Source organism: Zootoca vivipara, chromosome 12 (genome assembly GCF_963506605.1).
Source record: "Zootoca vivipara chromosome 12, rZooViv1.1, whole genome shotgun sequence".
Classification (NCBI taxonomy): domain Eukaryota; kingdom Metazoa; phylum Chordata; class Lepidosauria; order Squamata; family Lacertidae; genus Zootoca; species Zootoca vivipara.
This window is the reverse complement of record NC_083287.1, coordinates 52,839,273-52,961,168: the sequence shown is the minus strand read 5'-3', so window position 1 is coordinate 52,961,168 and position 121,896 is coordinate 52,839,273. Positions and strand designations below refer to the sequence as shown.

The 121,896-nt window shown below is 45.1% G+C and overlaps 3 protein-coding genes across 12 annotated transcripts; 1 reads left to right on the top strand and 2 right to left on the bottom strand.

Annotated features, from left to right (window-relative positions):
- Positions 1–226: 226 nt before the first annotated feature.
- ZBTB47 (zinc finger and BTB domain containing 47) lies at positions 227–36,777 on the bottom strand. Of its 3 annotated transcripts, XM_060280947.1 has the most exons (7): positions 36,491–36,777; positions 10,441–11,871; positions 9,150–9,297; positions 7,386–7,501; positions 5,693–5,837; positions 2,371–2,540; positions 227–432 (listed from the first exon to the last, which is right to left on the bottom strand). In XM_060280947.1, exons 1-7 carry the CDS (start codon positions 36,491–36,493, stop codon positions 430–432), a joined length of 2,016 nt encoding a protein of 671 aa, XP_060136930.1. In that variant the 5' UTR covers positions 36,494–36,777; the 3' UTR covers positions 227–429. The 3 variants fall into 3 exon arrangements, with proteins under 3 accessions (XP_060136930.1, XP_034985857.2, XP_060136931.1); XM_035129966.2 differs by having other exon boundaries at positions 227–2,540; XM_060280948.1 differs by lacking the exon at positions 36,491–36,777 and adding an exon at positions 12,499–12,530 and having other exon boundaries at positions 227–2,540.
- Positions 36,778–42,736: 5,959 nt separating this feature from the next.
- Positions 42,737–85,241, bottom strand: NKTR (natural killer cell triggering receptor). Of its 5 annotated transcripts, none has more exons than XM_035129005.2 (17): positions 85,064–85,241; positions 83,443–83,537; positions 79,416–79,490; positions 78,724–78,831; positions 76,480–76,524; positions 74,394–74,481; positions 65,726–65,755; positions 64,643–64,788; positions 62,699–62,924; positions 60,547–60,699; positions 59,481–59,568; positions 58,237–58,382; positions 54,046–56,907; positions 52,571–52,666; positions 51,893–51,952; positions 51,448–51,552; positions 42,743–49,231 (listed from the first exon to the last, which is right to left on the bottom strand). In XM_035129005.2, exons 2-17 carry the CDS (start codon positions 83,498–83,500, stop codon positions 49,153–49,155), a joined length of 4,365 nt encoding a protein of 1,454 aa, XP_034984896.2. In that variant the 5' UTR covers positions 83,501–83,537; positions 85,064–85,241; the 3' UTR covers positions 42,743–49,152. The 5 variants fall into 5 exon arrangements, with proteins under 5 accessions (XP_034984899.2, XP_034984896.2, XP_034984898.2 ...); XM_035129007.2 differs by having other exon boundaries at positions 51,448–51,549; XM_060280945.1 differs by having other exon boundaries at positions 79,416–83,537.
- A 5,288-nt stretch (positions 85,242–90,529) lies between these two features.
- Positions 90,530–109,073, top strand: SEC22C (SEC22 homolog C, vesicle trafficking protein). 4 transcript variants are annotated; one of them, XM_035129785.2, is made up of 7 exons: positions 90,537–90,660; positions 95,103–95,312; positions 96,807–96,970; positions 98,880–99,059; positions 99,548–99,666; positions 101,552–101,617; positions 103,652–103,890. In XM_035129785.2, the coding sequence occupies exons 2-7, from the start codon at positions 95,131–95,133 to the stop codon at positions 103,850–103,852; spliced, it is 912 nt and encodes a 303-aa protein (XP_034985676.2). In that variant the 5' UTR covers positions 90,537–90,660; positions 95,103–95,130; the 3' UTR covers positions 103,853–103,890. The 4 variants fall into 4 exon arrangements, with proteins under 4 accessions (XP_060136927.1, XP_060136925.1, XP_034985676.2 ...); XM_060280944.1 differs by lacking the exons at positions 101,552–101,617; positions 103,652–103,890 and adding an exon at positions 100,548–101,541 and having other exon boundaries at positions 90,530–90,660; XM_060280942.1 differs by lacking the exon at positions 99,548–99,666 and having other exon boundaries at positions 90,534–90,660; positions 103,652–109,073.
- Positions 109,074–121,896: the final 12,823 nt, after the last annotated feature.

Genomic DNA, 121,896 nt, shown 5'->3' with positions numbered 1-121,896 from the left:
CATCTTTTACTGTCCGTTTGTTATGGCTGTTGTTCCAGGGACCAGCCCTGATTCAGTTCACACAAAAGACACACACATACACAAACAAAAAACAAAACCCAAATACGGAGAGAGGCAAAGTGGTCTGGGCGTCTTAGCTGAAGAGGAGCTGTGAAGTTTCAGGCAAAGGAGGAGAAATTGCCGAATTGAATACCCAACGAGACTCGTAAGTTGCGCGTTGCACACGGACCTGTCCATGCGCATGTGTGTGTCTTTTTTTTTTTGCGGCTGCTCAGGTTCTGCCTGTTTTCCGTAGGGCTTGAATGAGGCGTCTTGTCTTTGAAATGAACAGAACCGGCTTAGCGGTGGGAGGTGGGCAAACTGGCCTGCTAATTTCATTAGCCCGCAACAGAGTCCGGAATACCTTACCAGCATCCAAACGAGGAAGAGTTACTACGATGGATTAATAAAGTGCAAAAAGGTTAAAATAATAAATTCTTTATGTTACAAAAAAAAAAAGGCCAGTGATCCTTCCCCAGGCCAGCTCAGAAGCATTTGGCAGAGGAGAAAGTAGGCAGGTACGACCTTAACGGAGTTTGCTTAGTGCATTAGCCCACTGACAAATTACTTGAATTAACAGAAGGCTGTAGATCAAGTGCCGGTTTGCCCCTGTGCCCGTATTTCCGTTTCTCGGGTACACAAAGACTCTTCCATAGAGCCTGCTTGTCTTAAATCCATGTAAGGGTGAGAGGGGGGTCTGTGCACCAAGAGGGAAATCAAGAGAAGGCCTCTTCTCCTCTGGTGCAATTTCACAGACCATCAACGAGGTTGAGCCTCGTCTCTCCCATTGTACGGGGAGGAACGGGTCCCTCGAGCAGCAGAGAATGGGAAGTCACAAGTCGTGCTGATACCGAAAAGATGGAGAAAGGGGAGGAAGGGCCGGAGGCTCAGTGGTTAGAGCAGGCACCCCCAAACTTCGGCCCTCCAGAAGTTTTGGACTACAATTCCCATCATCCCTGACCACTGGTCCTGTAGCTAGGGATCATGGGAGTTGTAGGCCAAAACATCTGGAGGGCCACAGGTTGGGGGTGCCTGGGTTAGAGCATCTGCTTTACAAGCAGAAGGTCCCGGGCTCAATCCCCCAAGGCATCTCCTGGTGGGGCTGGGAGAGACTCCCCGTCTGAAATTCTAGGGATCTGCTGCCAGTTAGTGTAGACAATATTGAACTAGATGGACACAGGTCTTGTTTTGGTATGAAGGCAGCTTCCTGGGCTCTTAAGGAATGGAAAGCTGGCCTCTGGGGGGGACACAACATCCAGCCACTTCCACAAATCGTGGCATCGACCACACCCCGGACTTGCTACTTCCCCGCAGCTCAACTGCGAGAGGAGGTTTCACTTTCCCCCATTCCTTTAGAGAGAAAAACGAGAAGGCGCAATGGGTTCTCTTCCAAGCTCGTTGGCTTGCATGAAAGTTTCTCAGCCCCAACCAAGCTCCAAGGTGGAAGACAAGGGACCTTCTGGCCCTCCAAGTACTGATGACCCATAGTGGGTCGGGAGTGAAGGGAGGTGGTTTCCAGCCACACCCAGAAGGCCACAGGTTCAAGGGAAACACTTCCAGGGAGGGACGCCATATGCAAAGTGGTTGTTGAGAATGGCAAATGGGGAGAGAGTACTGCTCAGGGGCTTCGCCTTAGGGCAACTGGTTGGCCACTGCGAGAACAGGATGCTAGGCTAGATAGACTGAGTCAGCTGGACTCTTGTTATGTGCTCACCTCTCCTCTCCACCAGACGTGGAAAATGCTCTCATTCGAGCCATCAAAACCCAACAACAGCCTTTAGCACATCCCAAGATCTTCAGAGCAAAAAAAGAGAATAAAGGACGGCGGCGGCATTTGGTCTACAGCCTTACACACGCAAAGAAAGCATAATATAACCTTCAAATTCTATGCAACTCAAGCAGCAAAGTTGGCTTGGTCCTCCTGCTCAGAGTTGAGAACCTCAACCTCTTCAAGCTGGAGGCAAATAGACCAGGCCCTGTTAAAGAAGAAAAACCTGAACCAACGGCTGCCAATGACGTTCGTGACTGACACCTGCTGGGCACTTACTGGATTACAGGCCGGTTCTGTACCCGCACGCTCAACAGCTCGGGCAGGGCCTAGTTGTTCAAGTTCACCCTGCTGCCTGGGAAGAGAGGCGGCGGTGGTGGCAAGAGCGGCGGAGGAGGGATGCTCTGTGCGTGCACATGCATGAGGGGCAAAGGGAGCGCATGGGAATGTGGCGGGCCGTGCAGCGGGACGCCCGTGGTCTGGTGAGGCGAGCCGGCGGCCTGAGGAGCAGCGAGGCCGATGGCGTTGTTGCCGTTGGGGTCCGAGGCCACAGGGTTGCTCACCCGGAAACACTTCTCCTTGTGCGCCTTGAGCATGTTGGAGAAGCGGAAGCGCTGCCCGCAGACGTCGCAAGGGTAGGGCTTCTCCCCCGTGTGCGTCCGGCGATGGCGCTTCATGTTGGGCCGGCTAGTGAAGCTCTTCCCACAGATCTCGCAGATATATGGCTTTTCGCCTGGGAGAAAAGGGAGAAGAAAGATGGCGGGAGAGGCTGTGTCACTGAAATTCTACTCAATATTGATCCGGAGCAGAACTCCCAACGTATAGTTAGCAGAGTAACAACTTACAACACGTTGCAGGATTCCCAAAAAATGGACCAGAGGCAATTAATTTCATCCAGCAGAGCTTTACTGCTACTGAAGGTAGACGAGCAAATACATTCAGGATTGGCCCTGTCCATGAGAAATCTAGTTGCAGCAGACTTTAAACTTAATAATAATAATAATAATAATAATAATAATAATAATAATAATTTATTTATACCCCACCCATCTGGCTGGGTTTCCCAGCCACTCTGGGCAGCTTCCAACAGAAAAATGAAATAAAATAATTGATTAAATATTAAAAGGCTCCCTAAAAAAGGGCTGCCTTCAGATGTCCTCTAAAAGTCTGGTAGTTATTTTTCTTTTTGACATCTGGTGGGAGGGCGTTCCACAGGGCGGGTGCCACTACCGAGAAGGCCCTCTGCCTGGTTCCCTGCAACTTGGCTTCTCGTAGCGAGGGAACCGCCAGAAGGCCCTCGGCACTGGACCTCAGTGTCCGGGCAGAGCGATGGAGGTGGAGATGCTCCTTCAGGTATAACTTATAATAAGTCTAAACCATAACAGTAAGCATACGATGTACAGCAGTAGTGTCCAAACTTTTTTCAAAGAGGGCCAGATTTGATGAAGTGAAGGGCCGTGAGGGCCGACCAAAAGAGCCAACCGAACTTGTTAACCTTTTTTTAGGATTGAAGTTGCTGAGCTTTTTTTATGATTTTACCCCAAAGTTGTTGAGCTTTTTTTTAGAGGCTGGATTAAAACGACCAGCGGGCCGGATTAGGCCCCCAAAACGGACTTTGGACATGGCTGATGTACAAAACACCACACCAGAAGGGAAAGAGAAAGAAAGACAAAAGAGAAAACAAGACTCCTTCTGGCCCTACTTTTATAGCCAGCATGACCTTGACTGAAAGAGATAAGAGAAGCAATTTAAACCAGCTGCACTCAGCTTCTCTGAAGGAATAGCCCAAACATCAGGAACCTTCTGCTTGTTTCTTTCACACAGAGAAGCTTCCCGAACTTTCTTGAATTAATTAGAATAGGAAAGATCTCTCTACACATCAGATCAATACTTTCTGCACTAAGAAATGCAAACTGACACTCTGGGATTAAAAGGAATCGGCGGGGTGGTCATGCCAATGGGGGCAGTGGCTCTTTGGGAAAGCTGAGGCCTAGAAACCTGTTCAAAGTTGGCTAATTTAATATAATTATATATCATCAATGAATTGTAGAGCCAGTTTAGCAAAGCAGGACTATTGTCGTTATTCTGATTATTGATTAAATTTGTATACTACTGCCCTTCCTCCAAAGATCACAGGGTAGTTCGCAACATAAAAATGCAAAATGACCCAGGAGACTAGGGTTCGAATCCCACTTGCCCAGGAAGCTTACTGGGTGATTTTGGGCCAGTCACCGCTTCTCAGAATAATCTGCCTCACAGGTTTGTTGTGGGGATGATTCTGGGAGACAGGACCCACCTACCCACAAGGCTTCCAGCTTTCCAGAATTCAGTCACGGTTTATTGTTGACGTTTTGTTATGGTTGCTGTTTTGAAATTCTAGCGGTTGTGTAAGGGGGAGGGATTACAGAGAAACCCCCCCCCCTTCATCAGAAGCAGCCCGTCTCCAAGCAGTCATGAGAGCGAGGGGTCTGAAGGGGTGAGTCAGGAAGCGGGGAAGGAGTGCCAGGGCTCTGGCAGGACTAGAGAGCCCCTGCTCCATAGGCAGGAAGAGAGAGAGGCGGAAAGAGTGGACAGGAATAGGTCAGATAGAAGACCCGTCCCTCCGACGCCGGAATTGAGAAAGAAGAGGAAAGGGAGGCGCTTCTCAGTTCCGAGGCTTTTATGCTGGTCAAAAACGCGGAAGAGTTTAGTGCAGGAATCTGACTCGAGTGGGTAGACATGAAATGAGCAATCCGTTACACTGTAAATAATGTGCACCAATAAAAACGTCTGAAAGACAAGCATGTGGACGGTCGTTACTCAAGAGTAGTTGCAACAAACCCTGACAGGTTGCTTGTGTATTGTTCTCACTGTTGCAAGCTTCTTTGAGCCTATTTCTTTCTTTGAGGCAGCGTACAAATAAAGTGATAATGACGATATATCTATTTACCTGCCACATTTCCCCCTGACAGGAGACTTAAGGCAGCTTAGAAATAAAAGTAAGAACTGCTAAACAGGGGGGGGGGGAGATCATTAATAACGATCAAACATAGATAGAATTAAAACGGCATGCATATATAAAATCTGTTGAAAATAACTGTAATAAAAACAGCACAGCACTAGCTCTTTAATTAAAAGCATTCAATTGCCCCCCCCCCAAAAAAAAACCTGTTGGAATAAGAAAGTATTCACAATTTTAAAGAAAAGTTTTGCAAAACCACTTGGGGCATGGGGCAGGACAGAAGAGGTAGGTTTGTGACGTTACAGGCACTGGTCAGTCAGTACTGTGCACAGCTGTGGAAATGAGGCTGGACCATACCCGTCAACCACCTCATGAGAAGAGAAGAATCCTTGGAAAAGACCCTGATGTTGGGAAAGATGGAGGGCACTAGGAGAAGGGGACGACAGAGGACGAGATGGTTGGACAGTGTTCTCGAAGCTACGAACATGAGTTTGACCAAACTGCGGGAGGCAGTGCAAGACAGGAGTGCCTGGCGTGCGGTCACGAAGAGTCGGACACGACTAAACGACTAAACAACAACATACCCGTCAACTCCCGGATTGAAAAATCCAGGATCAGCAGCGGCGCAGCACCAGACATGCGTAGAAGCAACTTCCGGTGCCGGCGCTGCCCGATTTCCGGTGCCTAGACATGGGCAGAGTGGCACCCGAAATCGGTTCTGCGCATGTCCAGAAGGAGCCTCCCCGGCCGGCAGGAGCTGCTTTGAAAATCCGGGGGAATTACGAGATATTTCGCCATTCGGGATAACAGTGGGAAACGGCTTTAAAAACGGGGGTTACCCACGAAAAACAGGAGACTTGGCAGCTATGGGCTGGACTTAAGACTGGGAAAGCAAGAAACAGAAACTTGGCTGGTTTGTGCACCCCGAGCCATGGATCCCTTACCTGTGTGTGTTTTCATGTGCTCGTCAAAGTACTGCTTCATGTTGAAGTCCTTCCCGCACCACTGGCACATGAACTGCTTGTGACCGATGTGGATGCTCATGTGAGAGCGGAGTTGGTACTTGTACTGGAACCTCTCGTTGCAGTTCTGGAAAGGGAGAGAATGGAGATATGGAATAAGAAAAAGCAGAAAGTTTGCATGACAGAAAGATCTCTGTTGTATTAAACGAAAAGGTCCATTTCATTCAGCAGTTTTATTTATATCCTGCCTTTCTTCCCAGGAGCTCAAAAAAGACGTATTACGCTACTATCCTTCCCACAGTATCTTTAATAATAATAACAATAATAATAATAATAAATTTTTATTTATACCCGGCTAAGACCGGGCTCAGGGCGGCTAACACCAAATATAAATACAGTAAAAACATTCAAAACAAAACAAAACAAAACACCCAAACAAACAGTTGATTAAAATATAAGTTAGAATACAGTTTAAAATGCAGCCTCGTTTTAGTGGTAGGCTATAGATCAAAGCCATAAGGGGAGAAAACGTCAAATATTCACCGGGGCCAGCTATCCATGTTGGTTCTACATGGGCCAACAAAACAGCTGAGGGAAAATTTATATACAAAATCCCATATAAGGGGTTCCATCAAATAAATAAATAGGGGGTTAGACTGAGTCCAGCCCAAAGGCCAGGAGGAACAGCTCCGTCTTGCAGGCCCTGTGGAAAGATGTCAAATTCGGCAGGGTCCTGGTCTCTTGTGTCAGAGTGTTCCACCAGGCTGGGGCCATAACTGAAAAGGCCCTGGTTGAGGCCAATCCAATCTCCTTGGGGCTCGGGACTTCCGAAGTGTTGTTATTTATGGACCTTAAGGTCCTCCGCGGGGCATACCAGGAGAGGCGGTCCCATAGGTACGAGGGTCCTAGGCCACACAGGGCTTTAAAGGTCAAAACCAGCACCTTAAACCTGACCCGGTACTCAACTGGGAGCCAGTGCAGCTGGTAAAGCACTGGATGAATGTGATCCCGCGGCAAGGACCCACAAAACAACCCTGCAAGATAGCTTGGACTAAGACAGGCTTCCTCAACCTCGGCCCTCCAGATGTTTTGAGACTACAATTCCCATCATCCCTGACCACTGGTCCTGCTAGCTAGGGATCCTGGGAGTTGTAGGCCAAAAACATCTGGAGGGCCGAGGTTGAGGAAGCCTGGACTAAGAAAATGCAGCCGGCCCAGATTCACACAGGGAGTTTCAAACACTCCACCTTGCTGCGTGGAAGCAGGATGGCTACGGGCTGCAGAAGAAGAGGCCTTGAATCATAGCTGCCAAGTCTTCCGTATTCCCCGGGAAACCCCCGTTTTTCCAGCCGTTTCCCGCTGGCAGCCCAGATTTTAAAAAACCCCGTAAATCCCCCGGATTCTTACCGGCCCGGGGAGGCTCCTTCTGCGCATGTCTGGAGTCTCTGGACATGCGCAGAAGCGATTTCTGGCATGGTGGCCATTTTGGAAATGGGCAGAGCATGCGTAGAAGCAACTTCCGGTGCTGCTCTGCCCAGTTCCAAAATGGCCGCAGCGCGACTTCCAGTGCCGCGCTGCTGCCGATCCCGGATTTTTTTAATCTGGGAGTTGGCACCTATGCCTTGAATACAGAACAGTCCAAGTTCACACTGCAAATTAGAAAGCAGGAGCTCACCTCACATTTGAAAGGCTTCTCCCCTGAATGCTGCAGAGAGTGCACCTTCAAAGACATACTTCGCTTGAACGACTTCCCACATGTTTCACAGGTGAACGGCATGTCCTTGGTGTGAGCTGCAAAACAAGGGAGAATCGCGGTTACCAGCTAAAGCTGTACTGTTAGGAATGAGCCAAAAGACACGGCCAGCAAAATCGTACGGGTTCAGCTCCTGCCGGAACTAAGAGCCGGCAGTGTCCGGTCGTGCAAGCGGTTGAGCGGCCGCAAAATCTGAACAGCCTCCAAAACCTGCACTTAGAAAACTAGCAGGTCAGGAAGGAGAATGTACAGTGTTTCCCAGACTTGGGTCTCTAGCTGTTTTTGGACTACAATTCCCACCATCCTTGGCCACCGGCCCTGCTAGATAGGGATGATGGAAGTTGTAGTCCAAAAACAGCTGGAGACCCAAGTTTGCAAAACTCTGTGCTAGAAATGATCTTCCTGACTCTTAAAGAAAATGTTTGTTTTTTTAATTGGTTTTAGCAAGGTCACAAGCAATACAGGATCCGCGACTGAAAATACAGCAAGGACTGCAAAGAAAAACAATACTGGCCATAGTACAGTAAAAATTAAGGCTTGGAGTTGCTTTCTATCTGTGGGGAACACTGTATTTACTAGAGTCTAATGCACCATCGAATATAATGCGCACCTGTAATGGTGTTGTTGCTGCTACTCTCGAGTAAGGACGCCCAAGTCCATACTTGTCTTTAAAGATTTTATTGTGCAAAGTATTTACAATGCAGAGATAGCAGAAAAACATGACCTCCTAGTCACTTGCAGAATCCGGGAGTGGACGTTTCCTGTTCCGTGACAGGCACCCCGAAACGCCTCCTTCCGACCTTACGTTTAGTGGCGCGCCTTGATTCGGGCGCCGGAAGAGGCTGCCTGTTCCCCTCCACCTCTTGGACAAGGCGGTGCAAAGGCTCTCCAACATCACTGAGCCTTGCCACCTCCATAGCGCTAACTTCCTCATTCCCCCCCCACCTGACCCACTGCTGCTGCTACTCTCACTGGGCGAAGAGCTGGCCAACAGGATGGGGGGAGGTTCCCTGTAGGAAGGTCCCCTGACAGCACCTTAATTTTCACAACGTAATTTGGCCAAAAAAGGTGAGTATTAGATTGGAGTAAATATGGTAGATAGACAAGTGAGCAGTAAAGCATGGCATCTCTCTCCTTTCTGCAATCTGTTCAAAAGTACAGTTCAGCAAGAGTGGCATTGCTCAAACCAAACATAGAATAGAATCATAGAGTTGGAAGAGATCCCAAGGGCCATCCAGTCCAACCCCCTGCCAAGCAGGAAACACCAACAAAAGACTCCTAAAGTGTTTCACCAAACCAAACCAGCGTTTCCTAACCTGGTGGCCTGCAGGTGCTTTTGGACTACAATTCCCATCATCCCTGATCAGTGGTCTTGCTAGCTAGGGATGATGGGAGTTGTAGTCCAAAATCATCTGCAGTCCACCAGGTTGGGTGTGTGTGTGTGTACTGAACCGTTCTTTTAAAGGCACCGATAAAAGCAAAGACTGAAAAGGGGTTATGTGAAATCATTAGAACGTAAGATGAAGCCAGGCTTGGAAAGGTTTCATGGGGCAAAGCCTATGCCCTGATTTGCACCTGAGAAGGTGGGTCATCTGCACAGCGCTGAAACACTGCCTGTTGCTGGGTGCTCCTCAGGGGGTGCATACCTGCTGCTGCACATGGACCCCCCTCCCCGGCCCCACTCACCAACCATGTGCTTCCGGACATGCGCCATCGTGTAGAACTTCTTCTCGCAAATCTCGCAGGAGAACTTCTTCTCTGCATAGCCGTGGACTATCTTGTTGTGCTCGTGGAGAGACCACAGCTTCTTGAAGGCTTTCCCGCATGTGATGCACTGCAAGGCAGGAGGGGAGAGTCAGGAAGTCCTGGGCCTGGCAAAAACGTATGTGCAATTCATAGAGTTGGAAGGGACCCTGAGGATCATCGAGTCCAACCCCCTGCCATCCAGGAATTCTTCACCCAACATGGGGCTCGAACCCACAACTCTGAGATTAAGAGTCTCATGCTCTACCAACTGAGCTATTCCCCAGTTGCTTTTATTGCACTGTGGGTTATCACGCCAAGGTGCTTCGAAGGGAGTGGCTCATGAACAGTGCTTTGCACAGAGAAGGGGTCCCAGATTCAATCCTGGTTTGTTTTGTTTTGTGGTATGTTATGCATTGCGATTTGCTGTTATTCTTATTGGTTAAAAGGTAAAGGGACCCCTGACCGTTAAGTGCAGTCATGGACAACTCTGGGGTTGCGGCGCTTGTCAGTTTTTCTGGGTCATGTGGCCAGCATGACAAAGCCGCTTCTGGCGAAACCTGAGCAGCGCATGGAAACGCCGTTTACACCTTCCTGCTGGAGTGGTACCTATTTATCTACTTGCACTTTGACGTGCTTTCGAACTGCTAGGTTGGCAGAAGCTGGGACCGAACAATGGGAGCTCACCCCGTTGCGGGGATTCAAACCGCCGTCCTTCCAATTGGCAAGCCCTAGGCTCAGTGGTTTAACCCACTGATATGTAAACCGTTTAATTATCATTTGCTGATGTTTAATTTTACTGTTTACTGTTATATTTTAACAGATTATTGAATATTACTTCATTTGATATAACTTGTTTGTTTTCAAGTTATTGTGATTTTTTTTTGTAATATTGTGGATCAGATTGTTACTATTGATGCTTGATGTTTTAGTATGTTTTTATAGGCATTGGAAGCTGCCCAGAGTGGCTAGGGCAACTCAGTCAGATGGGCAGGGAATGAATGAATGAATGAATGAATGAATTAATATTATTATTTGTCTTTCCAGGGATAGGAGATTCCCCTGCCTGGAACCCAGGATGGCTGAGGCCAGTCAGTGGGTCTGTCGCAACAGACATCCTATGTAATGACTCCCACCTGTTCTCATTGTACAGAGCATGCCCCATGCGCCAAAGCATGCGAAGGGCGGCCTGGCTGAAATGTGGTGCCTCGAGGGGTGGCTGGCTCCCTCTCACCTGGATGTTCTTCTCGCAGTCCGTCTGGTGGTGCAGAAGCAGTTCACTCTCCAGCAAAAACCGCTTTCCGCACTTGTCGCAGATCTGCATGCGGCTGTGGGTGACGTTCATGTGCTTCTCCAGGTACCAGCGGTTGTTGAAAACCCGGGGGCACTTCTTGCAGGGGTAATGCTGCTTCTCCTCAAGCTTCACCTTCTGGCCCACCCCGTCCGGCTCCTTCTTCCTCTTCCGGCCTCTCTGGTCTTCCCCTTCCTCCTCCGCTTCCTCCGCTTCCTCGTCTTCCATCGCCACGGAAACCGTCTCCTGGGACCTGTTGGACGCGGCCGACTGGGCCGCTTTGGAGGGCCTGCTGGCCTTATGGGGCGGCCCAGACCTCTCCCTCTTGATCTCCGCCACTTCCTCGCCGTCTTCTTCCTCCTCCTCGTCCTCCTCCTCGGTGGTATCTTCCAGCTCTTCCTCTTCGCTGTGCTCCTCTTCCTCCTCCTCCTCCCCCACCTCGCCGTCATCCTCTTCCTCCTCTCCTTCCCCATTCTCTTCCTCCTCGCCATCCTCGTCCGCGCCATGCCCTTCCCCTTCGGGCCGCCCCATCACCGCGGTGATGCCGGCCGTCTGGTCGGTGGCCGGGGACTTCCCCTCCGTCCCTTTTGAGACGTTGAGGGTTTGATTGTTGAGGTTGACCTCCACGATGATCTGCTCTCCCCGGTTGTAAGAGCTTTGGCTGCCCAGGGCCACGCCGGGCTCTTCGCCCTCCACCTTGCAGATGGGCGGGCCGCCATCTTTCTCCTCCTTGTAATACTTCTTGCCAGCCACGGCGGGGAGGTTCTGGTTGCCCCCGCACGCTGCGCCATCCTCAACCCGCACCGAGTAGGGGTCGTTCCCTTCCCGGGCGTAGATCTTGGGATGCGGCGCCGGATCCATCTCCTGCTTGATGTTGCAGTAGTACTGCGACGGGACGCCCTTGCCGCAGCTGTCCGGAGGCAGCGCCATGTTGCTGGCCATGGCTAAACCGAGGGACCTGGTGCTGATCAGCTCCTGGCAGGAGGACGCGATGTCGCTCATCTGCAGGACGGCGGCCGCGTTCAGGACGTCCTGCACGTTGCAGGCATTGACCAGGAGCTTGGAGGTGTAGATGAAGTTGAGGATCTGCTGGAGGCCCTGGGAGGTCAAGGCCTCCAGGGAGAGCTCCACCCGCTGCAGCTGCTTGTTCTGGGTGAAGAGGGAGTGGAAGAAGTGGCTGTAGGCGGCCAGGACCCCCTTGTGAGCCGGGAAGACGTTCCTGTGCTGCAGCAGGACGATGTCCACGTCGCACAGGTCCGGTTGAAACAGGCGCTGCTCGTTCAGTCTGTCCATCAAACACGTGAAGTGGAGGGCTACATCCTCCACCAGAGAGTACTCGGCGGCCGGGTAGTCAGTTGTCTTTTCGACTATCAGCTGTGGGAAGAAAGGAGAGGAAGGTTAAGAAGCACCAGGTTATTGTTCTCCGAGGGCCTTCTGGAGGTTCCCTCACTGCGAGAAATGAGGTTACAGGGAACCAGGCAGAGGGCCTTCTCGGTAGTGGCACCCACCCTGTGGAACGCCCTCCCACCAGATGTCAAGAAAATAAACAACTACAGTGGTACCTCTACTTACAAATAACTCTACTTACGAATTTTTCTACTTACAAATGGAGTTCCGTCCAACATCTTGGATGTGGTTTAGATAGGATTTTTTGCGAATTTTTAGATAGGGTTGCTTCGACTTACAAATTTTTCTCCCAATGCATTCCTATGGGATTCGACTTACAATTTTTTTCGACTTACAAATGTGTGTTCGGAACGCATTAAATTCGCAAGTAGAGGTACCACTGTATCTGACTTTTAGAAGACATCTGAAGGCAGCCTTTTTTAGGGAAGCTTTTAATATTTGATGAATTACTGTATTTTATTATTTTGCTGGAAGCCACCCAGAGTGGCTGAGGAAAAGCCAGATAAGTGGGGTATAAATAATAAATTTATTATTATTATTATTATTATTATTATTATTATTATTATTATTTAAAGTGTGCTTAAACCACATTACCTTCTGCAGAGAGTCTTGGAAACTGTAGAGAAATGCAGTAAATAAATTGAGGGGCCAGCCAAATTAGGTCTGCTGGCTGTAGGCTCCCTACCCCTATCTTATCTTGAACGGACCCAGATTTCCCAGGGGGGAGGCAAGGGGAGGGAGAATCACACTTGAGGTTGGGGGGGGAACCCACAAAAAACCACACAGCCGCACCACTGACCGTCACACAGGGATCCTGTCAGCTATCACTCAGAAGATCCTTGCAAATGCACACCTTCTCCAAGGTAATTACAGCCCATTAAAAACGGCGACTCGTTTGCTTCATTAAGAGACCTCATTAGGATGAGTTAAGGCACACACTCTAGTGGGCTTTAACAATAATAATAAATTATTGCTAGGGGCAAAGTATCACCTCCAAAACTTTAAAGTCACATTGAAGAAGCACTTGGTTGCAACTTGCAACTGGTAAAGAGATGAAAAAAGTTCTTTGATGCAGAGCCGTAAATCTGCTCAAAAGAAAGAAGCTCTCTAGGGTTTCGATTGCAGACAGGTAGGGGGAGGCAGCTGGAGAAAGAGGTCGCCTGCAGACTGACAGTATTTTGCACGGGGGATTCAGTCCTGTCCCCCGTCTCCCCCCCCCCCAAATCTGGGATTGCACAGTTAGGGTAGATTAAAGTGTTCCCTTGCAAAACAACAACTCATTGAACAATAGAAAAGGGGGGTTGCAGTTAGGCAAGTAAAGGGGAAATGCAATAAACGTGAACAAATGATCAATGGGAGGGTGTAGCACTGCAACAAAAGGATATCAGGACGAATGTTCTTCATTGCATAACAAGGGAATGGAAGCTTGGGAGCCTAAGGGCCGCATTCCTTTTGAGGCGGTCTTCTGGGGGCCACGTGCTACAGGCAAAAGCAGACGGAGCGACGAATGCAAACATTGCCTTTGTATAGTATTCTAGTTTCTAAACACACTCAAACACACACACACAGAGAGATACACACAAACACCCCAGGAAGGCAAGAGGCGAGATCAGGATTCAAGGACACATTTCAGTCCGCCAAACAGAATCAAGGAAGGTGCAAAGCAAGGCTGGTGTGTTCTGCGGCCTGGGAGGAGAAGCCTCCCCCCTGGGCCCTGGGCGGTTGCCTCCGGAGAACAAGAAAGATAAATAAACGGCTGAAACTTCGTTACAGAAATAAGCCTCAAGCTGCCTCCTGAGCTTCTTCGGAACGACAGCAAAATAATCGACCAGAGCTGAGCGAGTGGGTTTTTGGCATCTCTTCCTTGGCAGCTGCCTTCCTCAAAAAAATCATTGCATAATCCGACCCTGATCTGAGCACACTCTCTCTCTCTCTCTCTCTCCTGCCTCTTTGGAGTTTATTCTTCCCTTCCTTAGTCTGACTTGATTCTGCAGTTGACAGTTTTTTGCAGCTGAGCTGCGTTGGCACGCAACTAGGGGACGCTTTATTATCTTTTTTTTGTTGTCGTTTTTAATTGCACAATCTAGCGCCGGGCAGCTCCGCTAGCTTTTTAAATGCTTCGGGGAGAAAGATCCTAAGCTGATCAACCAGATAGCGTAGAGAGGAAGAAAGAGTTATTAAAGCCATCTGGGGGGGAACGCGGGTGCCCCTTGCCAGCACACTATTGCGGAAAACGAGCCAGATTAAATAGCAGAGGGGGTCGCGGTGACCCACCAGTCTGCAATAGGAGCCTGCTGCCGGGCTGAAACTAAAGACCTTGCAAATTCTGGGTGGGCAAGTGAATCTGCTGGTCTGAAGAGAGTGGGCAAATCTATTGGCTGTAATAGTTCATAAACTTATAGAATTGCAGAGTAGGAAGGGAGCCTAAGGTGCCATCTAGACCAACCCCTTGCAATGCAGGAATATGCCATTGTTCCTTACAGGGATTGAACCTGCAACTTTGGCATTATCAGCACCACGCTCTAACCAACCGAGCTATTCTGGCACCCGTTTGGTGTAGCTTTCACAGACAAAGGCACTTTGTGGGATTAAGCAACAGGAGGAAGGTAATTCTTACGGCTTCGTTTGCTTTTCTTCCGTGTCTGCAGTACCCCTCAGAAAACCAGCAAGAGGGAAATATATCAGGAATAATCTCGGGAACCAGGTTCGCGTCTCCGCTCCTCCACATGCAGCTGCTGGGTGACCTTGGGCTAGTCACACTTCTCTGAAGTCTCTCAGCCCCACTCACCTCACAGAGTGTTTGTTGTGGGGGAGGAAGGGAAAGGAGACTGTTAGCCGCTTTGAGACTCCTTCGGGTAGTGATAAAGCGGGATATCAAATCCAAACTCTTCTTCTTCTTCAAGAGACAATGGAGTGTGCCTCCAGGGGTGAGGTCAAACCTCTGTGTTAGGAGCACTGAAGTGACCTCCCCGGGGCGCAAACCTGGGAAGTGTGTGTGGATGTCCTGGACTGCCCAGGCAACAAGACCCGCTTCTCGGCCTCGCCGATGCGGCCCAAAGGAAAGGAGAGCAAGACATTGGGCACTAGGCTTGGCTACAGGAGGCATACAAGGTGTCATCCAGCTTCTCTTAGGGGATCCACTCCGGATTTGTGTCTCTTCTCTCTCTCTCTTTTTGGCGATTCCTCATAGCCGAGAAACATTGCCTTCCATAAACACGAGTCCCATTTTAACAATGAGTCCGTAAGTGACTGTGGAGGCCAATTCTGGATCCACACGTCCTTCCACAGTGGGGACATTGGTTTCCGGGTGGGAGTTCATCATGGTGTGGATTTGCCAAGCGTGCCTTCCTCTTAGCACGTTTCTCCCTTGCGTCCTGAGTTCGAGTGTCTTCAAAGCCCATGACGCCTTTGGTAAAGGCTGTTCTCCAACTGGAGCACTCGCAGGCCAGTGTTTTCCAGATGTCAGTGTTTATACTACATTTTTTTTAGATTTGCCTTGAGACAGTCTTTAAACCTCTTTTGTTGACCACCAGCATTACGCTTTCCATTTTTAAGTTGGGAATAGAGTAGTTGCTTTGGAAGACGATAATCAGGCATCCGCACAACATGACCAGTCCAACGAAGTTGATGTTGAAGAATCATTGCTTCGACACTGTTGATCTTTGCTTCTTCCAGTACACTGACTTTAGTTTGCCTGTCTTCCCAAGTGATGTGTAAAATTCTTCAGAGACACCGTTGATGGAATCTTTCAATGAGTTGTGTGTCCCTCCTTGGGCTTTTGTTCTTTCAAGATATCCCACAAGGCAGCAGAGGTTTAGAATGAGAGTTTTCCTTCTCCTAGATGGGCTCCCTTCCCAGGAGGATGATCCCCGCCTGGCCCTCACTTCCCTCTATAGCACGTGCAAAAACCGCCTTCTTGACCAACCCTTGGTCTCGCCCCTCAATCTACCAATCACCTTAAAAAGGTTTCTTTCCCAAGACTCTTCCCAGCCTTTATTATTTTTAATCGCTGCTTGCATCATTTTCTGCATTTATTTTTTAGTCATTTCTGCTCTTGTTAAGCTGCTTTGGGTACTTCCTTAGTTAGAGGAGGGGAAATGGGCTACTAAAGGGTCCAAATAAATGAGAATAAGAACCCATGTTGCTAGGGTGGGCAGTAGGAACATAGCCTTAACACTAGGAACGTAGCCTTAACACTACAAAGAGAAGGTTAAGGGGGGATATGATAGCCATGTTCAAATATATGAAAGGATGTCATATGGAGGAGGGAGAAAGATTGTTTTCTGCTGCTCCAGAGAAGCGGACATGGAGCAATGGATTCAAGCTTCAAGAAAGAAGATTCCACCTAAACATTAGGAAGAACTTCCTGACAGTAAGAGCTGTTCGACAGTGGAATTTGCTGCCAAGGAGTGTGGTGGAGTCTCCTTCTTTGGAGGTCTTTAAGCAGAGGCTTGACAGGCATATGTCAAGAATGCTTTGATGGTGTTTCCTGCTTGGCAGGGGGTTGGACTGGATGGCCCTTGGGGTCTCTTCCAACTCTATGATTCTATGAACACTAGCTCCATGTTGTCTGTACTGGCTGGCAGCAGCTCTCCAGCATTTCAGGACCTGGGACCTTCTGGCAGTGAAGCAGAGCTTCCACCACTAAGCTATGTCCCCCGTAAGATCCCCACTGTGCCGTGCAAACGAGTCCTTGCAATATCGCGCAACCCTCGTTTTTGCACCACCCCTGAAACACACGCACCCTAATGGCATTTTGCTCGTGCAAAAGATTCTGCTGCTTTGAAGCACCCTTTATATGGCTCCGAGCCTGACGAGGCGAGACCAAAGACCCCATCCCAGGTCTTTGCCTCCGCTGTCTCAGCAAACGCTTCCCCCAAGGGAGTCGAATTAATAGTAGCTGATCCAAGTGCTTCCCTGCATCCCTCTGGGGCACGAGAGCAGCCCATGGAGATGTAGGAGGAAGCCCCGCTCGTGTGCAAAATCCTGTTGGTGCCGCCTTGCACCACTCCCAAGAGGCATTCAAGGTCACTCTGATCCCCGAGACTTCCCTCCCTCTCTCCCTCCCTCCCACATTCCCAGAGAAGGCCATTGTCACAGCTGAACAGCTGCCCAGAGTGACAGAAGCACAAACTTGTAAGCTAAAGTCCCCCCCACCCCACTCCCTGCCTGCCTGCATATTCACAGCCGGCCATTGCATGGAGGAAGAGGAGAAGTAGGTCCTTTACTCAAAGGGGTTTGCATTACAGAAAGTTCAAAGCATCTCCTGGCATCTCCTTTGCAAAGAGGTGTGAAAGCAAGCAGAAGTCAAGCAGACGGTTATTTCAGGGGGAAATCTAGCAACAGGTTCCCGGTACGTTTCCAAGCACAGTTCAAAGTGTTGGTGCTGACCTTTAAAGTAGGGTTACCAGACGTCCCCGTTTCCCGGGGACAGTACCCGGATTGGCGAATAAGCCCCCGGACAAATTCCAACCCCAGAATGTCCCCGGATTTCATATAATGTCCCCGGGAAACGCAGCACCGGCAGTCTCAGCAGCCCGGAGCAGTTGGCTCTGGCTGGCTTCAGGAGCTGCTCAGAAGCCCCCATAGGATGGTGGTGCAGCGGCTCTAAGATGCACCTTCCGGGCTGCCTCCACCTTCCCTGACCCCAGCAACTTGAGGGCATCCTGAGCAAGTTTGCAGATGACACCAAATTGGGAGGGGTGGCTAATACCCCAGAGGACAGGATCACACTTCAAAATGACCTTAACAGATTTGACAACTGGGCCAAAGCAAACAAGATGAATTTTAACAAGGAGAAATGTAAAGTACTACACTTGGGCAAAAAAATAAAATAAATGAAAGGCACAAATACAAGATGGGAGACACCTGGCTTGAGAGCAGTACATGTGAAAAGGATCTAGGAGTCTTGGTGGACCACAAACTTGACATGAGTCAACAGTGTGATGCAGCAGCTTAAAAAGCCAGTGCAATTCTGGGCTGCATCAATAGGAGTATAGCATCGAGATGAAGGGTAGTAATAGTACCACTGTATTCCGCTCTGGTCAGACCTCACCTGGAGTACTGTGTCCAGTTCTGGGCACCACAGTTCAAGAAGGATACTGACAAGCTGGAACGTGTCCAGAAGAGGGCAACCAAAATGGTCAAAGCCCTGGAAACAATGCCTTATGAGGAACGGTTTGGGAGCTGGGCATGTTTACTCAGGAGAAGAGAAGGTTAAGGGGTGATATGATAGCCATGTTCAAATATATAAAAGGATGTCATATAGAGGAGGGAGAAAGATTGTTTTCTGTTGCTCCAGAGAAGCGGACACAGAGCAATGGATTCAAACTACAAGAAAGAAGATTCCACCTAAACATTAGGAAGAACTTCCTGACAGTAAGAGCTGTTCGGCAGTGGAATTTGCTACCAAGGAGTGTGGTGGAATCTCCTTCTTTTGAGGTCTTTAAGCAGAGGCTTGACAGCCATCTGTCAGGAATGCTTTGATGGTGTTTCCTGCTTGGCAGGGGGTTGGACTGGATGGCCCTTGTGGTCTCTTCCAACTCTATGTTTCTATGATTCTAACTAAGCTGTGAAGGGAGGCTTCACGCTGCCTATCAGAGCTTCTGTGCAAGCAGGAGGGGCAGGGATCTCTCAGTTAGGCAACGGGAAGCCTCCCTTCACAGCTGAGGGATCCCCGCCCCCTCCTGCTTGCACGCAAGTAGGAATGGGATTGGGGCTGCCCCGATGGGAAGGGAGGCATTGCGCTGGCCGAGCCTCGCAGCCGCAGCTCTCATCCCTCCTTCTCCGCCTTCCATGCCGGACCCACCACGCACCGCTTCCCCACCATCACCAAAGAACCAACAACTCAGGGGCTGCCCAGGCTCATGAAGAAAGGAGATAGAAGCCTCGGAGGAAGGGGAAACATGGCGGTTGAGGTCGAGGCAGCGGCCGCCCCTCTGCCACCGCCATCGCTGCAGCATCAACATCCCAAACGCGTAGTATTTAATTAATTGATTGATTGATCAAAGTGTCCCCGGATTCATTGGAAAAAAAATCTGGTAACCTAAACAGCTTCAGCCCAGTATACCTGAAGGAGCGTCTCCACCCTCATCGTTCTGCCTGGACACTGAGGTGCAGCTCCGAGGGCCTTCTGGCGGTTCCCTCCCTGGGAGAAGTGAGGTGACAGCGAACCAGGCAGAGGGTCTTCCTGGCAGTGGCACCCTCCCTGTGGATCACCCTCCCATGAGATGTCAAGGAGATAAACAACTATACAACTTTTAGAAGACATCTGAAGGCAGCCCTGTTTAGGGAAGATTTTTGATGTTTGATTATGTTTTTATATCTGTTGGGAGCCGCCCAGATTGACTGGGGCAACCCAGTCAAATGGGTGAGGTACGAATAATAAAATTAGTATTAACAGCTGGAACCAGTGAAACTGACTGTTCTAATGAAAAATCCACAAAAATATAAATTAGGGGGGGTCATAGCTCAGTGGCAGAGCATCTGATTTGCATGGGGAAGGTCCCGGGTTCAAGTCCAGGCGTCTCTATGTAGCTCGGACAATGCCCCACTCTCTGAAACCCAAGAGAGCCACTGCCAGTTAAGTGTAGACCAGGTGTGGGCAACCTCTAGCCCCCCAGATGTTGCTGAACTACAACTCCCATCATCCCTGGCCGCTGACTATGCTCGCTGGGGTGGATGGGAGCTGTAGTTGGACTGCTGCAAAGCGGACCCTTGCCATTCGTACACTGTCTGCCTTGCATGATCAGGTATCCAAATAATGAAGGCCTTTTTACCATCTGCCCAGGCTTTTCATTATCATCAATCATCATGAGGTCGACTTGGGTTCCTGTCTCAATCCTGCTGAATTGCAGGGCTGTTGTTTTATCTCAGGCTTCCTCACCCTCGGCACCTCCAGATGTTTTGAGACTACAGTTCCCATCATCCCTGACCACTAGTCCTGCTGGCTAGGGATCATGGGATTTGGAGGCCAAAAACACCGGGAGGGCCGAGGTTGAGGAAGCCTGCTTTATCTTTGGTTTGTTTTTTAGCTGATGCTGCACTCCCCTTTTTATTAGCATTGCGTATCTCATTTCTGTCAACTTACTCATTTATTAACTATATCAGAGTGGTGTACAACGATTCGAAAACCAAACAGAAAAATCGCATTAAAATCAGCACAGAACAGTCCTTAAAATGACTGGCTACTCAAGGGACATTAAACAAAAAACAGTTAGGGTCTGTCAGCACAAAAACATTTTTTTTCAAGAGATGCTGGAAAGTCAAAAGCGAGGGTGCCCGCTGCAACTCTGCTGCTGGAAGAGAGTTCCACAGCATGGAACCGGCGACACCAAATGCCTTACTTTTAGCGGAAGACAATAGGGCTTCTGTAACATGGGGAACAACTAACAGTGCTTCTTCGGATGATATCAATGATTGAGCTTGGAACATAAGGACTTAAGGTACCCGGGACTCCAGTTGTTCATGGAGTATTCAATACATACAGTATTCAAGGCTTACAGCAGCTTATTCGTGTCACGGCAAACGGGTCCGTTTCTTGCAAACTAAAAGATGCGATGCAAAAGCAAAAATAAAAACGGAGAGGTAATGTTATGGGGTGTCTAGGGGAGAGCAGTGAAAAGTGTTGGTGCTGACCTTTAAAGCCCTAAATGGCCTCGGTCCAGTATACCTGAAGGAGCGTCTTCCACCTCCATCTCTCTGCCCAGACACTGAGGTCCAGTACCGAGGGCCTTCTGGCGGTTCCCTCGCTGCGAGAAGCCAAGTTACAGGGATCCAGGCAGAGGGCCCTCTCGGTAGTGGCACCTGCCCTGTGGAACGCCCTCCCACCAGATGTCAAAGAGAAAAACATCTACCAGACTTTTAGAGGACATCTGAAGGCAGCCCTGTTTAGGGAAGCTTTTAATCTTTAAGAAATTAGTGTATTCTAATATTTCTGTTGGAAGCTGCCCAGGGTGGCTGGGTAAACCCAGCCAGATGGGCAGGGTATAAATAATAAATTATTATTATATTATTATTATTATTATCCCCATAATGAACAGCACAGACCTAGCTATTACATATCACCTCTTATTCATAAAGGCAGTCTGGGCTATTTCATACCATCTGCCGTTATACAGTTAACAAGAAAGAAGTCATAGCATAGCAACCTGTGGTTGTTGCTGCTGGTGGTTTTGGGGGGGGGAGATTATCTGTGGTAACTGTTCAGGAATTTGTTGCTTTATTTTGCTCGAATAAATTAAGAGCGTGGGTATTTGAACCACCGCCAGCAATCAGGCTTTGATCCTTGCTCACGCTGAGCAAACCAGTTATTTGGGGAGATTACTTCTGTAGGAGAAGGTAGCTTAAATTTAACAGCAGGGAAAAAAATAAAAATAAAGCTGATGTGTCTGTATACATGATGCAAATTAAGCAAGTCGGCTAAAAATGTGCCGATTACACATTGTTTTTCAAGGTTCAGAGAACGAGAGAGAACTTTGGAGGGCAGTGAAATCTCTCTCAACCCGATCCCTGGAAATCTAGTAGTCACACATACACGCAAACTTCTAAGATTCCTCCAGGCAGTACTGCTGGCGGGCACTCTGGCCATGAGAACCAGACTCATTTTTAAAAGGCACAAGCTGAGATTCTCATGAAGCAGAGTTCCGCGCTGGATGCCAGTGAGATCTCAGAATTTGTTTGTTTAGTCGTTTAGTCATGTCCGACTCTTCGTGACCCCATGGACCATAGCACGCCAGGCCCTCCTGTCTTCCACTGCCTCCCACAGTTTGGTCAAACTCATGTCCGTAGCTTCGAGAACACTGTCCAACCATCTTGTCCTCTGTCGTCCCCTTCTCCTAGTGCCCTCCATCTTTCCCAACATCAGGGTCTTTTCCAGGGAGGCTTCTCTTCTCATGAGGTGGCCAAAGTATTGGAGCCTCAGCTTCACGATCTGTCCTTCCAGTGAGCACTCAGGGCTGATTTCCTTCAGAATGAATAGGTTTGATCTTCTTGCAGTCCATGGGACTCTCAAGAGTCTCCTCCAGCACCATAATTCAAAAGCATCAATTCTTCGGCGATCAGCCTTCTTTATGGTCCAGCTCTCACTTCCATACATCACTACTGGGAAAACCATAGCTTTAACTATACGGACCTTTGTCGGCAAGGTGATGTCTCTGCTTTTTAAGATGCTGTCTAGGTTTGTCATTGCTTTTCTCCCAAGAAGCAGGCGTCTTTTAATTTTGTGACTGCTGTCACCATCTGCAGTGATCAAGGAGCCCAAGAAAGTAAAATCTCTCACTCAGAATACATAGCTCCAAATAATGCAACTTCCTAATCATTATGGGGACGAACGCACAGGGCGCTGCTGAAATCTGAAAGCCTCAGAATGCACCATTGCTGGCTGCTCTGTCCGCAGCGACACCCAAATCTAAAAGCACAGTTCCGACTTCGCAGCCCTTTCTCATAACCCACCGATGGAGATGGGTGGAAATTCAGTTTGAAAGCTGAAGCTCCTGAAACTGCCCTTTCTGAAACAATAAGCGAGGGAAGACACAGCCATCCTTCAAAACTCGTACTTCTCTGAATGTCACAAGACGTGAACAAAAACACACACGCACACACAAAAAATTTGTACCCCGCTCATCTGATCGGTTTGAAAAGAGCCTACCAAAAATGATCATATTAAGGGAAACTGCTTTGAGGAGAAAATAAATTGTTCGTTATGCCAAATGGCAGACCGGCGTGTATATGCTAGGAGAATTCCGCACTAAGATGCTGACCGCTTTTGGTGAGGCGTATATATGAGGGACGCGGGTGGCGCTGCGGTCTAAACCACAGAGCCTAGGGCAGGCATCCCCAAACTTCGGCCCTCCAGATGTTTTGGCCTACAACTCCCATGATCCCTAGCTAACAGGACCAGTGGTCAGGGAAGATGGGAATTGTAGTCCAAAACATCTGGAGGGCCGAAGTTTGGGGGTGCCTGGCCTAGGGCTTGCCGATCAGAAGGTCGGCGGTTCGAATCCCCGCGACGGGGTGAGCTCCCGTTGCTCGGCCCCAGCTCCTGCCAACCTAGCAATTCAAAAGCACGTCAAAGTGCAAGTAGATAAATAGGTACCACTACAGCGGGAAGGTAAATGGTGTTTCCGTGTGCTGCTCTGGTTCTCCAGAAGCGGCTTAGTCATGCTGGCCACATGACCCGGAAGCCATCTGTGGACAAACACTGGCTCCCTCGGCCAATAACGCAGGATGAGCACCGCAACCCCAGAGTTGGTCACAACTGGACCTAATGGTCAGGGGTCCCTTTACCTTCATTCATACACACACACACACACACACACACACGAAGCTACAAACATGAATTTGACCAAACTGCGGGAGGCAGTGGAAGACAGGAGTGCCTGGCGTGCTATGGTCCATGGGGTCATGAAGAGTCGGACACGACTAAATAACAACAATATATATACACAGTGGTACCTCGCAAGACGAATGCCGAATTTTTCAGTGACTGGCAAGACAAATTCGTTTTGTGAAAAATTCATCTGGCGAATCACGGTTTCCCATAGGAATGCATTGAAATTTAATTAATGGGTTCCTATGGGCAAAAAAAGAAATGTCAATGCATTCCTATGCGAATCCGCGATTCGCAAGATGAATTTTTCGCAAAACGAATTGACTCACGGAACAAATTAAATTCGTCTTGTGAGGCACCACTGTACACACACACACACACACACACACACACACAGTGTGTGTGTGTGTGTGTGTGTGTGTGTGTATATGTATATGTATGTATATATATATATATATATATATATATATATATATATATATATAGCTAGATGTGGAAATGTGGAGAACTGAACATTGGATTGCAAAAATGAGCAGCAGAAACGGACATGTTGGGCTGCCACGAACCAACCCACCCACCCAACAGCGCTACGCAGGCTGCCCGTCTTCCTCCCAACGTATTGCAGGAACTGACCCAGCAAAGGCAGAAGGCTCTCCTTTAAAAGGGGACCTAAGGTGCCACAACCCTTCCGAGGGCACCTAGCTTTTATGCACTCTGCAAAACTCTCCCTTTCTGCGGCCCACCAGCTCTGAAAGGAAGACACTGGAGGCCTGCAGCTCTCCTCTTGGCGTTCCCCCAAAGCCCAGAGGCCTTGGAGGGGCCTGCGAGGGAGAGCAGCCAGCCTTGCTTATCCAGGGTCGGCTGCGGTCCAGGCTCTTCAGCGAGGCCGAGTGAAGGTCAACAAGAAGAGATTTTGAGGCGGGCAGGCTGGCTGGCCTCATCCCGTCTCCGTCAACAGGGTTTTACGAGGGGGAGATGCATGAGGGGTTATAGCAAGTTCACTATGTGCAAAGTGCTTGGGGGACGGACGGACTTCTTTTCTTTCTAAAAGGGGGGCATGGCAGGAGTGAAAAAGGACGGAGGATAGAACCAGACAGGAGGGAGAAAAGGAGGTAGCCGCCAAAAAAACGGCCTCAGATTGCAACCGCCTTCTCTACGTAATAGGTAGCTGTGAACCAGAGATGGGGAAACTCAGGGCCAGGGGCCAAATGTGGCCCTCAGGACCCTCTGCCTGGCCCTCATAACCCTCCTCAGGCTACACCCCTCACTGACAAGAGGCGTCGCCAGAATTCAAGGACACATTCCCGGGAGGCGGAAACGAAGCCAAGCGAGACACAATTGCAAACCATGGTTTAGTGTTACATGAACCAGCCCCAAGGAGGCTGTCCGCCCCACCCCCCTCCTCTAGGTGCTTCCGCTATTTTGAAGTAGGATGCAACCGCACACTGCAAAATGGTAGGCAAGGGCAAAGCGTGGTTTGCCCATTCGGACATGCCTGGAAACCAGGTTGCCCAGAACTGTGGCTCCTAAGCTGAAGGAGGAGGCAGTATATACAAGGATGAAGCTCCTCAGGGACCCCCTTTATTAGGTGACTTGTACTTGTAAATGTGGTCTAGATTTATTAGGTGTACCTCGCAAGACGAATGCCCTGCAAGACGAATTTTTCGCAAGACGAATGCGTCTTACGATCTGATGGTGACTCACAAGACGAATTCGTTTTGCGAAAAATCCGTCTTGCGAATCGCGGTTTCCCATAGGAATGCATTGAAATTTAATTAATGTGTTCCTATGGGCAAAAAAAGAAATTTCAATGCCTTCCTATGGGAAACCGCAATTCGCAGGGCGATTTTTTCGCACCACTGTACTTGTAAATGTGGTCTAGATTAGAAGAGAGCGATGACAACTAACAGGGGAAAGAACTGCAAAAACAAAACAAACAAAAAACCCCACTGCATTTTCTTTTTCCACGCAGACAAGCAAACGGAGAAGTGACAAGAGCCTTCATCTTTCAGAACTGTGGGGGAAATCGCAGCGAAGCATTCAGTGAAAAACATTTGAAGAACGCCTAATGTTTTGACACATTGAGTTCACAGGGAAAGAGGGTTTGCCTTGTATCCTGTTGCCGCAGATGTATGGTATGACAAGCCGGGATCTTTCAAACAAAACCTTATCAGCTCACTCACAGCACAGCCCAAACTCCTGTTTTTTCTCATCGGAGAAGTCAGCTGGGGAACCAAGAACCTACAAATAAGAGTTGCCACCTTTGGGTTTCAAAAGTTCCACCACCATGGGGGCAGAATTCCTTAGTGGCTTAGCTCATTTTTTAATTGAAGCCATGCCTCTGAGCTTGCACAGAGTACATTTCCCTTGAGAGTCAGTGTGATTTAGCGACTGAAGGAAAGAACTAGACATGGGACATTGGGTTTCAAATCCCCACTCTGTCTTGAAAGATCACAATATGACTCCAGTATTATTATTATTATTATTATTATTATTATTATTATTATTATTATTACCCCCTCCTTCCACAATACAGTGGACCCTCGGGTTATGTTACTTTTGGGTAACGTAACTTTCAGGTTGCGAGCGTGACAAACCCGGAAGTGTATACTTCCGGGTTTTGCCGCGCGCGCATGCGCAGAAAGGCTCTATGAGCTTTGCGCATTCACAGAAGTGCTCTGCGTGCTGTGCGTGTGCACAGAAGCGGCACTTCATGTTGCAGACTTTTCGGGGTATATAAGGACCCCGGAACGAATTAAGTTCGTATCTGAAGGGTCCACTGAACCCAATAAACCCCTCCTTCCACAATACATTTAAAAGGGCATCGGATGTCAATCAGCCCAAGGCCCGGTTGGAAAGGAACATTTTTGCCTGGCACCTAAAGGTGTATAATGAGGACGCCAGGTGAACTTTTCCGGGGAGAGCATTCCACAAATGGGGAGCCACTGCAAAAAAAGGCCCGTTCTTGCGGTGCTGCCCTCAGGACCTCTCATGGAGGAGGCAAATGAAGAAGGACCTCAGAGGATGAACCAGGTAGGTTCATATGGAAAGAGGCGGTTCTTGAGGTATTGCGATTCTGGGTCGTTTAAGGCTTTAAAAGTCAAAACCAGGACTTTGAATTGAGCCCGGAAACTAATTGGTAGCCAATGCAGTCGGACCAGGATCAGTGCAATATGAACTTCCTGACAGTAAGAGCTGTTCGGCAGTGGAATTTGCTGCCAAGGAGTGTGGTGGAGTCTCCTTCTTTGGAGGTCTTTAAGCAGAGGCTGGACAGGCATATGTCAAGAATGCTTTGATGGTGTTTCCTGCTTAGCAGGGGGTTGGACTGGATGGCCCTTGTGGTCTCTTCCAACTCTATGATTCTATGATCCTTGGACCCGACTAGTGACTTCTTCAATGGGTCTTTGTTCCTGGCTCACCTCAGACTGCTGCTCATGGCCCAGATCTGAAAAATAGGCGATGCGGATAAGTAATTTACACTCAGGACTTAGTGGTCTTTCCAAGGTGGGGGTTCTTTTTAGAGTCCAAATATATTAAAGGATGTCATATAGAGGAGGAAGAAAACGTTGTTTTCTACTGCTCCAGAGAAGCGGACACGGAGCAATGGATTCAAGCTACAAGAAAGAAGATTCCACCTAAACATTAGGAAGAACTTCCTGACAGTAAGAGCTGTTCGGCAGTGGAATTTGCTACGAAGGATTGTGGTGGAGTCTCCTTCTTTGGGGGTCTTTAAGCAGAGGCTTGACAGGCATATGTCAAGAATGCTTTGATGGTGTTTCCTGCTTGGCAGGGGGTTGGACTGGATGGCCCTTGTGGTCTCTTCCAACTCTACGATTCTATGCTCAAACCATCTTGCCCTGGTAAGCGTAGCTGCTGATTTCTGCACTAGGTGAAGTTTCCGAGCCATCTTCGGAGGCAGCCCTACGTATAACGCATTGCAATTATCTAACCTGGAGTTTACCAGAGCATAGACAACGGTAGTTAGGCTGTCCCTGTCCAGATAAGGATGCACCTGGGCCACCAGCCAAAGCTGATGGAAGGCACTCCGGGCCACCTGAGCCTTCCAGGATTCAGGGGGAGGCGGGGAACGGGTTTTTAAAGTGTGTATGCAGCCAAAGTTAAGAGTCCAAAACTTATAAGGATCCAGTCAAAAGGAACCAGAGTAGTTTAGGTCTCCCTTCCTGCTTGCCTTTTGCTCTCTTCAGGAAGAAGCCACTGCTCCAGCAAATCAATTTGGGGCAGCCCGCTTTCTGCACCAAGGACTCCCTCCCCATGTTCCTTTGCAGGGCGACTCTGCTTCGGGCTCTCCTCGGCCCACCCCTGGCAGCGGCAATCTCTCGCGCTCCCGAGCTCAGCGGCGTGCTAATTCGAGCTAAACGATTATTGCCCTCCCTTCCTTCAAAAGCCTGGCACTTGACTGCCATTTCCAGAAAAGTGCTCAAATTACTAGCTGCGTTATTAAGGGCACAAAGCCACGTCTCTGGCAATCGCATAATGGCACACTTTTATTAAAAGAGCAGGAGAGAAGGGGAGAGAGAGAAGCAGAGAGCGAGGAGGGCTTTGCGCCATCGTCGTGAGATCGGTGGATCAGGGTTCCGCCACCCGGAACAGCTTTCCTAGAGAGCCCAGATTATTTAAAAAATTAAAAAATCCCTTTTTACATAACAGGGTTTTTGCTCGTCGCCACGCACACACAGGCAGAACCGCAGGAGAAAGGCCCGCTCGCATTCTCCAAGTGCCGTTAATCCCACGGTTTGCCCTGAAAAGCACGTTAGCCTCGCGGGGCCCAGCCTTGCAGGCTTGGCAAACGCCAAAGACTCCCACCGGCTTGATGCGAGTGCCAGGGTTATGCTTGGAATGCGAGGCCTGCGCTGGAGGCTGGAAGGAACAGTTGCAAAAGACGCCAGTCCAGAGGCACTGCAAAGCTTCTCTTCTTTTTCTTGAGCCTGAAAAGAGGTCTCCACTGCGACTGCTTCTCTGGAAGAAGGGGGCCATTTCTACTACTACTCCACCAGCAGCTGGGACCTCAGTAGGGATGTGTGTGTGTCTGTGTGCGCACGCAGCTTCCAAGATACGACCACGAAGGCCAGCGGATGAAGTAACAGACCTGTTTCTAAGCCACCAGGTTAGATAGTTAAAACCACTTCCGCATCACACGGAGGTGGTGTTGTGGGCATGGCCTGACCAAATTCTCGCGATGGGGGCTGAGAGCTCAGCCCCCTCGTGAAATGGGAGTTCCCGCCTCCGTCATACCTGACCAACCAATAGGGTCGGCTGGGAGGCGGGGCTTCCCCTTTTAAATTAAGCTGGAGGTGGGAACACAGCCTCTTTCGCCCCAACACCCAGCCAGAACGGATCACCCACCCACCCACCCACCCTTTAGGCTAGGCAGGTTAGGCCGACGCTGCTATGGACTTCGGTTGGTCGCCTTGGTTGGCCAGGGGGCCGGGTAGGACTTTTTCCACTTGGACTAGCCAAACTGGTTTTTTCGCCTACCTCATAGCAATTCGTCACAACTTGGTTTGGCGGTTAGGCATTGGAAATTTGCATAAATAAAGATGGGGGGCAGATTGCGTCATCCTCTGCCTGAAATTGGAGATTTAATCCCGTTAAAGGGGTTCCGGGGGCGGTAGCTTTGTCCTGAGCCTACGGAGGTCAGGGCCTTATGGCACCCCCCCAACGGTGGCCACAGGAGGTGTCCCAGTAGATGTACATCGCTGGGCTCCTTTCTGGTGGTTAATTTCTCCCAGACTGTAACACACGGGTTACAGTCGGATATAGTCGGTTAGGGTCCAATGCCTAAGCCAATACCGCTCAACATTCGCAACCAATAAAGTTGTGGCCTTTTCGCCCACTTAAAATTCAATTCACTGTGTCTTGCGTCTTATTTCCTGGGGAGGGAGGGACATTGCCACACAATAGATGGTTCACACGGCCAAATGCAAAAAAAAGTATTTCCTGAGCAAATAATAATAATAATAATAATATATTTATACCCCGCCCATCTGGCCGGGTTCCCCCAGCCACTCTGGGCGGCTTCCAACAAAATACAGAAATCCATCACACATTAAAAGCTTCCCTAAACAGGGCTGCCTTGAGATGCCTTCTAAAGGTCTGGTAATTGTTGTTCTCTTTGACCTCTGGTGGGAGGGCGTTCCACAGGGTGGGTGCCACTACCGAGAAGGCCCTCTGCCTGGTTCCCTGTAACTTGGCTTCTCGCAGCGAGGGAACCGCCAGAAGGCCCTCGGCGCTGGACCTCAGTGTCCGGGCAGAACGATGGGGTTGGAGCAAAATAAAAAAATTCCTTCAGTAGCACCTTAAAGACCAACTAGGTTTATATTTTGGTATGAGCTTTCGTGTGCATGCACACTTCTTCAGATACACTAGAAACAGAAGTGTCAGACCCTATATATATACAGAGGGTGATGGGGTTGGAGACGCTCCTTCAGGTATACTGGACCGAGGCCGTTTAGGGCTAGAAAGGTCAGCACCAACACTTTGAATTGTGCTCGGAAACGTACACACGTATAAAAGAAGCATATCTGGAAGAAGGGGCCTAGCCCAGTCTTTTCCCTGACATGTTGGTTTTCTGCACCTGGGGACCTCCTTCCCACATGGAATTGCTCAACAGCACTTGTGTTACGCTCCAGAAACACACCTACGATATTATCCGCTGTTTGAAAAAGTTAGGTCTGAGTGGCAGCTGGAAAGAAGCCTACCAGCATGGCGGATGGGGGACGCTCAGAGGCAAACGCCGAGGTTGATCGCAGTGTGTTATCAAAGGTTATGGCATCCCAGGGTTGAGTGCTTCAGAGCATGCACAGAGTTACTCTTCAGCTTTTTTTCCTGAGAGACCTCTGGTCCGAGTGCCTAACTTAGCACCTTCCCCTTTTGTGAAGGAAGGGATAGAGACTGCCTGGGTGAGCCTTGGGTTCCCCAGATGTTGTTGAACTACAGTTCCCATCATCCCCCTGACCACTGGGTAAGCTGGCCGGGGATGATGGGAGTTGTAGTCCAACAACAACAACAACAACAACAACAACAACAACTTATTATTTATACCCTGCCCATCTGGCTGAGTTTCCCCAGCCACTCTGGGCGGCTTCCCTAAACAGGGCTGCCTTCAGATGTCTTCCAAAAATCTGGTAGCTTCACATCTGATGGGAGGGCGTTCCACAGGGCGGGCACCACCACCGAGAAGGCCCTCTGCCTGGTTCCCTGCAACTTGGCTTCTCGCAACGAGGGAACCGCCAGAAGGCCCTCGGTGCTGGACCTCAGTGTCCGGGCAGAACGATGGAGGTGGAGACGCTCCTTTAGGTATACTGGACCGAGGCCATTTAGGGCTTTAAAGGTCAGCACCAACACTTTGAAGTGTGCTCTGAAACGTACTGGGAGCCAATGTAGATCTTTCAAGACCGGTGTTATGTGGTCTCGGCGGCCGCTCCCAGTGACCAGTCTAGCTGCTGCATTCTGGATTAATTGCAGTTTCCGGGTCACCTTCAAAGGTAGCCCCACGTAGAGCACATTGCAGTAGTCCAAGCAAGAGATAACTAGAGCATGCACCACTCTGGCAAGACAGTCCGCGGGCAGGTAGGGTCTCAGCCTGCGTACCAGATGGAGCTGATAAACAGCTGCCCTGGACACAGAATTGACCAGCACCTCCATGGACAGCTGTGAGTCCAAAATGACTCCCAGGCTGCACATCTGGTCCTTCAGGGGCACAGTTACTTCATTCAGGACCAGGGAGTCCTCCACATCTGCCCGCCTCCTGTCCCCCACAAACAATACTTCTGTCTTGTCAGGATTCAACCTCAATCTGTTAGCCGCCATCCATCTTCCAACTGCCTCCAGGCACTCACACACCCGGGGACCTTGAAGAACACAGAATCCTGCACTTTAGCTTGCTTGCCTTGGGAAGAGAACATCCCAGTGCAAAGACAAAGCTGTCACTTGATTGGGAATGGGGTGGAATATGCAGAAGCGCAACAACTCTTTTTGGCTCGCCATCAAAGCAGCGGCTGTACAGCACCACACACACACACACACACACACACACACACACACACACACAGTCTTCCTAAATGCACCTCTGCACCACAGAACCAGACGCCTCTATAACTTGTTGCATAGCTGGTCTCCATGTGGTGGCACAATTGCAAACACACAGGCTGTTTATTTACGGCAGCTTAGGCTGAGAGGCAGCAAGCATCGTGGCCCAGTAGAGGTTCAAACCCTGGTCTCTCAGATCTTAGTGCAATGCTCTCGCCACTAGGCCACACTGTCTCCACCATGCAGGCAGCCGCCATCTTCCCTTGATGTGCTCGTGCACTCACAATGGCTCTACTGGAACTCCCCTTGCCACTTCTGCCCACGGCCTTGTGTCCTCCTAGCAAGAGCCGCAAAGGGGTAGTATGCGCACTCTGGTCAAGCCTGTAAAAAAGTAGATCTGGGGGTGGGGGGTGGCATGGGAAAGAAGGGGTTGTGAATCGAGGAAGTCCCCTCCCCTGCAATATAGGGACAATACTAACCTAACAGGGCAGGTGCAAAGATTACTAGATCATGTCTGGCCACTGCTTTGAGCACTACGTGAATTCTAAGCAGGATAATCACATTTTCTCTATCTCCCAAGTAAAAGGAAGAGGGCGGCCATAGCTGAATGCCTTGTTCCACAGAGTACAGAACTCCTTTACTGCTAAAATTAAATGTGAGATTCAGCATAAATGCTCTGCTGGTTATAGCTGGCGCCCACAATGAAGCAAGTAATTGTTTGATGTTCACCAAATGCTTTTTGTTGGCATTTTTAGTAGGAATAATTAATAATAATAATAATAATAATAATAATAATAATAATAATTTTATTTTATACCCCGCCCATTTGGCTGGGTTTCCCCAGCCACTCTGGGCGGCTTGCAGCAAAATATTAAAATGCAATGGTCTGTTAAACATTAAAAGCTTCCCTAAACAGGGCTGCCTTCAGATGTCTTCTAAAAATCTGGGAGCTGTTTTTCTCTTTGGCATTTGGTGGGAGGGCGTTCCACAGGGCCACTACCAAGAAGGCCCTCTGCCTGGTTCCCTGTAACTTGGCTTCTCGCAGCGAGGGAACTGCCAGTAGGCCCTAGGTGCTGGACCTCAGTGTCAGGCTGAACGATGGGGGTGGAGATGCTCCTTCTATACTAGACCGTGTTCACTCATTTGGAGCCCTTTGAGATTTTTTTTTTGGGGGGGGGGGAGACATTTAAGAAATGCTTCTCCAAATCCCTCATTTGCTGCCTGCTCTTTCTTTGACCTGCCAGGGGTTCAGAAGCTTTTAAAATGTGGGATGGCCTTCTTCCTCGAGACAGTGCTCCTAGCCAATCAGGGATCACTTAGTGGACAGGATGACATCATGATAAAAGGCAACCAATCAGATCTGACCTGGAAAGGATGCCAAAGAAGTGGGGTGGGGGATACGAAACAGAGCCAGCCCAATGGACAGACATGTTTCCTGCACATACCCTCCAACTCCCGGATTGAAAAATCTGGGATCAGCGGCGGCGCGGCACCAGAAGTCACTTCTACGCGGCGGCGCAGCACTGGAAGTCGCTTCTACGCGTGTCCAGACATGCGTAGAAGCGACTTCTGGTGCCGGCACCGCCCGTTTTCCAGTGCCCAGACATGGGCAGAACGGCACCGGAAGTTGCACAGACAGCTGGGAGCCAGGACATGGCCGCCGGCAGGAGCTTTACGGGATATTTATGGGATATAATCAATTCGGGATAACAGCGGAAAACGGTAACAAAATACGGGGGTTTCCCACGAAAAACGGGAGACTTGGCAGCTATGTTCCTGCAATGCTTGACTCTCGCTCTGAATGGACAAACACATTTGGCACCTTTTGACATCGACATACCGAAAGAAAAAGGAAAAACCCAAAGAGGGAAGCCTTTTTGCCAGGGCCAAAAATACCCCTCTATTTGGCTAGCCAAGAAGCAACCGCACCCCACAAAAAAAAACCAACAGCAACAAATAAATAAAATACCAACAAGGTAGAACCATGATCACATCCTAGCCAGGCCAAATCACTCAAGGAGGGCAAACAACATGGTGTGTGGACATGCCCAGAGGCCAGAGAAACCCAGAGGACCAGATACAGCCCTGAGGCTCTTCCCCCATATGCTATACTTTTACATGCACATATATATATATACACACACACACACACACACATACATACACACACACACACACTTGCCATGAGCTACTAGGATTTGTGGACAGCTACCCCACATGACAAACCCCTGAATGACAAGAGGTAGCTTCTCAGGACCTTCAGGTCCTGGGCTGATTCCACCCACCCAGGTTAGCCATCGGATCTTCCAAGACAGGAAGTAGGATAAGAGGGCTTCTTGTATGAACTGAGCCTTGCTTGAGCCAAAAAGGTCTTCCTTTAGTATAGCATCTCGATCAAGGGAAGTAAGAGTACCACTGTATTCTGCTCTGGTCAGCCCTCACCTGGAGTACTGTGTCCAGTTCTGGGCACCACAGTTCAAGAAGGATACTGACAAGCTGGAACGTGTCCAGAAGAGGGCAACCAAAATGGTTAAAGGCCTGGAAACGATGCCTTATGAGGAATGGCTTAGGGAGCTGGGTATGTTTAGCCTGGAGAAGAGAAGGTTAAGGGGTGATATGATAGCCATGTTCAAATATATAAAAGGATGTCATATAGAGCAAGGAGAAAGGTTGTTTTCTGCTGCTCCAGAGAAGTGGACACTGAGCAATGGATTCAAGCTACAAGAAAGAAGATTCGACCTAAACATTAGGAAGAACGTCCTGACAGTAAGAGCTGTTCAACATTGGAATTGCTGCCAAGGAGTGTGGTGGAGTCTCCTTCTTTGGAGGTCTTTAAGTGGAGGCTTGACAGGTATATGGCAAGAATGCTTTGATGGTGTTTCCTGCTTGGCAGGGGGTTGGACTGGATGGCCCTTGTGGTCTCTTCCAACTCTATGATTCTATGATCCTTGGACCCGACTAGTGACTTCTTCAATGGGTCTTTGTTCCTGGCTTACTTCAGACTGCTGCTCATGGCCCAGATCTGAAAATCAGCGATGCAGATAAGTAATTTACACTCAGGACTTAGTGGTCTTTCCAAGGTGGGGGTTCTTTTTACAGTCCAAGATGACGTTAGACTATAACTCTCATTGTACCTGGCCATCCTGGCTGGAGTCCAACTACATCTGGACTCCCCCGAGGCCATTGAGGGTCTTAAATGTTATTTCTTTAGGCTGGTTTTCCCTCAAAACTGTTGCACCTCCAATACAGAGGATCCATCTTACAATCGAAAGTAAACTTGATGAGAATCATAGAATCATAGAGTTGGAAGAGACCACAAGGGCCATCCAGTCCAACCCCCTGCCAAGCAGGAAACACCATCAAAGCATTCTTGACATATGCCTGTCAAGCCTGTGCTTAAAGACCTGCAAAGAAGGAGACTTTACCTTTACCCCCAAGTCAATTACAGGGGTGCATAGGGGGAGTGGAAGCCCTACTCACACAGAAGCCTTTCTGTGAGTTTCTGCTGACAGGACTAGCTAGCCAAATCCCACCCATTACTCCTATTCGCATTATTCCTTCACCAGCAGATCCCAGGGCGGGTTGGAACAGTTAGAAACCCTGCATTAAGAACAGCTAAAACAAATCACAGTCACGGGAACAGGTCCTGAAAACACACACCTCAAGAGTCACAAGGCCAGGGTAGAAAAAGGTGTGTCTTTAGCACCTTAGATGGCTGAATTCAGGAGGTTAAACCACTGGCCAAAGGAGGTTATTCCGAGTGACACCAGATGACCTAAGAATTTAGCCTGCCCTGCGATGATGGTCCGTTCACACATGCCAGCCAGCTTGACAGTGCTGCAATTGTGGAGCGTTTGCGTGACAAACAAGCTCTACGATGCAGGCCAAAGTATGCAAAGACTGAAAGATCTGAGTTTTGGATTACAGCTTTTCCACACCAAAAAAACCCCCATCACCACCACCCCTATTTGCAAACCAGATGTAGAACTTACACACACACACACACACACACACACACACACACACACAACCGAAACCCAGAAATCCATATACAACTTTTCGGTTCCGGATCCTACCCATGGTTAAGATTTCTACCTTGGGAAGATCTGCACTGCTGAAGAACTGTAGGCCTTTCTTGCAATCCAGGGCTTCTCATGGCTAAATAACCCTTTCAGCGCCTCTCATCCCAAGCATCCAGATAGTGTCACTTCCAATAAAATGTATATTCCTGATCTTGTCCCTGCCCGTGAGCCGTGTGTGTGTGTGTGTGTGTGTGTGTTATAAGGCTCCAGCCGTCCTTCTTTTAAGCTGGCACCTTCTCGCAATTGCAAGTGCAAAGCCTCCGACCTTTTCATTGCAGAAACACACCTTCATTTCTGCAAAAGGAGGAAAGGGAGAAGTGTGGCATGGGGGAGGGGGCGGAATCCCCCTCAAAACCAACGCAAACTTGAGCAGACTTGATAGATAAAAGGGGAGGGGGGGTTGAGAGAGGAAACGTGTCACAAATCCGATAGCGACCCTCTTGCAATTCAATACCTCCAAGCAGATGGGGTTTTTTCCTCTCTCTCTCTCTTTTTCCTCTCACCCCACCGGAACCCACACTTTGCCTGAAAGCTCCTAGAGACAATGCATCTAAACACGAATGTCATTCCGAGTTCACCAGAAAGGCAAAACAAGCCGGGGAGTCTTCCGATGGCTATACGACTGCAAGCAGCCCCGTCAACTTGTAACGATTGCGTTTGGGGGTGAGATGATCCATTGCCACAGCGTCGGCCCAGCTATGAAGGAATTTTAACTCTTCGCATGCAACAAGACAGCTATTGTATGTTCTCCAGCATCTCTGCACATCTCCCCTACTTGCAAAAAAAGGAGACAGCCTATATATGCAGGGGAGATATATATATATATATAATTATTATGCATGCAAATAATAATAATAAAAGAGCCCTACCCCCTTCAGATCCACCTTGGCTTGCACGCACATCTGTGCTTTGCAATGTGGACACACAGAAGTAAGAAAAATGCTAACCGGGAGGGGGGGCGGGGAGAAAGAGAGACAGAATAATTGCAGCGATCGAGGCAAGTTTGCAACGCCCTGGCAAAGGAGAGCAACTGTTTCGACCCTCCCAAAATAATAACGAAATAAGGCAGAAAGAGAGAGAGAGAGAGAAGCAGAAAGAGAGAGAAATGAAGTATCGGATCCTGTACCATTTTGATGCGAGGGTCTCAGGTCAATTGAGCCCCGGTGCTCCTCTCCTTGCAGGGGGGTTGTGATCTCCATGAAAATGTTGGAATGTGACAGATTAGATCTTTCTTTTTCTTTTATTTTTTGAAAGGTTTGTTTCTCCTCCTCCTCCTCCTCCCTTTTTTCCCCCCTTCCTCCTTCCCCCTTTTTCCTCTGCAGTGGTTCCTTCTGCTCGGCTGCGGCGGGGGGCCCCTGCGCTCTCGCCTCTCCTCCGCCGCCGCGGCTGACTCTGGCTTGCTTGCTTGCTTGCTGCCGCTCCTCCTCCTCCTCCCCTCCCGCCCGCCCCTTTGGCTGCTGCTTCACTCCGGCCCCCCCATCGCCCTGTCAGCCCCGGAGGAAGAGGCAGGCGAGCCTGGCAGCGCGATGCCAGTGCCAGAACCCGGGCCCAGCTGATTGGAGGCGCCGCCTCCGGTGCGCCTGCGCGCGGACCTTTCCTCTCTCTCTCTCTCTCTTTTCAATTTAAAGGGACTTTTGCAAGGCGCGCTCCCACCCAACCAAATAGCCGGCTTGCGCAGGGGGTGGCCGCTCCTTCCAGTGCTGGGTTTATGTATAAGCTCAACAAGCTATAGCAGGCATCCCCCAACTTCGGCCCTCCAGATGTTTTGGACTACACTTCCCATCATCCTTGACCATTGCTTCCTGTTAGCTAGGGATCATGGGAGTTGTAGGCCAAAACATCTGGAGGGCCGCAGTTTAGAGATGCCTGAGCTATAGCTTGGGGCCCCACTCTCTTGGCCCCCCCAAAAAAAACCTAAAGTAAAAAAAAAACCTGGAAATTTAAGATAAAAAACAAATAAAATAAAACCTACATACAGCAACTGGACGCAGGTGGCGCTGTGGTCTAAATCACAGAGCCTAGGGCTTGCCGATCAGAAGGTCGGCGGTTCGAATCCCCGCGACGGGGTGAGCTCCCGTTGCTCGGTCCCAGCTCCTGCCCACTTAGCAGTTCCAAAGCATGTCAAAGTGCAAGTAGATAAATAGGTACCGCTCTGGCGGGAAGGTAAATGGCATTTCCGTGCACTGCTCTGTTTTCGCTAGAAGCGGCTTTGTCATGCTGGCCACATGACCTGGAAGCTGTACGCCGGCTCCCTCAGCCAATAAAGCAAGATGAGCGCCGCAATGCCCAGAGTCGTTCGCAACTGGACCTAATGGCCTTTACCTTTACCTTTAAATTAAAAAACAACAAATAAAATAAAGCCCACATACAGCAACAGTGTTTTGTGTTGTGTAGGCGCCTATGATGTAAGTCATGATCCCCCAATCATTTTAAGTTAGAACTTAATAATTATATAAACGTATAATTGAATGCGAGGTCATACTTCATTTCTGTATCCCTCTGACGCCTTCAGTTTTATATTTTTATATTTGTATTGAGAAATGTTTTTCTTTCTGACTATCGGTCAAATAAAGTATATTGATTGAATGAATAATTATTTCACTATTAATATACTCCTCCTTAATTGTATTTCACTATCAATGTGCTTCTTCTTAATTGTATTTCAGTTCAACAATTACTTTGATAAAATATGTATGTTGTTACGTGCAAATAGCTTTAGATACCTATGAGGTCCATAAATTAACATATAGCATATATTCAACACACAAAAAACCAGCGACAATTTGTTGTTGACAAAGGACAGCTGGACATATAAAGGGCCCCATTACCTTCAGTAGCTTAGGGCCTCATCAAACCTAAATCCGGCCCTGGCTCCTTCCTCTTATTTCGTGCCTGGATCAGAAAGCTCAGCCCCTCTTAAGGTTGTCCTGCACATTTAACCTAAGAGGAAGCCCAGGGGTGTGAAGGGCTTGCAACAGAGTCAGCGTGGAAGGAGCCGGTGGGAAGCCTGTTCAGCTCCACATTCTTTATTTTTTATTTTGCAGAGGCAAACACAGGGGTCTGGAGCTTACTCCCACTGAACTTTGTTTGCCGATGGAGGGCTGGTTGCTTTTTCCTGATGTGTGGGAGACGCCCCCCCCCCCAGTAGGTGACTGGAGGACGTTTTGGCTAACCAGGGCTGCATTATCGCCCCAGCCCCCCCCACCCTATAATCGCCTGTTTGTTGAATTGGAGTTTAATATGGGCTGAAGAAATCTATCTCAGGGGTGGGTGGGCTGGTGTCCTTTGTGGGTGGGTGAGGACATACAAGTAATCTGACTGGGGGCATCACAGCGAGCACACACTCGGGTTGCTGTATTTCAAAAAGGAAAAACCAGGACACACTGAAAGTAGCTGAGCATTTTTTTAGGGAAACACCCCCCTCCCCAAATTGTTGAGCTTTTTTCCCTGACAAACCCCAAAGTTATTGAGGAATTTTTGAGTTTTAGGAGCTTTTTTAAAGGCATTTTTTTGGCACTATTTAACCTCTGCTGCTGGTTTTCCAGGACATTTGCCCGATTTCTGAATAATAATGTATGTGGCTGGATTTTGGGGGGAGACAACTGTGTGTGTGTGTGTGAGAGAGAGAGAGAGAGAGAGAGAGAGAGAGAGAGAGAGAGAGAGAGAGAGAGAGAGAGAGAGAGAGAGAGATTTGAGTATATGATACAATGGAAACCCAAGTAGTCTAATAATAATAATAAATACTTTAAAAGACAAAGGATAAAAGAGGGAAAGAAGGGGAAAGGAAGAGAAAGAGAGGAGGGAAAAGAAGAATAAATAAATGATATAATGAAGCACAAAGCCACTCTGACCTGCCTCTCACATGGGTCTCTTCCTCTTCTGGTGGGTGGGGCGCAACAGTTTTGAGGTCCACTTTCAAGGCCCCGGTCCGGGCATGCAACCCAATGGGGGAGATCTGTGGCTACTGAGAAGCTCAGCCCCCCCCCCAGATTTTTCTGCCCTTTGGGGACTCGGAAGGAAGGCTCAGGAAGATCTCTGGGTTTTCCTCTGTTGTTTGTTACCACCTAAGCATTGTCAATCTTTACTCTGGGTTGGGTGACGTAGAAACACCCCTTCAGCTGTGATTCCTGCATTGCAGGGGGTTGGACTGGATGCCCCTTGGGGTCCCTTCCAACTCTACAGTTCTACGATTGGAGCCTTTGGTTCTGACGAGTGTTCTCAGCTAACAGGCGCCTGGGACAGCTTTTATGATGCTTTTTAAAAACTCTATATTTGTTTTATGCACCATATCTACAAATATCTATCTGTATCTATATCTATATCCTACTTCCTCTTAAAGAAACCAGTTGCAAACAAAGTCAGAAATAAGCATTCTCTTTTTAATGTGAGAAATGCGGAAACAAGATAGAATCATAGAACTGTAGAGTTGGAAGGGACCCCCCAAAGGTCATTCTGTCCAACCCCCCTGCAATGCAAGAATCTCAACAAAAAGCAAGAGGCCATCCCAAGGCTAGAGGGGTAACAGACGCCAATGGCGGTATAAGAATAAGGAGCAAAGTGATCATTGTCTAATATAGACACAGATACAGTGTTTCACAAGTGAAAAGCCAGGCGGGCCCAGGACAAGTTGGCTGGAAGAATGATGACGTTCTAGCCAGGGCCTGTCTTTGCATGCAATTGCCGGACTACAACTCCTATCATCCCTGATGAGAGATGAGAGCCCAACATCAGCTGGAGGGCTGGAGGTCCACTGCTGCCTCTCCTGGAGAGTCTCTGTTTGCAGAACCTGCTAATACAGCCATTTGCAGGATGAGTAAATGTGTGTGTGAGTGTGACTCTGTTGTTTCAGAGCCGGGGGGGGGGGGGCACAACTGGATCGGCTGTCTTTATAGGTCAGGGTGCCTCGAGTGCTAGACGACAGCTTCCTCCAAACTGGTGGGGTGGGGTGGGGGTAGCTGTATGGTTTTTGCAGTAGACCCTGTAAACTACTTTTTCCAGCCCTAGGGCCTCTGTAAACTACTTTTTCCAGCCCTGAGGGCACTAGGAGAAGGAGACGACAGAGGACGAGATGGTTGGACAGTGTTCTCGAAGCTATAGAACATGAGTTTGACCAAACTGCGGGAGGCAGTGGAAGACAGGAGTGCCTGGCGTGCTCTGGTCCATGGGGTCACAAAGAGTCGGACACGACTAAACAACAACAGGGCCTCTTTCCAGCCCCTTCCCACCAGATAGGTCTTAATTCACCCTCTGCACAGCCCCGCCAGAGGTCAGTGCTGAGCACTTTGGAACCACTGTCCCTCCATAAACAGGACTGCTTGACATCTGGTCCTCATTTCCATTCAGTTTCAGCTGCCTTGTGTTGTAACCCGTTCCAGATGTTTGCTGCCCTCTGCAAAGGCATTTGACACAAGCCCGGTATTTATCCTGCCTCCCGTTTCCACCTCCCCACGCTTAAAATTCTATCCTTGTTGTCTTTTAACTTTCCTCAGGGGCTGAAAAGCTCCGCCAGCTTTTCAGATGCTTGTCTCAATTTATTAAAAAAATAGTAAAGAAACAAACAATAGTTATTCCAAATACTTGGCAGGGAAGCCAGCCAGTCTCATGACCTGCTGCTGTCAAAACTTCAGTGGGCATTGGAAACATAAATTCAGAGAGTGCTTATGGCGCAGTATGCAAATACGATATTGTTGTGGACCTGGAGATTCCCTTCGGATGACTAGGGATGGTCCAATTTGTCAAATTCAGTTTCTCGTTTTCCTAATCCTAAATTCAGCTCATTTTCCTCATCAGTTTGCAATAATAATAATAATAATAAAAATCATCATTCCTTTTGTGCAAGTTTCTCCAGATAGGCAAAACTGCATACAGTCAGGGATGATGAGAATTGTAGTCCCAAAACATCTGGAGGGCTGAGTTTGCCTACGCCTGCTCTAGAAGACATCTGAAGACAGCTATGTATAGGGAAGCTTTTTGATGTTTAATGTTTAAAGGTAAAGGGACCCCTGACCATTAGGTCCAGTCGTGGACGACTCTGGGGTTGCAGTGCTCATCTCGCTTTATTGGCCGAGGGAGCCGGTGTACAGCTTCTGGATCATGTGGCCAGCATGACTAAGCCGCTTCTGGCGAAGCAGAGCAGTGCATGGAAATGCCGTTTACCTTCCCACCAGAGTGGTACCTATTTATCTACTTGCGCTTTGACGTGCTTTCGAACTGCTAGGTTGGCAGGAGCTGGGATCGAACAACGTCAGCTCACCCTGTCGCGGGGATTCAAACCGCCAACCTTCTGATCGGCAAGCCCTAGGCCAGGCATCCCCAAACTGCGGCCCTCCAGATGTTTTGGCCTACAACTCCCATGATCCCTAGCTACGAGGACCAGTGGACAGGGATGATGGGAATTGTAGTCCAAAACATCTGGAGGGCCGAAGTTTGGGGATGCCTGATCTAGGCTCTGTGATTTAGACCACAGCGCCACCTGCGTCCAGTTGCTGTATGTAGGTTTTATTTTATTTGTTTTTTTATCTTAAATTTTGGAAATGTACATCCAGGGTTTTTTTTCCCTTTATGTTTTTTTTTTGGGGGGGCAAGAGAGTGGGGCCCCAAGCTATAGCTCATGCACCCCTAAACTGGGGCATTAATAAATAATAATAATAATAATAATAATAATAATAATAATAATAGGACGTCCCTATTTTCATCAGAGAAATCTTGGAGGGTATGTAATTCCACAACACCCTCTGCGTACCTTGGTAGGCCTGCCCAGCGGTCTCCAGGTTGTGTCACATGCTGATGATGTAATCAGTGTGCGCTGCTTTTAGATGTCTCTGAGCAGGAAAGGCCATGGGCTCTTTCCTCTTCCCAATTCCTCCCGCAGTATCATCCAGAGGAACCAGTTTTGTCTGAACAGGCCATAGCCTGCCCTAAATATTTACGGGCACATGCCATGCACGCTGCTTCGTTGGGCATCATCGTTCTCTATTGCAATGCACTCATGGCGGTGAAGCGTTTGAAACAGATCGGCTAAACCGGTGGTGTGGCATATAACGTTTGCCAATGCTCCAGCTGGCAGCCACCCAGGGAACGAATCCAGGCACTCGCACATGAAGCAAGGGGAAATTGCTACTTTGGCTGGCGTTATGAAACCACACAGGTGGGGCGCTTGAGGTGCAAGGAGATCACAGATCGACAGGGTGGCTGGAAAGGGATGGTGTAGCCCAGGGGTCAGCGAATTTTTCAGTAGGGGGCCGGTCCACTGTTCCTCAGACCTTGTGGGGGGCTGGACTATATTTTGAATTTTTTTTAAAAAATGAATGAATTCCTATGCCCCACAAATAACCCAGAGATGCATTTTAAATAAAAGCATACATTCTACTCATGTTAAAACACTAGGCAGGCCCCGCAAATAACCCAGAGATGCTTTTAAATAAAAGGACACATTCTACTCATGTAAAAACACGCTGATTCCTGGACCGTCTGCGGGCCAGATCTGGTATTTGGGCCTACTGTCAGAGGTTGTTGCGGCTACTCTAGAGTAACGACTCTGCACCTGCTTGTCTTTAAACAATCTTTATTGGTGCGCTCTATGTACAGTGTAACGGGGTGTCAGGAAGCATGTCTTCTCAGTCCGATCCAGAATCCGGGACTGCCCCCCTGCGCCCCCTTTTCCAACATAAAAGGCGCGGGACGGACAGTCTCCTCCCTTTCCGTCTTTTCCTTAATTCCGGAACCGGGGGTAAAGGTCTGCGCTCCATGTTTTCCCTCCCCCCCCCTGCTCTCCTCCCTCTGTTCCTGGCTGTGGGGCTCATGCTCTCCCAGGCTGTCAGAGCCCCGGTCCCCTCTTCCTATTTCCTGCCTTGCCTCTGCCAAGTCTCCACTCTCATGGCTACTAGTCGATGAGCTGCTCCTGATTAGAGGCGGGGGTTCCCTGTACTCCCTTCCTCTTACACCTACCCATGGTGTAGCCCAAGGGTGGGGAACCTGGTGGTATATGGATGTTGTTGGATTGTGACTCTCACCATCCCCAACTCCGCCTGCGAGACCAGGGTTCAATTCCCCACTAGGCCATGAAGCTCACTGGGTGGCCCTGGGCCGGCCTACCTCATAGGGTTGTTGTGGGGATTAAATGAGGAGCGGGGGAAGAAATATGTGCTCTACCTTGAGCTCCTTGGTGAAAACGGTGGGCTAGAAATGCAACAAAACAAATATTAAATGCTGCTCAGAAATGGAGTTCAAGAACATTTGTGAGGCTGCATGTTCCCTGTCTTTGGTGCATGAAAGGCCCTGAGAAGCACCAGCAAATGGAGGGAACAAATTAAGACAGGGATTGGGTTCCAGGTGTATTTGGGCTCCAACTCCCATCAGTCCCAGTCAGCATGGCCAATGGTCAAGGATGGTGAAAAATACCAGAAGGGTACCATGTTCTCCAGGCCTGACCTGTGCCAGGCAACTTTTAAAGAAAGGCGATCACTCTACAACCCAGAGGAAGTGGAGGAGAGAGATGGGAGTTGATGTGGTTTGTCCCTCCAGCCACTTCCTTTGTACTACAGTCTCCTAATCGAGAAGAATATTGCAGGTGAAACACGGAGGACAATGCCTTTTCTAAGCAACACACACACTACTGGGAACTCTCCATAATTGAGCACAATAAAGCAATTGTCTGCACGAGAGCCGCCCTTTGCTCACAACAGATAAAACGATCGTGTAAGGTTGGAAGGAGTTTGCTTTCGTCTCCCGCATTCAGGAAAAACAGCAGCCTGCGTCCTAGTTACTGTACACATTACTTTTGGCTGCTACAGAGATGTACCAACCAGCTGCTGGAAACAGCAGGCTTCAGGTACGCAGCCAAGACATTCTCCTCGAAGCGAACACAAGTTCCAGAGCTCCCTCCCCTGCCCAATTTATTTTTCTAAATCCTTATTATCTATGCTTGAGAAACTGCCAATATCCAAGACACACAGACCCAGCACAATTACAGCAGGTGATGGGAAGGCAGAAGATGAGAACAGCACCTTCGCCTGTGGGCAAGGGAGGTAGCTTGATCTCGCAGGGAATTTTATTTACTTCTTACGACGCACTCCCAGTTCTTTTGAGGCTCCCTAAAGGTGCACGGAGATGGGACCGTTCCACTTTCTGGCCAGTTTGTTGTTGATTACATACATACCTCATAAAAAAATTCCTTCCAGTAGCACCTTAGAGACCAACTAAGTTTGTCATTGGTACGAGCTTTTGTGTGCATGCACACTTCTTCAGATACCATACCTCATGCAAGCATATCGTGCGTGCTTTTTTTTTTAAAGGACACATTTTTTTTCAGACAAGCAACGTGGCCTGCCAGGACCTCCATTCTGCCTGCCCTTTGTTGTAGCTGTAGTTAGCTTATTTTCCTAAAAGGGGATGTAGGATTGCTATCTTACGCTGTACCACTCCTCTCACTCAATATTGCTGCAACCTCACATCTGGAGAACCTGCTGTAATGTCTTTGAATGATCTCATTGCTATTGCACTGATTGGCCAGAATGTTGGAAGGTTTTCTTCTTACCAAGCAATGGGAGAATTCTGCTTGCGTGTTTCACCTTCTATCGCCTTTTTTTTTAAAGGGCAAAAGATAGACTCTTTTGCTTTTTATCTTTGTACTTAATACCTAGAATTCAGGGAGGGCTGCCTGGAATTTCCTTGAGAGGCACCAACCTCTTCAGCCCATTCCAAACCCTCCCCACAGGCTATGGACCTGATCTAGCCAGCTTCACAAATACTGAAGGATGAGAGAGCCGTTGGCATCCATCAAACCGCTGGGAGTTAGAACTCCTGCTGTGGTTTTAGAGGTCAATATGGGAGAGACATGTTTTGTTGCAGCTGGGGCAAATGAAATGCACCATGGCGTTTCTTCTCTCTGCGCTCCTCCCAGCGGTAATTCGTCCTCTGGTCACTGCTATGGATACACAACCTGTCTTGTCTCCAGGCACTGCGGTCGTCTGCAAGGGATTCCCATATGGCAGGGATGAAGTTGCCGGTCTTCCCATCACATTTGCAGACATCTATGTAAAACAGAGTTGGTCTCCCATAGGGCACATCTTTGGGGGGGATCCTGCCGTCTTCCATTCTGTGAACATGACCAAGCCAACGTACCGCAGGTGTCGCTGAGAGAGGAGTGCAAACATGCTGGGAATGTGGGCTTTGGGGAGCACATCTGTGTTTGAGACTCTGTCCTGCCACGTGATGCCCCAAATCTTCCTGACGCAGCACATGTGGAATATTAGAGGCAGATACCTCTAATATTCAAATAAGAATCTTTCCCAATCCTACTTTAAGATGCCAGGGACTGAACCTGGGCTCTATTGCATGCAAAACATCCCTGAGGTGTGTTGAGAAGTGGCATTTGGCCCAAGGTCACCCAGGAAGTTTTGTGCCAGAGTTGGTATTTTAATCTGGGTCTCCTTGGACCTTGTCCAAGCACTCTTGAACACTTACACCACACAGGCTCTCCGTATAACCACTCTGGGAAGGAGAGTGCATGTTAAATAGTTTCAGCTAGTGCATGGGCTGCTCTTGGGAAAAGCAGAAAGGCCCCAAACCTCAACAAACAAATGCAGATGAGATATTGTACAGCGTTGCTTGGTTATTGAACAGCATTAACAAGGCTTGTTCGAATCCACACTGAATATTTCATTTGCGGGCAGAAGCTTTCAACGGATTTGAGAAGTGCTTTGGAGAATGAGGGACGTGCCATATGGAGCATACACATTTTTTCCACCCTCATGATCGGATCCACTAGGCTACATTCAGAGTAGAAGAGCAAATGACTAAGGCAACCAGGGGTGGTACAGAATTATTAAAGCAAGCCAACCATGTGGAACCCTGGCTGAAAGCTTAAAAGTTCTGCCACATTGTGCTTGTAAACATCAGCCGAGAACTTGGAAAACCTGGCGTTCAGGCCAGATAGATTGTGGTGGTGGGTTTTACTTCTGCAGGTTTTTATTAGCATTTAAAACAGCACTGACTGCAATAACCTAGCTAGCACATCAGGAAAAGGCTTGGAGCCATGCTGATTGGGGCTGCTTAGAGTCAGGAGCCTAACAATATCTGTAAGGCCAGAGGTTTCCCACTCCTGGGCTAGTTGAACCTCATTTTCCAATGTTGGTGTTTTACTATAGGCATGGGAGCATTCAAAAATACAACCCTCCAAGCTGGTGACTGAAGTGGTACCACCAGAATTCTACCACCTTGGCCAACATCCTGTTCCACATGGCATGTAAAACAGCTCTTGCCTTTCCAGTGCTGTTGCTCATAGTGTGGTTCCTTATCTAGCTTGCTGTTGGAGCATGACAGCCACTGATAGCACGATTATTAGATCTAGCAATGGGAAACAGTGGGTACTCGGAAGGACAAGAAGATTGGAATCTGCTGGTGGCGTTTTGCTGGTTTTGTTTTAATTATTTACTTGTGTTTGTATCTTGTATTCTATCCTGTGAAGCACCCCAAGATCTCATGATGAAGGGCTAGGATCTAAAGCAGGCATTCCCAAAATCAGCCCTCCATATGTTTTGGCCTACAACTCCCATCTTCCCCGACCACTGGTCCTGTTAGCTAGGGATCATGGGAGTTGTAGGCCAAAACATCTGGAGGGCCGCAGTTTGGGGATGCCTGATCTAAAGCACACCTTTGGTGCATTCAGTTACATGCAAAAATGCTCGAGTCTCCCCATTTCCTTTCTGACCACATATCCTTATGCTGCTTCCAAGACCTTCTGCCACTTAGAAGTGCCCCACCCCCCTGGTGAAAGGCTCCAATTCTGGAAGCAGTGCAGGAGCCCCAATGGCGGCTCCTTTGCCTGCCTGTGCAAGAGGCAGCGGCGAGAAAGGAGCCCTTTCTCGCTGCTGGTCCCTCCGCAGCTCGCAAGAGCCGGCATAGGAGCTCCGGTTGGGAGAGGCGCAGTGCAGTGCCTCTCCCAACCGAGTAACAGGTCACTGCAGCAGACCCCTCGCCCTCCATGTCTCTGGTCCTATGCACACCAAGAGACAGAAATCTGGGCTTCCTCTGCTAAATGCCCTCGCAAATGCCAGTTTGCGAGGTCTGTTCACGAGCTCTCAGGATCTGCACTGAGCTACGGTAAGTCTTGCAGATAGTGGTTGGATGCATTCAGCTTTATTACAGGGAGAAGCAACACTATATTCAGTGATTGCTCAAGATATATGGAGGCTAACTGGGACGATTAGGTACAATCCTTTTCAGTACACGAGTATTCAGTACATGAGTATTAGTTTAGGGATCTATAGCAGCCTACAAAATAATAAATAAAAGTTGTTTTGCCATTGACATATAGGCCAAGTTTACAATTATTATTATTGTTAAAATAAATTAAATAGCTGGTTTGAATTAAATGACTGAATTAAATAATTGATGTAACCCAATCTCTTTAAGTCGCATAAGCTTGAAAACAATCTCAGTTCTATCAACCCAGGTTTGCATTTGAGGTAATGGAGGATGCCATGAGTTTGATGAGCACCAAATGACCAATATCCAATATACTTAATGGTTTATATTTTTAATTGCAATGGGGGGGGGAATCACATTTTCAAATGTACAGCTGTTAGCTCTTGACAAAAAAAATCCCAATTTGATAACATTTAAGAAATGTACAGCATTTCAAAATAATAGAAAGTTAAATTCAGTATTAGGACTACAGTTACAGACAGCATTTCCCCCTCTGCTGTCACACCCAGTTATCAGAAGTGCTAGTTCTGCTGTTAGAAAATGTCGCTATTTCATATGAAAATTTGTTTACACTGAAATGTTCATTTACAAACAATTCTTTAACTGCTGAATCAAAGCACTGGAAGAAATACAGTGCTTTTGAATTGAAAATGAGTGTTTGTAAACCCATTTACAAACAGTTTGCTGTCACTATTGAGACTCTTTTTGGTGCTGAACCCTGAAAATGAACTCCCATGTCTTCCTTTGTTTTATACCTACAGTATAAAATCTTAACAGTATAAATACCTGGTGGTATTCTGAAGCCAGTGGGAAAAATCAAGCATCGAATTATCTTGTACAAGCCTCATTCACTGAAGGGTGTGTGGTCAGAAAGTCCCCACTGAAACTATTTCCAGTGTTCAAAGACATGACTAAGAATGTCAAAGGCTCTTTAGGTCAGCTTTTACAAATCCAGGGTGCAACATTATTCTTACATTCTTATAGCATGGATACAGAATTGAAATAGAACTCTATACTATCATCTTTTGAGGCTTAGCATACACCTTTATACATTTTTAACTTTTTCCAAGAAACAGATGCGAAGCTTTGCACCTGAACCCAAGTATTAGATATTGTACGGCAGAAAGACAGAAATATCTGCCTTAAACCTTTTTATCCACCTCCGCTCGTGTAAAGGCTTATACCATGTACATACAGGTCGCCACTGAAATGATACAAGCTTTTAAGGTAACTACAAAGAAGGTAGTTCTCGGAACAGTATTCTCCTCCTCCTTCACAGTCTCATGGCTGCCAGCGTATTTTTGAGAAAGCCATTTGTTATCCCCTAGAGGTAATTCTGACACATCAGGCCTCTCTCAATACATAAGGGTATCTGCAAATCCAAATCTCTCATGACTGAGGAACCTAACTCCAGGATTCAGAAGACAGCATATGAAAAAGTTGTGCTCAGAAGTTGTAAGGCCTCACCTCGCTAGGCATCTGTCAGTTTTACTTGGGAATACTGAGAAAAATGGGTCTGCACAGTACTGACGGGGGAAAACCCCTGTTAAATACAGTCCATATTTCCAATGGTTATGGATTTCAGCTGTATCTGCTGCTTTCACTGGGGCTTCGGTTGTTAGAATAACTGCGTTCACTTTCACTGTCTGAGCCGTAGGATCTAGGGGGAAAAAAGCCAAGACACAAGTGAAGGCGTACACTGCGTTAGTGTCACATTTCCAAGTACAAAATTCTGCAGCAGTCCCCATTACGAGCAGAGTGGCATGGAAAAATAAATGAAATACATTTCATGATGTTAAATATGCCTTTTCCCCACAAAAGCTTGCTTATTTCAAGCATGGATTTTCTCAAACTCTCAAATGGATGAAAGCTCAACTACTCTAATTAGAGGTATATTTCAGGATCCCCCCCCCAGGCTGTCTTTTGCCAATTTTGAACCTACCACCTAACTTGGTACACAGCCAACACCTACTTTGATTCAAATAATCATAAAAAAGAGGTAACAGAACAAAAAGTCTGGCGTAAGAGAGTAAGAAGGGACAATTTTTAAAATATTGATTTTCATCAACACCCAAACATGGGGCAATTACACTTTTTCAGGCGATATGGTGGAAAACTGATGCCTTGGCACCATAAGGAGATCTAACACCTATCAGGGTTGTTAATGGAAAACTACACATCAGGACCACTACTGGGAATAAAAAGCAGTGATCAGGTGTTCTCAGAAACATTGAGACAGAATATGAAGAGACATTTGTGTACCTTCTCAAGTTCAACAGCTGTCACCAAAGGTAACCTATTTTGCTGTGTGTTCTAGCTACCAATAAAAATCAAATGTAATAACCTAGTTCTTTGTTCCTCTATGAGTCCAGTGAGGCAGAGCAAGTTCTGAATCAGTTATGGATTGGATGTGGGCTAACAAACTGAAATCTAACTGAGTCAAGGCAGACATGCCTTTGTTCAATAGGAGAGTTGATCTGTTTTGCCTATTTTGATCATGTGTGTAGCCTGGGATTCCCTGGGATGCAATGTGGTAGTTGTAGCTAGAAGCACCCTTCCACCACTATGGTTTCTGGAGAATGTAGATCTGGCCACTGTTGCACAAGCCTTGGTCAGATCTAGAGTGACTTATTTGTAATATGCTCTACTGGGTGAGGCATTTTGAAGTGTGAAGTGTTTGGACACTTCAAACTGTTGTCACTGGACTATGTGATCACACTGGCTTCACAGTGGAACGTGATCACATTACAGTGGTACCTCTAGTTACGAACTTAATTCGTTCTGGAGGTCCGCTCTTAACCTGAAACTGTTCTGAACTAGAGGCATGGTTTTGCTAAAGGGGCCTCTTGCTGCCGGTGCCGGCACACAATTTCCGTTCTCATCCTGGGGCAAAGTTCTCAACTTGAGGGAACTCTTCCAGGTTGGCGGAGTTAGTAACCTGAAGCGTTTGTAACCTGAGGTACCACTGTAGTTTTGGGGTACAGTCTGAGGTGCTTATTACCATCAAAGCCCTAAATGATTTGCGTTCAGGTGACAAGGAACACCTCTTCTAATAGAAAACAGCTCGCCTGTTAAGGTAATTAGAAATGATCTTGCTTTGTGTTCTGCTGTTGTCACACGTGTAGCTTGCATGGGACACAGAACTTTTCCGCAGTGACACACAAGTTGTGGTGCTACCAGGCTTTTAGTATTGGGTAACTGTGCACTGTTTTAGTATTGGATAACTGTGTACTGGGTAGCAGGTGGCGCTATGGGTTAAACCACAGAGCCTAGGGCTTGCTGATCAGAAGGTCGGCGGTTTGAATCCCTGCGACAGGGTGAGCTCCCATTGCTCGGTCCCAGCTCCTGCCAACCTAGCAGTTTGAAAGCACGTCAAAGTGCAAGTAGATAAATAGGCATCACTACAGGGAAGGTAAACGGCATTTCCGTGTGCTGCTCTGGTTCGCCAGAATCGGCTTTGTCATGCTGGCCACATGACCTGGAAGCTGCACGCTTGCTCCCTCGGCCAATAATGCGAGATGAGCGTGCAACCCCAGAGTCGATCACGACTGGACCTAATGGTCAGGGGTCCCTTTACCTTTACCTTTTAACTGTACTGCCTTGGCATTTTACTTTTGCTCTGCTGCTTGTTAATGGTTTTGGACATTTAATGTTTTACTGTACTCTGATCTATATGATTTTGTTTTATATTATAATTATGTTTGGAACCCTTGGGTCGCTCCTATTTTTGTGGAATTTTGGCAACTGCACAAGATTCATAAACGATTCACATTACTGCTAGGGACACAAGTAGTTTGAACAGAGAAGGTGAGAGGCAAATGTCATTTGCATTTGCCTATAGTAAGTTCCTCAGTCTAGCTGCCAAAACCCACATACCTGGACCGTCGGTCATAACTGCGAGATCTGTGGTAACTGTCACTCCTTTTGCTTCTACTTCGGCTACGGCTCCTGCTGTAGTAACTGTCATAGGTATAGGACCTGCTTTTATGGGTGCAAAACCAAGCAATGACTTACTTTGTTTAACACAGAATCTCCCTAAATAAACTTAAGAGACATCAAAGCTTTCTTATTCACAGAAAATAATTTTGATTAAATACAATATGCTAGAGAATTAAAAACTAAACTCAAATGGGAAAAAAATCTATAAAAGGCACCCATTCAGTGTAGCTATGTTTCCATTATTCTCTTTCAATTTTGAAGTAAAATAAGCCTGTTTAGAAAAGTAAGCCACAGCACCTTATTATCAATGCACCATTTAAATTTACTGTTACCAACCCATTATATACTAGAGTCATATTTAAAAAATGATCTCTTAGCGTACCTTGATCGACTGTGGTGATCGTAAGAGCTGCTTCTGGACCGACTTCTACTATAAGTGCGACTATTAAACAAGAAAAGAATGACATGACATTTTTAAACTGTAAGAAAGATGTCCCAATATTGTGCTTGCTTATTTTGCATTAAAGCCAGTTATAACTATTTCCCCAAGTGACAAAATATGTATTTATTTTTAAACCATACTAAATCTACAGAAGGGACCCAGGTGGCGCTGTGGGTTAAATCACAGAATCTAGGGCTTGCTGATCAGAAGGTCGGCGATTCGAATCCCTGCAACAGGATGAGCTCCTGTTGCTCGGTCCCAGCTCCTGCCCACCTAGCAGTTCGAAAGCACATCAAAGTGCAAGTAGATAAATAGGGACCGCTCCGGCGGGAAGGTAAACGGCGTTTCCGTGCGCTGCTCTGGTTCGCCAGAAGCAGCTTTGTCATGCTGGCCACATGACCCGGAAGCTGTCTGCGGACAAATGCTGACTCCCTCGGCCTATAGAGCGAGATGAGCGCCGCAACCCCAGAGTCGGACACGACTGGACCTGATGGTCAGGGGCCCCTTTACCTTTCTAAATCTACAGAATGCTTCTGCCAATAAACCAAACAAGCAGATGTTTGCAGTAAGTTATTCTCTTCTCTCCAGCACTTCCCCATCCCTTTTACTGGTACGAACCTGTGACTTCTGCAACTGTCGTAAGAACTACTTCGACTTCTTGAGCGGGCTCTGCTGTACCATCCTCTGCTCCGGCTTCGTGTGTAACTCCGTGACCTAGAGATTTCAAGTGCATGTACTGAAAAGCTGGGCAAAGTAAGGCCCAGCTAATCACAGGGGTTCGTTTTAAGGTTTTCAGAGCACATAGTGGCCAACAGGCTAGCCCCATTGAGCAAGGAACACTGAAATAGCTTATAAGTTTCAGGCAGGACACTACACTCTTTTCAGCACATGCTAAAAACATTTTTGTTTATACAAGCCTACACAGATACGTCCCCTTCATGGATCCCTGCCTTGTCATGGCGAAGGGGCTTGAGTAACTCCAAAAAGCTATGAGCTATGCCGAGCAGGGCCACCCAAGACAAATATGTCATAGCTGAGAGTTTAGACTAAATGTGATCCACCTGGAGAAGGAACTGGCAAACCACTCCAGTATTTTGCCAAGAAAACTCAAATAGACATAAAAAAGGAGAAGCTTTGAGAAGAAAGTGAGAGTTTCTAAGGCATGTTCTGGTTCATGGGGTCATAGACAGCTGAACTAAGACGATTAAACAACAACATGGCAGATACCTACAACGCTAATGTGGTTTCGGTTTCTTGCGGGTTCTAGTTTTCTGAATGATTTAATTGTTTTTACTAACAATTGTTAGAGGGATGCGGGTGGCGCTGTGGGTTAAGCCAGAGCCTAGGGCTTGCCGATCTGAAGGACGGCGGTTCGAATCTCCGCGACGGGGTGAGCTCCCGTTGCTCGGTCCCTGCTCCTGCCAATCTAGCAGTTCGAAAGCACGCCAAAGTGCAAGTAGATAAATAGGTACCGCTCCGGCGGGAAAGTAAACTGTGTTTCCATGCGCTGCTCTGGTTCACCAAAAGCAGCTTAGTCATGCTGGCCACATGACCTGGAAGCTGTACGCCAGCTCCCTCGGCCAATAAAGCAAGATGAGCGCCGCAAAGCCCAGAGTCGTCCGCAACTGGACCTAATGGTCAGGGGTCCCTTTACCTTTTACTAACAATTGTTATGTTTTGTTCTTTGCCATCGAGCGGTATATACATTTCATGAAAGAAATAGAGGCAACTGAGCATTTGCATGTGCTTAAGGCACGCAGCGGGAAGGTAAACACAGTTTCCGTGTGCTGCTCTGGCTCGCCAGAAGTGGTTTTGTCATGCTGGCCACATGACCTGGAAGCTGTATGCCGGCTCCCTCGGCCAATAAAGCAAGATGAGCACTGAAACCCCCAGGGTCGGTCTCGACTGGACCTAATGGCAGGGGTCCCTTTACTTTTAAGGCATGCACAACTACTGACATGCATTCCATTTTGACACTGGAAGGGAGAGGAACAGGGGTGGGGGCAGGGGCGGAACAGGCATATGTGCATCCCAATGATTATCCATAAAGAAATAGCTATCCCTATTTGTAAAATGCAAGTAATTTTACTTACCTGTAAGAAGAGGTGGAACTTCCTGATCGACTTCTGGAGTGACTGTATGAATGGGATCTTGCTCGGTGCCTGGATTTGGGGCCCGACTTGCTTCGTGACCGGCTATGGCTCCTTGACTGGCTGTTTTCCCGTGCGGGAGAATCCTCCTCACTAGAGCTCTCGTGGTTCCTTGGTCTCCGATTCAGCCGGGCAGTCTTCCTAACTTCATCAAACAGGGAGCCTGGTCTAATTTTGTTTTTGCTTTTAATTTCTATTCTTAAACCTTGTGGCTTTGACTCAGACGATGAGGCCACACTTTTGGCTTCGGGAGGATTGCTAGCAGCTGCCGGAGCTACAGCCTGCAGGTTCCCTACTCCCTGTAACGGTTTCCATTTATTATCAGCTACGCTGCTCTGAGGATTTTCCACCAGCTCAGTCTTCAGCACGCTTTCCACAGCAGCAGCAATGGCTGTGACAGGCTTAGGTCTCTGTTTCTCTCTCAGTGTGTTGCCTTCTTTGCTACCAGTCAATTCTCTAGCATCAAGTCCTGGTTTTGCACTCTCCGCTTCAGAGCTACTTGGGACATCTGTGCTCTTACTAACTCTAATGTCTTGCAAGTTCAGCTTCAGACTTACTGGAGAAAGTTCCACATCAACCTTCACGGGTGAATTATGCTCTGGAGTGCAAATCTCCATGTCATCCACCTGGGTAACATCCACCTCATTTTCATTATTTACTTTGGCAGCACCAGCGCTTTCCGAAATTTCCGTATGTTTTTCTGAATTTAGAGCATGTGCTGATGTTCCCTCTTCCCCATTAACTTTACAAACTTTCTTAACAGCAGGTGATGCATGGCCTACAGTTTTATTCTCTTCACTGAGCTTTTTGTCATTCCCCGTTTGGTCCTGGAGCATTTTATCGTTTTCAGAATCCTGATCTTGCTTTTTATCTGCTTTTGTCACGACTGGCTTCTCTCTGTCATCCTTGGTGCGTGGCTTTACAGCTATGACCTCTTCCTCCTCCTCCTCTTCTCCAAACTCCAGAGGCGGCTGCCAGTGAAATGTTTCCTTTTGTTTTTGGGCCTTATGCTTCTTTTCTTTTTTACCCTTGGATTTCTCCTTCGCTTTTTTGGAATGTGCCTTTTTGAGGTTCTTTTTGGAGCCATGCTTTTGCTTTCTGGATTTTCCCCTGGCCCCAGAATTGGAATGGGAGCTCTCCGTCTCAGAAGGGGAGAACTGCTTGCTTGTCTTGAGTGTACCCGAGGAGGAATCCAACTTTGTCTTGCACTTGGCGAGGCTGAGATCTGTGTCAGAGTCTGATGTGGCTTCACCTTCCTCCTTGCTAGAAGACAATCTTGAATCTTCCTTATAGTTCCTGTTTCCACCTCTTTCTGAATTTGATTCAGAGTCCCATTTACTATCGGTACGTGTTTTCCTTTTTGCTTTTCGACCACTTCTTGGGGAGTTCAGTTTCTCCTCCAAAAGTCTTTTTTTTGAATGGTCACTGCCCCACTCAGACCCAGGCTTTTCTTCATTCCCATCGCAAGCAGAGCTGCTTCTCTTTCGCTTCCGGCTTGCTTTTTCTTGCTGTAATGGCCCTTTTTCTTGCACTGGCTGTGGTTTCGTCACCTGCTCACTATCTGTGGAGAAGTCCGAAGAGGATCTACTCACACTCTCCCTGTGCTTCTGAGAAGCCACATCTTTTGCATATAGAAGAGTACTTTCAGAACTGCTTTGTCTCTTCTTTGACAAGTGCCCACTTTCTTTCGTTTTGCTTTTCTGTCGGTCATCCTCACTTAGAGAAAAATAAGATGACGACCCACTGTAGCATGACCGGTCACTGGGGAATTTATGCACTGAATGGGATCTAACAGTTGATCGAGATCTTGAGCTGGATGGACTTCTTGATCTGCTGTAAGACTTGGAGTAGGATCTACTTCGAGATGTCCTGCTCCTCGACCTTCGCCAACTCTCTGAGCTTCTATCACTGTGATTTTTTGAATAATCACTGCGGTCACTATCTGAACTTTTTCGTCGCTTACGGTATGAAGAGGATGTGCTTGTATCTTTGACACTTACTAAACTGTAGGTAGTCTGAGTAGGCATCAAGTGAGTGGTCTTTGCTTTCATTTCCTGAATTCGCTCATAGGATGGTTTCCAAGGCTTTTGCCCAGGTTTCCATCTAGAAGGTGGAGGACTGTCACTAAGTGATATGACCGGAATGCTTTCGGCAACAACGGGCTGTATCACAACTTTATCATTTTGTGGCAATGCTGCCATGACAGGTTCGACTGCAACAGGCTTGAATTCATTTAAACGAGCTGCAACATTTTTTGGTGAACTGGACACCATCTTAAGATGCTTGGAACTGGACCTAGATCTTGATCTGCTCCTAGACTGAGAAGACTTAAAAGCCATTCTTGACCTAGAACTTCTTCTGGAATAAGATCTGGATCTGGTTCTGGATCTGGATCTGGTTCTAGACCTGTAGTATGACCGGGAGTCCCTGCTTGACGGGGACAATGAGCTCTGCTTATCTCTATCAGATTTAGACCAGTCCCTTCTGGAGGAGTCATCTCTAGAAGAAAGTGAGGAAGAGCGGGGCACCCTCTCACGATCACAAGGCGATTTTGTCCTTCTAGCAGAAGAACGAGAAGATTCTTTCTCTGTTGAAGTAGATAACCTCTTCTTTTTAATCTGCTTCTGCTTCTTGAAGTGTTTTTGCTTTTTGGCCTTCTTTTTGTGCTTTGCCTTTTTCTCTTTCCGGTGTTTCTTGTGGTGGCGACCGTATTTAGCACTACTTAGGTCAGAATAGCCATTATGTGACCATGACCTTGACCTCTGAGACAGACTTCTTTCATCCCACCTTCCTGGGTCACTCAACCTAAGAAACAAATGAATAAAATGTTTATCTGTATCTTGCGAGCACCCCGAGATCTTTGGATGAAATATAATTAATTAATAATAAGCACCTCCTTGGCTATGCTTGCTTGGCTTCTCTAGCAGACTTTGGGTTTTCAGGAGCCATGCAGCATGGGTCTAAAGACCTAGGTACAAGATCTGGAGATGCCTGGAAGTACTGGCCTGGTACAGGCATCTTCCTAAAAAGGCCCTCAACAATTAGCACACATGAAATTAAATGCAGTATCTCTACCTCAAGTAAAGAAAACCAAAACGACAGAACTACACCTGAGTGGATGAACAAAGCCTCAGTTCACATGCCTCAAAGGAGTTGCTCAAATATGATCCAACAAAATTGTGTTAATACTCAGGAACATGTCCTCAGAGCAACTAACTTGGCTGACTGTTCAGATGAATAGTTTTTTGCATAAGTGTGTACCCATGGAATTCATTCCAAAAGTAATCCCATTGGGGGGGATTGTTAAAGCTATGATGGTTGTTCACTGGGAATGAAAACAGACCCCCCCCTGGGGGGGAGGAGCTTCACAAAATCCAAAGTTTCATGAAACATTTTTTTTGGCAAACTCAACAGATTTTCATAAACAAAAATAGTTCCATTTTAGAATTATTTTAACCTGTTCATATGGGTTAAACCACAGAGCCTAGAGCTTGCCGATCAGAAGGTCAGCGGTTTGAATCCCTGCAACGGGGTGAGCTCCCGTTGCTCGGTCCCAGCTCCTGCCAACCTAGCAGTTAGAATGCACGTCATAGTGCAAGTAGATAAATAGGTACCGCTACAGTGGGAAGGTAAACGGCGTTTCTGTGTGCTGCTCTGGTTCGCCAGAAGCGGCTTTGTCATGCTGGCCACATGACCTGGAAGCTGTACGCCGGCTCCCTCGGCCAGTAAAGCAAGATGAGCGCCGCAACCCCAGTCAGTCATGACAGGACCTAATGGTCAGGTGTCCATTTACCTTTACCTATAGTTTTTTTTACAATGCAGCCCCGAACTGTTTTAATACTCAAGAGGTTTCTGCAAGCGAGTAAGATTAACAAATGTCACCCTGTTCCAGATAACATTATGTAAACTAGATGCAAAGCACCCAAGTAAAATTTCCCTACCCAATCAGCCCTACTCTCTTATTTGTAGCCATCAAAAAATAAACTCTCTTACCAGGTACAAAGTCTATCTAAACTGCAGTGCAATAGATGCCTTACAGAATCTGCTATTACCACTCTCTTTATTCATCTTGTGCCTATATGTAATCGACTTACTATTTTATGGGACAGAATAATTTAAGAGAGCTAGTCTTACTTGTCTCCTTTACTCCATTTTTCTCCACTGGGTGGCCTGTAGGCTCTTAACCTCTGCATTTCTTCTTTCCAGTGTGGAGGAGTTTCACTGCTCTCATCATTATCAGATTCTGAACATGAGCGAGAACGAGGAGGTGTATGGTATCGCTAGAAAAATACAACAGCACAAGCAGAATTGAATACAAAATCCATAATACAGTAGCACTCATACACAATCATCAAGGCTTATCCACGATTAAAAACAAATGTCTGGGGACAACTGCATACTGAGCACACGGGATACCCAAATCTGGAGATTACTTGCAGATTTTCTGTGCAGGTAAGCAAACCTTGCCAGAGGAACTCTGCAGGAAGAGAAAATGTAGGTACGAGCGGAGACCTTGTTCAACTTGGAAAAAGAGCTTTTGTGACAGGAGAACATAGATCCCACAAGAAGCTAAATTACAGCATCTGCCTAGTGGGCTTTAAAAAAATCATCTCCACTTCTACTCTCTGTTCTTTGCCATATAAAGGTTCTGAAAGCAACAGGCAAACACTGCAATATACTTTGATAATATTTTTCAGTTGTTTATTGCTACTCCACCTTTTGAGGTCTCACATTCTCAGCCAATTTATAATGCCTTACTATCAATCCCCATCTCCATTTAGAAGAGAAGCCTATCACAAGCACATGCGGTCTTGCCACTATTTTTAGTTTTGATTCAGTGCTGTTTTTAACAAGGTATATTGTTTATTTTTGAAAATATTTATAACCATTTGGTGTGTTTTAGCCCCACCCTTTTTTGATTCATGTTGGGAGCTGTCCTGGGTCCTGCACCAGGAGAAATAGAATAAATAATACTTTGTGATTAACCACTTCATTCCTGCTTCCCCATCCAGGGACAAGTACCATATTGGCCCGACTATAAGCCGCACCTGCAAATAAGCCACACCTTTAAAATTCAAGGATTTGCGGGTGCGTCTCGCCTCCCGGCTCTACCACCCTGAATGAGGGATGTGGGCAGGCGGCTCTCCAAGCCAGTGCCAGCGTTCGGCTCTGAATATAAGCCACACTTTAACTTTTAAGTCGGAATTTGGGGGGAAAGTGTGGCTTATATTCGGGTCAATACGGTTATGAATTTCTGTATGCAACTGGCCAGCAAACAGAGGTAGCTTTCAAACACTGGCCAAAATAAAGCCCTTGTGTTAAGTTACAAAGGCTGAAAAGGGGGGGGGGGTATAAAAACAAAACAAAACAAAACATACTATTGTGCCTCTCCCTCTGATTTTTCTTCCAGATTTAGATACTGAAGGCTTCTGGTCATTCAAAACTGGGGCTACATCAAGCAGCTTCCTTAAATATTAAGAATTATACAAGTATAAGGAAAACAGCACTGGCAATAATATATGTTTCTTGCAGTCAAATGTTAAAGACAGCCAAAACTGAGCAAGAGTGACTCAAATGGCCACATACTTAATTGCGTAGCTTTTTCTTTGCTAAGAACACAGTTCAAAACTATCTGGTTACCCTCCCCCAAGTTACAGAATTTTTACCCAAGACAAATGAGTGTCTACAGCTCCTAGCTGAGGGGTGCAATCACATACTATGAAAGCATTCCTTCATCTGGCTCTCCAGCTGGATCACCTGGATATCAAAGTTTTCACTGGGGTGCCCCCCGCCAAAGACGCCTCTTTAAGAAATCCAATAGAGAAGAATCTGACTCTTCCTGAAAGGAGTTTCCCCAAAGATGCTGAATTGCTATGAGACTAAACTGACCAGGGGCCTACACCACATGGTCCAAGAATGAAATGGGCATGTAGGATTTCCTCACCCTTTGCTGCATATACCCCACTACGTATGAGAGAAATATCTGGGGACCAGGAATTACTCCTTTTGGAAACATCAGGGGTTATAATGGTCAGGACATAGAGAGTTCATGCCGAGGATCTTTCTAAACCAAAAGCTGGCTAACATTTAGAGAAAACAAAAACTGGAATCCAATACTTTGTGACTATACTGCACCATCGTCCCATTTTTTAAACGGCAACTGGTACAATAGCTGGCTAGATGAGACATTTCTTCCATCAAAAATTAAAGACCTTGGTTTCCTATATGTAAAATACATTTTTTTCCAGCCATGGGAGTACACAAGCACCCCACTGAAATTCAAGCATATGAACTGCATCCCTGTAATGCTGAGGTATTACTGCAAGTTACAACGATCCTCCACTAACTCCATAACTGCAAATACACAAGTGGCTCAAGGATTGCTTAAAAGGAGCAGTCCCACAGAGAAGGAACAAACACAACAAGAAGAAAATTGTTGCATACGGCTCAGGCTCTGTATTTATAACTGGTGCATCTCTTCTGAGCAAAAATCTGTTTTCTGGAACTGGAGGAATTTCTTCAGGACGGACCACGGGCTTGTCCCTCTTCGCATTTGAGTCCACTGCTTTTTCATTTTCTTCGCTTCTGTTAGGATGGCTGAATAGAAAGAGCCATTTAGAATACACACACACACAATTTTTGAAACCCAAATGAGAACTGCGTATGTCGACTATATCCTCCTGTATGTGACAACTTTCTCATCAAGTTCCGTTGCACTGTAAGAGGCTTTTCTGAAACTTAATAGCCTGATGATGAATCAAACTCCTAAATTTTTTACTTCCTGAATTTCTTTAAGTCAGCACAATTTACTTCTCCAGACAAGCAGAGAATTAAGGCGTGCAGGTTATCTGCTTCTATTCCTTTAGATAAGCCACATTAGTTTACTCAAGGGCAAAAAGTAGAATTCAAAGAGCTCCAGTAGTGACATAGATTCCCATATGGCAGGGATATGCAATGGCTCTGTATGTAGGTTAAAGCAGTGTTTCTCAACCTTTTTTGGGCAAAGGCACACTTGTTTCATGAAAAAAATCATGAGGCACACCACCATTAGAAAATGTTAAAAAAATTAACTCTGTGCCTATATTGACTATATATAAAGTAATTCTCCCACGGCACACCAGGCAACATCTCGCGGCACACTAGTGTGCCGCGGAACAGTGGTTGAGAAACACTGGGTTAAAGAACTAGGCAATCTGAGGGGCTCCCTCTTACCAAAGTGTGGTATCCAATAACTCTCCCCTGCTCCCCAATCTGTTTCTATGTTACTCTGTTTCATATACTGCTGTTTCTCCTCTATTTCCATAGGTCAGGGATGAGGAAGCTTTTTTGCCCCAAGGGCCACATGCCCATGGTGAGCAGGACCAGAGGGCAAAAGAATGTGGAGGAATGAGTGAGTGTTTTGTACTGTAGGGAAGTATCTTCACACACCCCTCTCTATTTTCCATTCGGACAAGTGAAAGGAATAATCAAGAGTTTAAGGATGCTTTGCAGCCAAACAAAAAACACTTCAGTGAAGGTTGTGGCCTGGGGAAGAGTTACAGAAGCTATATAAGGGGATCAGGGGGGCATACTCAGCCCTTGGAGCTGTGGTCTTCCCTCCTGCTCCAAGTCCATGGGCTTTGCAATAAGCGAGGCTATCCAAAATAATGACTGTGGAGCGCAGAAGAGCTCAGAGTGTTGGTGCAAATGGATGTTTTGTTTTTTAAGAGTTGAAAGCTTCATTTTTGTTTTTAAAACCCCACAATGCTCTGCCTTTACAAAACAAAACAAAAAACCAAACCAAACCAGAGCCCTTCAGAATTCATCAGCCACATTCTAGAGCAGGGGTCGGCAACCTAAGGTTGTTTAACCGGCCCACGAGCCACCCCTGAATCGAGCCGGCCGCTCGGCAAGTCCCCGTGCACTGTGCTAAACCAGCACAGCGCGGTGACTCGCTTCCATGGCACCAGAAATGGTGTCTGCAGATGTCAAAAATCGCGGGTGCACGCGCCCACACACACACATGCGATCCAGCCCACAGAGGGATCTCCGCTGGAGTGAACCGTCCCAGGCGAGGTAAACCTTGCCGACCCCTGTTCTAGAGAGCTTCATGTTGGAAGACCTATTTGTAGGTATGTAAAAGCTTATGGGTTGGCTGTTTTTAGATTCTCCATTATAGCAAATGGGAGAACACAAGTATTTGATTTTACACAGAGTAGCTTGGAAACTCACATATAGGTCAAAGCAGAAGAACACAGAGCAACTCAGAAAGAGTTTAAGAACGCACAGATACAAGTCAAATATTGGGACTCATGAATACCCCTCCTCATTTTACTGTGATGTCCTTTAGCTTAAATGGTTAGGGCTGGTTCCTCAGTCCTAAATGTCAGCATCAATTTATGTAACATGTCAAAGTCAACTTCACAGATTATGCCCTGGAATATCGTTTCCTAATGCAGAACCTCTGACAGTGAGACAGTTATCTTCACTGCAAGCCATGAATCTTAAAACTTGGTGCTCAAGAGAAGGTTACAGGTCTATGCATAAAAGTGAATAAAGCGTTAAAACCTTGATAAAAAGGCTTATTCATCTCTTCTTGTGATAATGTATTAGATACCTTCTTTGGCTTGATGCCCGTTTGTTCTTGGGTTCCTCCTTTTTCTTCTCTTCCCTTCGTCGCTTCCTTGACTGTTTAGCTTTCATTCTCCTCTTGTGTTTCCTTTTCCTACTTCTCTCACTTTCAGATTCACTGTCAGATGATGATTCTGATGAAGTAGACGAGCTGCTGGTGGAAGTATCTGAAGCTTTTGAGTGAGCAGACACCTTTCTCTTCTTCTCCAATGCTTAGGATGGGAAAGTTAATACATTTTTATAATTCACTCTAGGAACATATGGGTTCGCATTCAGCATGGGTAAAACCACAAACACAATGAACTCTGGGGATCGTGATTAGATTATTACACTTTTTTGTTTGTTTGTTTCTAAATATTTGAGATAGTACCGGTATGCTAGTTATAGCCAAACTGAGTGACCACTGGGCAGACATAAAAAGGCCACACTGGCAATTTGGCATTAACCAAATGCTAGACGATTTAATGCTGTACAATGCAGTCATGGTTTACTGTTATTTGCCCTGAGAAAACACATCCAGATACATTCATAGAAACTCAACTTGCTGGTTATTTGTGGGAAGACAGGCATTGTGCCATATGTCAGCAGCTGATATTGTAAAAGTATTTAACTCTCAACGTCACCCTCAGCAAATATACATCTTAATTCCTGCCTTATTTGTAAATAGCCCTGAAGACTTCTTTCATCCAGGTTCTTCCAGAGGATCCACTGCTGGCGCCCAAACTTTTCCTTTCTGCTTTCATTTTCCTAGCTTAAAGATGACGTAAGAATGGATACTCATGGTGCTTTATTGTTTAATGTAAAAACTACAACTGCTGAGGGTATGCGCACACAATATAAAAGACTTTGGGATGCAATTTATCTGCACTTGCTAGTCTAACAGCGCCCACTGGAAAGTCCTCTTCTTTCCGAGGCCCTCCATAACATCTCTTTCTCTGGCCACTACTTCCATCAGGGGTCAGTGTGCACCTCCAACACAGCCAGCCCCCATCTTCTGTCTAGCAACCTGGTCCACAAGTTATGACACTGGTAGTGATGGCTGTGGTACAACTGAGGCCAAGGGCACACTGGGGAGAAAAGAAGGTCTTCAATGAGCACCACACTCTCCTGTGGGAAAAGTTATGCCTACATCTGGCCGGATCATGGTCTTATGCAGAGTAAAAAATAATGGGCCATCTTAAAAAACAAAATCATGAACAGTTGGGTGCTGACAGATGCATTGTGTTATAGCAAGGGTGGCTAACACATGCCCAGAGGCTCCACCCAGCCTCCAAGGGATTTTCTGGGGTCCCCTACTCCAACCTGTCTTATTGTTATTACTGCTCCTATGGGTCCCCTGTCGTGATGCCCTAAGGTTTGTTATAGCCCCCTAAAGGGACTATGTGCCCCCAGTCCATTTTGTCATTAACACACACACACACACACACACTGACCATTCCAACTTATTCTATGATGCCAAAAGGTTTATTATCCCAAGATTTGTCTTTAATTGTTAAAAATAAAATGACCACACACCCCTCTACACTTTGACCCACAAGAGGACTGACCATGGGCCAATGCAGCTCTTGGCCTGAAAATGGTTAGCCACTCACGTTAGAGAGTAAACTCATTCTACGCAGACAACTTTATCATGAAAATGTCCTGTTTTACTATGATTTAATAAGGAAGCACACTTTTACTATTCCTATATTATCCTAGGTTTAACAAATGAGTATTTTCCAATATGCTTATTTGATAAATATTCAGCAGCTCACATTCTCCCAAATGTAGCAACACAGTAGCATGACCAAACTCAGTATAATGTTACAAAATGGAAACATAGTAAAAGCACATAAAAAGGGGTTTCTAGAACTTGCAGAATACTGTACCTAGATCTAATACAAATTATGATATTTTCTCATAGATTTTGAGGAAGTATGCAATGGCTTACCATCCTTTGCCGATTTTGTAACCAGCAACCCACAGTCAATAACTCGCACATCTGCATATGGCCTACTGGCAGTATCAGTTTTCAGATTTTCTATTTGTTCTATTACTTCAAAACCAGAAATAACCAATCCAAAGACAACATGTACACTGCAGAAATAGAAGATGCAAAAAGGTGCACTGGTTTATATGCAAGCAGCAATTGCTTGGAGTGACTTCATGCAACAAATGTTATCCTTAATATAGAAAATTCATTTAAAAAGAGGTTGGGTTAAGAATGCTTTAAAATTATTGGCAAAATGCAAAGCCAATATGCTATGCCCTGTTAAACGTTTTATGTCAGACACATATGGAGTCACACATTAAAGGTAAAGGGGCCCCTGACCATCAGGTCCAGTCGTGTCCGACTCTGGGGTTGCGGCGCTCATCTTGCTCTATAGGCCGAGGGAGCCGGCGTTTGTCCGCAGACAGCTTCCAGGTCATGTGGCCAGCATGACAAAGCCGCTGCTGGTGAACCAGACCAGCACACAGAAACGCCGTTTACCTTCCCGCCGGAGCGGTCCCTATTTATCTACTTGCACTTTGATGTGCTTTCGAACTGCTAGGTGGGCAGGAGCTGGGACCAAACAACGGGAGCTCACCCCGTTGCAGGGATTCGAACCGCCGACCTTCTGATCAGCAAGCCCTAGACTCTGTAGTTTAACCCACAGCGCCACCTGGGTCCCATTACACACTCTTAATTTCACACATAGGTTGTTTTTAAGGTAAAGTAAATTGGGCTTTTTAAAAAGCAGTTTTTGCCTATCTTGTTAATTTTCTTTATGTGTTCAGACTGTCCCTCCTACAGCAACCAATATGTATCTCATGTGCATATCGTAAAGCGAATAGGAGAGAAATTATTGCCCTTTTAATTTTAGAATAACAACTCTAAATGATCTTATAGGATACAAGGATAAAAAGTGGGATGGAAAAGCAGAACAACCATGTATGAGTCTTCCTGGTTTACAAGTACACGTTCAAGAGAAATTTCCAGTTGATTTGGCCCAAATGGCCCTAAAGTGCAAGAAAACAAATATCTGTATCTTACCCATCAAGATGAGGAGCAGGCTTTGTAGTTCTGCTTAACATCAACATGAGATTATTTTTGTGTTTGTGGAAAAAATCAGTTGTTCAGATGAGGAGGTGAAAAGGCAGAGTGGCACATAAAACAAAAAAGGAAGGAAAAAAACAGGGCCAAGTTAATAATTTTTGCATACAAAGCTTAAGATTAAAATGAAATTCAGGAAATGGAATGTATTTTCAATAATTACTATTACTACAGCATAAAGCCACACTTCAGTTATTCCTCCAGTTCAGGCGATATGCATGCAGACAGAGCACATACATTAATAACTCAGTTTCACTGTGGCTGATATTGGGCAAATAATTGTACATGTGCACAAATTTCATCTATTGCAACAAGAGTCATACTGCTCTACTGCACAGCATTGCCATCTGGTTCTTACCAACAACACTAAAATACGGCAATAATAATTTAGGTGCTTGTATAAACACCGTATGCTACACAAAACTTTAGTTATTAGACAAATAAAAAGGGGGAGAAAATCAGTTTCTGCGAAACAAATTGGTTTCCCACTATTCTTCTGGGTCTGCAAATCAGCTTCAAATCTTTTCACTAGAGACTGGTCTACAGCCACTGTTCTAGAAAAGTATTGGTGAAATTTATGGGCAGTCAAGGAACACCAAAGGCTAGCACCGAAATCTTGTTGACATCTAATCACAACTAAGTTCCACCGAATTCAATGGGGCTTCCATTCAGGTAAATTTGCATAAGACTGCAGCCTTAGCTGAGACTCTTAATTTATTGAACTCCAAGTCCTGTTTCTGTCTACTCCTACAATGGCTTGTATTTTAAGGAGATTTAAAAAATAATAATCAGGAGGTAAATGCTATATTTGAAATTTCATTCTTCTAAACACCGTACTGGTCACTACTAAACCCTTTCAAGTCATACATTCCAACAGTTCCCATCTGTCAATGGCTCAAGAAGAGGATGATACAACAGATTTCAGGGGAAAGTTATAACCCAAGTATAGCACACACCCCTTCTGCATACCACGCAGAGAATTTCTGTCACAAAAAGCAAGAACCACCACAGAGTTCATTATTTTGATTGAGAGTCCTCCTTCCTAAGTCCTCTTAACTTATGTCCCACTTTTCAAGATAATCAAATATTCCTGTTAAAAGTTTCCTATAAACCAGCAGGTTCATTATTATGGTCCACTGTTCTTGGCTGGCCATGGTAACCAAGTCAAAAAGCAATACTTGTTTGGGTGCCTTGCCTGAACAGCGGCCAAAGGAGCCCCCTGCCTCCCTACAGGAAAGAGAGGTTCGGAGCTTGCCCATCTGGTCTCTGCTTGACCAGGGTGCTCAAGGCACTGCCACCAAGTAGCAGCCAAGGTCTCATCCCATTTGTTCTGGAGTAAGAAAGGGTGGCAGACTTACTGGCCTGGCCCTGCACTGTGGGAGGTGGGGCAAGACTGCTGGACAACAATACTGGGACCCTCACTCGCCAGACAGCACTGGTATACAACATGGTAAGCAGAAATGTGGAAGGAAGGACAAGGTTTTGCACCGCACAAACCTAAATATGGGAAACCCGTGATTTGCTATACGTCCTGAAAGACGTCTGGCTACACCTGAGCATCACACCTGAAGCAAATTCTTACCTTTCAGAGAGCTATCCAGAACAGTGAATATTAAGCAGGTGGTTAAGTGTTCCTGACACCAAAGAACATTGAAAAACTAGATGATGGAGCACAATGTGCTACCAAGTATTACCTTGCTGGTACTTGGCTTTGGGCATCCTGTTATGATTGCTGTTGTTCCAACTATGTGGGTAATGGGCAGCCAACGTCCACCAAGATTATGTATGAACCGCCCTTCAGTAAAAGGGATGATCATTTTGACAATTTGATTCTTTACAGAGCTCACATGGTGCAGCATGTGATATATGCGAACTTGAATTACAAGTTCAAGTTTTACTGCATCAATGGATGCACTGGGTAGCTACTGGCATGTCACTCAGTCTCAGTTCCCTTATCAATAAAATGGAACCAATCTAGCAGAGCTGCTGCAAGGATAAATAATGTATACTGTGAAACAATCCACATTCCATGAATTAAAACAGAAGTTTAAGACAAGTTTGATTACAATTCATAAAATAGTTACCAGAAACTACAGTCCAACCACCACCAGCTTCCAAATGGACGTCAGATAATTAACTATTAAGGGTTTGAATATTTCACCATAAAATAATATTTCTTATTTTAATGTTTAAGGGATTTTAGAATCTTTTCACTACACAGACATACAACATTTTCAGGAAGGCACTGAGGAAGACAAAAGTGCTCTGGACCAACAATTAGAATAATTTTTCTTTGTTTATTTATCCCCCTCCCCGTGCTTTAAATATTCTGATAAACTTGAAACTTTGTATTTGCATGTTGTTAAATAAGGTGGCAGGTGCTTGTAAATACAATGTTTTAACCAATGTTTCTTCCTTCCTCTGGAAGTCCATTATACAATTGCAGTTTAAGAACACAAGCTGGTGATCTACCCATTCCACACATTTTCAAAGGTGTAAGCATAATTTCATCCTAGTGAAAAGCACTGCATAGAGAATGTTGCTTGCTCCTCTTCCTCAAAAAAGCAAAGCAACTAACTTTCTACAAGTAATTAATATATTTTGATATTCTATCACAAAATAACACCTTGAGTTTTTTCCCCAAGCTGAGAGAATGAATACTTATTTAGGGGTTAAAATAGTAGTGTCATATAGACAAACTGCTCTGCTCAAAGCAGGTACTTCCCTCCCAAGAAGAACTTCAATACCACAAGATTTAATGCACATATGATCAGAAAAGGACAAGAAAGACAGAAAAAAAGAGAAGAGAAAGAACACAGCCTTAGAGGAATGAGACATTACCTTTGGAGCGCACGATGTAACACTGTTTCTGTAAATTTTACACAAAAATGGCAAGAAATAAATTGTAGTACAATTCCAGACAAAATTGAGTCTATGTTTAATACAAATTTAAAATATTTTTCAAGTGAATGCAGTTTTCAAAGTGTATGCAAAACCAAGAACACTTTAAAAAGAAGGGCTCTAAATTTTCTTCATGTTCATATTTAGAAGGTTAAAGCAAGTTGAGGGTTATACCAGTAAAGATATGTCCTGCTTATGTACTGAAGTGTCAATACAAACAATGCCCTCTATTAAACCTTTGCCTAGAAAAGAACTTATTATTTACTGAATTTTTTCAAGAGTATGCAACTGCACATGTGTAGAATTCAGTTTAAGTTATTTTGGCATCTGATGATGAATTTGTATTGTACAGGATATTATGGGTTGTATCCAATGAAAGCCAGACTCCAAGTAGACCCACTGAAATGAATATACTCAAGTCCACTAAATTGAAGTTAGCTGCAACCCTATGCTGCTGCTATAAGAGACCATTGAAAGGAAGATAAGCTAATAAAGAATGTGAAAAACACGGAAGTCCATACTTTCATGAGTAACTATGGACACTCATTTTAAAGTCTTTTTCACCTCACAGAAAGAAACTCCAGCAGTACAGAAAACATTAAAGGCGGTAAAGCTTTAACAAACGGGAAAGCCAATCATATGAAAAGAGACAGCATTACTAACCCTAAATTTAACATAGTCAGGAATGATGGGCCAGAAAAACAGTAATAAATGAACCAATTTTAAATTTTTTTGTTGCAGCATATAAAATGAACCATGAGGTGATATTGCAGTTTCAATACTTTTACACTGGCAAGAGTGTACATTACTAAAGATTTTGTACTGGGGGTGTTACTGTTATTCTTTCGATACGTCAAAGATTACCAACAAGCATTTTTTAAGAGATCCTCTATCACTTTTATTTATTTAAAATAATTTATATACCACTTAATTGTAAAAATTTCTAAGTGGTTTACCTGAAATATAATTGATTGTAAGACTTACAGGGCTGGAAGTCCTTGTTAATGATTTCCTGTGAATAAGCAGTGTTGTGAACCAGCACTCATTGATTCTTGGGGGTGGGGCGAATGAGAGCTGGTCTGCATGTAACGCTAAGCCAAGGCTTGTGGTTTGTTCTTCTGGTTTCCAGTCAAGGCAGAGCAAAACAAAACAGGAGTGATTCAGAAGTACTAGCAGACTGCTTATTCACAGAAAGGCATAAGCCACAAACCATAGTTTATTGTGATGTATGTATCGGCCCATGTGTGACACCAAACACACTGGGTTTTATTTGAATTTACTCATTACAGCAATTCAGCTGTGTTATTCATATTTAAGTTGAGCTGAACAGAACTGTTTAGATGTTAAGAAACAGTTTAAGAAAGTAGGAATCAATCATTTGTTAATGGTGTGAAAAATATTGTAGGAGAGCTACACTAGAAGACCATGTACCTTGAAATTAACTGCTCCAAGAAATGCACTACTGTACATACACAGAAACTTTCATCACAAGCAAGACCAGGTACACCACCCGTAAAATCCACTGCTTTAGATTTCTCTTAATAGAATGCCACCGTCCACAAATGAAAGCACAAAGTAGAAAAGTCACAAGGTTGAACACCCCCTAGCCTCCGCTCCCAAAACACAATCCCTGCTTCCATAGCTCTAGCATCTAAATTTTTTTACCTCCCCACCCTCCAGCTATGTTTTAGAAAAAGCTGTAGAACTGTTATACCGGTACTTGCAGCTGTTCATAAACTAAGCTTCAGCAGATTTAACTGCATGCCGGTTGCATGTGTGGACAAACACTGAATTCTTAAAACAGTGTTTAAAGGCCAAATGTTTACTTATTTGTTTGTGTGTGCTGCACAAGGGGGAAGGAAAAATGTGCATTCACATACTCATGCTATAATCTATTTTAGGTATCCCCTGAGCTTGTGTGGACCCAGCTGCATATTCTAACATTCCCCCCCCCCACCTCTCTTCTAACAACATCTTCCTCTAGGCCATATCACAAAACTTCTTTTGGAACTCGACTCAATTCCAGAACTGCAAGGTACTGTGGAACCTGGGCAATATGGCTTAAAAGCTGTACTTCCTGGCCTGATCGAAAACTATGTAGCTCAGTATGCAACCTTATGAGACTAGTAACTCGTGAAAATATTTACAAAACATTGGGCCAGGATCCTAACAGCTCATAGTGTAAGCAGAAAACCTTCCACTCATAGGGGCAGCTTGCTGATTTTTTGTTCCAACTACAGTCCTTCATTCTGTGTTCCTGATCTTCAGCAAGAGATTTTCGAGGGGTGTTTCCACAAAGCGCTGTAAAATTCCCCTTTTGTATGCAGGAGTCCCACATGTGCTCCTTTAATTCTCAGAAAATAAATCTATACTGTATTTAAAAAACCAAAGCCACAAAATCTGTGGGGCTCCTGGTATAAACAGTAGTTTTGTTAATAGCCTAAGACTGATCACTTAGTAGGGGGTCAACTTTTTATCCATGGCTTTGGGAAGCAGCCTGATCCGTTCTGGAGTTCTCTGTTACCCCAAGGGCCATTGGCTTCTGCCCCTGCGCCAAGTTTTCACCCATGTGGGGAGAATGTTTCTCTCCATTGATCTGCACAGAGCAAGAGCGGTGGCAGACAGATGTGTGGGTCTACCCTCAAAACTACCCTTTAATCTGTATTTTAATTAATTGCTTTTTATGTTTTATTATAATTTTATTGGTGTTAGCTGCCCTGAGCCTGGTTTTGACTGGGGAGGGCAGGGTATAAAATTTATTCTTATTATTCTTATTCATTGTGAATGGAATGCCCTGGGAAAATAATTCAGTTTTTAAGAACGACTTGTCAGTCAACAATAACCTATTCAGTTTGGTCTTGGTCTCTCTCTCTCTCTCTCTCTCTCTCTCTCTCTCTCACACACACACACACACACAGAGAGAGAGAGAGAGAGAGAGAGAGAGAGAGAGAGAGAGAGAAGCCACTGTTTTAAAACTGCAGGATTTGGGGCACTCAAAGTTTACACAGCAACTCAAGAATTAGGGATCTGTGATCCAACTTGAGACAGCTTGTTAAGGTCTTAATATTACTTAGGTGTTTGAAAACATCCCCTGAATCATCCCCATTCATTTCATAATTCAATAACTACACAGAGCCAATGTATACCCCTACAATCTAGTGCGTGTGCTGAAAGTCAGCCTGCATCCACCTACATAGTCCCTTCAGATTGCAAAGCAGGGATGTTAATTCTATGGGCACGGAGGAGAGGTCTGAACACATGAAGGTATTTCAGAATGTTTCCTAGAAGTTTCCTGGGTTTCCAGAAAGATTTAAAAAACAGAATTTAAGAGAAATTTCTGGACTGCACACACACACACAAGCAAAAAAAATACTGTTTGGGGAGTTCACTGGAGGTAGCTACTTAGAGGGAAGCATCTAAAAATAATGTTAGCATACTGCGCTTAGCGCACCTCTAAATTATAATCATTTGCATCCATGAAGGCTAGGAGCTTCAGCTGCAATTCTGTGCACATGGAACTCAAGATGTACAGGAGCTGTTGAAGCGCCATGCTGCCTCTCTGCTCAGAGAACCACTGCTGGCCCTGATGCGGAAGGCTTCTTGAGAAGTCCCCTCTGTACCTCATCTGCACCAACTACTTGCTCTTCCTGTGTGGATGGAATATGCTCAAGAGCTTTCAATAGCTGCAGAGGTAATACAGGGGTCACGGTCACTCTGCTCTTCTTGTGCCAGAGCTGCATCCATCTTTTTTAAACCCATAGAGCCTAAGCCACTCAACCCTTTCTAGTTCAATGTGTAAGGAGCCCCCAGAAAAGGTGGCAAATGATTACAGTCCTAGAAATATGACAGTTACTGGGATCAGTTTCTATATGTATGAATCTGAGAACCGTGTCTACATAAAATTAAATTTCCCTTAAACTCATGGACTAGAGTGAAATATAAACCTATTTATTAACAGCATTTTACAGAATTAAGACAATTTAAACTCCTCTGGTGTTGGCTGTTATTAAAAGCTGGTCTGTAAGATCCAGCTCCTAATAGTTTGCCTATTAATCAAACAATCCTGCAGGTAAAATGAAAGAAATTTTAGAGCCCATTGGTAGCTTCTTGATCAATGTACTATCAGTTGTTATTTCTCTAGTTCAGATAAGCTTAAAAATGGAAAAAGTGTGAGCAAGAGAGAAGGTAGCAAGGATAGTGAACAAACTGCTTGTGCTCATGACTAAATATATGATTAATCCAAGTTTCAAAAGAAGCCATCTTTCTGCCAAACTGGATAAACAGAATTCACAACAAACCTACATCTCTTTCCCCAATGAAGTATGAAGCAAATCCATTTCCAATTCTTCTTCTGGTTATATTCAATTTCCATTTTTCAGACTTTTTTTTTTAAAAAGGAAACAACCTAAATATGCCTCTTATCTGAACTTCATGAAGGCAGAGATATCTTGAAACAAGAAGAGTCTAGTCCTGGCCAAGATACTCCTTTAACACGGCTGTGAAGCGCCATTCATTCTTACCCAACAAGAAAGATGGCAAAGTTTATAAAAGTTTTGAATAGCGCAACCTGGATTGCAATTCTTCTAAAGCACTTCTGAAAACACACCAGCATGAAAATAAAACAAAAAACCCAGATCCTCCTAAACACGAGTCTACAGTGAATAAAGCTTGCATTTTTAAAAACGTTAATATAAAATAATGGAAGATATTTTCAATACCAAAAGGGGCACATTGAAAACAGAATGACTGGGAAGACACTTCAGCTTAAGAGCTGTGCGGTACTCACAATATTTTTATGAATCAGGGGTGAAGTTTTGTTGATGAAAACTTGTGAAGTACATTACTTTGCCATTCAGTTTATCTGTCCAAACTCAAAGCAATTTAAGATGTGCAGGATAACCCATTTGGAATGTCTGTACTATCTTATGATATGGAAAGCTTTTATGACAAACCTAAAGTACTGTCGAAAGAAAAATTCCCTTCGGAAATTTATTTTGCCCTTTGCAATTAACTCTGGTCTGTAAGATGCTTTGTTTTGCCTTCTCTTCCCTTTTATTGTTAACGTATCTTCAGAATGCAATAAAATGACTGTAAAAACTGTTATGAAGATGATCAGCCAGCTAGTACACATGTATATTGTGTTGAGTAGTCTGCTTCAGATGTTTCTCACTATGTATTTCAGTGAATCCATGGAAGGCAGCAGGACCCTCTCTGGTCCCATGCCCAGTATGGACATTCCTGCTTGCTCTGCTCCTGATTATATAGAATCATCTAATCCAACCCTCCTCTATGGGTGTCAAACGAAGGTCTCAAAAAGAGCCTCTGTGTATCTAGCTGTGCATGTACAGGTTCCCCCTTTAGACCTCTGGCAGATGAGAGAATGGAGGGATACTTCTGATGTGGGCTTTTTAACAGTTCTGAGCTGAACTGGGACAAAATTTGTCACAGAAGTGGGATTTAAAAGATGATTTACTTGAATTATTTCAAAAATACTATTTTTATGCCAAGCAAATTCAATTATTCTAGAAAAATATATATCTAAAAAATAGTTGTTTTCTGTAATTTGTGAGATTAATGTGTTTTTGACTGCCCTTTGCTTTTTTTCTGCAACAAATACTTTTGATGATTGATTTTAGCATTACCATCTTTCTCATGAACAGCGCTTCTTCATTTAAGAAAACTCAGCTCTCACATTACGTCTACTTACATGAAAAACTGGGAACCATTGGTATGTTTCCCTCTGTTTGCCATCGACAAAAGGAATGCTCTATCATGTTTCAGAATAAAGTTTTCATCTGTTTCAAGAAAGAAGAAAAGACAGGCTAGTTAGCTTCTCTGGGTTGAAGTACTTCAAAAAAAGATCAGTAGCTTAACAAGGAGGAATTCTCCAGCTGTTCACCAGGAAAATTTGAAAACTTAAAAAGCAATCTACATAGTAAGAGGAGATATAAGTTGTACAATCAACAAATCAGCAACATTCGTTAAATAGTATTTAGGAGTTTTGCTGTTAGTCATAATAGCTTTACAATTAAAAAACAAAACAGAAATAGATTTTATCAAGCTGCCTTTGACTGTTAGTCTGCACATTGGTCCATTCAGCCTAGGTCTGTTGCTCTGACAGGAAACAGATACCCAAGGTTTGCGGGAAACATTTATCTACACTTGCAAATACTGGTATCCTGGACATGCAAACTATGCACACTATCACCAAACTATATCTGGATTATTCAGTCCAACCCTACTGACTATGGAGAAGGGGGTCGGGAAATACCACAGGGTGGCTTTCCACAATTTAAGAAATTCAATGGTCAGTTAATGTCCCCTTTCCTTTGTGAAATAAGACAGCATATTTGGCTGACTCTAAGTACTGTACAGCCCTCTTCCATTCCAGGACTTAAAATGATGAGGGCCCCCCTGGAGAACTAATAAATTAGCAATATATTAGCAATAGAGTAAGAATGGTGCTGGGTGGTAGTAATTCACAGACCATTAATGACCAGCATATTAAAAGCCTGAACTGCATAATTACAGTGAGGTTTGGACACTTTTGTTTATAAAACCTGCCTTGAGTGGAATACTGATCATCTAAAGAGAAAACAACACTCAGAACATATCATCTCTCAAGACCCACTTCAGTTCCACCAATTGCAAAAGCGAATGAAAATAATTTCCACAAAACAGAGGAGAAAGCCCTGTGCCCTCCTTTCAAGCTTTGGTCTGAGTACGTCGTTAGGAGTAAAACGTTGATTTGATGAAGGGTATAGAGGAGCTGAGCAAAACTAATTTTAGTCAGGTGATCCCTTTCATATGTACACAAAAGTATAATTATGGCTGAACTGTTATACAGCAAAGCTGCAAATACCCAGAACCATAATATTTGTACTTACCTTTCATAACATCTTAGAGAACAAGAACCAAAAACCTTTAGAATACGGATTTGTCTATATACTACTATTAAAGGCCAGTATCTGTTGCCACCTAACTATATTTAAGCATCCTTAGAGCATAGCTTTGGTAAGCATATTTTGATTTGGTGCATATTCCAACCAACCACTTTCAGCACAAGTTTGCAACCCATATTCCAACCAGAACCATCCAGTTTCTGTTTAAGAATCAATGACTAATAATAGGAAGCTCATGGAAACAGTTCATTCACAGGTTTAGTAAAGAACAAACATAAGTGTACTGCTCCTATGAAAAACAGCTACATGCTGAAAAATATTTTGAGAATTCAATATACATACAAACCTTGAAAGGGTGGGGGATAGGGGAAGGGAAAACGTTTCAAGAAAAGTATTTCGAATCCCAATTATTTCTTTTGCCAAGGAGACCACCTTAGAGTCTCTCAAACTATATTTAGGCTTTTCTCCAAACTATATTTACCCAGCCACAAATTCATTATCAGTGGTCCAAATGTTTATTAGGAAGGGGGCAGGGGAACAGTTTGAATTTGTGTTGAGCATTTGTCTCTTACCTTTTCATTTTGCAAAAGACCACATTCTCTATAAACAAAAGAATATGTTGACAGTTTTAGGCAGGAAGATAGGAGTTGTCATGAATCAAGTTGCCTAGCCTCCATGCTGAAGTCATGTTTAACCACTACATTAGCCGCAATAAGTTTTGACAGTTAATGCTAACATTACAATATATTCATTTACAAGTCATGCACATAGATAGTATCCATGCAACGTTACTTTCATGCAAAGGTGATCTAAGTAGACCTTCTCATTAAATGCATCATGAATAAAAACTCTCAAAACTGAAGCAAGAGATCAAGAACTATTAGACCTTACCTTTAAAATATCCTCCATAAACAGATTCACCTCCTTTTCCATTACCTAGTTATTTAAAAAGTATGCATTAAACCATGTCAAACTGGAATTATTCACATGGTTAGTATAGTGATAGGTCTGTGTACAGGTATAATTCTGAACTCTTGATGTGCAAAAGATTAAATAGGACCAGCTTAATTAAATATTTTAACCGCATAGTTTATCATTCAACCTCATTGAGGAGCTCAATTACAGAAAGCTTACAGCCAAATCGACTATCCAAAACAAGGCTAACATACAAGGATGGAAAGTTGTCCCAACACTTTGTTCAGAACCACGTATTTCACAGCTTGCTGTTGCAGGGGAACCTCCATCCAGATGTTGCCCGATTATATCCCTGGCCACAGGGCCGTCTTAAGACCATCCAGCGCCCTGGCGCTAGGTCCCTCCAGCGCCCCCCTCCAGAGCCTCTCCAAGGGCCCGGGAGTGCCAAGCGGACTGCGGCAGCAGCGGGAGGCCACCTCTGAGGACTCTGTGCTGCGCCTCCTTCTTGTTCCCCAGTGCTGGGTTCCGCTCAGTCAAGCTTCGCCACTAGTGCGCGCACCGCAGAACCAGCAAGAGCTGCTTGGGCGCTGTGCGCGTGCTGGTGGCAAAGCTCGACTGAGCGGAACCCAGCACTGGGGAAACGAGAAGGAGGCGCAACGCGGAGTCCTCGGAGAAGGAGCGCAGTCCTGGCCAGATCGCCGGAACCCTGCGCTCACTTGGCGCCCTTCCAGTGCCCGGCGCCGTAGTTCTCTGCGCCACTAGCCTCTATGGCTAGGACGGGCCATGCTGACTGAGATTGATGGAGTCTAACACCTGAAGGGCCACAGGTTCTCAATCCCTGCCCTAAATTCATTTGACACCAAGCAAACTCTCAGTAGTGGTGGACTCAAGCCAGAACAGAAGAGCAGCCAAGTGTGCTAACTGGCATGAGCCTACAATTTTGAGAGGAAGTACTCCAAGTCCCCCGGAAGAGGCAAAGGGGGACCTATGTAAGTATTATTGAAATGGGGCCTATAATTTCCATATGGCATGGGCGGACTTCACACTTACTTTCCAAGTAAGGCTTCAGTTCAGGATAAAGATAGGCATTTTGAAGCAGGGGTGACGAAACCCACAGCAACCAAAGTGCAGTTTAATGAACAGAGCAGTAGTGGACATTCACACTGCAATTCTGAACATATTATGTCTAAGTGCCACTTAAGGTCACTTCGCCTAACAAGATTTCTTCACATCTCACTTGTGTGAACTTTCTGTGAGATGGCACGTATGATTACTGCAGGTATTTAATCCACTAGATCTACACTCAGCAGATTATGCACAATCATGGGAATATTTCTGGTGACATTTGAAATTAAACAAATTGCCTTATCAGTCAAAACACATCTGTGCCCAAATTCTAATCTGAACTTCTTCAGGCATGAAGAATGTTACATGATAACATTCAGGAGCAATTAAGTTCTTACACCTGTGACTTCCATGAAAGAAATTTATCATGTCTGGGCATAGATGACTGACATGGCAATGTTTTAAATTTCAGGAAGAAGAAGAAGAAGAAGAAGAAGAAGAAGAAGAAGAAGAAGAAGAAGAAGAAGAAGAAGAAGAGGAGTTTGGATTTGATATCCCGCTTTATCACTACCCGAAGGAGTCTCAAAGCGGCCAACAATCTCCTTTCCCCTCCTCCCCCACAACAGACACCCTATGAGGTGGGTGGGGCTGAGAGACTTCAAAGAAGTGTGACTAGCCCAAGGTCACCCAGCAGCTGCATGTGGAGGAGCAGAGACGCGAACCCGGTTCCCCAGATTACGAGTCTACCGCTCTTAACCACTACACCACACTGGCTAAATGCAACAGCCCTGTTTAGGGAAGCTTTTAATATTTGATGGATTTTAGTGTTTTGTTGGAAGCCGCCCAGAGTGGCTGGGGAAGCCCAGCCAGATGGGCGGGGTAGAAATAAATAAATAAATAAATAAAAATAATTAACAATTAGCACCCCATCTTACTATTATATTGCTTTGAAGATGGAATAATTTTATTTCTTTCTTTAATTTGTATACCACTCTTCCTCCCAAAGGAGCCCATTGCAGCAAACACTACAGTAGTAAAACTTCCAATAAAAAATAATAAAAAACGGTAATTCTAAAAAACACTACAAGGCAAATTCCCTCACTACTTGAGTGGGGCAGGGTAGGGGGGGGTGTCTTAATCTCTCTCAGACTCTACCTTCACTGAAGTCTCCTCCTTGTATCATGAAGTTTTTAACCACACGGTGGAATGTGGAGCCTTTGTAGCAGAGCTTTTTCCCAGTTGTTTTTCCAATTCCTTTTTCTCCTGCAGGGAGGAAACATATGTAAGCTACTATCTTAAAAATTCCCAAAGTAATAATCTTGCTCTAAAGTTGAACAGAAATACAGAGCAAAGCATTAACACACTGCAAAATAATCAGGTTTACAGATAAAAGGAACACTGGTACTTTTCTACTATATACACAAAGATATTTAGAGATGTGCCAATTCTTCTTCCACTCTTCTCTCAAGCTTTAACACTGCAAATGAGATGTGGCTTTTAATGATCACATCAGGATTTTCTTCTTCTTCTATCACTTGGCAGATGTTGTTTCCCTCCAGGGTTGTTTTCAGAAAGATTAGGAGAGTTTAAATAGGATTTAATCTCCTGGGCTCAAGAGAGATATCACATTCACATTACCACAACAACTCCCATTTGGCTGATCTCTGGTTTTCAGTGCAAGGAGTAGTAGACAGTAAAAAGGGGTAACAAAACATGCAAAGAAGCCTCTTGTCAAATGCACCTCTGTCAGCAATTGTGGGCACTGCAATGATGAAGCCACAACTTACCTAAACATAGTAACAATTATTCAATTATGGAAATTATTCAATTATGGGGAAAAAGATTACCTGTACATAGGCAGAGAAAGTTTTTGCAAGTCCTTGGACACACATCAGAGAAAAGTTGAAATATGATACGACCAACTGTAATAAGAATAAATATATAGTTACTTTGCAATTTTGTAATACCCAGGATAAAATAGTCACATTTCCTCAGTGATTGTACTTCCATATATTCTTGCTGGAGATAAACAAAACAAAATACAAGTTTAGTTGTAATTCTGTAAAAGGTAATTATTTGGAAAGTTTAAATGCACTGGCAAAAACAGAAGACTGAATGGACACCTATTCTGTCTGTCGGGGGGTGGGGATGTACAACCAGAGAGTAAAGATGTGCTTGATTACCATTTTTATTTCCCACAGGTGATCAAGGAAGCCTGATTCTTATACAGGGCTAATATCGATCCAAGTTATTATCTGTTATCCTTTAGTACACAACAGGCTTAGGTAGTGGAGGGAAAAAAGAGCCCAGGTAAGCACCTACGACAAGGTATTTTTCTTCCAGAACATCTTCACTTCCTTTAGAACGCACTAATATATAGGTCGCTTTCAAGAGCTCTTGGTATTGTAGTACTTAACAGCAAAGCAACTTTTTCATTTGTGCATTACTTGAAGCTTGAAAAAATGCAAATGCAAGTGCTTCAGTGAATGTTAATAACAGCAGGTAACTGCACAGCCTACTATAGCCTACATGTGTCCTGTGAGTCAGGGGACAATAAGAATGAGTAGGATTCGTGACCTAGGACCTGCCTTTACCTGCCTTTGTTGGCTCCTCTATAACCTCCTCACCCTGCCAATAAGTATATTGGCATTAGAAAGGGAAAGACACTTATGACTTCTCATACTGTTACCCTGCAGTGGAGCTTTGGATAAACCTGTGAAGAGTGGGCAGATTCTGTGTTGCTGTCCCCAACAGGAGCCATTAGCTTACACTCATTCTACCCTTCTATCTCTTCCCAGTTGTGCAGATTCCTGGCAGCAAGGAGAGGAGGGTTAAAGGATTTTCACAAGTGGCAGGAAGGTAGGCTTACAGCTTCAAACATTCACCTATGTGGAAGTGAAATGCCCCCCCCCAAAATGACTTGAGTAACATCATAGGCATTTTCAACGGGAGAAAGCATGTGGGAAAAATATCATACTATCTCAGTATCTCAGGTAGGGTTTTTTTTTAAAAAAAAAAATCTGAATTATAGACTTATCAAGTGTATATTAAACAGGTAAGAGTCGTTCACAAAAAAGACCTCCACATGAAGAGAAAAGTAAAGCTTAGTCCTTCCTGATGCAGAGGTAACTTCTTTTAAGTTGCAACTGCAACTGCAAGAGAGGCCTCATAAGACTGAATATTCTCCACACCAAGAACAAATGACAAGCAAAATCCGTTCATACAGAAAACACACAGGTCACGGACAAGGTATTTTGCCTCATTTGGTCATCTGATGCTTGTGTGAACTAAGCCTGGGTGTTGCCCATCTCATATCATTCTTCCCCACCAACAAAGATAAGGAACTTTCCACTCAGCAATATTTTATTCCTCAGTACTATGCACCAAATACAGAAAAGCCTTTCTCACTACTTGGAAAAAAAATTCACACCACTACTTTTAAATTACTGGCCGTATAGTCTTAGAAATACTTTGAACATTAAAGTAAATGTGAGGGTAGGTGGAGGAGTACATCAACTATACATTATTGATTTTAGAGAGGCCCTTCTTTATAACTTAATTTGAAACAGTGCCCTTTCCTTTTTTAAAAAAAGAAAAAAGATTTAATACATGTTCTAGTCAGTTCGTGTGGCATACTTTTAGAACAGACTCAGAACAGTAATCTATGAAGCACTAGAAAACCCTGATCAACTAATTGCTTCTACAATTCTGAAATATGAATCCCTGTGCACTCTGCCACTTCCCTCAGCTGCTATAATAAAGTTATACTAGGCACTCACTCACATGAAGTCTGAGAACACACAATTTAGAAGTAGCCTTTTATATCTTTTAATTTTCTTACAATGACATGCAGATGACATGAGATACTAACACCACTAAGACTACTCTTAAAGGATCCAATTTAGCACTATGGTAATTAGAACATTTTACATGCCAGTAAAATCCATTTATTTTCTACTGTAGGCAAGTCAAAGTGGAGAGATGGACAGTCTCATCTGAAATCCGTCCCTTCCCTTACTTAGATTTCCTGTCAAGTATACGTCACTAAATCCTGCTCCCTCTAATGCTTCTTGCTCCTTGAGCAGGATGCTTCCCTTTCCACCCTAAACCACTACATACTGAAGAACTTAAAAATGTTTTTTGAAAGAATATTACCACCAAACAGAAAAAGTGCTGAATCCCTGTTTTATTATTCTAATGTATAATGTTTGATCCATTAAAAGTGCATGAAGCAGTAAAAAAAAGAAACTACTGCAACCACATAAGCAAAAATAGCCATTAAAAATCAAATCAATATCCAAATACTTTAAAAGTAGTAACAATAAAACAAGACACTGAGCAAAATCCAGAGCAGCATAGATGATTCTGAAGGCCTGATATTTCTGGTAAATTTTCACTTGTCTTTTAAAGATTAGCAAGAATGTTTCAGACATCTGTATACGTAGATCATTAATCCATACTGCACATACTACTGTGAAATCTGGACAGTCTAGCAAGCTGAGGTGTCTATAGTAGGGAGTTACAAATACAAAATAATGATGCCCACTTTCCCCACATACTGGTTATCATCATTTCCCTAAGCTACACTACTAACTTCAGCTACTCAACAAGGACAGCTCAAGACTGCCTTCCAGATGTGACTAAAAGCAGAGTTCCAAAACATATTGACTAAGAACAGATCATTCATCCATTCCTATAGCACTCTGTGTGAAGGAGAATGAACAGTACACGCCAGAGATTCCTGTGGTTAGAAAACCAAGAATATCACAGTACCGGTTGTGTGCTTTGTTCTTTTTTAAATATTCCACCTGATGGAATATCAGCAGCTTCCCCTGTCGCCTCCCACCAAGAGGGAACAACCGAGAAACTTGACTGCCAGAGACCAGAAGAGAACATGACTAAATAGCCTTAATAAACTTTACTTTTTGAGACCTTTGTCTGAGAAATGGGGTATAAATATAGTGAAGAATCACTTGTTAACGTTTTGCATGATTCTGCTTTCCCTTCTGGCCATGAGAGCAAACACATACTCTTTAGGGATTAGCATGCATCCTCAAAATTACATATACAGTATAGGCATCAACTTGGGCGTGTTCAGCGTTATGCACTTGGCAAAATAATAAATAAAAGTGGGTGGACCAGAGGCAGGCATCCAGGAAATTTGTTTTTCTCATTCTCACCCGAAACTGAACCCACTAGATGCAATTTCACGTACACCCAGGAATATAACCCCCGTGTAAGTGGGGAGTCGCTGTATCTCAATTTACAATATTTGTTCATCCTATCACACTGAGAGGTTCTGGAGTTTACCCCCAGCAGATTTCTAAATTAACTCCTGCATCTCACAATACACACAAAGAGTTTTTAACATACAAGTGTTTAAACCCTACCCTATCAACCCTTCTCAAATTCAAATCCTTCCTTATCCCGCTGTATATTTTTATCCCCCACCCCGCCACTCATTCGTTCAAAGCTCTCTCATCTCACAGGGATTACGGTACAGACAGGCTTTTACTACACTACCCTATAACATTGGTTCAGTTTATCTATTGATATTAAAATGCTTAAGACACCACATGTGACTTTTGAAACAATTTCCCAATACACGGCTAAAAATTAACAAAGCCTATCACATATTCAGAGTGCTGCACAGAGCGGGAGAAAGACAATTCCACAGTAATGTGAAATATGGCAGTCATCTATCTAGACCGGGGTAGGCAAGCTAAGGCCCGTGGCCTGGATGTGGCCCAATCGCCTTCTCAATCCGGCCCACAGACGGAACACACTGGCTGCACATACTTCTGTTTCAGGGCTTGACCTAATTCAAACATCTTTTCAATCATACAGCAATCTCTGAGCCCCTCCAACTCTTACCTGGTTCCCGATTTATTTCTATGTCGAAGAAGCACTGAGGCCGATCCTGTGCCCCCATGGCAGCAGGAAGCCCAAGCACCTCTCCTCCTCACCACCTTGAGAAAAAGAGAAGCATTTCAGAATTCAAGCTGCTCAACAACAGTTGTATATAATGTCACAGAGAAGCAGAAGGCTATTTATTGTAGCTTGAAAACAATCCTCCACCCACATGACGTAGCAACCAATGATAACTGCTACAGCAGATTTCACAGGAGCCACATGGAAATCACATTTTCTATTTTAAATGAAAAATTGAACAAGGGAGGAGACAAGCTCCTGCCACCCACATTCTGTTAGGAAGTAGAAAGAAGAAGAGCCTGCTAATGCTAGCACTAAGGATTCCAGGGTAGAGAACAATGGGCTTCATTCAACTTTTGGAACAGAGTATCAAGCACTCAAGCCCCTTAAGGATTTTATGAGTGGAGATGTACTATTTTAGCCTGCTTTATCAGCTAAAGGGAAGATCGAACACTTGCACCCCCAACTTTGTTTGAGGAGGGAGTTTGCAAGGCAAATTATATTTCCTTTCTGATCTACGTCACCTTAGAAAGAGGATGATAAAAAAATACTGCTTTCCTCTCTGTAAAATCTGTATGTGACAGAAGCCCCTCCTAGTCCTTCAATATGCTACCACAACTATTTACAACCTATTCCTACAAGCATTTTAAGGTGATTCAGTTAATGTACTTAATATACTTAATAACACACAGGACATTTCTTAATAACACACAGCACATTTCTGGGGCATATGAAGGAGACATACGCCTCACTGCTTGGTGTACTATGAACCCCATGAGAGCTGAATTAATTTATAACACAGTAGCAAAACTTAGATTTCTCAATCCTGAGGAGGATGTGGTTTGTTCCAAGGACTAAATACTGTACACACAGAAATGTGTTACTGTAAGCCCCAAAGGCTTCCTGGTCTATAAATACCATTCAGAATGTCCAGAATTTGACTTTCTGGAGCAATTTTAATCTTATGTTTTAGCATTTCAGCTTCTGTATGTTTTAAAGTATGGTTGTCCTCCCCTCCGCCGCCTTGATCTTACTGTTTTATATTTTTTGCAAACTGCTTTGCTTTTGTTTCTAGCCCTAAAGCAGTGTATAAAATTTTATTAAACTGACAAAACCACGTACAAGTGGGGGAGGAGAGGAGGCCCTATCGTTTCAAAGGGGAGCTGTCCAAGCCAAATGTTTATATTTTGGGCTGCCCGTCCTCAGAGGGGAGGGCTCCCTGCAGGGGGGGGGCATGGGGCGTTTCGAAAGCAAGGCAACAGAAACCAGGCAGAGGGTCCTCCTAACTAAAACCCAGGCCTTTACCAGGCCAGCTCCCCACACCTGCCACCAAAACCACAACAAATCTGCCCGAGGCCTTGGGGAGCTGCTGCCAGCCAGAGTCGACGACACTGGCCTAGATAAGGCCTGGAGAGTAAATAGCAAAAAAAGGGGGGGCGGGGCGTGAAGCCATTGTGCAAAATCGGGTGGTGTGGAGATTCCCTGAGAGAAGATGAGGGGGGAGATTAAAGGCACCCGGGAAGTCTCCCGCCCCACCCCGTGGAGTCAGGGCGGCGTTTCTTACCTGGCCGCGCTGGCGCTGACGGCGGCGGCGGAACCTGCTCTTTGTTTTCCCGCTCCCCACCCCGAAACGCCCCCTGCCCCGACCCTTTTGCCCGCCTCCCCTCACCACCCGGGGGGGGGGAACCTCCACAAGGAGATGCAGCAGGAGACCTACTACCCGCCGGACGCCATTAACGGACTTCTCTGAGGAAACGGAGCGGCCCCGCCCACTCTGCCTCTCGGCCGCGCGCCCGCAACCCCGTACGAGCGCCTTCCTCACGACCCCGTCCCGCAATCCCATTGGTCAGCTGCAAAAGGTTCACGCCCCTCCCCCTCCTGTTTCCAATCGGAGGCGCGCGCGCGCCCGCCCGCCGACCGCTCCCACCTTCTCTTTCTCGCTCTCTCGTCTCCCGCCGCGACAGCAGCAGCGCTCGGCGCGGTGACGTTGACAGGCCCCGCCCCCCAGCCTCACATAGGCGGTGAGTCGTCCCCCCCCCCCCACCTTGCTCTCTCTCTATTAGCAGAGAGCGGGCGGGAGCGCGCGAGGAGTAAATAAATAAATAAGCGGGCGACGGCGGCCACGTTGTAATATCGCGAGAGAAATTCTAGTCTCGCGCTTGTCCCCTCCCGCCTTTTTTTGGGATGTGGCAGTTGGCGCAAATACGGTGAGGGGGAACTTTGTAAATTATATTTCGTTTTTCAAATGCTGTCTTCTTTAGGGAACCAGAGGCTTAAAATTAGGGTCGTCAGAGTGGTTGGCATGTTTTGTTTCCTACAACCCTCTCTCTCAGACACACACATGCGTGCAAACTGTTTCCTCGGTCCTATTGCTTCTGGGCGTGTGCAGAGTGCCATTCAGGAAGATTTTTTTAAAAAATGTCAGTTATCTCTTAACGTTGTGGAGGTTGCGCAGGTCAAATGTCTTGTTTGGGGAGGAAAAAGCATTCTGTGGCCTGTGTGCCTCTGAGCACGTGCAAAGTGCCTTCTCCCCGCTCCCAACATAAAGAGCAAACCTGAGGTGCAATCACCTGGTCATGTTTTTACGCCCTTGCTGCATTAATGCTAAATGCAAAAAAGTGCTGGCTTTTCATTCCAAGCCAGGCCAGGAAAACTGTTCCTGGAAATGTCAAAATGTTCTTGTTCTTACCTTGCTTTCCAATGTAGGTTTGACCCCCATTTAAGTGGGGTATACATTTTATGAAATAAAATAAAGAAGCATCCATAAAGAAATGCAGAAGCAGCTTTGATGTGGTTCTCCTTGAAAGGTGTCATTATTTCACTTCCAAACAGGAAAAGGTGGTAGAGCAGGCACCCCCAAACTCCAAAACATCTGGAGGGCCGAAGTTTGGGGATGCCTGTGGTAGAGCATCTGCTTTGCCTGTAGAAGATCCCAGGTTCGATCTCTGGCAGCTCCAGGCAGGGCTGGGAGAGACCCCCATCTGCAATCCTGGAGAGCTGCTGCTGCCAGTCAGTGCAGACAATACTGTATAGACAACAAAGAGGGAGCCAGTTCAGCTTCTCAAGGGTGGGAGTCTGGGAGCAGCCACCAATAATATATCCCAGTACCCCTTCTGCACAAATTTTGAAGGTAACACTTGCGGCCTGAAGTTCTGCCTTGTAAATCACTTGCATTTTCTTACGTTACAGCTGCCACATAGGATGCCAACATGAAAAGCTTCCAAATTAGCACTTTCTAAGTCACCATGGATGAGCAGCATGAAGGGAAAGTTGCTTTGCAGCTGCCACTTCTACTGCTTCAGAGTTGCTAGGGCCCAGTCCTATGTTTACTGAGGATGTTTCTAGATACTGCATATGGGTCATTTAGAAATTACAAATGGGTTGCTGGCAACACTTTTCTTTTTATTGGAATTTCTGTGGAAATAATAGAACTGGATCAAACTGGTGGATGAAAAAGACAAGACGCTGCAAAAAAAAAACCTGCCCGCAACCCATTCCAGCTGCAAGTTAGTAGGAGTTATTCCCAAGTCATTGTGCACAGGATTGCAGCATTAAATGAGCAGCTGCCATTTCTGGGTGAAGACCTGGTATCCTTAAAATGTTCGTGTTATGCCTTTGAAGACATCTCAGAAACTTCAGTTAGTATATAAGGCAGGCATCCCCAGACTTGGCCCTCCAGATGTTTTGGGACTACAATTCCCATCATCCCTGGCCACTGGTCCTGAGGGATGGTGGGAGTTGTAGTCCGAAAAATCTGGAGGGCCGAGTTTGGGGATGCCTGATATAAGGTCATAGCTGCCAAGTTATCCCTTTTTTAAAGGGATTTTCCCTTATGCTGAATAGGCTTCCTCATGAGAAAAGGGAAAACTTGGCAGCTATGTATAAGGTATCTGAAAAAGTGTGCATGCACACAAAAGCTCATACCAATGACAAACTTAGTTGGTCTCTAAGGTGCTACTGGGAGGAATTTTTTTATTTTGTTTCGACTATGTCAGACCAACACGGCTACCTACCTGTAACTGAAACAAATAGACAGATGAGAGCAAAAAGCCTCCAGGCATCTCTTAAAGATAACTTGAAAAGGTGAAAAGGACTTAAAATATTTCCTTGCCATCTCTTGAGAGTTTTGTAATCTCAAAAGGACACTAATAGCCTGGGGAAATGGCAACTCAGTGGAAACAGAAACTAAACCCATTCATCTCATAGATTTACATTGGATCAAATCCAGACACCAGGTGACTGTTCTGTATTGCTGGCGAAAAGGGAGGGTGAAAGTAAAGTGGCAGGGCTTTTTTCCAGAAAATTGTCTTTTTTCTGAAAAACTGCACTGCCGCTACTAGGTTTTTGGCCTTCTGTGCAGCTCTGCAACGTGTTGCAGGGGATCCAACATGACTGGCACCAGAATTCCGGGCCCCCCAAGCCTAGTGTTGCTAGTTGGTCCCCAATACGCACCCCAAATGTCCAGGACCTTCCAGTATTTTTTTTATTCTGCTTCTGCAGTAGTAGCAGCAGCAGCACTCATTTCCCTCCAGTGATGCTGGTACTGCCAGATGACTTCATTCAATATCATTATTTTTTTTGGGAAGAAAGGCTTGCAACTCAAACCATAATAAGTATTTTTTTGCATTCAGGAAATACATTCTTTCCCATTGCTGTAACCTCTACTGTTGTGTGGACACTGGACAATGTTTTCATAAGTATCCAGGCCTCTATAGAACAGTGATTTCATAGAATCGACGCAACTAACACACACACACACACTTGCAGTATTTTGTGAGTCTACCTTGTAAAACGGGTAGCCAACACAGCTGTCCCAAGACATTCTTGAACTACAGCTCCCATCAACCTCAGCCAGCATCACCAATAGTAAAGGATTATGGAAGTTAGAATCAAACAATATCTAGAGGGCACCACATTGGTTGCACCTGTAAAAACTGCATATCAATAAAAAATTATTCTTTTGAAAGTTAGAAGCTGGACTATCCCGTGCTGTGCCATCCAACATGGGTGGGATATTCCTCTAATCCTCTTGAAGAAGAGAACATGGGCATTTCAACCAAGATCTGATTGGGAGAAGGATTTCTTCTTCTAAACCCTCTTATTGTACAGTATTTTCCTGCCCAGTTCTTTGCATATGTGTAAAGCAGAAAAGGAATCGCTTATAAGGAAGCAACTCAGTGTAGTGCCTCACTGCAAGGAAAAGCATTGACCTTCTGTTTTGCAAAGCAAGCTTGAGTACAGTACTTTGCTGCAGGTGGATCCATTATGAGATAACGGATGAGAAGCACTTTGAACATTTCAGATAAGCTAAATAAATGTTAAGTATTGTTATTGCTGTTCTGAATGCAGATGGAGGAGGATTAGTGTCATATAGAGTGACACTTGGTGGAAGCCAAGAGAAATGGTATTGCAAGCCAAGAAAAAGAGAGACAAAGAAAGGACTGTTCCCAATGAATGCTTTTATATGTGTTAACTGTGCGCTACAGGAGACTCTCAAAGGCTTTGGCACCCTTCCCCCTTTAATCACTGCATTGTTTTATAGAGATAAAAAAAGGCAGCAGCTGACTTAAGAAGTATATGTGGCATTGCATCACTTCAGACTTCACCAACCTGGTGCCCTCCAGGTGTTTTGGACTCCAGCTCCCATCAGCCCTGCCAGTTTGGCTGTACTGCTTTGCAGCTGCTCAACTGAGAGGCAATGGGTTTGTTTTTTTAAGGGCAAGATCTAATTCCAAATATCCCTTTTAGTGCCCTAATTTTGACAGATGTTTAGACCAGAAATCTGCTATGAACATCCTTATACATGGGGCACTTCACAAACATGGGACAGTCAGAGAAGTCTTAATTTTTGGCATCTCTCCACTAGAATGTTTCATGTTTCATTTTGTGTTTAACCCACAAAATTAAACAAAAGCCATTTGATTCCATGACTGCCCAACAATTTTAGTAGATTTCTGCACCTGATCACACAATATAACAAAATTTGAGCAGACAACGCTTGAGGGTTTGATACTTTTGTTATCACTTTGTCCTTATTCCATAAGAAGCCAGACTCTTGCAGCAATTCTTTCAACCACAGCATGTTAACCCTAATTAATATTGCTACCCTGACATGATGATATTTAAGAAATGTGGTTTCAAGTATGCTATTCATTTATTTGACTTGTATCCTGCTCTGAATGTTAATAGTTTTGTCTCCTAAGGGCTCATAATCTAGGATTATGATTCTACGATTCTGTGTTGCAGTTCAGATGGGTGGGTGGGTGATTGTTTCTCTGGAGCTCTGCCCAGGTCCTGGATTGTTCCTCCTTTCCAGCACCACCAGATGTCCATGGTGACCACTGGGAAATACTGGGAGGAGCAGAGATCAGCTCCAGAAATGTTGGTGACCCTAGAGAAGCCTTCCCGATTTTTTATTAGATTCCACAATGTCCCAGGATGTCCCAGTTTCCATCGGAGAAATGTTGGAGGGTACGAGAGCTCTTGCAGCCCCGCTTACAGCCCTGGTCTTCCCTTCATTTGCCCATAGGAAACAAAGGTTGATTCATAAGCGCAGCAGAGGGAGGACGACGACAAAATCCTCAGCGCCGCCGCCGCATTGCCTCTATGAGGTCCAACCCAAATGCCACAAAAAAGCTAGCAACCTTTCGTACCGGCACCGCCCGGCTGTGGATTTTGACGTTTTCCATCAGAGAGATTGCCAAGAGTTGGAGCATCAGGGGGTTGGGCTAGGCTAGATAACCCTCGGGATGCCCTCCCCTCCTCGGAAGGGTGGGATTCGATGACACCCCACCCCCCCACCCCAGCGGGCCAAGGCTGATGGGAATTGTAGTCCACATGTGGGCCACTCCTGAAGTTGGAGTTGCGCCGCTCCTCTGTCTACGCAGGTACTCTTCGCATGGAGGCGCCCCTCCGTTTCGGAACCGGAAGTTTAGGTTGCGCATTTGACTTCTACCTCTTAGGGCACACGGGACTTGACGGGACTTGTAACGGGAGGCGCTCGACGCTCTCCCGCCGGCGTCTCTATGGCGATCCGCTCCGGCCGCCTCCATCTCTGTAGCCGGAAATGGACGGGCCAGGCGCGTTTGTTGTGGTGGACGCCGCTTCCTTCGCTGCCTGCGCGGCCGCTGTGACGGCGAGGCCCCGAGGGGAGAAGGCGAGGTGAGGCGAGAGCCCCGAGAGGGTCAGGGGCCTCGGGGAATGGGGCGGGCAGAGGCCGTTGACTGAAGGAAGCGTGTTGGTCACACCCCAGGGGTGACCGTCGGAAGGGGGCGCGGCAAGCGGAACCGCGAGGAGAGTGAGAGGGGGACCTGGTTGGGACGGAGCCGGTGGTGCTGAAGGGGGAATGGGCGCAATTCTCTGGGTGGCTCTCTGTCCCCGCGAAGCCTACCTCACGGGGCTGTTGTGAGGCTGAATGGGAGAAAGGAGGAGGGGTCGTGTGCGCCACTCTTGGGGTGAAGGGCGTGAAACAAATTGCATGAATAAATCCCTCACACACTCTCTCTCTGTAGCAAATGCCGTGTCGGATTACGTATAAGCTAAACAAGCTATAGCTTAGGGCCCCACTCTCTTGGGGCCCCCCAAAAAATTTAAAGGGAAAAAAATACCCTGGATGTACATTTCTAGACTATAAGATACACTTCTTAATTGTATTTCGGTTCAACAATTACTTTGATAAAATGCATTTTTGTTATGTGCAAATGGCTTGAGATCATAGAATCATAGAGTTGGAAGAGACCACAAGGGCCACCCAGTCCAACCCCCTGCCAAGCAGGAAACACCATCAAAGCATTCCTGACATATGCCTGTCAAGCCTCTGCTTAAAGACCTCCAAAGAAGGAGACTCCACCACACTCCTTGGCAGCAAATTCCACTGTTGAACAGCTCTTACTGTCAGGAAGTTCTTCCTAATGTTTAGGTGGAAGCTTCTTTCTTGTAGTGTGAATCCATTGCTCCGTGTCCGCTTCTCTGGAGCAGCAAATGCCTATTAGATACCTATTAGGTCCGTAAATTACCCTATAGCATATATTCAACACAAAAAAACAGTGACAGTTTGTTTTTGAAAAAGGACAGCTGGGCATATAAAGGGCCCCATTACCTTCAGTAACTTAGGGACTCATCAAACCTACATCCAGCCCTGAGCAAATGGGACATACATTATAAGATGGCAAGCATGCTGGTCCTAATGAAGTCCGTACTTATTAATTTTGACGCATATTATCCCCGTTTCCGTGCCTGAAGCCTTTGTCATGCTGGTGAAACAAGCCAGGAGTGTACAGTACTTTAAAAAAAAAGCAAAGGAGCAGCAAGGAAACCCACCACAGAAACAGAACGCACCAGAAGAAAACACACCCAATTTGTGAGGCTTTTGAATCATTTATTTATTTAATTCATAAAACTAAATCATTTATTTATTTAATTCATAAAACTTAATACATCACTTGATTGTAAAACAAAACAAACCCTCAATGAGGTGTATGAAAAGATAAGGCAATAAAGCTGATAACAATTTACCTTAAGACATACAAAAAGTTAAAATAAGCGTGTGGGTAGGCTGCTCTAATTAGCAGACAGATGTCTACAACCCATGGGAACATAGGAAGGCACTTGTCTGGCTCAGTGTTTCTTCCTACACTGACTGGCAGCAGCTCTCCAGTGTTTGAGATGGGAGTCTTTCCCAGCCCTACCTAGAGATACCAGGAATTGAACCTGGGGCTTCTTGTAAGCGCAAAGCAGATTCTCCACTATGGAACTGGGACCAAGGGACTCTGGGCCTTTTCTGGCGGGCAGGGGAGGGGGAAGGGGCATTTTTGTAGAGTTAGTAGGGCTGTCATTGTCAGATCAAAAAAAACTATGCCTGTGTAGCCAAGGCTGGGAGATGAGTAAGTGGATCCTTGCAAATAGGTATGGTGCGCAGTGTTCAAGGTAGACGGATTGTTAGATGGAGTCCCTCAAGTTACTTATTTCGGAAAGGGTGATGGAAGAGGAATTTGTCAGGTTAGAAAGTCACTGTGAGTGGTTGGCACCCTGTGTAATGGGGTGGTTTGAGGAGACTTCTGTAGGGATTCTGAGAACTTGAGGAATTCAAAGCTAAGTGTAACCGAGGAACAGGAATTTTCTCAAGTGTAATGCATCTTTTCTAATCTTTTCTTTTCTCTTATGTGTTTTATAATTTTGTAAACCATCCTGGAAGCTGTACTGAAGATTAGTAGTATACAGATCATAAAGCAGTACAGTGGTGCCTTGCTAGACGAAATTAATTCGTTCCACGGGTCTTATAGCGAAAAATTCGTCTAGTGAATGCCATAGGAATGCATTGATTTTTTTTTTTAAAAAAATTGCCCATAGGAACGCATTAATTGAATTTCAATGCATTCCTATGGGAAACCGCGATTCGCTAGACGAATTTTTCGTAAAACGCATTCGTCTAGCGAGGCAAGCTCCGCTCGAAAAATCCTTTCGTTAAGCGGAAATTTCGTTAAGCAGGGCATTCGTTAAGCGAGGCACCACTGTATTTTGTGTGGGATGGGGAGATATATTTTTATTATGGATTAAATTTCTATACCGCCCTTCATCTGAAGATCATGGGTTGGTTTACAATATGAAGGCAACACTATGGAAAGGGTATTTAGATAGTTTTGAACTGTAGATGGGGAAAGAGCGGCTTAAAATGGGGGGGGGATGTATTGGTTTAAGGTGTAGATTAGCTTGTTCTGGATAAAGTGTGTGTAAAAATCTAATTTGAGGAGGGATCCTGTTGCTGCAGAACTGCTGATGTTTGGAAGGAAAGGGTGGGCAAGCAATGAGTTCATTTAGTGCTACCTGTATGCCCTGGTATTCATAACAATGCATTCGGTGCCCATTTAGAACTGGATATATATATGAACCTGCTGGGATTAAAGAGCTTTTCAATGTCGGCAGGATTAAAGAGCTTATCAAGCTCTAAACAGAACATTAACATGTTACCTTAAGTTGTTAGGAACGGCATGTTCATCCTGAAAACAGCCTGCAGACAACTGAGATTCATTGAGGAAAGTTCATCGTTGGAATTATCCTTTGGAACCTGGCTGAAGTCTTGTGCAACGTGGTGGATTATTTATCTTTTAAGATTAGACAGGGGTATAGTTATGCTCTTGTTCTATAGACTGTGGTGTGTGGTTAAAAATGTGGTTTATTTTTCTTTTCTTTTACAAAATATGACAAACGTAACCCACTAACAGTGCTACATGTGTTCTTTAGCCTTAGGACACTTGCAGAGAGGAGTAGATAGTTCTAATAATAATAATAATACTAATAATACTTTTAGGGACCCAGGTGGCGCTGTGGTTAAACCACTGAGCCTAGGGCTTGCTGATCAGAAGGTCGGCGGTTCGAATCCCTGTGACGGGGTGAGCTCACGTTGCTCGGTCCCAGCTCCTGCCAACCTAGCAGTTTGAAAGCACATCAAAGTGCAAGTAGATAAATAGGAACCCCTACAGCAGGAAGGTAAACAGCGTTTCCATGTGCTGCTCTGGTTTGCCAGAAGCAGCTTTGTCATGCTGGCCACATGACCTGGAAGCTGTATGCCGGCTCCCTCGGCCAATAATGCGAGATGAGCGCGCAACCCCAGAGTTGGTCACGACTGGACCTAATGGTCAGGGGTCCCTTTACCTTTAAATAATACTTTTATTATTTGTATGCTACCCATCTGACTGGGTTGTTCCAACCACTCTGGGCGGCTCCCAACAGAATATTATCCTCACTTGAAATGACAGCCTACTGGAATTTAAAACCAAAATCAAACCCACCCCTGTTGCACTTTCAGAAAAGACACTTCTTCCTGAACTTCCCTGGTGATAAAGATCTTTGCTTTTTTGTGTGTGTTTTCAGTGTGAGCGCACAGTGTTTATTGTCACTGAGCTTTTTTGAATTTCTTTCCCTTTCGATATATTTTCTTAAATTTGATGTGTAAAAGTAAATAAACAGAATATATTATTCACGGGTCCTTCACTGAATCCCTCTGCTTACTTAGGACCCCCTGACCAGCACCTTTTCAGTTGTGGCACACCAACTCTGGAATGCTCTCCACAGCTCGGTGATGTCTTTTCATTGCCATGTGGCGTTCAAAAATTCATTAATTATTTTATCTGTTGTTACTCTTATAGTCCACCTTTCCTCCAAGGAGCCATACGTGGTTCTCCAGTGTGGAGCTCTGCATTGCTTTCCGTAGAATCATAGAATGGTAGAGTTGGAAGGGACCCCGAGGGTCATCTAGTCCAACCCCCTGCAATGCAGGAATCTCAGCTAAAGCATCCATAACAGGTGGCCATCCAACCTCTGCTTAAAAACCTCCAAGGAAAGAGAGTTCATAACCTCCTGAGAGGTTGCACAGTTCCACTTTTAGTCAGACTTGGGGAAAAACAACAACACATTGTTCCTGCTGTTTTATGCTTCTCTCTCTCTCTCTCTCTCTCTCTCTCTCTCTCTCTCTCTCTCTCTCTCTCTCTCTCTCGTGTGTGTGTATGTATTGTAACTCTTCGTTTTAAACCGTGTTGGCCGCGGTGGGAGGTTTTGCTCAAGGGGAGCAAATGAGTACATTGAGTAAACGAAATACTTATTTCCAGGTTGCCCCCATGAGTTCTCCTGTGGAGGATGTCCATGATCCTCTTTGCCTGCGTGGTTCGGGTGAGGGATGGACTTCCACTCTCCGCCTCCACGGACTTCCACCTAGACCAGGACTTCTTGGAATGCAGGAAGAGACTCAAGACCTTGTCGTCCATTCTGACACAGTATCCAGAGCGTGGGACAGCCAAAGAATGTGACCTCAGTATACAGTAAGTCATGTTTCAGCTTGAGAGAAATGTAGGTTTCCCCTGAAATTGCCTTGATGGGTACGTTCATAAGTGTTCCCTTGATAGCAACATTTTATTTATGCATTTACACAATTTGTACTCTGCTTCATTAAAATATATATCTACAGTTACTAGAAAAGGCATGGTAATAAAATCCCAGCTAAAATTCAAGAGATGCATAGTGTCACAATCTGAAAAACAAAAGAAAACAACAACCTACAGCCATCAGGGAAAGCCTGAATAAACTGGATTTTTAAAGTGGATGAACATGCTGTGATTGATGCCTCTTAGATGACATGTGCGACTTGTAGAGCGTGTTGAATTTTTCGAATTCCAAAACTGAGGGGTGCTAAAGTCAAGTAGGGCATCTGGCCAAGCCTCTCTGTAACCTCTTTCTGCTTATAACCTTGTCCAAGGTTACTTCCTGATAACATGCAAGTTAAGCACACATCCATAGCTGTGGTCTCTGATACCAGCAAGCTCAGCAAAGGGTAGTGTTTTTACAACTCTGGTCAGAAGCCTACCCCCTGCATATTGAGAGATATTCTTTAAAATCAGTGGAAATGTAAGGCTCACAATCTGTTTCAGGCAAGGGATGCAGTTATGTGCTTGAGCAGCAAACTGTTACAGGAGCCTCCTACACACGAGTAGGACCTTGGCAAACAAACATGCCCAACTGGCATGTTCTTTCCCTCCTGGTCAATTGTTCGGGAGCTTCAAAAGCTTTCTCCAACCCGAACATCACAGCGACTGATGCCTTGGAGACATCAGCACACTTAGGGATCCCCCGAGTCTTCGCAGTTTGCGTAACAGTTGTCAGCAACTCAACATTTTGGCTAATCTATGTTTATTTACATATAATATACTCGGAGCCAGTGTGGTGTAGTGGTTAAGAGCGGTAGACTTAACCGGATCTGGTGAACTGGGTTCGCGCCTTCGCTCCTCCACATGCAGCTGCTGGGTGACCTTGGGCTAGTCACACTTCTTTGAAGTCTCTCAGCCCCACTCACCTCACAGAGTGCTTGTTGTGGGGGAGGAAGGGAAGAGGAGATTGTTAGCCGCTTTGAGACTGCTTCGGCTAGTGATAAAGCGGGATATCAAATCCAAACACTTCTTCTTCTTCGGAGCACTGCAGCATGGCTCCCTCTCTGGCATCAGACAGCAAAGAGGAAAAAAAAACAAAGGACCATAATCCCATTTCAGGAAACACAGTAACACAAGCATCCTGTCTCCTTCATTCCCACTCTGTGGAATGTAAACATACACCGTCATGTGATAGACAACAAACCCATGATTGCAGACACAGGGAATAAATCTCATACAGTGTTGGGATTCTAGGTGTGGAGCTGTGACTGCAGCTGTTGGTGTTTTGTGTGTGTGTGTGTGTGTGTGTGTGTGTGTCTTTTGCTGCTCTGGTACCTTAGTTAAGTTTGTGTCTGGTGCTTGTAGTGAATCCTGGATTTTTCTTCTTCTCAGCTTTCATTCTTCTGGAGACGTGGCCTGCATGGGGATTTGCACCAGCAGTTTCCCAGCTGCCATGGCGTTCTGCTTTCTGGAAGAGCTCCAGTGGGAGTTTGCCACTACCTATGATGCCACCAGTGTGGGCCTGGCTTCCAGACCGTATGCTTTTCTAGAATTCGGTGCGTACCATGCTTGCTCTGTCTCTCTCCCTCCTCCTCTGCCTCCTCTTCAGGAATTGGTAGCAAGCATCGCATTTCAAACAAATCAAGAAGCCCGGCTAACATTCTGCCGTATACTTGCTGATATATCTTAATGCCCCTAACCTCAATTGATGGTATCTGCCAGAGAGGAAGCATAGCGATAACCATCCTGCCCAAACAGTGGAATAATCTCTTTATTTGTGATACTTATTTGGGGCTGAACATTTTGCACACATATGTGGTGTTGGAGTATTTAATAATAATAATAATAATAATAATAATAATAATAATAATAATAATATATTATTATTATTTGTACCCCGCCCATCTGGCTGGGTTTCCCCAACAAATCCAACAAAGATTTAAAATACATTAAAGATTTAAAATACATTATTCAAGAACTTAAGACCATCCAAGTTAGGTTCATTTGCTTCAGATGAGCTGCTTGTTCAGTGAAAGCAGCAGTTCTTAATTTTGTGTGTCCTCCTCTGCATAATAATATAAGAAGGTCCCTGCTGGTTCTGGCCAGTGGCCCACCTAGTCTGGCATCCTGTTCTCACAGTGGTTAACCAAATGCCCATGGGAAGCCTGCAGGCAGGACCTGAGTGCAACAGCCCTCTCTCCCCACTTGTGATTCCTAGGAACTGGTAGTCAGAGGCCTACTGCCTCCAATGGTGGAAGTAGGTCATTGCCACCGTGCAAGCAAGACCCTCTCTCCCAGTGATTTCTGATGGATGTACTTGTGTACTTCCAGTAGCCCTATGGTAGTATCAGGTGGTCAGTGCTTCTCTCCCCACCCTGGCCAGCCCTGGGAAGGTACATTCCTTATTGCCTTCTCTTGCAAGTAGCTAGCACTTATTCCATGGAAGCTGTGGCACATTTGACCAGGCTGCATCTATTCTGCACCAAATGCAAATTCTGTACAAATCCAGCACTCGGAAAAGTTTAGTTCCATGGGCTGCATATGTTTTCCAAAGAAGAGAAGAAGAGTTTGGATTTGATATCCCGCTTTATCACTACCCGAAGGAGTCTCAAAGCGGCTAACAATCTCTTTTCCCTTCCTCCCCCACAACAAACACTCTGTGAGGTGAGTGAGGCTGAGAGACTTCAGAGAAGTGTGACTAGCCCAAGGTCACCCAGCAGCTGCATGTGGAGGAGTGGAGACGCAAACCCGGTTCCCCAGATTACGTGTCTACCACTCTTAACCACTACACCATATTTGCATGCATTTTGTCAGGAGCAGGTCAGGTGTGACATCGCATCAGTGAAGTTAACTCTTTATCCAAAGAAGCAAAACAGCTCAGGAGGCAGGCCTAGTGAGCGCAGCAACCCTTTCTGGTAGTTCTTGCCCTAATGAGGCAGTTGTGAGGACGGAAGGTCCCTGCCTTCCCACCGTCCCCTGAGTCTCCTCCAACCCTGGGTCCTTCCCAAGCAATCTGAGACTTTGTCACCTTGCCTTTTGCTCTGCCCTCTTCACACCTCTTCTGGTTCTGAGAGACCAGCGGGGAGGAGAGCTGGTCACAGCAGGATGGGGTGACCCCCTGGCTTTTTCAGCAGCCTGCCTGATTTTTGCCTCTTGTCCCCCCCCCCCCCGGCCGCCTCTGCTTCTGCCTCTGATTCTGGGTTGCTTTCTATCGCAGACTCTCCCTGCTCACTAAACCATGTTACCTCTTCAGCTCCCAATACCTCCTCCTCTCAGTCTGCTCCCTCTTCTCTCTCTCTCCCATCTTCGTCCTACCACCTCTTCCCTTGCTCTGAGCCGCCTTATCTGGGGGGTTGGGGTTGGGGTGTTCCCCAGCGTGTGCCTCCTGCCACTCCTCTGCATCCAGCCAGTCCCATGGCAATTTTCTTCCTTTCAGTGATTGCTTTTCTTGCTTCTCTGATGCAGACAATGTCATTCAAAAAGTCAAAGGCCGTTTCAATTACACAAACTGCGCACAGACGAAGTTCAACTTGGAAAAGATCCAAGAAGAGCTCCTCTTGCGGCCTCCTGCACTTGTGAAGTTGGAAGATGCGGAGCTGAGGAATGGGATTGTGAACGGCCACACGGAGCTCTGCATGGAATCTGGTGAGTCGCAATCTGCAAAGGTGGATTCTTTTGTCAGCCATACTCAGGAGCTGGTTGGATACTTTTACTTGCTAGTTAACTCTACTGCAGTCCACTAATAGTTCCAGCTGATAGGCCGTGGTCACAGCCAAAAATGCAAGAACAAATAAGAGCTTGCAAAGGCATCCTATTCACTTCTGTAATAGTTGTGGCATATTATTTGGATGCTATAGTATCATCAGAATTTTAACGTAAAACTTTAAACACACTAAAAGTGGTTCGCATGACTTGCTTTGTTAAATAACCCTGTTCGGCAGATCAGTATTGTTACCCAGATCTTGATCTCTCAAGAGGGGATACAGGAATAAGTGCTTTGCAAATGATGCTGTGTGGAACTAGTTCAGACACCAGAGTACTTAAGAAACATGAGAGATGGCTGTAAACGTCATAGCAGTGCTCATCAGTCTGTCTTTCTTTCTCATTCCCTTCCTTCTTGAACTGGCCTGAAGCTCCTGCTCACAGAATGCAACCTGTGTCTGCTTTGGGAATCTTATCTCTTGTTCTCAACATTATGTGTGGAGCACTGAATCTCATCCGAGGTGTTCACCTTGCAGAGTATTCATTTCAGGTAACTGGGGAGATGACATGGGGACGAGGAGGCTGGAGATGGGAATTACTTTGGTAGCAGTCCAGACCCCTCCTGGATCAGGCTGGTGGCTCAACTAGTGCAGTATCTTGTTTTCACAGTGGCCAAGATATATATCTTAATGGAAACCCACAAGCAGGGTTGATTTCCAGAATCATGTTTGACATGATGATTTTCTATATTCTGCTGGAAGCTGCCCAGAGTAGCTGGGGAAATCCAGCCAGATGGGTGAGCTATAATCAACAACAACAACAACAACAACAACAACAACACAATATAACCTTGCTGGGTTAATGTGGTGATCTTTGTTAAGGGAACATTAGTTGCTTATACAACAGCCATGTGGCTATAAAGGTAATTACTTACGATTCAGATGTCCAAGGTTAGCAACTTCAATTTTTGAGACTTTCTAGTACAGAGTGAAGCTACTATGAACTGTGTGCATGTTAAGCCTCTATGAAAAGAAAATGCACGCACTTTATTTGTTTTTCATGCTGTTTGGTATTGGCTGCTGTTTATACTTTTTGTTATTATCTGATTGCAGCAGAAGCACTTATCATATTTGACTCTGGTTTATATATTTTAACCCACCAACATATGTTGATACGTTTTCTGATAGTTTACTTTATTATACATTTAAAATGTTATAATATCCATATTTTCAACATGAATTATTTATTTGGATCATTACATTACCTTTTGACATTATCGGGCATTTAGACCTTTAATTGTACTGATGCGTTTATTTGCAATTTTTGCTTTTGTGTCATTAGCCACTTTGGGCACATTTATGTGGGAAAGCAGCATACAAATTAAAATAATAAATGAATACCTGCAAATTGGCCACTGATAAATTTTGACAGGGAACCAACTGCGGAATCAACTTTCAAGACAGTAATGAAACCGGACGACTTTGGGGTTGCGGCGCTCATCTCGCTTTATTGGCCGAGGGAGCCGGCATACAGCTTCCGGGTCATGTGGCCAGCATGACTAGGCCGCTTCTGGCGAACCAGAGCAGCACACGGAAAGACTGTTTACCTTCCTGCTGTAGCGGTACCTATTTATCTACTTGCACTTTGACGTGCTTTCAAACTGCAAACGAGCAACGGGAGCTCACCCCGTCACAGGGATTCGAACCGCCGACCTGATCGGCAAGCCCTAGGCTCTGTGGTTTAACCCAAAGCGCCACCCACGTCCCATAATGAAACCAGTAAGAGAGTTAAATAAATATCTAGACTTATTTTACATGTTTTGCCCAGTGGAGCCCCCTGCTCTGTCTTTTTAACAGAGCAAGAGTAACTTTGATATTGCAAAGTGTTCTGTGTAAGTTGAAAGCTAGTCAAATGTGAACCACTTAAACCTGACTCTGTGCAAAACAGATGAACTGTTCTATCTCAGAAGAGCTCTTGACATCTTTGATGGGTTTGACGTGAGTGCAAGCACCATTTCCCCCTCAATGGGGCTGTTGTTTGTTCAGAGCTATAAATATATATTGTTTTACAAACTTTTTAAAAAATGCTGTGGAATAATTTTGAACTAGAAGAGTACTTTGGTTTACATTTGTTTCTTCAGTGGCATGACTCACTGTGTACACAGTCTTAATTGTAAGTTAAATACTGGTTTAGTTCCTTCCTGATTCCGTTGTTTTGAGTGCTGAAGTAATAAAGACCACTGTGTACCTTCTCGAAACAAATTCATTCAGGCTTGCACACAGTCAGGGAGGCTTTCCAAATGCTTTGTGCCCCCTCCTTTTAGATGCACATAACTTAACACAGATATAGATGGGCAGGCAAGATGGTATAATAACTTTGTGGACTTATTTGCACCGACTGAGTTAATTTGACCTTCAAATGTCATCTTCCAACAGGAAGACCGCAGAGGAATTGGAAATGTGATAGCATTTCTCCTGCCCTTTGTAGCCTGCTTTTTGTTGGTAAGTATATTTTCTGTTTTCTTCCCACAAAAACCAGACGTGAAATGATTTACAGTCTTGCATAGAGTTGTAGAGTTTGAAGGGACCCCAAGGATCATCTAGTCTAACCCCCCTGCAATGCAGGAATATGCAGGTGTCCCAAATGGGGATCGAACCTGAAACCTTGGCGCTCTTAACCAACTGAGCTATCCAGCCCAAGGCATGATGGTGAACAGCAACACCTGGGAAAAGATAGGCATAATATTTTACAAGGAAAGGAAGAAGCATCATGGACAGAATAATTGCCACAGACAGGAAGAACAAGGATATACAGTGGTCCCTCGACTTACGAATTTAATCCGTTCCGAATGCACATTCGTAGGTCGAAAAGTTTGTAAGTCGAAAAAAGCAGTTTCCAATAGGAATGCATGGAAACAGAAAAATTCGTAAGTCGAGTAAACCGCATCTAAAATTCGTAAGTCGAGAAAACCCCATCTAAACCGCAACGGTTTCCCTTTTGGATGTCGGAAAAAACGTAAGTGTGCGGCCATTTTCCCCCCCCATTCGTAACTCGAAATTTTGTAAGTCGAGTACAGTACTTTGTAAGTCGAGGGACCACTGTAGTTTGAATGGTTCACCTGTAGATTTTTAAATCATTTAATGTGCCAGTATGAATGGAAGTCGATAAAATTGCAGTCGTTGTATAAGGGATTGATATTTTGACTGGAGTGTAATCAGAGTGGATTTGCTTTAAATCAAATCGATTTAAATCATGATTTAAATCACTAGTCAGTAAGACTTGATTTAAATCATTTTTTTTACAGAAAGACGCATTCTTTCTGGTATAATCTTAATGTTTACAACCAGAAGAAGTTTTCATTTTTGGAATAATAAATTTTCAGAGTAGTATTTACAGTTATATCAAAAATGACTGATTTGGTTATACTATTAGAAATACAAAGACAGGTAATTATGATATTATTGTTTATATTTGGACAACTTTTCTGCTGTACTTTATTGGAAGGAAAAATAATCATTTCCTTAATAACAATTTAAACAATTTACCGGTATTTAACTAAAACAATAACATTATAGCATATGTATCCATGTTTGTTAACTGATGTGGTTAAACGATTTTAAAAAAAAACACCAGACTGAGTTTTAACACACATGAAAAATTTAAAACAAATCCTTATTTCCTGATGAATAGCCTACTGTAACTTAAATAGAAAACTATCTTTAGAAAGATTTTTCCTCCAAAAGCATTTTATTTTAAAAATCCGATTTAAATTTAAAAAAATCCTTTGATTTTTATCCACCCTGAGTGTAATTGAAATTACAGTGCTAAGATTTTGGAATGCAGAAATAAAGTAAATTACCAAACCATCAATTCTAGCACGCTGGGGGCCACCTAAATTCTATAATTTGGCATGTAAATGATTGGCATTAGTAATTGTATTATAATTTGGCATTGTTATAATGAGGCTAATGATTGGATTATTGTAATTGAAAACTAATAAAAATTATTATCCGGGGGAAAAGCTGAGCCATCTAGGCTGACATTGTTTATTCACAGGGACATGGGAAGCTACCTACTGTACGCTGAGCGAAGCCATTGGTCTTATCTAGTTTGGCCTGGTCTGTTCCAGGGGTTCTCCGACTGTGGCCCACAAGCCACTGGTGGTCTGCGAGCTTCATTCAGGTGGTCCGCAGTATATCTGTGAAGAACACTGAATTCCATGAAATTCCATGAAATACAAAAAAATATCAGAAGTAAAAGAAGCACTAAAAATACAGCATCTGGAACATGTGCATGACAACGGCCTGATAATATTCAGGGCCCAGGGGTCTGCCCAGACCCTTGGCAATTTTCAAGTGGTCCTTGGGGGCAGAAAAGGTTGAGAACCCGCTGGTCTACACTGACTTTCAGGAGAAAATCTCAGCCCTACCTGGAGAAGCCAGAGATTGGACCTAGGAATTCTTGCATATGAAGCTATGTCCCTTCCTTTCATAGCCTGGTTGCTAAACTTCTCTCTGGTTTTCTTCCTTTTTCAGTGCTGCCTTTACCTGTTCTACAGTTCCGCCAGGAAGATAAAGGTCTTTGTACTTTTTGTCACAGTCTGTCTATGCAACATCTACCTGTATGGTTTAAGGAACATCTGGCAGATACTTTTCCACATAGGAGTGGCCTCCCTTTCTTCCCATCAGATATTGACACGGCAAGTTGTGGAGAAACAGCCAGACTTTGGAGTATGAAAGCGATCACGGAATACCAGCTGCGGGTTGTTTTTTTTTTAAAAAAATGTCTGGTTTGGGAAAGGGGGTATTTAACGCTGGTCAAAACCAGCTTGTGTAATATGGCGAGGGTTTTCTTTTGTCACCCAGCCTTTCCCAGAAGAATGGGTTTTAGCTCACAGTTGTGGGTTTATAGAACCTCAAGGGAACAGGCATAAACGGTGTCCAACATAAGGCAGGCTCCTTCGAGCACCAGTCCTTTTCAGATCAACGCACATACTCTAGAGAATGATCTGGATGTCCTCCCTGGAGTGGAGCAGAGCTGAGGGCCTGATGGGTCCTTCCTGTTATGGGATTCCGGGAGAAAGATAGGCTGCAATTTCCAGCAACCATAAAACAAATAATCTGATCTGTAGTGTCCTGCAAGCAGAGAGCAGGAGAGCTCTAGACAACAACCCCAGAACATCAGTCCATACCCCACTGGAGAAGGCAAGCCACACAGGGATGGTGATTGCTTTCACGCTGAAAACCCCCCCTAAATACGTCCCAGTTGGTTCAAATACCCACACGGCACCACAAAGGCCAGGCTTTCAATTCCCACAAGTGTGGTAACACGGCACCACAAAAGGCTAGGCTTTCAACTCCCACAAGTTTAAGACACAGGTAGAGCTAATAGAATGGTTCGTGTTTTTTTTATGGCAAAGATGGCTTTAAATGGTAGGCAGCTTATTGTGACTACGCTAGGGGAGTAGCATCCGATATAGTCTTGAGCGGTAAGATGCAGTTTGCATGCATTTAGGTTAATAGCAATGAACGAGTTTGTATGTATTAGAGGTAACAGGAGGAAAAGGCTAAAGGTAATGGCTCTTTGAAGAGCTGAATAGGAAGGTGGTCCATTGGGGCAAATGAGGCGCTGCCCCACCAGCCTCGGTCTGCCCTCAGCCAGGCCCCACCTGCCTGCTTTCTTGCTCGCAACCTGTCCAGAAACTGGCTCCATCTGTCAGCTTCCTCCTCCTCCTCCTCTTTAGTCTCAGTGTTGCTCTTGTGTAACTCGGCAGGAAGGAGGATGGGGGCAAAATTAGCGTTGATTGGTTCTGCCTGTCATTGGCTCTGGCGCCACCTGCTGTTGGGCTTCCAGCCTTCTGCCCTACCAGTCCCAACATGCACCACCATCAGTGGTGTGGATCTTCCTTTGCGAATCATCCAGGTGGACATTCCTTGCACATCCTATTCAGCACTTTTCCTTCCTGGCCTGTGTGTTGTTTGTACAAAGGCACTGAAGGTAGAACAGGGTAAAAAAGAGGTCCATTGGCAGAACAGACGGGTGGGAGATATCAGCACCAGGCATTGTCTCGCTGGTGGGGATCAGGCACCACAAATGAACCCCCCATTTGCTCCCCATGCAGCTTTTAAATAATGACCAGAGTGCAAATTGTTTGCCAGCAACAGCACTGGTTTAGGGTGGCCTCTGGCAACTGGTGCATCTGCTGTGATTCTTAAAGAGTTCTAGTTTTCACTTACTGGTAAGTAAACAAAAATGTTTCTAGTCCTGTGGGCTAAGGAAATGAGACTAAAAAAAGAGATAGTCTTCTGACAAGTCTATAGAGAAGGCCGGGAAACAAGGCTGGGCTCCAGTCGCAGCTTCTCTGCCTTCCTGTCTTGCCGCCCACACCTTTTAAAAAGAAAAAGCAACTCGCTCTATGGCAGGGGCTCCCAATAGCCTCCCTGATGCACTAGCTTTCCGTGAGCAGAAAATTTCCCGAAGGAACTTTCAGTCTCCCTTTCACAGTCTGCCCTGATACAATTCAGGCACATTTATTGGAAATATTTCTCCTCCCCCTGCTGCCACCTTCTGTGCAATCTTAACTTTTATAAGAATATATGATTAATGTTAATGGAAGCTATTGCCCTGTAACTGAGAATAGAGCAGGTTCTCTCTCTCTCTCTCCCTCCCTCCTGATACTCTTATTGCAGCTCACTGGATGTATTTAAGATTTGTGAACAGAGTTTAATTTCAGAGCAGCATGCACTTTCTAAAGCAGTAACGAGAACCTGTGCTCCTCTCAGCCTCTACTGCGCTGTATAGCCCGGTATTTAATGTGTAGAGATATGCCAGCATTTACACCATTTGTGAACCCTTTTGATAACTTTTGGAACAAAGTTTATCGTGTAAAGTTTTGATGCAGTTTTTCTCGGTGACGGATTAAGATGTTTTACAGGATACTCTCTTACTCTCTTACTTGTGATAGTTTGGGCTTAGAGTCATTTGTTGGACTGCACTGCCACCGAGCAAACCAGTCCCACATCCATCTTCACTGCATTTCCTGCAGGACTTGGCCCCCTACTCAGGATTTTGTATTTTCTCTCTTGACTTTGCGGGGGGGGGGGGGGGAGAAAGGATGGAGAGAATTAACTTTCTTAGTCTGCAGATCGCTTGAGATGAGAACTGAAGAAACTAATAATTCTCTAAAATCTATTGGTAGCTCATACTGAGACTTCATTGCTTATTTAATAGCTGACATCCACCTCGAGTCACAAAAAGCAACTCACATCATCTCCTGCTTCCCCTTCACTACCAAAAGCATTGCCTCTCCTCTGCCTGCTTTCCCAAATACATCCTGTTCCCCTTCTAATTTCAGCATATCTGTGGAATGCGCTCCATCTGTGTTTTCATCATTTTTTTCTTAAAAGGAAAGGTCTTCAAAACTTAGCCTGTGACCCTCAGCAAGCTTAGAGATTATCCAAAGAGTCAGAAAAATCTCTTGGTACAGTGATTGGGTGGGGATGCCGTTTTTGAATGAAGCAACGCACAAACTCCCTTCTAGCATGCCAGAAAGTGCATTTCTCTCTCTCCTTTTTAGGAACAGGCTTTTTTTTTTCACCTGTGGGGCATTCACACAAGTGGATGATTCCTTCTCGAATTGTGTAATTACTTCATGCATGGAAGCGTCGCAGGAAATCAGTGGGGTTTCTTTTCAAGGCAATGCATTTGGCGTTCAGGCTGGGCCTGTGCCAACCCCTATACAGATTTCCACGGGACACAGGGGAATCCAAAGGGGCAAATGCAGGGCAAAGGTTTGTGCAATGTGGGTAACCAACTGCACAGCTAGTTCTGTGCTTCCACCTGGGGCCCCTTGGCTGGTTCAAAGCTGGCACTGCTGTCAGTCAGCCACTTCCATTCTGGCGATCTGCAACCTGCAGGGAAGCTACATACGCAGTGCAAAGTGCTTTATGGCCTTGCTTTTCCCTGCAGAATCTTAGCCCAGTGTGCTTACTGCCTCCTGGTTTTAAAGATGGGGTAAAGGGCTGCCCAAATCAACCTCAAGGCGAGCCAAGGATTGCCAGGCCAAAGCCCACAGCCCCACCCTCTTGACCATAACAGCCATTCTTTATTTTGATATTGTGTCTTTTAACAAAGGAGGAAGTGCAAGTTTGATACGCTGTTTTCACATATTTTGAGTTGGGTTTTTTTAAAAAAAATTTTTTTTTAAAGGGCATGTGCTAGGCTGATTGGGGAAATTAATGAGACATAACTCAGTCAGTAGAGCATGAGAATCTCAGGGTCGTGGGTTTGAGACCCACACTGGGGGAAAAGATTCCTGCATTGCCTGGGGTTGGACTAGATGACCCTCGAGGCCCCTTCCAGCTCCGCAGTTCTTTGATTCTATGAGCCTAGTTCTCACTGAGGTGGTCTGTGTCTGAGTTTGTCTACGGGTGGGGGCTTTCAGGGTGGAAATTCCCCCAACGCTAAATAAATTCCCTGCTCATGAAAAACCAGCGTGTAAGGGAGAAGGCTAGAGTAGAACCCTTCTCCTAACAACTTCGTGAGATGGTTTCTTTTGCTTAATGAAATGTTTTTATCATGTGAGCCCCACAACCTGCGGTCTGAAGCGGCAGAACCCAGATGTTGAGTTGATCACATTACTGAACGCCGGGTCTTTACAGCAGTGATTGGAACAATTTCCCCGTCTTGCTGCTATGCCATTACTATACAGTGGTACAGTGGTACCTCTACTTACGAATAACTCTTACGAATGGAGCTCCATCTGTAAGTCGAGGTACCACTGTACTTGTAAATCGCTTAGAAGTCACTCTGGCAATCAAGTGGTATCTCTGTGGTTTTATTTTTGTACCCTAATATTTGGTGGTCTTTCAGGGGAACATATTTGCCGTCCAGACTGTCCATGCGCGTCTCTCAACAAGGCTCAAGCCACCTATTGTTTTCTGAGTTAATATTACGACTACTCCACAGTATTTCTGCTTTTATTATGTTCACTTCTGAGCAGCTGGCAAGAGGCGACTGTCTGTGAGAGAACAATCCCTCCTGCCGATGAAGTACAACACCGGCTTCCCGTTTGCTGTGTAAACTGTTACAAGAGTGTCCCAGCAGGCTCCTAATATTAGCAGCCATTAGAGATTTACAGTGGTACCTCTACTTACGAATTATATGCGTTCCGAACACACATTTGTAAGTCGAAAAAAATTGTAAGTCGAATCCCATAGGAATGCATTGGGAGAAAAAATTCGTAAGTAGAAGCAACCCTATCTAAAAATTCGTAAGTAGAAAAAATCCTATCTAAACCGCATCCAAGATGGCGGACGGAGCTCCGTTCGTAAGTAGAAACATTCGTAAGTATTCGTAAGTAGAGGTACCACTGTATCTTGTTTACGTAACAGGATTATATCCAACCAGGTTTTATTCAAAGTAGATCCATTGAATTGAATGGACCTAAGTTAACCGTGCACATTAATTTAATTGGATATGATTAGCATTGTATACAACTCAAACCAACAAATTGATTATTTAAAACCATGCTGAAAAGGGGCAGAGTTAAGAATGTATTTTGAAAAGGACCCATATAGGATGGTTTTGTGCAGCTTTAGAAAATGATGCCCATTCCTGCTTCCTCATTCCACACTTGGGTTTTGTTTTAGTAACAGCCAACTAATGCCACATTTCAATTTGTAAAATTTAACAGGAAGGTTAGGATTTTAAGCAAGCTCCCATCCCCTTTTTATTTTCAAACCAAAGAGATTCCTCATACTTTTTTTGCGTGTCGAAAAAGACGTACCATTTTCTGAAGATGTTTTTGCACTGTATTATAAAAAGACTGATATTTCGTTGCTGTCGAAGTCAATTTTTTTGCATGAGTGTACATATGTATATAAACTAACGGACAATTAAAAGTCAAACAATAAATGGCCTTTTTGTAATTACTTGTGACCTGTGATTTGTACAGCATAGAGTCCTGTCTCTTTCATAAGTCCTCTTGGAACTCTCCAGGGTCCTGAAAGAACTAAGTCCAGCCCTCAGCTCTGCATGTAAGGGACACTCTTGTGGCTGGTCAAAACCGATGAAGGATGAGCTTGGAAAACAGGGTTGTCGGATGCCCACAAGTGTTATGGGAGAGGAAGAAAAAACCTCTCTACACACTTTCTCCTTGCAATGCATAATTTTATCAACTCCTGTCACTTCTTAAAAACTTCCATCTCTCTCTCTCTCTCTCTCTCTCTCTCTCTCTCTCTCTCTCTCTCTCTCTCTCTCTCTCTCTCTCTCTCTCCCCCCCCCTCTAAGCCCCAAAGCTTTCTCCTCCCAAAAGCAACCTGTAGTCTGACCTAGTAAAAAGCAGCTTCCTATTTGCCAGTGTAGCCAGCATTGCCTATTCTGCCTGGCAGTGGCAATTCTGGTTCTTTTAGGGAAACAACTTCTTTTCCCCCCTCTCTTTTTTTTTCTTTCACAATTTATCTGTGTTGTTTTGATTTGTACAAACCACCTTGAGTCCTGGTCTGGGGTAAAGGCAGGATTTAAATAACTATTATTATAATAATCTTTCCTACCAGCTGCCCCCTGATCCTCTTTATCTGAAGCTGCAGGGTTCTATTTATTTTTGCTTATGTACCGTGTTTCTCATATTATAAGACACGTCTTATATTTATTTTTTCCTCAAAAAAACACACTATGGCTTATTTTCAAGGGATGTCTTATTTTTTTCCTCCTCCTCCTGCCGCGGCCGGCATTGCTGCTGCGCCTATCACTATGTCTTATTTTCGGGGTATGACTTATATTCCTTGAATTCTTAAAAATCCTGCTATGGCTTATTTTATGGGTATGTCTTAAAATATGAGAAACGGGGTATAAGCGTTTTTAACCCATGTTTCCATAGAGTATATCAAGGCAGCTTACACCGAGCAAAATAATAAAATCAGCCTACAAACATAGGAGCCGACTCCTAGGGGCCAAGGTCCCCTCAGCCTCTCTGAATAAAATATTTGAGGGGGATTGGCTCCCCTAACGATGATGGGCATTGCCATTCAAACAGTGCTTGTGTGCTGTACTTTGTGTTCGATTATGCAGGACGGGGCTTCCCTGCCCCCCCCCATATATTTTATTTCAGTTGCCAAATACCCTGCTTACAAATATCCATAAAGCATAAGAATCCGAGAACGCATCAGTAGATACTGGTTGGTGAAAAGGAGAATTGCATGTTGCGAAGCCCTGGAAAAAGGCAACTGTGGTTCCTGGTGGACGTCTACTAGCAGGTAGTTCCACAGGGCAGCACCTGCCATGCTAAAGGCTTGGCCCTTAGTGAAGGCTGACCGAACCTTAAGGTATGGGGAACCACAAAAAGTGCCGCACCAGAGGATCTCGGAGGTGGAGGTGGAGCCGAAGGAGTCGGGCAGCCTTTTTCTTTGGTCCAATGTCATTTAGACCCCTGTGAATTAATTACGGCATTGAACTTGACACTTCCTTCATGCAAAGTGTGGGATGTGATACATAAGTAGCAGTCAAGTACAACATTCCTTGTTTTCCTAGAGTGGACATGCGGGGGAATGTTTGGTCCAGCCAGTTGAAAACTTCCTGTTTCCTTCTGGCTGGGGCATACTTTGCATGTGACTGAATGTGGGCGTGACCTTACCTGCCCAGGTAACAAAACGGCAAGGCACACAGCACCCCCCTCTCTTTGATTCCTCCTTTTCCATCTTCCTTTGTTGTGTGAACTGCAGTTTGCAGTCACTGGGATTAACCTCCGTATGGGGTAGATCCACATGTCCATATTTGTAACTATTTGTCTGCCTTCAGGGATCCAACTGTGAACTGATGATGTGAGTAAACCTCTTTTTATATACTTTACACAAGATTGTGGCATGTTTATTCTTTTAAGAGGGATATAAGGGAGCTTACCTGGACCCAGGTGGCGCTGTGGGTTAAACCACAGAGTCTAGGGCTTGCTGATCAGAAGGTCGGCGGTTCGAATTGCTGCAACGGGGTGAGCTCCCGTTGCTTGGTCCCAGCTCCTGCCCACCTAGCAGTTCGAATGCACACCAAAGTGCAAGTAGATAAATAGGGACTGCTCCGTCGGGAAGGTAAACGGTGTTTCCGTGCGTTGCTCTGGTTTGCCAGAAGCAGCTTTGTCATGCTGGCCAGAAGCAGCTTTGTCATGCTGGCAGACAAACGCCGGCTCCCTCGGCCTATAGAGCGAGATGAGCGCCGCAACCCCAGAGTCGGACACGACTGGACCTGATGGTCAGGTGCCCCTTTACCTTTAAGGGAACTTACCAGGAACCTAATATTGAGAGGCTTACACAAGCCTGCAGCCAGCTATCTGCTGTGCATTTAAAAGGGGAATGTAAAACTCTGCTAGGTTATAGAACTTGCTAGCACAAGTTAGGAAGGATATTAATCAACAATATATCCTCTCCTGCCTTCCTGAACATTCCCACACAAAGCATGCGTTTTGCCACTGAGCTACCGTTGTCCCCCAGTTTTCCTTTATTAGATCCTGAATGAATTGTTCCAGATCCCTTCGTGTGTTCGATCTGTTTCCCTCTCGGTCCCGCACCTCCCGTCACTCCGAAAAAGAAAGCGGGGCCTGGATGCGCTCAATGGTTCTTCCAGATATCTGTATGTGCAACACTCCTGTCGCTTCTCTTGTTTGAGCTTGTGAAACAGGCGCACTGGTTGATGTCGGCAGAGGAAGCAATTAGGGGCAGCTTTTCCTTTTGAAGTTTTGGATAAAAGCGGCCTGGGCGCGTTCCAACCATCAGAAGTGAAGCGCCACACACAGAGGGAAATGGGGAGTTTAAAATATTTCTGAGAACGGTTGGAAGTTTTGAAGCACGCTGCACCGCTGTGAAATTGAAAGGCACATGGGATGTTACTGGCTACTGAGGAAAGAGCTTGGGAGGCCACAGAATAATATAATAATGCTATTTCAGTGAACTCCACCCAGGAGACACTTTTAATCCAAACAGGCGTTTGGGGACGCCTTGTGACCCACCTTTGGGGATCAGGCTGTGACACAGTGGCGGGCCCCAACCCACTGGTCTGTAGGAATTCTGTGCATTGCATTCTGTGCATTGCAGTGTCGCCCACAAATCGATTTAAATCACAATTTAAATCACTAGTCAGTAAGACTTGATTTAAATCTTTTTTTTTTTTTACAGAAAGACTAATTCTTGCTGGAATAATCTTAATATTTACAACCAGGTGAAGGTTTCATTTTTGGAATAATAAATTTTCAGAGTAGTTTTTTTTACCATTGTATCAAAAATTGCTGATTTGGTTATACTATTAGAAACACATTGACAGATAATGATGAAATTATTGTGAGGTTTAATAAGTTAACTGTTTATATTTGGACAACTTTTCTCCTGTACTTTATTGGAAGGAGAAAAATAATCATTTCCTTAATAACAATTTAAACAATTTATTTAACTAAAACAATAACAGTCAGTCAGTCAATGTTTATTACGGCAAACAGCCAACATATTAAACCAGAAATTCTGCATAATTCTCTACATAAACAATAAAAACGACTGATATGGGGTTTTAACAGTCAATATACTAATTGAATATATAATACTTAAAATACAGGTCCAGCGGAATAAAACACTATAAAAGAATAAGAGATTTAACTGAGAACTGTAGCAGCAATATCATCATCGGAAGGCAGGACAAATTGTTATAATATGTTATTCTATAAAAGAGATTTACATTTTACTAAAACAATAACATTATAGCATCCATTATAGTATCCATGTTTGTTAACTGATGTGGTTAAACAATTAAAAAAAACAAAACACAAAAAAACCCGAGACTGAGTTTTAGCACACATGAAACACTTAAATCCTTATTTCCTGATGAATAGCCTTTGGACTATAATGTAACTTAAATAGGAAACTATATTTAGAAAGATTTCCCCCCCAAAAGCATTTTATTTTAAAAATCCAATTGAAATAAAAAAAAAATCCAATTTCAATAAAAAAAAATCTGATTTTTATTTTTTTTTATATATATTTTAAAAATCATTGCTTTTTATCCTCCCTGTCCACAGAAAGGTAAAGGTAAAGGGACCCCTGACCATTAGGTCCAGTCATGACCGACTCTGGAGTTGCAGCGCACATCTCGCGTTATTGGCCGAGGGAGCTGGCATACAGCTTCCAGGTTAAGTGGCCAGCATGACTAAGCCATAGGCTAAAAGGCAGGAAAGCCACTCTCCCTGCCCCCCCCCCAGCTCTCCAGCCGTGACATGTGATTAAAATAAATGTCTCGGTGCAAAAGAACCTGGGGGAACTCTTCTGCATAATGTGCTCTTGGGCAGCAGAGGGCAGTGTCACACCAACACACGGGCAAGGTAGGGCAGAGAAGGGATGGAGAATTACCCAGCTGATCTCTGCTTTGTCTTTCTGCTATTAATATGAGGATGGGGATGATGATGATGCATGCTGATGCCGGTTACATTTATTACCCACCTGTCCCTAGCAGGTCCCGATTAAGCGGTGTATAAATTTTATTGATTGATAAATGAATTCCTTGCAGACATTTCCTTACAGTGCCTGGAGACAGACAGTGGCAAGAGGAGGAAGTGCAGAGAGAAGAAACGCTGTAATAATAATAATAATAATAATAATAATAATAATAATAATAATAATTTCATTATTTATACCCCGCCCATCTGGCTGGGTTTCCCCAGCCACTCTGGGCAGCTCACAACATAATTAAAAGTGCAATAGAACATCGAACACTAAAAGCTTCCCTAAACAGGGCTGCCTTCAGGTATCTTCTAAAAGTCAGATAGTTATTTATTTCCTTGACATCTGATGGGAGGGGGTTCCACAGGGCGGGCGCCACCACCGAGAAGGCCCTCTGCCTGGTTGTATCTGCAGCTGGACAACCAGATACCTTCATCTGCCCCAGCTGTAACAAAATTGGGTGTGTGTGGGTGTCCAAACAATTATCAGTGCTGTTAACAAACTACAATTCCCATGATTCTTTGGGGCAAGCTATGACTGCTAATGCTGTCTTGTAGTACTTTAAATATATAGTACGGATGTTGCCTAATGCAGCTGGCTGCACACACGCCCATAAATTTAAAGCACACCCTGCCAAACATCCTGGGAACTGTAGTTTGCTCCTGATGGAGATGCAGTAATAATAATAATAATAATAATAATAATAATAAAATAAAAATAAAAATAATTTATTTATACACTGCCCATCTGGCTGAGTCTCCCCAGCCACTGTGGGTGGCTCCCAATTGAATATTAAAACAATACAGGATTAAATATTAAAAGCTTCCCTAAAGAGGGCTGCCTTCAGATGTCCTTAAAAATTAGGATAGCTGCTTATTTCCTTGACATCTGATGGGAGAGTGTTCAATAGGGCGGGTGCTGCTACCGAGAAAGCCCTCTGTCTGGTTCCCTGTAACCTCACTTCTCGCAATGAGGGAACCACCAGAAGGCCCTCGGCGCTGGACCTCAGTGTCCGGGCAGAATGATGGGGGTGGAGACGCTCCTTCAGGTATACTGGACCAAGGCCATTTAGGGCTTTAAAGGTCAGCACCAACACTTTGAATTGTGCTCAGAAACGTACTGGGAGCCAATGTCAGTCTTTCAGGACCGGTGTTATGTGGTCTTGGCCGCTCCCAGTCACCAGTCTGGCTGCCGCATTCTGGATTAGTTGCAGTTTCCGGGTCACCTTCAAAGGTAACCCCACGTAGAGCACATTGCAGTAGTCCAAGCGGGAGATAACTAGAGCATGCACCACTCTGGCGAGACAGTCCGCAGGCAGGTAGGGTCTCAGCCTGCGTACCAGGTGGAGCTGACAGTATCATTAGCAAACTATATCTTCCAGGATTCTTGAGTGTGTGTGCTTTAAATGTGCTTTAAATGCTTGGTCTGTATGCAGCCATGGAAAGAATACACTCTCAAGGGATATTCTCCTGATGTTAATGGATAGTGTTCAACTACCCCCAGCTCCCTAGGATACTAGCAAAGGCACAGGAGCAGGGCCAGTGAAAATGTTGGCAACCCATGCCGACCTCCATCCTGTTTCAACCAGCTCCATTTATCGCTAAATTCTGTTACAGAAGCTCTCTTAGAGAGAGAGAGAGAGAGAGAGAGAGAGAGAGAGAGAGAGAGAGAGAGAGAGAGAGAGAGAGAGAGAGAGAGACTGAGAAAAAAAGATTCCGTTTATGTCTGGGGAAAGATTAAAAAAGCAATGTACACCTCATGGGCCTGAGAAATAATATTGCTTTCTTCTAGGGCTCCTGAGTCAAGCATTTCTATTTTCATTAGCTTAAAAAGCTGAGTTCTCCTCCCCATTCTCCCCAGCTGTGCAGACCATATTAAAAGTCTGTGCTCTAGAATTTAATAAAATGCACACACCCCCAAATCTTAAACGACGTGGGCCGTGGCACTTTTTTGGGGTCAAGGCTGGGTCTCTCTCTCTCTCCATTTATGATATTTGAAACTCGCTTTCTCTATTGGTAGATGGCCCTGTTATTTAATAACAATAATATACCATAAATTTAGTTAGTCTTCTGGGTTACACAGAAGGGTGGGCTACGAATATCAGAAGGTGCCTGTCGGGCACTGCTGCGGTTTGCAAGGTGAGTGAGAGGGGCATGACTGAAGCACCTAAAATTAGGCGTGGCGGGGAGAAAGCGGATAGAGGAAATTTTTCTCCTAACACTGGAGCTCGTGGACATGCAAACAGGGCGAGCATTAGAAGTTTCAGGACAGACACACAAAAAAGCCCCAAGTCACACAGCACATCGTTAAACGGTGGAACTCACTTCCACAAGAGGCAGTGGTAGCCAGCCACTTGGATAGCTTTGCCAGAGGATTATGGTAGACTAATTTGTGGAGGTAAATGCTATCAGTGGAGACTGGCCATGGTGGCCGTGTTTTATTTATTTTATTATTATTTATTAAATTTGTATCTTGCCCTACATCTGTAGATCTCATCGTGAAATGACAGTACAGTGGTACCTTGGTTCTCAACCTTAATCCATTCCCGATGTCTGTTCAACTCCTGAAACGGTTCAAAAACCAAGACGCGGCTTCCGATTGGCTGCAGGAGCTTCCTGCACTCAAACGGAAGCCGCGTCGGACATTTGGCTTCTGAAAAACGTCCATAAACTGGAACACTAACTTTAGGGTTTACGGCGTTCGGGAGCCGATTTGTTAGTCAACTAAGCCATTTGACAACCAAGGTTCAACTGTATAAAAAACCCAAGATGCAGAACAAAAATAAGAATGAAGCAAACCGAAAATCGCCCTACCCACAACACACTTAAAAGGGCATCAGATGTCAATCAGCCCAAGGCCTGGTTGAAGAGGAATGTTTTCGCCTGTCACCTAAAGATGTGAAATGAAGGCGCCAGGCAAGTTTCCCTGGGGAGAGCATTCCAGCAACAGGGAGCCACTGTAGAAAAGGCCCCATTCTTCTGTTGCCACCCTCTGGACCTCTCATGGAGGAGGCATATGAAAAAGGTCCTCTGATGGGTCAGTTCCTAAGTTCCTATTCTGCAACTCCTGCTGCTGCTGCTGAGATGTGATTCTACAATGGTGAGAATCCACAGCTCTCAGAGATCCGGAATGAACAACACAAGGTCAACATTCCTGCCTTCTGGCCTCCAGTTTTTGTCTGTCTTCCGCTCAACATTTTAAAAGCTAAAACTTTTCAGGTCTGGAAAACATCAACAAAGCCCTTAGTTCTTTTGGCCTTGATAGGAGGAGGCCACATCCAGTCTTTTTCTAGTATATTTTTCAAAGGTTACTGGACATTTTTAGAAACAGCAGAGAGTTCCAAACCCCACACAGGCTGATTCATGAGCCGTTGTGAGCATTCTTTAAAGGTTTTTATGGGGAAGGTTCATAGAGGTTCATATGGAGAGTGGCGGTCCTTGAGGTATTTAAGGCTTTATAGGTCAAGACTAGCACTGTGAATTGGGCCCGGAGACTAAGCGATATATAGATGGGTGTAGAGTTATAACAATACCAAATAGATACCCACATTTAGATATTTCTCTGACTCTCTAGATTTCCCCCATCCCCTCCTTGGGGTCTTATTGCCAACGTTTTCAACTGCATATTATTTCATAATCCATATTGTAAGGGGAAGGGAATACAGAGATCCCCCTCCCATCATCAAGAGCAGCTCCTCCAATAGCAGCAATGCCAGCGGGGAGGGGGAGGGGTCCAGTGAGGAAGGAGGAAGAGGGATGCAGGGCTCCGGCAGCACAGAAGAGAGGGGGGAAAGGGGGAGAAGGAAAACATGGAGCGCAGGCCCCTTTTTCCTCCGGTTCCGGAATTACGCAGGAGAAGGCGGGGAAGAAGGTTTGGCGTCCCAAGACTCTTATGCTGGAAGAAGACGAGGGGTGCGCCATTCCCGGATTCTGGCTCGGACTAAGCAGACATGTTTCTGCACCCCCATTTCACTGTAAATAGACTGCACTAAATAAAATTGTCTAAAGACAAGAATGTGGAGCGTCGTTACTCTAGAGTAGTCGCAACAACAGCCTCTGACACATATTTTAAATCTGTCTGTATTGTCCATAGTACTTGTTACAAGTGTTATTAAAATCCTGCTAATGTTTTCATCTGCTCACAGTGGTCTCTTAAATAAATTACAATTTTTTCCCATTCTAAAGTTTTTGTCTTCTTAGCTCCTGAGCCTTCCAGTCAGTTTTGCCATTTTGGCATAGTCCAACCAGCTTAGTTTGCCATTCTTCTCTGGTTGGGACTTTGTCTCCTTTCCATGTCTGGGCTAATAGCATCTGAGCGGCTGTTGTTGCATACATAAAGAGTGTTTTCTGGTCCTTTGGGATATCGGTACCTCCAGTTCCTAATTAAAAAGCTTCTGTTTTTTTGATAAAAAGTTATTTAAAACATTTTTTTTCATTTCATTATATATCATTTCCCAAAATGCTTTTGGAATGCTAACTGTCTGAAGGACAGGATGGAAGCAAAGTTTGTGGGGAAACAATCGACAAGTTGTTACTCAAAAAGGCATCTGAGAGGGAAGAATAGGTCTCCTTTCTGTCTATGACCAACTCTGTGATTAAAAAAAAACCCACCATGCATCTCAGCTTTGCGTATCTGGGTAGGCTTGGCTAAGTAAAAAATTTGTTGTCATTTAGTCATGTCCGACTCTTCGTGACCCCATGGACCATAGCATGCCAGGAACTCCTGTCTTCCACTGCCTCCCGCAGTTTGGTCAAACTCATGTTGTTAGCTTCGAGAACACTGTCCAGCCATCTCGTCCTCTGTCGTCCCCTTCTCCTAGTGCCCTCAATCTTTCCCAACATCAGGGTCTTTTCCAGGGAGTCTTCTCTTCTCATGAGGTGACCAAAGTATTGGAGCCTCAGCTTCAGGATCTGTCCTTCCAGTGAGCACTCGGGGCTGATTTCCTTCAGAATGGATAGGTTTGATCTTCTTGCAGTCCATGGGACTCTCAAGAGTCTCCTCCAGCACAAAGCAAAAAATATTATAGACCAAAAGCAGGGGAAGGTGACTGCCAAGCATCAATGCGCAGTGAGTTCCAGAGATGCCACATTGAGAGATGGGTTCCGAGGCTTCCGGCGAGCTGCGGACATCAAAGGAAGTGCGAGATAGCCCCTCGGGGAATCTCGAGCTTAACGGAGCGCTTTGAAGTCACGCAAAGGCTCTGCGGACCTCTAAAACCTCAGGGGGGGGGTTACCCTGAGGGTCGTGGCACCCAGCAGTGCCCAGCGTGCTCTCCTACGCCTGGTTTTTCTAGGTTTTTATAGCCTGGGAACCAGGCATGGGATTGAGCTGCAGGCGCGAAAGGGGAGAGACCACTGGCTCCGTTAAGCGCAGTCTCTGGCTTCCGATGGTAAGCAGCAAGTTCTCTTAAATTATAAATAATCCGTGTCAAAAGACGGAGGAGATAATTGGCTATTGATTAGAAATCGGATTTGTGAAGCTGTGGGGCGCAAAAACGGGGTCCGTCCCAGCAGCGGGAGAAAATGGCGCAGTAAGAAAATCGGAGGAGCTGAGCTATGGAAAGTGAAACTGACTGCCTGCGGAGTGAGTTTTGCAGAAGCCCTTGTTTATTTTGTAACAAGGCAAGTTTTGAGGGGTGAAAAGAATTACCTAAAGACTCTATATTGATACTTTGTCTCTATCTTGGTGGTGGATCTGCAAGTGATCTAGATACTTTGTATTATCTGCGCTCTAGCCCAGAAAATACGATCGGCTTTGAGTTGCATGAAAGCTGTTTTAACATCGCTGCAGCACTGAAGGAGGGGGAGGAGAAGGCTGACTTTTAAAACAATTACGAGTAGAGTATTTCCACACTAACTTTGAGCTCTGAAGGGGGGGCCGAGCTTGGATTGAGCCATCAAGAGGCTGAAGAGGGGGATTTACAGCTTTAGAAATGCAGATCTGGGGTCTTTACTCTCCCTAATTAGATACTGTGTATTATCTGTGCTCTAGCCCAGAAGATACGATTGGCTTTGAGTTGCATGAAAGCTGTTTTAACATCGCTACAGCATTGAAGGAGGGGGAGGAGAAGGCTGACTTCTAAAACAATTATGAGTAGAGTATTTCTACACTAACTTTGAGCTCTGAAGGGGGGGCCGATCATGGATTGAGCTATCAAGAGGCTGAAGAGGGGGATTTACAGCTTTAGAAATGCAGATCTGGGGTCTTTACTCTCCCTAATTGGATTAAGCCTGCAAGTGGCTGAAGCTTTTAACTTGTTTTGGGTCGCATTGGATTCTATATGTGGATTAAGCCTGCAAGTGGCTGAAGAGTTGCGGGACTTGGCTTCTTTGTTTTAGGTCTTTGAAATTAAAGGTGAACTCAATTGAGTAAGAAGCGGAAGGGGGCTTATTAAGGAGGGACTGAGTTAAGGGGAATTGCAATCTGTAATCCTTCTATGTACTGAGAGTGGAAAAGTACTGAAAGAGGACTGAGAATTGAGAGTATACCACCCAGTGGTGGAGAAGGGAATATACATACTCAGGAGTTGGGACAAAGTATAGTGCCATCTGGGGGTAAATTGGGTATTGCAGGAACTTGGGATTTTGAGCAGTACCCTTTAGTGGTGAGAAGGGGGATTTTCTTTGTCTTTTTTTGTTTTGTTTTTGTTTCCCTCCTGAATAAAAATGGCAGGTAAAGAGGAAAAGAAGCCGGCAAGCACACCGAAAGACAGAAGAGGCTCTAAACAAGAAGAAGTTAAAGATCTAGAAGCTTTATGGCAAAAAATTAAAGATGAATTTAAACATAGTGAACAGCGAATGGATAAGAAATTGGGAGAGATTGACAAGAAGATTGAAGGAGCGGTGGGAGAGCTTTCGACTCAGATAAAAGATCTGTCAGTGAGATCCAAAACAATGGAAGATTCAATTAAGAAGACACAAAAAGAAGTAAAAGAGGTTAAAAAGGAAATGGATAAAGTGAAAGACAAAGTGAAAAAACTGGATAAGGCACATGAACAAATGCTTGACAATTTAGCATTGATAGAAATGAAACAAAGACAGTTGAATTTGAAATTGAGGGGTATTCCTGAAGAAACGGGAGAAGATATCAAATCGAGAATAATTGCTGAATTGGCAAAATGGATGGGAAAAACAGATGAAGAAGTGAGTCAGACAATTGTAAATGTGTTTAGAATTAAGGTGAAATCAGCAAAGGCCAAAGCAAGGAAAGCACCTGGTGATTGTGTGGTGATATTCAATACAATGGAGATGAAAAATGAGATTTTAAGACTGAGTTTCACCAACAAGCTAATCATCAGTGGCAAGCCTATAATTGTGTTTAAAGAAATACCAGGAAGATTTTTGAAAAAATGCGACAATTATGGTGGCCTTGCTCAAGAAAAATGGAATTCAACATAGATGGGAATACCCCGAGGGAATGATGTTCCATTATAAGGAGAAGAGACATGTGCTGACAAGTATACAGGATATCGGAAAATTCTTGAGGAAGTACGAAATTTTTTTGGGAGAGTTGGACCCAGAACTGGCTGTTCTAGCAGAAGTAACAGCGGAAGAGGAAGAAGACCCAAGACCACAAAGAAGGAGGAGAAAGAGAAGAGAGGAAGAAGAAGAAAAGGCAGAGGAAGAAGACCAAGATCAAGAGAAAGAAGAGGAATCAGAGAGAGAGGAAGAAGAAGAAGAAGATAAGGATTTAAATAAAGAACCCGACCAAGTTTAGCAAAATAATTTTTTGTTCTTCCTGATAGTAGGAAGTAAAATGGCATTGAAGATACATTCCTGGAACGTGAATGGCTTGAATAATAAGATTAAAAGGAATAAAATTGATCATGTTTTGAAGAAGAAGAATTTGGATATAATTTGTCTCCAGGAAACACATGTGGCAAAAAAACATAGTTATATTCTTAAAAATAAAAGGTTGGGTAAAGAGTTTATAAATTCGATGGAAAAGAAAAAGAGAGGAGTGGTCTTGTATATAAAGGAGAAATTAGATCCGAAATTGATTTTTAAAGATGAAGAAGGAAGAATAATCGCGGCTCAAATATCGATTGAGGGAGAAAAAATGTTAGTGGTGGGAATCTATGCACCGAATGAAAATAAAGCTGAATTCTACAAGAATCTGGAGGAAAGGCTGACTGAATATATGGATCAAAAGATAATGCTTATGGGCGATTTTAATGGAGTGACAGTGCCAGAATTGGATAGGACCAAGAAAAGGAAGAATGAAGGTAAATTACCAAAATCCTTCTTTGAACTAGTAGAAAACCTGGGTCTAGTGGACATTTGGAGACTGAGGCACCCTACAACTAAACAATT

Coding starts and splice junctions, on each gene's coding strand:
- ZBTB47 (XM_035129966.2), bottom strand. Junction 9,298..10,440: donor ACTGCGAGAAGAACATCCAG/GTGAGAGGGAGC, acceptor CCTGCCTTGCAG/TGCATCACATGCGGGAAAGC. Junction 5,838..7,385: donor AGAAGCCTTTCAAATGTGAG/GTGAGCTCCTGC, acceptor CTCCCTTTCCAG/AACTGCAACGAGAGGTTCCA.
- NKTR (XM_060280945.1), bottom strand. CDS start 79,578: ATGGAAGTACAATCACTGAGGAAATGTGACTATTTTATCCTGGGTATT. Junction 59,569..60,546: donor ATAAATACAGAGCCTGAGCC/GTATGCAACAAT, acceptor TTAATATTTAAG/GAAGCTGCTTGATGTAGCCC. Junction 49,232..51,447: donor AGTTATGACCGACGGTCCAG/GTATGTGGGTTT, acceptor TTTTCCCCCTAG/ATCCTACGGCTCAGACAGTG.
- SEC22C (XM_060280942.1), top strand. CDS start 95,131: ATGTCCATGATCCTCTTTGCCTGCGTGGTTCGGGTGAGGGATGGACTT. Junction 96,971..98,879: donor GTATGCTTTTCTAGAATTCG/GTGCGTACCATG, acceptor TCTCTGATGCAG/ACAATGTCATTCAAAAAGTC. Junction 99,060..101,551: donor GGAGCTCTGCATGGAATCTG/GTGAGTCGCAAT, acceptor ATCTTCCAACAG/GAAGACCGCAGAGGAATTGG.